Source organism: Anarhichas minor, unplaced genomic scaffold, assembly GCF_050575085.1.
Source record: "Anarhichas minor isolate MPS153535 unplaced genomic scaffold, ASM5057508v1 ptg000026l, whole genome shotgun sequence".
NCBI classification, from domain to species: Eukaryota; Metazoa; Chordata; class Actinopteri; order Perciformes; family Anarhichadidae; genus Anarhichas; species Anarhichas minor.
In genome coordinates, this window is record NW_027466472.1 from 14,832,333 (window position 1) to 14,973,987 (window position 141,655).

Genomic DNA, 141,655 nt, shown 5'->3' on the forward strand with positions numbered 1-141,655 from the left:
GAGTTAGTGAGCTGAGGAAGTGTTGACAGTTGTGAGATTTTGTTGATTTGAGTCATCTTAGCTATAATCATTGCAGCACTAGTTAGCTAACGTTAGCTAACTTAACGTTAGCTAGCCACCACACCATAGGATTGACAGGAGCCGCGAGAGCGCAGCATTAGTGTCAGCATTAGTGTTAGCATTAGGGTTAGCATTAAGGTTAGCATTAGTGTTAGCATTAGGGAAATCCTTCCCAGCTGTGCGCAAGCTGTCTGTGAAGCTGAACACACCTCTACCTGCCTCAGCGGCCTGTGAAAGGCTATTTAGCATCGCAGGACTAGTCTTCAGCCCAAGAAGAGCGAGACTGAATTCTCGCAATTTTGAAAACCAACTTCTTTTGAAGATGAACAGGAAATTTTTCAGTTTCAAGTAATGACTGGGTTGTTACTTTCGGTGCTGCTTTAGTATTGATCATGTTTTGATATTTGAGTCATTTAGTGGATGATCAGATGGAGTTATGATGGTAGCAGTCGCCCAATTGCAGATTCATCTTGAGCAAAACCTTTGCCCATTGTGTTCAAATCAGGCCCATAGGAGTTTACAAGGCAGGTGTCCTTTCTCAAAACACTGACCTGATGCATCAAGTGGATATTTTTTGCTGAACACAATATGATGCATTTGCCCTCTCCATCCTCTAGTCGGAATGAGCATACTTATAAACGCTCTGTTACAACTCCTTCATAGTGTCATATTGCTTTTCGGAGAATTATGATGATAAGTTCATAGTAGATGCAAAAGTATACTTATGTACAATATATTATGTTGAACATTGTTGCTCCTGGATGGATCACAGCCAACACAATTATTTCCAACAGCTCCTTGTCCTTGGTCATGGTGCCACAGCACTTAAAAGAATAAACTTCATAATTCTCAAAATTCTGACCCTTTGCTTTTTTATTAACAGCATTTACTTGTACTTTTACTTTCAATACTTAAGTACATTTAATATCAGAAAATTACTTTTGATACTTAAGTACAATAAATATCAGATACTTTAAGACTTTTACTCAAGTAGTATTCTAATAGGTGACTTTCACTTTTACTGGAGTCATTTTCCAGTAAGGTATCTTTACTTTTACTCAAGTATGGCTTTTGGGTACTTTATACACCACTGGTTATTTTCCAATGTCTCTGATGAGTGGTCAACTTCGGCAAAATGTGCATACAAGCATGTGCTGAGCAGCCAGCACCGGTGTTCACAGAGATCTTCTACTTCTCTCTCGGCCAGTCCGTCACTCCTTCATGCTTCACACTGTCGACAGTGGTCCCCGTCCTGAAGAAACCTCATCCCAGCTGCCTAAATTACTACCAGCCTGTAGCTCTGACCTCTGTGGTGATGAAGCGCTTTGAGAGGCTCTTCATTACCTCCAGATTATATTTTCTCATTGTTTCACCATTCATTTATATTTTATCTATTTCTTAGATTCATTTTTATTTGTATTCATCTATTTGTTAGACATCCTGGAGTCTCCACTGGGTGCTTGGCCAAGGGAACAAGTGTGTTATGGTCAAATTTCAGACAGCATGTGAAAAGAGGGAGCATTACTTTTTCAGAATGTCAAGTTCGAGCAAATACTTAACTTGTTGCAGGTCATTTAAAATGGGACAGCAGGTGTCATTCACTGTTGTCCATGTGTGCATTTTTCTGCATGTTTTGCAAATTGGTAAGAGGGGTGTGAGTGGATGAATGTTGGTGAAGGGCTTTTCTATAAACATGCATTCCAGTCATTGTTTGTGAGGGAACGAAACAAGCTCATAAATATTCACAACTATAATATTAACTGCATGAATAACAAATTTGCAGCAGAGCAGTTATTTATTGTTAATACAGTCCCTCTTTTAACAGGGATGTCCTATTTGTTGCTAGGTTTGAATGCTACAAGGGTCTCAAGCAATATCACATATAACTTAACATTGATGTAGTCACCTCAAATGATGCAAGAATACAATAACAGTGATGAGCTTAAATTGTTGCTCGAAAAGCAATGCAATCACAGTTAAGCTTATAACAAGAAACTAAAAATAAAACACGTAAAAGTGGATTCCGAACGTGCTCAGTAGAATTTATTTTCTTTTTTTAATTGATGCATTTTTTCTGAATCTACATTTGTCAAATATTTCTTTTAGTCAAGCCAAAGAAGTCATATATATAGCTTTTCAGTGCATGAACAAATGTTTCATCCCTGAGGCCATAAATGAGGGGACTCAGGCACCTTGGAGCAAGACTAAAAGTTAAGTAGTTAATGTACCTGACATCAATAAATAATTTAAAACTAATCTGAAGTACAGCAGTTTCTATGAATGGACACCACAGCTGGATGAGACAGAGCAGCAGCTGGAAAGCATGAAGAATTACCGTTCGGAGCCCTTTCCATGTTGACTTTCTTTGCTCTCCTGATGCAGCTTTGGCCACTTTCATTATTTTAGCATAGCAGAATACAATAGCAATGCACATGAGCATGAAGTAAAACTGATACACACCTGCCATAATATCATCCTGCCATCTGTACAAAATGAATATCTGGATAGTGCACACTCTGTATTGTGTGTAAAAGCTAAGTGAGGCTGATGCAAAGAAGATGGAGAAAACAATAATAAAAGGTACGGAGCTGAGAGCGTGAATGATGAGGATACAGTTCACAGTGCTGCTTTGGGAGCACAGCTCTCCATGGCGCAGGGGCATGCAAATGGCCACGTAGCGCTCCAGGGTCATTGCTGTCAAAGTAACTGGTGTGACCACAAAATACAGAATTACTACAACAGAGATAATGATACATAACCAGACTGGCATGGTAAATTCAAAATGGTTAAAGATGAGTATTATATTAGACATGAACAATAAGAAGCTATCAGACAGTAGTGTAACAGCAAATAAGATGTAGCGTGTAGTTTTGTAGAAGCACTCCTTTTTAAAAAACGTCATAATAAGCAACAAATTGATGCAAAGAAAAATCATCACCAGGATCTGCACAATAATGACGCGCTCATTGATCCGCCGTAAAGACTGACCACCAACCAGCGAGCTGTTATCTGCCATATACATATGTTTTTGAGGTACTGCCAAAAGTCAAATCAAGTGGATTTTTGCAATGCATCTGTCAACAGAAAAGTCGATTCCAAACTGATAAAAAGTTAAGTTCAAGTGTCAAGCTTCTCTGAAGTGCCAAGATGCTGATTTAAATACAGCAGTTTACCAAACCCAACACTGTCCAAAAGACAAATGTCTTCTGCTGAGCTCACTGCAGTCTTCTGAGAGAGGGCTGTGCATGATGACTTTAAAGACTAAAACATCCAAGAATAACACCAAATGAAACTTTGTTATCACAATGTCATCATCGTCACTCGCTGCTTGTTCCTCTCATTGGCTTACTGTTAGTACCGCAGAGACTGTGAAGATACCTCAGAGTTGGGCTTCTCTTAATGAGTTTTGAATATAGTTTTATTACTCAATAGCTACTTTTTATCTATAATGGTTTGGTTATGGTTTCAAGGCAATATTTTACATTGTGCTGTGTTAATGTAAAAAAGTGTACAAAAAAGAGACTGAAATATGCAAATGTTCTAAAAAATGACATAATTAGATCAAAATGTTGATGACCATTTTGCCATTTTAGTGACATTAATTCAGAAATAATCCATACATTTGCTGTTTGCAGCATCACACTTGCTTTATCATGCTTATCCCATTGAATATTTTACACTTAACATTAAAACAACAGCTAGGTGTTAAACCACAAAATGCAATAATATTGGAAGTGTGAAATCAGAAGGAACTAAAATCAAAGTAGATTGTGTATGGTTATTTTCAGTGGTGTATAGTAACAAAGTAGAAATACTTTGTTACTGTACTTAAGTCGTTTTTTTGGATATCTGTACTTTACTATTCATATTTCTGTTGACTTTCACTTTTACTTCACTACATTTTGCAACGAAAACTGATACTTTGACTCCGATACATTTCCCCTGAAACCTTCGTTACTCGCTACAAAATCAAATCTATCTTTACAAAAAAATGAATCATGAGACCAACGTCGGGGACTGTGGTGGAACACAGTCTGCAAGCAAGCAGGTTTGGCGAATCAGTGGTCCTAGCTTGCAAGTTAAATCATTGGTTAATCACGTTAATGCGCAATTGCAAACAAGTGCCCTCAAAGCCGCGGCGTTTAGATTCCCAGTGATGCCCAGGATGCTAGCTAGCTAACATGAGTAGAATTCCACTCTACGATGACTGATTTCATGATGGAAGCAGAAATGGAAGCACCTGCTACTCCCGCAACAAACTACGGTGGTGACGAAGACCAACACCCGTGGATCGCTAGCGAGTTAGTGAGCTGAGGAAGTGTTGACAGTTGTGAGATTTTGTTGATTTGAGTCATCTTAGCTATAATCATTGCAGCACTAGTTAGCTAACTTAACGTTAGCTAGCCACCACACCATAGGATTGACAGGAGCCGCGAGAGCGCAGCATTAGTGTCAGCATTAGTGTTAGCATTAGGGTTAGCATTAAGGTTAGCATTAGGGAAATCCTTCCCAGCTGTGCGCAAGCTGTCTGTGAAGCTGAACACACCTCTACCTGCCTCAGCGGCCTGTGAAAGGCTATTTAGCATCGCAGGACTAGTCTTCAGCCCAAGAAGAGCGAGACTGAATTCTCGCAATTTTGAAAACCAACTTCTTTTGAAGATGAACAGGACATTTTTCAGTTTCAAGTAATGACTGGGTTGTTACTTTCGGTGCTGCTTTAGTATTGATCATGTTTTGATATTTGAGTCATTTAGTGGATGATCAGATGGAGTTATGATGGTTGCAGTCGCCCAATTGCAGATTCAGCTTGAGCAAAATCTTTGCCTATTGTGTTCAAATCAGGCCCATAGGAGTTTACAAGGCAGGTGTCCTTTCTCAAAACACTGACCTGATGCATCAAGTGGATATTTTTTGCTGAACACAATATGATGCATTTGCCCTCTCCATCCTCTAGTCGGAATGAGTATACTTATAAACGCACTGTTACAACTCCTTCATAGTGTCATATTGCTTTTCGGAGAATTATGATGATAAGTTCATAGTAGATGCAAAAGTATACTTATGTACAATATATTATGATGAACATTGTTGCTCCTGGATGGATCACAGCCAACACAATTATTTCCAACAGCTCTTTTTCCTTGGTCATGGTGCCACAGCACTTAAAAGAATAAACTTCATAATTCTCAAAATTCTGAACCTTTGCTTTTTTATTAACAGCATTTACTTGTACTTTTACTTTCAATACTTAAGTACATTTAATATCAGAAAATTACTTTTGATACTTAAGTACAATAAATATCAGATACTTTAAGACTTTTACTCAAGTAGTATTCTAATAGGTGACTTTCACTTTTACTGGAGTCATTTTCCAGTAAGGTATCTTTACTTTTACTCAAGTATGGCTTTTGGGTACTTTATACACCACTGGTTATTTTCCAATGTCTCTGAATAGTGGTCAACTTCGGCAAAATGTGCATACAAGCATGTGCTGAGCAGCCGGCACCGGTGTTCACAGAGATCTTCTACTTCTCTCTCGGCCAGTCCGTCACTCCTTCATGCTTCACACTGTCGACAGTGGTCCCCGTCCTGAAGAAACCTCATCCCAGCTGCCTAAATTACTACCAGCCTGTAGCTCTGACCTCTGTGGTGATGAAGCGCTTTAAGAGGCTCTTCATTACCTCCAGATTATATTTTCTCATTGTTTCACCATTCATTTATATTTTATCCATTCTTTTATTTTATCTATTTCTTAGATTCATTTTTATTTGTATTCATCTATTTGTTAGACATCCTGGAGTCTCCACTGGGTGCTTGGCCAAGGGAACAAGTGTGTTCTGGTCAAATTTCAGACAACATGTGAAAAGAGGGAGCATTACTTTTTCAGAATGTCAAGTTCGAGCAAATACTTAACTTGTTGCAGGTCATTTAAAATGGGACAGCAGGTGTCATTCACTGTTGTCCATGTGTGCATTTTTCTGCATGTTTTGCAAATTGGTAAGAGGGGTGTGAGTGGATGAATGTTGGTGAAGGGCTTTTCTATAAACATGCATTCCAGTCATTGTTTGTCGAGGGAACGAAAAAAGCTATAATATTAACTGCATGAATAACAAATTTGCAGCAGAGCAGTTATTTATTTTTAATACAGTCCCTCTTTTAACAGGGATGTCCTATTTGTTGCTAGGTTTGAATGCTACAAGGGTCTCAAGCAATATCACATATAACTTAACATTGATGTAGTCACCTCAAATGATGCAAGAATACAATAACAGTGATGAGCTTAAATTGTTGCTCGAAAAGCAATGCAATCACAGTTAAGCTTATAATAAGAAACTAAAAATAAAACACGTAAAAGTGGATTCCGAACGTGCTCAGTAGAATAGTTTCTTTTTTTAATTGATGCATTTTTTCTGAATCTACATTTGTCAAATATTTCTTTTAGTCAAGCCAAAGAAGTCATAGCTTTTCAGTGCATGAACAAATGTTTCATCCCTTAGGCCATAAATGAGGGGACTCAGGCACCTTGGAGCGAGAATAAAAATGATGTAGTTAATGTACCTGACAAAAATAAATAATTTAAAACTAATCTGAAGTACAGCAGTTTCTATCAATGGAAGCCACAGCTGGATGAGACAGAGCAGCAGCTGGAAAGCATGAAGAATTACCGTTCGGAGCCCTTTCCATGTTGACTTTCTTTGCTCTCCTGATGCAGCTTTGGCCACTTTCATTATTTTAACATAGCAGAATACAATAGTAATACACATGAGCATGAAGTAAACCTGATACACACCTGCCCTAATATCATCCTGCCATCTGTACAAAATGAATATCTCTGCTACGCACACTCTGTATTGTGTGTAAAAGCTAAGTGAGGCTGATCCAAAGAAGATGGAGAAAACAATAATAAAAGGTATGGAGCTGAGAGCGTGAATGATGAGGATACAGTTCACAGTGCTGCTTTGGGAGCACAGCTCTCCATGGCGCAGGGGCATGCAAATGGCCACGTAGCGCTCCAGGGTCATTGCTGTCAAAGTAACTGGTGTGACTATAAAATAAAGAATTACTACAGCAGAGATAATGATACAAAACCAAACGGGCATGGTCAATTGAAAATAGTTAAAGATGAGCATTATATTAGTCATGAACAATAAGAAGCTATCAGACAGTAGTGTAACAGCAAATAAGATGTAGCGTGTAGTTTTGTAGAAGCACTCCTTTTTAAAAAACGTCATAATAAGCAACAAATTGATGCAAAGAAAAATCATCACCAGGATCTGCACAATAATGACCTGGTCGTTGATCCGCCGTAAAGACTGACCACCAACCAGCGAGCTGTTATCTGCCATATACATACGTTTTTGAGGTACTGCCAAAAGTCAAATCAAGTGGATTTTTGCAATGCATCTGTCAACAGAAAAGTCGATTCCAAACTGATAAAAAGTTAAGTTCAAGTGTCAAGCTTCTCTGAAGTGCCAAGATGCTGATTTAAATACAGCAGTTTACCAAACCCAACACTGTCCAAAAGACAAATGTCTTCTGCTGAGCTCACTGCAGTCTTCTGAGAGAGGGCTGTGCATGATGACTTTAAAGACGAAAACATCCAAGAATAACACAGAATGAAACTTTGTTATCACAATGTCATCATCGTCACTCGCTGCTTGTTCCTCTCATTGGCTTACTGTTAGTACCGCAGAGACTGTGAAGATACCTCAGCCGTTGGGCTTCTGATAATGAGTTTTGAATATAGTTTTATTACTCAATAGCTACTTTTTATCTATAATGGTTTGGTTATGGTTTCAAGGCAATATTTTACGTTGTGCTGTGTTAATGTAAAAAAGTGTATAAAAAAGAAACTGAAATATGCAAATGTTCTAAAAAATTAAATAATTTGATCAAAACGTTCATGACCATTTTGGTGCCATTAATTCAGAAATAATCCATACATTTGCTGTTTGCAGCATCACACTTGCTTTATCATGCTTATCCCATTGAATATTTTACACTTAACATTAAAAACAACAGCTAGGTGTTAAACCACAAAATGCAATAATATTGGAGTTATGAAATCAGAAGGAACTAAAATCAAAGTAGATTTTGTATGGTTATTTTCAGTGGTGTATAGTAACGAAGTAGAAATACTTTGTTCCTGTACTTAAGTCGTTTTTTTGGATATCTGTACTTTACTATTCATATTTCTGTTGACTTTCACTTTTACTTCACTAGATTTTGCAAAGAAAACTGATACTTTGACTCCGATACATTTCCCCTGAAACCTTCGTTACTCGCTACAAAATCAAATCTATCTTTAGAAAAAAATGAATCATGAGACCAACGTCGGGGACTGTGGTGGAACACAGACTGCAAGCAAGCAGGTTTGACGAATCAGTGGTCCTAGCTTGCAAGTTAAATCATTGGTTAATCACGTTAATGCGCAATTGCAAACAAGTGCCCTCAAAGCCGCGGCGTTTTGATTCCCAGTGATGCCCAGGATGCTAGCTAGCTAGCTAGCTAACATGAGTAGAATTCCACTCTACGATGACTGATTTCATGATGGAAGCAGAAATGGAAGCACCTGCTACTCCCGCAACAAACTACGGTGGTGACGAAGACCAACACCCGTGGATCGCTAGCGAGTTAGTGAGCTGAGGAAGTGTTGACAGTTGTGAGATTTTGTTGATTTGAGTCATCTTAGCTATAATCATTGCAGCACTAGTTGGCTAACGTTAGCTAACTTAATACAGTCCCTCTTTTAACAGGGATGTCCTATTTGTTGCTAGGTTTGAATGCTACAAGGGTCTCAAGCAATATCACATATAACTTAACATTGATGTAGTCACCTCAAATGATGCAAGAATACAACAACATTGATGAGCTTAAATTGTTGCTTGAAAAGCAATGCAATCACAGTTAAGCTTATAACAAGAAACTAAAAATAAAACACGTAAAAGTGGATTCCGAACGTGCTCAGTAGAATTTATTTTCTTTTTTTAATTGATGCATTTTTTCTGAATCTACATTTGTCAAATATTACTTTCAATCAAGCCAAAGAAGTCATATATATAGCTTTTCAGTGCATGAACAAATGTTTCATCTCTGAGGCCATAAATGAGGGGACTCAGGCATCTTGGAGCGAGAATAAAAATGATGTAGTTAATGTACCTGACAAAAATAAATAATTTAAAACTAATCTGAAGTACAGCAGTTTCTATGAATGGAAGCCACAGCTGGATGAGACAGAGCAGCAGCTGGAAAGCATGAAGAATTACCGTTCGGAGCCCTTTCCATGTTGACTTTCTTTGCTCTCCTGATGCGGCTTTGGCCACTTTCATTATTTTAACATAGCAGAATACAATAGTAATACACATGAGCATGAAGTAAAACTGATACACACCTGCCCTAATATCATCCTGCCATCTGTACAAAATGAATATCTGGATAGTGCACACTCTGTATTGTGTGTAAAAGCTAAGTGAGGCTGATGCAAAGAAGATGGAGAAAACTATAATAAAAGGTATGGAGCTGAGAGCATGAATGATGAGGATACAGTTGACAGTGCTGCTTTGGGAGCACAGCTCTCCATGCTGCAGGGGCATGCAAATGGCCACGTAGCGCTCAAGGGTCATTGCTGTCAAAGTAACTGGTGTGACCACAAAATACAGAATTGCTACAACAGAGATAATGATACATAACCAGACTGGCATGGTAAATTGAAAATAATTAAAGATGAGCATTATATTAGACATGAACAATAAGAAGCTATCAGACAGTAGTGTAACAGCAAATAAGATGTAGCGTGTAGTTTTGTAGAAGCACTCCTTTTTAAAAAACGTCATAATGAGCAACAAATTGATGCAAAGAAAAATCATCACCAGGATCTGCACAATAATGACGCGCTCATTGATCCGCCGTAAAGACTGACCACCAACCAGCGAGCTGTTATCTGCCATATACATACGTTTTTGAGGTACTGCCAAAAGTCAAATCAAGTGGATTTTTGCAATGCATCTGTCAACAGAAAAGTCGATTCCAAACTGATAAAAAGTTAAGTTCAAGTGTCAAGCTTCTCTGAAGTGCCAAGATGCTGATTTAAATACAGCAGTTTACCAAACCCAACACTGTCCAAAAGACAAATGTCTTCTGCTGAGCTCACTGCAGTCTTCTGAGAGAGGGCTGTGCATGATGACTTTAAAGACTAAAACATCCAAGAATAACACAGAATGAAACTTTGTTATCACAATGTCATCATCGTCACTCGCTGCTTGTTCCTCTCATTGGCTTACTGTTAGTACCGCAGAGACTGTGAAGATACCTCAGAGTTGGGCTTCTGATAATGAGTTTTGAATATAGTTTTATTACTCAATAGCTACTTTTTATCTATAATGGTTTGGTTATGGTTTCAAGGCAATATTTTACATTGTGCTGTGTTAATGTAAAAAAGTCTACAAAAAAGAGACTGAAAAATGCAAATGTTCTAAAAAATGACATAATTAGATCAAAATGTTGATGACCATTTTGCCATTTTAGTGACATTAATTCAGAAATAATCCATACATTTGCTGTTTGCAGCATCACACTTGCTTTATCATGCTTATCCCATTGAATATTTTACACTTAACATTAAAACAACAGCTAGGTGTTAAACCACAAAATGCAATAATATTGGAAGTGTGAAATCAGAAGGAACTAAAATCAAAGTAGATTTTGTATGGTTATTTTCAGTGGTGTATAGTAACGAAGTAGAAATACTTTGTTACTGTACTTAAGTCGTTTTTTTGGATATCTGTACTTTACTATTCATATTTCTGTTGACTTTCACTTTTACTTCACTACATTTTGCAACGAAAACTGATACTTTGACTCCGATACATTTCCCCTGAAACCTTCGTTACTCGCTACAAAATCAAATCTATCTTTAGAAAAAAATGAATCATGAGACCAACGTCGGGGACTGTGGTGGAACACAGACTGCAAGCAAGCACGTTTGGTGAATCAGTGGTCCTAGCTTGCAAGTTAAATCATTGGTTAATCACGTTAATGCGCAATTGCAAACAAGTGCCCTCAAAGCCGCGGCGTTTAGATTCCCAGTGATGCCCAGGATGCTAGCTAGCTAGCTAGCTAACATGAGTAGAATTCCACTCTACGATGACTGATTTCATGATGGAAGCACCTGCTACTCCCGCAACAAACTACGGTGGTGACGAAGACCAACACCCGTGGATCGCTAGCGAGTTAGTGAGCTGAGGAAGTGTTGACAGTTGTGAGATTTTGTTGATTTGAGTCATCTTAGCTATAATCATTGCAGCACTAGTTAGCTAACGTTAGCTAACTTAACGTTAGCTAGCCACCACACCATAGGATTGACAGGAGCCGCGAGAGCGCAGCATTAGTGTCAGCATTAGTGTTAGCATTAGGGTTAGCATTAAGGTTAGCATTAGTGTTAGCATTAGGGAAATCCTTCCCAGCTGTGCGCAAGCTGTCTGTGAAGCTGAACACACCTCTACCTGCCTCAGCGGCCTGTGAAAGGCTATTTAGCATCGCAGGACTAGTCTTCAGCCCAAGAAGAGCGAGACTGAATTCTCGCAATTTTGAAAACCAACTTCTTTTGAAGATGAACAGGAAATTTTTCAGTTTCAAGTAATGACTGGGTTGTTACTTTCGGTGCTGCTTTAGTATTGATCATGTTTTGATATTTGAGTCATTTAGTGGATGATCAGATGGAGTTATGATGGTAGCAGTCGCCCAATTGCAGATTCATCTTGAGCAAAACCTTTGCCCATTGTGTTCAAATCAGGCCCATAGGAGTTTACAAGGCAGGTGTCCTTTCTCAAAACACTGACCTGATGCATCAAGTGGATATTTTTTGCTGAACACAATATGATGCATTTGCCCTCTCCATCCTCTAGTCGGAATGAGCATACTTATAAACGCTCTGTTACAACTCCTTCATAGTGTCATATTGCTTTTCGGAGAATTATGATGATAAGTTCATAGTAGATGCAAAAGTATACTTATGTACAATATATTATGTTGAACATTGTTGCTCCTGGATGGATCACAGCCAACACAATTATTTCCAACAGCTCCTTGTCCTTGGTCATGGTGCCACAGCACTTAAAAGAATAAACTTCATAATTCTCAAAATTCTGACCCTTTGCTTTTTTATTAACAGCATTTACTTGTACTTTTACTTTCAATACTTAAGTACATTTAATATCAGAAAATTACTTTTGATACTTAAGTACAATAAATATCAGAAACTTTAAGACTTTTACTCAAGTAGTATTCTAATAGGTGACTTTCACTTTTACTGGAGTCATTTTCCAGTAAGGTATCTTTACTTTTACTCAAGTATGGCTTTTGGGTACTTTATACACCACTGGTTATTTTCCAATGTCTCTGATGAGTGGTCAACTTCGGCAAAATGTGCATACAAGCATGTGCTGAGCAGCCGGCACCGGTGTTCACAGAGATCTTCTACTTCTCTCTCGGCCAGTCCGTCACTCCTTCATGCTTCACACTGTCGACAGTGGTCCCCGTCCTGAAGAAACCTCATCCCAGCTGCCTAAATTACTACCAGCCTGTAGCTCTGACCTCTGTGGTGATGAAGCGCTTTGAGAGGCTCTTCATTACCTCCAGATTATATTTTCTCATTGTTTCACCATTCATTTATATTTTATCTATTTCTTAGATTCATTTTTATTTGTATTCATCTATTTGTTAGACATCCTGGAGTCTCCACTGGGTGCTTGGCCAAGGGAACAAGTGTGTTATGGTCAAATTTCAGACAGCATGTGAAAAGAGGGAGCATTACTTTTTCAGAATGTCAAGTTCGAGCAAATACTTAACTTGTTGCAGGTCATTTAAAATGGGACAGCAGGTGTCATTCACTGTTGTCCATGTGTGCATTTTTCTGCATGTTTTGCAAATTGGTAAGAGGGGTGTGAGTGGATGAATGTTGGTGAAGGGCTTTTCTATAAACATGCATTCCAGTCATTGTTTGTGAGGGAACGAAACAAGCTCATAAATATTCACAACTATAATATTAACTGCATGAATAACAAATTTGCAGCAGAGCAGTTATTTATTGTTAATACAGTCCCTCTTTTAACAGGGATGTCCTATTTGTTGCTAGGTTTGAATGCTACAAGGGTCTCAAGCAATATCACATATAACTTAACATTGATGTAGTCACCTCAAATGATGCAAGAATACAATAACAGTGATGAGCTTAAATTGTTGCTCGAAAAGCAATGCAATCACAGTTAAGCTTATAACAAGAAACTAAAAATAAAACACGTAAAAGTGGATTCCGAACGTGCTCAGTAGAATTTATTTTCTTTTTTTAATTGATGCATTTTTTCTGAATCTACATTTGTCAAATATTTCTTTTAGTCAAGCCAAAGAAGTCATATATATAGCTTTTCAGTGCATGAACAAATGTTTCATCCCTGAGGCCATAAATGAGGGGACTCAGGCACCTTGGAGCAAGACTAAAAGTTAAGTAGTTAATGTACCTGACATCAATAAATAATTTAAAACTAATCTGAAGTACAGCAGTTTCTATGAATGGACACCACAGCTGGATAAGACAGAGCAGCAGCTGGAAAGCATGAAGAATTACCGTTCGGAGCCCTTTCCATGTTGACTTTCTTTGCTCTCCTGATGCAGCTTTGGCCACTTTCATTATTTTAGCATAGCAGAATACAATAGCAATGCACATGAGCATGAAGTAAAACTGATACACACCTGCCATAATATCATCCTGCCATCTGTACAAAATGAATATCTGGATAGTGCACACTCTGTATTGTGTGTAAAAGCTAAGTGAGGCTGATGCAAAGAAGATGGAGAAAACAATAATAAAAGGTACGGAGCTGAGAGCGTGAATGATGAGGATACAGTTCACAGTGCTGCTTTGGGAGCACAGCTCTCCATGGCGCAGGGGCATACAAATGGCCACGTAGCGCTCCAGGGTCATTGCTGTCAAAGTAACTGGTGTGACCACAAAATACAGAATTACTACAACAGAGATAATGATACATAACCAGACTGGCATGGTAAATTCAAAATGGTTAAAGATGAGTATTATATTAGACATGAACAATAAGAAGCTATCAGACAGTAGTGTAACAGCAAATAAGATGTAGCGTGTAGTTTTGTAGAAGCACTCCTTTTTAAAAAACGTCATAATAAGCAACAAATTGATGCAAAGAAAAATCATCACCAGGATCTGCACAATAATGACGCGCTCATTGATCCGCCGTAAAGACTGACCACCAACCAGCGAGCTGTTATCTGCCATATACATATGTTTTTGAGGTACTGCCAAAAGTCAAATCAAGTGGATTTTTGCAATGCATCTGTCAACAGAAAAGTCGATTCCAAACTGATAAAAAGTTAAGTTCAAGTGTCAAGCTTCTCTGAAGTGCCAAGATGCTGATTTAAATACAGCAGTTTACCAAACCCAACACTGTCCAAAAGACAAATGTCTTCTGCTGAGCTCACTGCAGTCTTCTGAGAGAGGGCTGTGCATGATGACTTTAAAGACTAAAACATCCAAGAATAACACCAAATGAAACTTTGTTATCACAATGTCATCATCGTCACTCGCTGCTTGTTCCTCTCATTGGCTTACTGTTAGTACCGCAGAGACTGTGAAGATACCTCAGAGTTGGGCTTCTCTTAATGAGTTTTGAATATAGTTTTATTACTCAATAGCTACTTTTTATCTATAATGGTTTGGTTATGGTTTCAAGGCAATATTTTACATTGTGCTGTGTTAATGTAAAAAAGTGTACAAAAAAGAGACTGAAATATGCAAATGTTCTAAAAAATGACATAATTAGATCAAAATGTTGATGACCATTTTGCCATTTTAGTGACATTAATTCAGAAATAATCCATACATTTGCTGTTTGCAGCATCACACTTGCTTTATCATGCTTATCCCATTGAATATTTTACACTTAACATTAAAACAACAGCTAGGTGTTAAACCACAAAATGCAATAATATTGGAAGTGTGAAATCAGAAGGAACTAAAATCAAAGTAGATTGTGTATGGTTATTTTCAGTGGTGTATAGTAACGAAGTAGAAATACTTTGTTACTGTACTTAAGTCGTTTTTTTGGATATCTGTACTTTACTATTCATATTTCTGTTGACTTTCACTTTTACTTCACTACATTTTGCAACGAAAACTGATACTTTGACTCCGATACATTTCCCCTGAAACCTTCGTTACTCGCTACAAAATCAAATCTATCTTTACAAAAAAATGAATCATGAGACCAACGTCGGGGACTGTGGTGGAACACAGTCTGCAAGCAAGCAGGTTTGGCGAATCAGTGGTCCTAGCTTGCAAGTTAAATCATTGGTTAATCACGTTAATGCGCAATTGCAAACAAGTGCCCTCAAAGCCGCGGCGTTTAGATTCCCAGTGATGCCCAGGATGCTAGCTAGCTAACATGAGTAGAATTCCACTCTACGATGACTGATTTCATGATGGAAGCAGAAATGGAAGCACCTGCTACTCCCGCAACAAACTACGGTGGTGACGAAGACCAACACCCGTGGATCGCTAGCGAGTTAGTGAGCTGAGGAAGTGTTGACAGTTGTGAGATTTTGTTGATTTGAGTCATCTTAGCTATAATCATTGCAGCACTAGTTAGCTAACTTAACGTTAGCTAGCCACCACACCATAGGATTGACAGGAGCCGCGAGAGCGCAGCATTAGTGTCAGCATTAGTGTTAGCATTAGGGTTAGCATTAAGGTTAGCATTAGGGAAATCCTTCCCAGCTGTGCGCAAGCTGTCTGTGAAGCTGAACACACCTCTACCTGCCTCAGCGGCCTGTGAAAGGCTATTTAGCATCGCAGGACTAGTCTTCAGCCCAAGAAGAGCGAGACTGAATTCTCGCAATTTTGAAAACCAACTTCTTTTGAAGATGAACAGGACATTTTTCAGTTTCAAGTAATGACTGGGTTGTTACTTTCGGTGCTGCTTTAGTATTGATCATGTTTTGATATTTGAGTCATTTAGTGGATGATCAGATGGAGTTATGATGGTTGCAGTCGCCCAATTGCAGATTCAGCTTGAGCAAAATCTTTGCCTATTGTGTTCAAATCAGGCCCATAGGAGTTTACAAGGCAGGTGTCCTTTCTCAAAACACTGACCTGATGCATCAAGTGGATATTTTTTGCTGAACACAATATGATGCATTTGCCCTCTCCATCCTCTAGTCGGAATGAGTATACTTATAAACTCACTGTTACAACTCCTTCATAGTGTCATATTGCTTTTCGGAGAATTATGATGATAAGTTCATAGTAGATGCAAAAGTATACTTATGTACAATATATTATGATGAACATTGTTGCTCCTGGATGGATCACAGCCAACACAATTATTTCCAACAGCTCTTTTTCCTTGGTCATGGTGCCACAGCACTTAAAAGAATAAACTTCATAATTCTCAAAATTCTGAACCTTTGCTTTTTTATTAACAGCATTTACTTGTACTTTTACTTTCAATACTTAAGTACATTTAATATCAGAAAATTACTTTTGATACTTAAGTACAATAAATATCAGATACTTTAAGACTTTTACTCAAGTAGTATTCTAATAGGTGACTTTCACTTTTACTGGAGTCATTTTCCAGTAAGGTATCTTTACTTTTACTCAAGTATGGCTTTTGGGTACTTTATACACCACTGGTTATTTTCCAATGTCTCTGAATAGTGGTCAACTTCGGCAAAATGTGCATACAAGCATGTGCTGAGCAGCCGGCACCGGTGTTCACAGAGATCTTCTACTTCTCTCTCGGCCAGTCCGTCACTCCTTCATGCTTCACACTGTCGACAGTGGTCCCCGTCCTGAAGAAACCTCATCCCAGCTGCCTAAATTACTACCAGCCTGTAGCTCTGACCTCTGTGGTGATGAAGCGCTTTAAGAGGCTCTTCATTACCTCCAGATTATATTTTCTCATTGTTTCACCATTCATTTATATTTTATCCATTCTTTTATTTTATCTATTTCTTAGATTCATTTTTATTTGTATTCATCTATTTGTTAGACATCCTGGAGTCTCCACTGGGTGCTTGGCCAAGGGAACAAGTGTGTTCTGGTCAAATTTCAGACAACATGTGAAAAGAGGGAGCATTACTTTTTCAGAATGTCAAGTTCGAGCAAATACTTAACTTGTTGCAGGTCATTTAAAATGGGACAGCAGGTGTCATTCACTGTTGTCCATGTGTGCATTTTTCTGCATGTTTTGCAAATTGGTAAGAGGGGTGTGAGTGGATGAATGTTGGTGAAGGGCTTTTCTATAAACATGCATTCCAGTCATTGTTTGTCGAGGGAACGAAAAAAGCTATAATATTAACTGCATGAATAACAAATTTGCAGCAGAGCAGTTATTTATTTTTAATACAGTCCCTCTTTTAACAGGGATGTCCTATTTGTTGCTAGGTTTGAATGCTACAAGGGTCTCAAGCAATATCACATATAACTTAACATTGATGTAGTCACCTCAAATGATGCAAGAATACAATAACAGTGATGAGCTTAAATTGTTGCTCGAAAAGCAATGCAATCACAGTTAAGCTTATAATAAGAAACTAAAAATAAAACACGTAAAAGTGGATTCCGAACGTGCTCAGTAGAATAGTTTCTTTTTTTAATTGATGCATTTTTTCTGAATCTACATTTGTCAAATATTTCTTTTAGTCAAGCCAAAGAAGTCATAGCTTTTCAGTGCATGAACAAATGTTTCATCCCTTAGGCCATAAATGAGGGGACTCAGGCACCTTGGAGCGAGAATAAAAATGATGTAGTTAATGTACCTGACAAAAATAAATAATTTAAAACTAATCTGAAGTACAGCAGTTTCTATCAATGGAAGCCACAGCTGGATGAGACAGAGCAGCAGCTGGAAAGCATGAAGAATTACCGTTCGGAGCCCTTTCCATGTTGACTTTCTTTGCTCTCCTGATGCAGCTTTGGCCACTTTCATTATTTTAACATAGCAGAATACAATAGTAATACACATGAGCATGAAGTAAACCTGATACACACCTGCCCTAATATCATCCTGCCATCTGTACAAAATGAATATCTCTGCTACGCACACTCTGTATTGTGTGTAAAAGCTAAGTGAGGCTGATCCAAAGAAGATGGAGAAAACAATAATAAAAGGTATGGAGCTGAGAGCGTGAATGATGAGGATACAGTTCACAGTGCTGCTTTGGGAGCACAGCTCTCCATGGCGCAGGGGCATGCAAATGGCCACGTAGCGCTCCAGGGTCATTGCTGTCAAAGTAACTGGTGTGACTATAAAATAAAGAATTACTACAGCAGAGATAATGATACAAAACCAAACGGGCATGGTCAATTGAAAATAGTTAAAGATGAGCATTATATTAGTCATGAACAATAAGAAGCTATCAGACAGTAGTGTAACAGCAAATAAGATGTAGCGTGTAGTTTTGTAGAAGCACTCCTTTTTAAAAAACGTCATAATAAGCAACAAATTGATGCAAAGAAAAATCATCACCAGGATCTGCACAATAATGACGCGCTCATTGATCCGCCGTAAAGACTGACCACCAACCAGCGAGCTGTTATCTGCCATATACATACGTTTTTGAGGTACTGCCAAAAGTCAAATCAAGTGGATTTTTGCAATGCATCTGTCAACAGAAAAGTCGATTCCAAACTGATAAAAAGTTAAGTTCAAGTGTCAAGCTTCTCTGAAGTGCCAAGATGCTGATTTAAATACAGCAGTTTACCAAACCCAACACTGTCCAAAAGACAAATGTCTTCTGCTGAGCTCACTGCAGTCTTCTGAGAGAGGGCTGTGCATGATGACTTTAAAGACGAAAACATCCAAGAATAACACAGAATGAAACTTTGTTATCACAATGTCATCATCGTCACTCGCTGCTTGTTCCTCTCATTGGCTTACTGTTAGTACCGCAGAGACTGTGAAGATACCTCAGCCGTTGGGCTTCTGATAATGAGTTTTGAATATAGTTTTATTACTCAATAGCTACTTTTTATCTATAATGGTTTGGTTATGGTTTCAAGGCAATATTTTACGTTGTGCTGTGTTAATGTAAAAAAGTGTATAAAAAAGAAACTGAAATATGCAAATGTTCTAAAAAATTAAATAATTTGATCAAAACGTTCATGACCATTTTGGTGCCATTAATTCAGAAATAATCCATACATTTGCTGTTTGCAGCATCACACTTGCTTTATCATGCTTATCCCATTGAATATTTTACACTTAACATTAAAAACAACAGCTAGGTGTTAAACCACAAAATGCAATAATATTGGAGTTATGAAATCAGAAGGAACTAAAATCAAAGTAGATTTTGTATGGTTATTTTCAGTGGTGTATAGTAACGAAGTAGAAATACTTTGTTCCTGTACTTAAGTCGTTTTTTTGGATATCTGTACTTTACTATTCATATTTCTGTTGACTTTCACTTTTACTTCACTAGATTTTGCAAAGAAAACTGATACTTTGACTCCGATACATTTCCCCTGAAACCTTCGTTACTCGCTACAAAATCAAATCTATCTTTAGAAAAAAATGAATCATGAGACCAACGTCGGGGACTGTGGTGGAACACAGACTGCAAGCAATCAGGTTTGACGAATCAGTGGTCCTAGCTTGCAAGTTAAATCATTGGTTAATCACGTTAATGCGCAATTGCAAACAAGTGCCCTCAAAGCCGCGGCGTTTTGATTCCCAGTGATGCCCAGGATGCTAGCTAGCTAGCTAGCTAGCATGAGTAGAATTCCACTCTACGATGACTGATTTCATGATGGAAGCAGAAATGGAAGCACCTGCTACTCCCGCAACAAACTACGGTGGTGACGAAGACCAACACCCGTGGATCGCTAGCGAGTTAGTGAGCTGAGGAAGTGTTGACAGTTGTGAGATTTTGTTGATTTGAGTCATCTTAGCTATAATCATTGCAGCACTAGTTGGCTAACGTTAGCTAACTTAATACAGTCCCTCTTTTAACAGGGATGTCCTATTTGTTGCTAGGTTTGAATGCTACAAGGGTCTCAAGCAATATCACATATAACTTAACATTGATGTAGTCACCTCAAATGATGCAAGAATACAACAACATTGATGAGCTTAAATTGTTGCTTGAAAAGCAATGCAATCACAGTTAAGCTTATAACAAGAAACTAAAAATAAAACACGTAAAAGTGGATTCCGAACGTGCTCAGTAGAATTTATTTTCTTTTTTTAATTGATGCATTTTTTCTGAATCTACATTTGTCAAATATTACTTTCAATCAAGCCAAAGAAGTCATATATATAGCTTTTCAGTGCATGAACAAATGTTTCATCTCTGAGGCCATAAATGAGGGGACTCAGGCACCTTGGAGCGAGAATAAAAATTATGTAGTTAATGTACCTGACATCAATAAATAATTTAAAACTAATCTGAAGTACAGCAGTTTCTATGAATGGAAGCCACAGCTGGATGAGACAGAGCAGCAGCTGGAAAGCATGAAGAATTACCGTTCGGAGCCCTTTCCATGTTGACTTTCTTTGCTCTCCTGATGCAGCTTTGGCCACTTTCATTATTTTAACATAGCAGAATACAATAGCAATACACATGAGCACAAAGTAAAACTGATACACACCTGCCCTAATATCATCCTGCCATCTGTACAAAATGAATATCTCGATAGAGCACACTCTGTATTGTGTGTAAAAGCTAAGTGAGGCTGATACAAACAAGATGGAGAAAACAATAATAAAAGGTACGGAGCTGAGACCGTGAATGATGAGGATACAGTTCACAGTGCTGCTTTGTGAGCACAGCTCTCCATGGCGCAGGGGCATGCAAATGGCCACGTAGCGCTCAAGGGTCATTGCTGTCAAAGTAACTGGTGTGACCACAAAATACAGAATTACTACAACAGAGATAATGATACATAACCAGACTGGCATGGTAAATTCAAAATGGTTAAAGATGAGTATTATATTAGACATGAACAATAAGAAGCTATCAGACAGTAGTGTAACAGCAAATAAGATGTAGCGTGTAGTTTTGTAGAAGCACTCCTTTTTAAAAAACGTCATAATAAGCAACAAATTGATGCAAAGAAAAATCATCACCAGGATCTGCACAATAATGACCTGGTCGTTGATCCGCCGTAAAGACTGACCACCAACCAGCGAGCTGTTATCTGCCATATACATACGTTTTTGAGGTACTGCCAAAAGTCAAATCAAGTGGATTTTTGCAATGCATCTGTCAACAGAAAAGTCGATTCCAAACTGATAAAAAGTTAAGTTCAAGTGTCAAGCTTCTCTGAAGTTCCAAGATGCTGATTTAAATACAGCAGTTTACCAAACCCAACACTGTCCAAAAGACAAATGTCTTCTGCTGAGCTCACTGCAGTCTTCTGAGAGAGGGCTGTGCATGATGACTTTAAAGACGAAAACATCCAAGAATAACACAGAATGAAACTTTGTTATCGCAATGTCATCATCGTCACTCGCTGCTTGTTCCTCTCATTGGCTTACTGTTAGTACCGCAGAGACTGTGAAGATACCTCAGCCGTTGGGCTTCTCTTAATGAGTTTTGAATATAGTTTTATTACTCAATAGCTACTTTTTTATCTATAATGGTTTGGTTATGGTTTCAAGGCAATATTTTACGTTGTGCTGTGTTAATGTAAAAAAAGTGTACAAAAAAGAGACTGAAATATGCAAATGTTCTAAAAAATGAAATAATTAGATCAAAATGTTGATGACCATTTTGCCATTTTAGTGACATTAATTCAGAAATAATTCATACATTTGCTGTTTGCAGCATCACACTTGCTTTATCATGCTTATCCCATTGAATATTTTACACTTAACATTAAAACAACAGCTAGGTGTTAAACCACAAAATGCAATAATATTGGAAGTGTGAAATCAGAAGGAACTAAAATCAAAATAGATATTGTATGGTTATTTTCCAATGTCTCTGATGAGTGGTCAACTTCGGCAAAATGTGCATACAAGCATGTGCTGAGCAGCCAGCACCGGTGTTCACAGAGATCTTCTACTTCTCTCTCGGCCAGTCCGTCAGTCCTTCATGCTTCACACTGTCGACAGTGGTCCCCGTCCTGAAGAAACCTCATCCCAGCTGCCTAAATTACTACCAGCCTGTAGCTCTGACCTCTGTGGTGATGAAGCGCTTTGAGAGGCTCTTCATTACCTCCAGATTATATTTTCTCATTGTTTCACCATTCATTTATATTTTATCCATTCTTTTATTTTATCTATTTGTTAGATTCATTTTTATTTGTATTCATCTATTTGTTAGACTCGTTCTGGAGAACGGCAACTAAGACTTGCACTGCACGTTGTATTGTGTATGATTCTATATGTGAAAATAAACCTGATTTGATTTGGTTTTTTAAATGAGTGTAATTAAGCATTCTACAAGGGGTTATGTCCTGGACTATTTATTGGCCAGACACAGTGACATCCTGGAGTCTCCACTGGGTGCTTGGCCAAGGGAACAAGTGTGTTATGGTCAAATTTCAGACAGCATGTGAAAAGAGGGAGCATTACTTTTTCAGAATGTCAAGTTTGAACAAATACTTAACTTGTTGCAGGTCATTTAAAATGGGACAGCAGGTGTCATTCACTGTTGTCCATGTGTGCATTTTTCTGCATGTTTTGCAAATTGGTAAGAGGGGTGTGAGTGGATGAATGTTGGTGAAGGGCTTTTCTATAAACATGCATTCCAGTCATTGTTTGTGAGGGAACGAAACAAGCTCATAAATATTCACAACTATAATATTAACTGCATGAATAACAAATTTGCAGCAGAGCAGTTATTTATTGTTAATACAGTCCCTCTTTTAACAGGGATGTCCTATTTGTTGCTAGGTTTGAATGCTACAAGGGTCTCAAGCAATATCACATATAACTTAACATTGATGTAGTCACCTCAAATGATGCAAGAATACAACAACAGTGATGAGCTTAAATTGTTGCTCGAAAAGCAATGCAATCACAGTTAAGCTTATAACAAGAAACTAAAAATAAAACATGTAAAAGTGGATTCCGAACGTGCTCAGTAGAATTTATTTTCTTTTTTTAATTGATGCATTTTTTCTGAATCTACATTTGTCAAATATTTCTTTTAGTCAAGCCAAAGAAGTCATATATATAGCTTTTCAGTGCATGAACAAATGTTTCATCTCTGAGGCCATAAATGAGGGGACTCAGGCATCTTGGAGCGAGAATAAAAAAGATGTAGTTAATGTACTTGACAAAAATAAATAATTTAAAACTAATCTGAAGTACAGCAGTTTCTATGAATGGAAGCCACAGCTGGATGAGACAGAGCAGCAGCTGGAAAGCATGAAGAATTACCGTTCGGAGCCCTTTCCATGTTGACTTTCTTTGCTCTCCTGATGCAGCTTTGGCCACTTTCATTATTTTAACATAGCAGAATACAATAGTAATACACATGAGCATGAAGTAAAACTGATACACACCTGCCCTAATATCATCCTGCCATCTGTACAAAATGAATATCTCCGCTAAGCATACTCTGTATTGTGTGTACCAAACTGGCATGGTAAATTGAAAATAATTAAAGATGAGCATTATATTAGTCATGAACAATAAGAAGCTATCAGACAGTAGTGTAACAGCAAATAAGATGTAGCGTGTAGTTTTGTAGAAGCACTCCTTTTTAAAAAATGTCATAATGAGCAACAAATTGATGCAAAGAAAAATCATCACCAGGATCTGCACAATAATGACGCGCTCATTGATCCGCTGTAGTGAGACATCACCACAAACTAATGAGTTGTTAGCAGCCATCGCTTTCCCAAGCAAATAAAGTTGTTTAAGTAGTTCCAAAATGTAACTTAATTATTACATATGTTTGTCAAAAGGAAATCAAGTTGTTGACAATAGTTATCTGTGGTGCCAAGATGATGATTTATGTGGTGCAATTTACCAAATCCTCCATTCAGTGGCAGAGCATTGTGGGACAGATTTCAATTCCATTTCAATCAATGGTCAGGCCAATGTTCCAATTTAATTTCCAAAAGTCAAATGCTGTCTGTCGGGGTATTTGCAGTCTTGAGAAAGGGCTGTGCATGAAGACTTTATAGGAGTGAGTAGAAACCACAAATGAAACATTGCTCATCACTGTGTCGTCATTTCCACCTTCTGCTGATGTCCCTCGGTGACCCTCTGTAGACAAATCCAACTTGTAGCCGAATATACAAACCACCATTACTGCAGTTGCACATCACTTGTAAACGTCCATGTAAAACTACAATGTATGTAATGGTTTTCCCTTTTCAAGCTGTTGGGATCTGACTCTATGGCTTCAACATGTGCTGTGGAACAAAGAGAGTCAGGCCTTCCCTTTTGCAAGCAAAGGTTTCATCCTGATTGTAGTTTGATGAGCACCAAACCCCCCCCCAACTCTGAAGAAATTCACATTAGGGTGTGAGTTTCCTCCCCCCAAAAACTATGTGTTCCTGAAGTTACCTGAAAGCAGCGCTGCAATCTAATTTGCCGAGGGCCAAGACACCGCAGGACCCCTGTGGTTCGGCCATTACTTTGTGCATGAATTGTGATAATAGCTGTATATGTGGTCTGTGCTCGAACTTAAACCTTCACTTTCACTCTGAATGTGTCATAGTACTCAGACTATTGACATTGTGAGTGAACACTAATTATGAGACTTAGTTTATCGTTTGGTTATTGGTCCCTGTTCGCAGGGTGGTGCCCCGTTATTATTAATAATCATTAATAATTGTTACTGACATTAATAATTCTATTGATGTCAAGAATTTAGTTTCCTAGATGCTGATAACCCAAACACGCTCCTTTACGTTCCCAACAAAGCGCTTTTGCCCATACATTTGTCCTGTTATTTGATGAAAGTTGAATCATCGGACAACATTTAAAAAAAAGGTTACAATCTAAAATACTCAACTAAATGTATTCAATTTTTTAACAAAGGTGTTGTAAATTCCCTATTAGTTTCATAAATACTGGTTTTTATGTTGGTATTTTAGTCAGGCACCCCTTTGGCCGGCGCGAGGTCCTAGTGTTCTTCAGGTTAGAACAGGGGTTATATCCGTAACCATAAGTGCACTACAGAACCCTCCTCACTATACAGAGAATGCGTGCCTGAAGAAAGTAAGTCATCAATAGCCTGCAGGACTCATTCACTAATTGTCAATGTAAAGATGTTGCATACAGTGCACATATTTTCTGTTAAGTGGCAATAACTTATGTATATGTTTTTCTGACGTTGGTCTGCTACTGTGTTATTCTGACTTAATCACTAAATGAGCTAATGCAAGGCAGCTGGCTTTGTTTTATCACCCATGGTTACATGTGTGTATGTAAATAAAACTAGCCAAGCTAATTTATTTGCTATTTCTGTCCACATGACATTTATGTTATATTGCAAGAGTACGAAACCAAGATAAGAGATGTAGTCTCTGTGGCATTGTGTAGGTGTTTAGTATTTATGTAACGGGTATGGTAAGGATCCAGAAGCAGTACGATGGACACACAGAATAGTTGAAACGAAACATTATTCCAGGCAGAAGACACAACAGGCAAACAGTCTTGGATCTGAGAAATCCACTCAGTGGAACGCCAAGCCGTCTGGGGAGAAGGCAGACAGAAACCAGAGCAAGCAGAGGCTAGAATCTCATGGTCGGGGACAGAAGGCTGAGTCGATTACCGGGGCAGAGGCAAGGCGGAGAAGTCCAGACAGGCAGGGTCGGTAATGGGAGAACAGTCCGAGGGTAAACTCGGACCTCGGACTGGGAGTAAAGACCCTCACTGTCCAAACAGGGAGCCTGCTGGGTGTTCCCGGCAGGCGTCTTAGTCCTGGAAGGTTGGTCCGGGTGCTGTCGATGAAAAGCCGGAACCCATTGCCTCTCCTCCTCCTTGATGGCAGAGAGCTCTGCAATGCTGCAGAATTAATTGATTCAAGCAAATCTCCCAAGTGACAGGTTTCTCAAGTATAATGCTAACTTTAATGAGTTTATTGATTATTTTCAATCTATTGATGAAATTAAGATAAGTTCATGGTCATGATTGTTAGAATAGATTGTACAATACAGCTTCACGTCTTTTTTTTCTACAGTTGGGTGTCTACTTTTTCAAATCCAAATCTGTAGGAATAGAATTAACACATTTTTAACCGTATAGCGACCACATGTTATATTCTACACAATGAGTGTGTTGGAAATGGACACACCTTCTGTTCTGAAAAAGAAGAATGTCTGGGGCACTTTAATGTATTGTAAGAAATAGGGATCATCAGTGTAATATAATCACATATATGCCATTCAATTGAATCATTTTCTTTGAAATAACAATATAACGAAGCAAGAGACACTTATTAAACATGTTAATTTAGTAGGGTAACATGAATTTAATTTATCAATCAAGATACATTTGATGACTGTTGCTTATACAAGCCACAGAGAGCATAGTATTTTAGTGCATGAAAAAATATTTCATCCCTGAGGCCATAAACAAGAGGACTCAGACATCTTGGAGCGAGAATAAAAGTAACGTAATTAATATACCTGACATTAATGAATAACAGTAAATTAATCTGAAGTACGGCAGCCTCTATTAATGGACACCACAGCTGCATGAGACAGAGCAGCAGCTGGAAAGCATGAAGAATTACCGTTCTGAGCCCTTTCCATGTTGACTTTCTTTGCTCTCCTGATGCAGCTTTGGCCACTTTCATTATTTTAACATAGCAGAATACAATAGCAATGCACATTATGAAGAAGTACAACTGTTGTATAGCTGACCGAAGATGACCCTGCCATTTGTAAAAGATGAACATTTCCACAGAACATATTCTGCCTTGGGTATAGAAGCTGAAGGGCGCAGATGCAAAGAAGATGGATAGAATAACAATACAAGGTATAGAGCTGAGGCTGTGAATGATGAGGATGCAGTGCAGAGCTCTGCGTGTGGAGCACAGCTCTCCATGGCGCAGGGGCATGCAAATGGCCACAAAGCGCTCCAGGGTCATTGCTGTCAAAGTAACTGGTGTGACAAAAGTGTACATAGACAAAACAATATACATAATAACACACAACCACATTTGCATGCTAAACTTAATATAACTCAAAATTAGCAGGAAGTCAGTCATAATTAAAAACAGAGAGTCAGACAGTAGTGTTATAGCAAATAAGATGTACCGCATGGCTGTGTAGAAGTCTTTCATAAACAAAGTTGTGATTAGCAAAAAGTTGATGCAAAGGAAAACTGACACCAAAACCTGAACTACAATGACCCGATGATCGATCTTGTACGTTGACGATTCACCACCAACCACCGAGTTATTGGCCGCCATATCTTTCTCAGTTATAGTCAGCCGTACAAAGGGTTTTAAACACTGTCAATCAACTTACTGTAGCTCTAAAGACAGATAAATTCTGTCAATGTAATCTAAAATATTTTGTATAAGCTAGATGCACAGGTTACCTCTGGCACAAAGCCCAAATAACAACCTCACAACTGCAAATTTTAGTTGATTACACACACCAGTATAATATCACATGAACCAACAATACATATGACATTTATAACAGCCTCAGATTACCAAACCATCTCTGCAGAAATGGGACATGGTGGTGCACAGCTCTTTTGCTGGGCTTGGTCCTGCTGTCTGGGAGAGGACTGTGTATGAAGACGTTATAGGGGCAACTATAACACAAGGGGGACACCCAATCAGACTTTTTCCAACACAATGTCATCATCACTATTGCTAACAACACACCTCACTGGCCATTGTTAATAGTTACTTACCTTGTGTGTTGGATACATCAACTTTGCAGGTGTAAGTATGAGTGCATATTTTAGACCTAGATCATGCTAGATGTGCTCTCCAACAGAAATGTAAATAGATATTCCAAACTTCGACACACAAAAGTGGGGTGAAAACATGGCCATAGAGAGGTATTAGATATGGGGATAGCCCTATCCCTATTACCATTTTATTCTCTCATGATCATTATTTTTTTAAATCATCCTCAACTCAGTATTGTTCTGACTGAACACTGATAAAATAACTTAGTTAAATTGTTTTAATAGTCGTAAACTTGCCAGCAATCCAAAGGCTTTGTCCTGTATAACTGATTGCCATAATGTCTTTTTTATTCTACCACAGGGAATCACCACAGTCATTCACATGACAACTTTAAGTATTATTGTATTGTTGTTTTTCAGTGTCAGAAAGGATACATAGATTCAAGGCCCAGCAATATATTTCCTGTGTCCAACAGGAAAGCACTGAAGCTAGATAATGGTTGTCTGTCATTCCCTTTATTTGGTAATGCAAAGCAGTCACAAATAGGGTACAGTATCTGCTGTCCGGTGCTGCAGAATTTGATAGCGTCAGCTATGAGAAAGGGATTTTTCATCCAGTGCTGTAAGCTTTTGGCCAGACACAGCTAGGTCTTGATGGTAGCTCGCAGAGATGGACTTGGGGGACATGCCCATATTAGAACATGATAACCACTTGGTCTTTACAGGGGCTCGCGTTGAGTATTAGTAACCCATGCTGTGATAGTAGAGAATGCTATTGTACGATTAACCACCTGCATGGGTAATACCTAGAGGGCTTTGTTGCAGTTTTGCACCAAGATTTAAGTTCAGAGGTACAGGGAGCATCTTATTGATGATTGGCCCACAGACCCACAGGCAAATCATCAACAAGAAGCCTTGTCCTGGCATAGACAATCACTTCCACGGACGAGTGTGCGACACACTTCAGTCCGTACACATTGATTGTTGCGGACGGTGTGCAGGGAAGATGCTGACCCCTGAAGATACCTCCTCAGTAGTATTTATCAGCTTTAGCATGAACGCTCACTAGAATAGTATACAAGGACTGAGCCATTATTATGACAAAGTGCACCATGATGGCAGGTAACACCTAGTGGTCATGCATACATAGAAATAAACTAATTTACAAGTTAGACTACATGTCCTTCCTACATAGTGCAACCTGAAACTGAATGTTTACCTATGTTTTACAATATGTAGGCCACTTGTCTTAATCTGGCAAATGTTCATCCATCTATTTATCCATCCACCCTTTTCCACTAGTTCTTCAGGTGCAGGTTGCAGTAGCAGCCCTAATATCTTAATATTTTACAATATATGTCTATCAGCTCCTCGTGGAGGATTCCAAGGTATTCTAAGGCCAGATGGGATATGAAAGCATGAGTCTGCCCCAAGGTTTTCCTCTCAGTTGGTCTTACCCAGAAAACCTGAGACATTCAGGAGGCATCCCGATCAGATGCCTGGACCATCTCAAGTGGCTCCTGACAATGCAAAGCATCTGAGCTCCTATCGGAAGTGCTCAGCCTGTCCTCGAGGGTGAGCCTAGACATCCTGTGAGGGAATTTATTTGTTATGCTTGCGTAAGAGTACGGATAGTTCAGGTAAAGGTGAGTCCTGGCTTCCTTGTCTCATTTGTGACAGGTGTTGCACCCTATCAGATTTTAAGATTTAAGATCTGCGTAGCTAATCTGAGGCAAGGGAAGACGAACAAGGGAAAGGAGATGGCTAGTAAGCGGATAGCGAGGAACTCTGCCCTCGCTTGTGAGAAAAGATAAAAAGAAACCGAACTGCTGTGTGTGCGACGGGCAACAAGTCAGTGCTTTGAGTTTAAGTGAGGGCCGAATCTGACCGTGTGGGCTGGGGGACAGGGAAGTGAAGTCCTTAGCTACACAAAAGTATGTGTAACAATAATCTTCAGCTTGGTAGTCACTATGTGCAGAGAGCACGGTTGTGTTGTAGATCAAAAGTCGGGAAGTTAAGAGTGTTGCGAGCGTCGCCCTAACTCTACAGGTGAGTGCGAGGGCACACTTTGGCTGATTGAGTAAGGCCTAATACCTTGTAACATATGGTCTCAAAATGTCTACCTTTGCTCGTAAATATTACCTATACTGAGTGCCAGCCCAAGTTCTTTTCTAGCATTACCTGACCCTTACGCAAATAACTTAATTTGGCTATGTATTGTATGTTTTACTAAGGAGGTGCTGTGCATACTCTTTCGCATATAGTTTTGATGATGCATTGGATGCTTTCATTATACGTGGGCAATGTAAATGAGCCACTTGGAAATGATACTGATTTGGATCTGGGGAGAGACGTGTATATTCTAATATATTATCTTTGACATCCTTTATTCGTGTTTTATAGATTGTTCCTAAATTTGTGCTCATGAATCATTGAGTAAAGGAATCAAATTGAGTTCAAACTGTGTTTAACAGGACATTAAACTCAAGCAGTTGTATAAACCTCCCACTTTGGCCATATTATCTAAAACATCCATCTAGACATGAAAGTAAAAGTCAGTGCACCTGAAGTGCTGGTTTGATGAAACTTGATGAAACAAAAGTTTGTTTTGCAATCATCCTTTTGGATTGTTGTCATGTCTGTGCACTAACTAGCAGTAGCTAACACAGAGATGTCCCTGCAGACATGGTTTGTTTTTCTCCGAGGGGATTTCGACTCCAAAGCAGTGATGCTAATGAGCCCATCATCACTATTCTCTTATGGCAAATAAAGTCCTGTGAAACTCATTAAAGGTGACGTTTAATTAGGTCATCAATTATTCAAACTATCCTCTGTTGGCTCTCAGTGAAGATGGAGGAAACAGCAAAAAGTTTTGAAATGGTTGGAAAGCTATTGATTTGTAAATAAATAATACATTCACAAGACTAAAACACCCTTTACACCTTATTATTAATAACTTACTCAGAAAATTGCTTTGTCACTTTTTTAACCGCCCACCCGAACTGGTGATATTTTTTACTAACCTTACCCGAATGTTGTGGGTCTACCCCCCCCCCATAAGGAAAATGTTTAACTTAAATTGTCGCATAAATTGATTACTATCATCAGACTGTGTTTGAAATTTACTATTTTGTTCATGAATTTTGAGAAGACTTGACAGCCGTAAATCAGGAGTTGGCAACAATGAGAGAGTAAAGTAGAGTTATCACTGTCTCAGCTGCTGTTAATCCAACTAGCAAAGTACACTTATGGTGTACTTAGGGATGCATGGGGCACAAACTGCCTGATGGATTAACCAGCTTATTCATCAGATATGGTGTCAATATGATACAGAGACGGTAAAATGTGCGGTTTGACGTTAATGCTGGAACAGTTTATTCATCAGAGCACTGTAATCACAGTCATGCTTAGAACAATAAAAGGCCAATGTGTGAACACGTACTGAGAGATGGGATTGGGGACATACATACTGATTACTTATCAGTTTATTAAACAAAATATTTTTCAATAAATAAGGTAGATTAATTTCAGTGGCAGAATCATAGTTTTAAGTTGTCAATTTCTGAGACCAACACTGATAGTCTTGGCTTGTTTTCATCATCTGAAAAATGTTTTTTCAACATAATGATGATAATGATTGGCCAGTTATCTGTATTCCCGTGTGTCACAATAAACTCCAATGCAACTCCCGTGAAGCATATTAAAAGTGATGATTAATGGCATCATTAATTATTCAAAGACTGCTCTGTTCATGTTGACTTGGCTAATTAACACACCTGCAATCGCTTGTTTGTTAACAGTTTGTGAACAAAACTTTAAACGAAATGTTTGAATTTAATGTTGTCGGAACAATAAAACATGTTGCTTTTATCTTTATTTTCTTTTAATATGGTAACCGCAGGTATTGGAAAACGTATAGGGATGTAAAGTCAGTTTACACACACATTAACAACTGCACTGTGAGCAAGTATAACCCCATTTCTAATAATCATTAATACATCACCCATATCTTTATTTGACACGTCACTGCTTTAATGAAATACTGTAAATGGATGACATATTAACCCTTTGACTTGACCAAACATATAGTTAAACCCTACATACTGCGCAAACTTAACATGACAATGAATATTTTCTCGAGTAAAATCATTAAGCTGTTGATGCTGTAGATAGATAGATAGATAGATAGATAGATAGACTTTATTTCAGACTCAGGGTCCATAGAGACAAATACATAAAAAGACAGACAAACAATAAAAGTACATAGGCCTAGCAATGCCCTACAAAGAGACAGCTGTACCAATGTCGCCACAGCTGGGACTGGTAGCGTGTGGTGCTAAACCTTATATTGGTTAAAACAACTATGATCTCATTTTCAGAGTCATTCAGTCGACAGATGAATTTATACATGAGATTTCTTAACACAGTTTGGAAAGTATTGACTCGTGCAGCCACAAACATTTCACTAGCACTACTCCATCTCGGTCTCTTTAAAAGTATTCTCATGGCGTCATTGTAAGCTACTTGAAGTCTCTGTAAGCTCTTTTTTTTGTAGTTTGACCACAAATGTGCAGTGTAGAGTGGTGAACAATATGCTCTGAACAGAGACATCTTCACTCCATCTGTACACATACCAAACTTGCGACTGTTTGCTTGTGCATACATCATACGACAGATCATCAATATACAGATTAAACAGAATTGGGGACAAAATTCCCCCTTGCCGGACACCATTGCTAACCCCAAATAGGGCTGAGACACTTCTACCCCATTTTACTTGCATAGTCTGGTGAGCATACCAGTAAGCCAGAATTCTCACAATGTATGTGGGGACACCTCTTTGGCTCAGTTTGAAAAACAACTTACTATGATTAACACGATCAAAAGCTTTGGAGGCATCAATAAAACACATAAGAAGTGATAAGTTTTGACCTCTGTATTTGTTGACAATTTCCTTTAAGGTATATATATACACAAGTCAGTGCCATGTTTGGCTTTAAAGCCGAACTGGTTATCTGTGGAGGTGATAAAGTCATGTATTCTGTCCAGCAGGATTCTTTCTAGGACTTTTGACAGTACGCTGGCCAAAGCAATGGGCCTGTAATTCTCTAGGCTACATACTTTACCAGCTTTGTTTTTAATGACTGGCACTAAGAGAACAGACAGCATTGAGTCTGGTAACAAGCCGTGAATCATGAAGCCAGTAAAACAGAGAAGTAGGCTAGTAATAATTAAAGGCCAGATTACGAACTTAGCTGTTTCTCACACAGTGCAACCAGAGATTTTGAATGCAGTGTTGTTGTATGGTAATGCATATCTGCATTAGGTATGAGAGACCACACTGAATAATATTAAGTATCACAAATAATCAATGAGGGTGAATTCATCTTGACTCGTGATTTTGTCGCATCTCACCTTACTTGAAACTAGAATTCCACGTGTGATGTAACTCTGTGATGTAAAATATCAGGTTGGACAGAATATTCCTTCATCGGCACTCACTGTAAATCCTCCATCATTATTTTAGTGACTTTTTTCAATCAGATTTTCTTCTTCAATTTGCTCTTCTGTTTTAATTATTTTGCTCATTTTCCACACTTATTCCTGGCACTCCACTCTGTGGTCACAGGGAGACTGTAAAGGTCATAAGGGCCTGCATATTTGCAGAGTGCTGTTTCATCATTACAAGCCTGGAATGTAAAATGCTTGTGAGGAATTTCAGCTGACTACACACCAAACATCCAAACCTTTCCCCTAGTATTATTCTTTGAATCTAGCCTCATTTCTCTTTGGTTTGGTTTCATTTCATTTGGTTGTATTTGTCATGGATAGGTTTGATCAACACAACTACCAGTAGTGGAATGTAATTAAGTAAATTCACTTAATTACTGTACTTAGTACAATTTTGAGGTACTTGTACTTTACTTGAATATTTCCGTTTTCTTCTACTTTATACTTCTCCACTGCAATTCAGAGGTAAATATTGTGGGACTAGTAACTTCTCTACATTTATTCGATAGCTAAGTTTTTATAAGTTTAGTTACTTCACAGGTTCTGATTAATATATAGAATATCACCACAAATACCTTATAATGTATTATTATTGGTTAAGATAATATTAAATTAATGCATCAATGAAAATATTTTATACTTTTACTTTTGGTACTTTAATTATATTTTGATGCAAATACTTTTGTACTTTTACATAAGTAAGATTTTGAATGCAGGACGTTAACTTGTGCATTTCTACACCGTGTCATTGCTTCTTTCACCGCTGTGTAGCACAGTAAAGTTTGAGGCCTGCATTGAAAATAATAATTAAGAATAGTCTGTATTATATAAATGTACCTAATCAAAATGCAATGAGATTTCACATTATAGTAGGCCGAGAAGAATATTAATGATAGTGCATTCATGTGTTGGTATGTAACATTTTACTCTGGAGCTGGTCCTGGTGAGGCTGATCTTAACTACTTACGCTTAACTGCACCATGTAATGATTACCAGGACTTAATAAACCCCTCTTTTCATGGCAGGTTGTTGTTGAGCAGTAAAACATGTCGGAGCACAAGATAGCGATGCTTTTCTTTCACCACGGGAGGGCGCTAGTGTTCAGTCTGTGACGGCTTCACAGTGGGGGGAACCTTTGCTCGGTGACGACGAACATTTTTATTGTTGCGGACCAACATGGCCGCGCTGAGGAGCCTAACGACCTGCTTCCGTCTCCTCAGGTAGGCTGTGGTGAGATACCGCTTTACAGGCAACGTTTGTCATTTATACACGCTATACTAAATTAACCAGACCTCAAAATGTAATGTTTCCGGTTCTAAAGTGAGGAAATTAGAATGGTTCTCTTCAGAACGGTGCTAGCAACAACAACAACAACAACCGGAAGTTGCCACAAACACGTTAAACTTGTTTTTAATTGCCGAAAAGTAGCATTTGTGTGTCTTCTTGTACATTTGTGAGTCAATGTAAAAGGTTAAATGTTGGACTAGCTTCAGTTGATTCCTCAATCCTAACGCGTTGGTAGCGAGCCTTCGTTTAGACGGACCAGTAAATACGTGACAGCGCGTCAGAACTTGGATGTAAACTCGTGTATTCGTGTAACGGTGCGTGGCTGGTTTTAAACGGAAACTGTTTATTTTCTTCAGGAGATCAGCTCCTGTCCTGTTCAGCAGCAGAAAACCTGCAGTCCATAAAGCGGTCAAATGGACAAATGTCCTGTACACGGGTATAGCGTCTCTAACTGTGGGCGGAGGGCTGTGTGCTATACCTTTCAAACAGGTGAGTGTGTCACCTCACCAGATAGACGCATACATAAAATACAGATACCATTACAAAGTATATAACGTTAACTAAAAGTATACACGTGTCTTTTCTCTCTCTCTCTCTCTGTGTGTCTCTATTGCAGGTTGAAAACCTCTCTCGTGACTCTCTGATCAGACGAGCAGCCTCTCTTGTTACAGACAGTTCAAGCACTTTTCTCTCTCAGACCACTTTGTCTCTCATAGATGCCATTACAGACTACTCAAAAGTAAGTTTTGATCGCGTGGTAAATGTATTTCCGATATCCTGAATTGCAGAAGGATTATTTGCAAGTATAGTATGTATACAAGTCATGCAAATTGTATTTATATAACCCAATATCACACATTTGCCTTTGCTTTACAATCTGTACAGCATACTACACCCTCTGCCCTTAGATCTACCCCCCCCCCCTCCTCCAACTACCCTTGTACTATAGTATACTTGCATAGATGCAAGAAATCAATAAAAATACACAATTTCTTTATTTACAGCCAATGAATCTGTCAGTAACATTACTCCACACAATTTGCTGAAGCGTGCAGAGTGTGATGCAATGTGGTGACACTGAGCTGCACCAGAAAAAAAAATAAAAATGTTTTGTTATATTTATATATTATGTATCGAAGTACGTCGTCTATCTTTAAATAGACCAGGGATAAAAGCAGAGCATAGAGCATGTAAAGTTGTCCATGTCCAGATTCAGCATGATGTAGTGTGAAGGGACTATAATAGCTTGAACAGTGTCCATATCACACACAATCCTCCTCTGTGCTACTCTGCCTCCGCAGTTTTATTTTAAATATAAAATGTCGATGTCCTCGCTCTGTTTGCCAACAGGCTGTGCACACACTCATTGCCCTTCAAAGACAATATTTGCAATCACTGGGAAAACTGACTCCTGCAGAAGAGGATACAATCTGGCAGGTGATCATTGGCCAGCGTTCAGAGGTTAGTTTGTGTTGTCGTCTTCGGTGAAAAGTACTTCAAAATAAACCCGAGCGTAGCGTGACGTTGCCGTCTTTTCATTTATTGATTGCCGCGGCACGAATATGACAGCAGACTCGCAATCCCTGATAAACAAACAGTTGTGGATCTGTTTGAGTCTGACTTAATAATTCTTCTTCTCCCGACAGGTTAGTGACCGACAAGATGAATGCAAGCGTTTCGAGTCAACCTGGGTCACTGCCGTCAAGCTGTGTGAAGCGGCAGCTGAGGCAGCATACACCTCAGGTGTGTAGAAGACAAATGTCTGAGTGTGGTTCTCTGGCCGTGTGAGCGAACGGGTTGGGACGTGGTGGTTGAAGTGTTCAGGCAGGTTCTCTCAGGGTTCTTGTAATGATGAATAAAAGTGTACGGCTGTGAATCATCTTCTCAAAGCTTTGCACGTCGCCGCCTGTGCCCGTTCCCATTCAGCCGCTGTCAGTGTTACACTTTGGACGGTGCACGGATCATTTGCTGTCACTCAGTGGGGCTTTGTGTTTAACAAAATGGAGATGATGGACAGGAGTGCCTCATTGAGGACCACACCTAATGTCTGAACTTAAGCTGGTGTTATGTCAACCTTTTGAACTTTTTTTCTTTACAACAATTGAACGGAGTGCGTGTCTTGCATCTGTGTGTTTCCAGGAGCTGAACATGCGTCGATCACAGTGAGGACAAACCTTCAGGTGGCCCAGACGCAGGTGGAGGAAGCACTGAAACTGTCGGTGGATACGGATAAGAAGCTGTCCGTGACTAAAGTAATGGAGGTTGAAAGGGTGACGCAACATGTTGCCTCCTTACACAATAGTGGTGATGAGGAAGAGGTGCCTGAGGCTTACCTAAGAGAAGACTGAAACAAATGCACAGTTATCAGGAAAACCTCTTCATCATTTAACAATGTCTTCTCACTTTTTGAGTCTTCAGCGTGTGTGGCTGTGACTTGTCGTGTAGATTGTGCTCCAATGAATGTGCTTACATCGGCACAAAAGCTGTATTGCGGAAAAAGTGAATCGCACCAAAAGGACGTCTCCACAGTTCAGCACATTCTGTTAAGTGTTTGGTCATTTAAGACTTTGAAAAATGATTATCAACTGCTCCTGAAGCATAGAGGATTATGTTTTTCACCCATTGTATTGTGACTTGACCAGCTGATTTTTGTGTTGTTCCAAAATTCATTGTACGTAATAAAGACAAGACGCAGTTTAAAAACTATTTATTTTTGGTGTTTACTTGTCGCAACAGCATCAGAAAATGAAACTTTTTAATTCATGTTTACTAGATGGATATTGTGTTTACTGAAGTGACTTGTGGCCAACATTTCGTATTGTGTTACAAGGGCTTTTTTTTTAACCAGTGCTGAAAATAGAGAAAACAATGTGTCACTTCATATGGTTGTCGAAAAATGAGTTGTTTTGAAAGCGGCATTTGCCAGATTTGTTCTGACAACTGTTTGTGTGATAAGGATGCGAGACGAGAAACATTTGTTATGTGCTAGAGCGACTAAGAGCCACTTCGTAAACACCGTAACACCCAGAGATGCTGTCTTTGTGGACTTCAACCAGCTGCTGGTACCACTTTGGTATTTTTTTCCATTACATGTTACTCTAAAGTCATTTATAACCATTCCATCCACACAAATTTGAATTTGTAAATGTCCCACTGATTCCCACCCATGTGCTTCTGAGAACATCTTCAAGGTGTAGTGTTGCTTGTTATTTGTATCTCTTTCTTTCACTCAACAACTCTTCAGTCTTTGCAAATTACCCGTGTCCTGACACCCCTGTGGAGCTTTTAGGCCGTTTCTCAACTGCCTCCCCTGTCATCACTTCATCTCCAGCATCACCTCTTTCCACACTGTCGCAGAGCACAAAACAAACTACTCTAGCTCTGTTTTTTTTTTGTTTTTTTTATGAAAAACAGAATATTTTCAGCAAAGTTACACTGATACAGATTTGTGGGCAGGTGTTCAAACTTGTGAAGGAGATGAGTGCTGACTCATTTGCATGTATATAGGACTCTACAGTCTTCAAAAGGATCAGCTGCCTATATGTACACTCAAACATGATGGACTTGAAACATTGTGAACCCGTCCTTTAACTTCCAGCAGATGGCGATCTAAACCCATTGCAACACTTTTTTTTAAAAAATTTCTACAGTTGGATGCACTACATCAGCATTTTCATCCCCAGTCAGCTCAAATGTATCTATTGGAGTCACTATTTCACATTGTATTTACTTTTTTATCACAATAAATATGACCTATTTTATTTGGTGTTTATGAATGTGATTAAAACCCAGATTGTTAGAGAACCCTTCATGTGAATCTACTGCGGACCCTGGTGCGGGTACCTACATTTAGTCTTAAGAGTACAGAATAATAATGTGCATGAATTTTAACCAGTTATAACCCTAAACACTCATTTCTGTCGCCTCCTACTGTTCCCACTTATGTGCATGCCTTCACAGTATATTAAATAGTGGGAGAGTTCAAACTGCTCTTTAAGAATATACACCTAACCTGCAAGTTTATTACCAAATCTACTCATTAGTAGAAGCCGTATCCTTCAGTAATGTGACCATGCTCTGTAACAGGTACGCTGTCTTCATGTTTGCCTTCCAAAAGGTCAGTGTCTACTGCAGAGGGAGCTCATTATGGGGGAGACCTGCAAACACAAGTGTGACCTCTCCCTGCTCTACATGGTCAAGCCTTGGCAGGGGATGGGACCATGAGAGTGGCTGCAGAAAAAAGGGGGGGGGGAGGTTTTGAGGTGTGCAAGGACTGGCTCACCAATGTGACTAGTGAGGAATGTTGTGTTTAACAAAGGCTGTTTTCACAGACTGTAAAACCAAATGTCCCAGACAGTCTGTGTGGATGTGCACCCACTGGTCACAATGGGAAGGTGGTGCCAATGCAGCCTTGCTTGCCTGGAAGAAAATGTAATAGAGCGTACTGGGATGTATTTTTATTTTTTTGCAGCATGAAACCTCAATGAGGTAACTACAATTACTAAGGTCGTGGGCCATACATGCTCATAAACTATTTAGTGCTACTGAGGGGGGTGTTGAGCATTTCTTGCAGCACAACTTCTGCTAGTGGTGTGAAATAACCCTGACTGAAACTATTCCACTGGAATTGGTGAAATCATTAACACATTCAATGTTTTGTGGAAGGAAATAAGCTGTGATTTATCATCGCATGAATACACGAGCCTCCTCACTGCACTGACTTTACCGTTCCAATGCAAAGTGGCCCAGGAGGGGAGATTGATTGGTGAAAAGGGCAGCGCTTTCACCTGGGGGATTTATAGCTCTTTGAGGATATAAATAAACCGCCGCAGGGTATAAAGGCAGGGGGTATGGTGTGGTGACATATCATGGGTCATGCTTTAATCACAGTGATGCTGAGTTGTAGCGCTGGGAGAGGCAGCGGGTTACATTTTGCAGGAGATTGGAGGCTCCCCGGAGAGTTCACGTCCCCTGATGAGGTAATACAGGCTATGAAGACGTCACAGCAGAGTGAAGTTGGGAAAGCTCAACGTGAGGGAATCACATTGAGACCAGCATTTTTGCTTATCTTCAGAGAATAAATATGATGTCCGCCTGAAACTGCTGAGGAAGCGTGTTTATCAGTTCAAGCTGCAGTGCATGATAATAACACAGTGCGGCACACAACGCCAGATTCCTGAATGTGTAAAAAGCTGTAATTATCTCAAAGAAAAGAACAATGCAAGAGAGTGCTTCATCACCACTCTGTTTTAGGACAGAGTGGTTGCAATGTGCACACTCTCAGAAACAGGAAGCAGTGAAGCGCTCTTGTTGCATGCGACTGATTTGTCCTTCAATAGCTTTACATTAACTTTCACTTCCTGGTTTTTCCTGCAGTGCTTGAATATGTTCATAACATTGGTTAAACATTATTTACCTCAACAATCACTGAACCTCTTGCACACGACGCCCCCAAATTTGGGGGCTCTCGGGCTCAGAACCCCTGAAAATCATGTATGGAAAATAGCCTTATTCTTCGGTAATATTGTGGATTGGTCCAGTTTCTTTTCCGGATTAAACAGCAACGTATGGGCAACACCATCATATAAGTCACTTCTTACACACTCCAAACACAACTATAGGCTACTAATATAAGCATCTAGAAAACGTGGCATAAAAGCATGAAATCCTGGCCAGAAATCGCCGTTATGAGTACCGCAAATCAATGTTTGCACCCTGATGCTAGCGGCTACCAAGCCATGCAATGCATTTAATAGCATTAGCACACGTGGCCAAACGCGTAAATAACTTCGGTTTTCCGCTCCGTGGGAGCACTGGACAGCTGTGAGTGGTCAAACATACCTTCGTACTGCCCTCCGCCGAAAAAAATCGTAGGTATGTGGCCAAGTTTTATGAAAAATGAGGACAATAACGTCGCAGATTATCCGTTTCAAAACTGGGGTCATTGTTGCCAACTGCATCCTGTTTACTTCCGAGCTGTTTCCAGAATAAGAGCGGTCAATCCAGCATGGGCGAGCAGTCAGACTTCCTGTGAGAGGAAATTTACGCCCGGGGACACGCGGCACATCTTGCAACTTTATTGGTTGAAACTTCTGTCAATCAACACCAAATTCGACAGAGGCCTTCCTGAGACGCTGACGCGTCGAAGGAGGGCTTATTTACTGAAATCGACCGATGATAGGCTGAGATACAGACCCATACACACACATGAACTGAGAAAATCCTATAGATGACAGCCAGAAACAGGCTCTGATGATGTTAGGAATCTCAAAATGATTCCTAACATCTGTATTTGGATGTATTGAATAATATGAGTGATAAAAAAAGTGAAATATATAGTTATATAGTATATAAAAGTACAATGTAAGAGCTGCAACAGCTGGTTCGAAAATGATGACCTCGCTTGACCGCTCTCTACTAAAGCCTCTTATTCTTCACTTTATCCCACTTTAACCTTTATTCAGCAACTACTGATCGGTTGTGCTATGATTTGGGAGAGTTTTTAGGGAGATATCTGCATTATTTCAACAACCTTATATCAATAAAAGTGCTTTTTTTTCAGGCGAACCTGATTATTTTCAATTTGAGCTGTGTAATGTCTTCATTACTATATTAACCAGCAACATATACACAATATTACCCATCTGAACAATCTCACAAGTGTTGTGATCTGATTATATCAACAAAAAATATTAAAATAGACCTTGTAGTTACAGAACTATGGTCACTTTAGTGTGGGTATGCTATTTTCGAGCAGAGGCCTACAAATAGGGCCCGAGCTTAAGAGGTGAATTATTTTTAAGAGAGCGAAAACACATGAAGATCACTATTTTATAATGCCCATGTAAATATTAAGCAGTTATCCACTTGTGTTCTATTCAGGGTCATATAAACCCTCTAGGGCCCCCTCCTGCCTCCACTAACCCTGTTTCTATAATTTCCTATCTTTTGGCCCTCATCGTGGCAGTTTATGTTGTGCTTTTGTATTGCAAACCATATTACTAAACAAATGTTAAATCAATCAAATTACCTTAAACTAAATGCCATGTGGAGAACCTGGAGCCCTCGGGCCCCCTGAGGTTTTGGGGCCTCAGGACAGCTGCTCTCTTTGCCCAGCTGGTAATCCAGCCTGGCTCCTATTCGACAACTTAAGTCCTCTTAATGTTTTTAAGAGGTGAATGATGGTCTAGTTGCCAATGGTAATCAACCTCTGATATGAGAATATTTGTGCATCGCCCTGCTACTGACCTACTGTCGCTAAGTACATTCATGTGTACTTTACTTGAAAATGTCCATGTCATGCAACTTTATACTTGTATTCCACTATAATTTTTAATGATTCTCAATTGTTAAGATCGACCTCACCTGGACAAGCTACACAGTAAAATGATACACATGAAGGCATCAACATTAATATTATAACACTATGATATGAAATTGTTACGCAGTTTTTGTGCATTGGGTATTTTGATATATTTTACTAATATTACAATATTTAACTAAGTACTATTTTCAATGCCAGACTTTTACTTTACTTATACACAGTGGTGGAAGAAGTAGCCTACTAAGATCTTTAAAAAGCAGCAATACCACAGTGTAGAAATACTCTGTTACAAGTAAAAGTCCTGCATTCAAATGTTTACTGAAGTAGAAAAGTGTTAGAATCTAAATATAGACCTTCTTAAAGTACTACAAGTAAAAGTACTCATTGTAGAATGGCTCATTTCAGAATCTCATATATTATACTGGATTCATATTTGGATGCCTTAATACCTCTTTAATGGTAAATGTGGAGCTAATTTGAACTACTTTATATAGGTGGATTATTTGAGTAAAATTAACTATATTTTCCCCTGAAATGGAGTGTAGAAGTAAAGATAGATAGAGAGATAGATAAGATATAGCGATACATAGATAGATAACATAGATAGAGAGATAAGATAGATTGAAAAAACAAACAACGAAGTTAACACAACAACTTCTATCACCATTGTCATTACATCCCAGAGGTGTCCAGTGGCTGTTTATGTGTGCGCGCACACAGACAGTGTGCGTTTTGTTTGTTGTCCAGCAGAAGTGGTACAACCCACGCGGATCGGTCGCTATGGAGAGCAGCTCCTCAAGAGCGCGAGCCAGTAGCCACAGAGAGCGCGGACGAGCGAGGAGGAGGACCAGAACGTGCCAAAGCGCACAGACAGACAGGAACCATGGAGAAAAGATCACCGATCAGGAGGACTTGGCCATCTAACGGACTGCGACTTTTAACGTCACTGCTCACCTTTTACGGACTCACCTGTAAGTGAACAGTTTCTTTGACGTTTTTGCCCACGCTACTTTTGAGGCCATTGAAAGAAGTTGCACCCCGGGAGCTGCTACCGTTAGTCACCCGATTCAAAACGACGAGCCCGGGCTCACGCTCGTCCTCGTCGTGTTGAAACCGGGCTGTGTTCCGTTCAAAGCGTGCTAGCTTTATTTATTAAGCTAACGACTCCTGTCTGTGAACAGTTCACATCACGTCGGTAGGAAAGTACGTGAGCTAGCTGCTGTGGTCAGCTCACCGCGTTAGCTAAACCTCGTCTTTCACGTTTCAATACAACTCCGTTAGCGTGACACTATCGCTCACGTTTAACTTGCACCCGACGAAAAGCAACAGCTAATCACACACACAGGCAAACTCAATTAAAGTTAGATGTTCACGCACAATCACTCCACTCGGGACGGGAGACAACTTTAAGCGCAGCACTGATTTTGTGGTAATCATATACGCACATTCTCGAGCCCAACGTGTACGTTATTTCTAATGTGTGTCCCATCATTTCTTCGCTGACATTACTCAGGGAGTTTTGGGGGAAATGCCCACTCAGATAGAAAGTCATTGAGGAGCAGCATTGATTCGCGGTGTACTAAAACAGAAGCGGAATCGAGCATTGCTTGCGGTGACCCACGGTGAGCAAAGAGGAGCTCCTTTGTGAAAAGTTTGCCCGGCGGTTGTTGGATACAACGTTGCGTGAGAGGAGACCTCTCCGCTTTAGGCGTGAGGGGTGGAGGGGAAATGAAGACACATTTTTAAGGGAGGCACTGCAGTCGTAGAGTCTCTGGAAGTATCGACCTGCAGGTTGGGCTGCATGCCAGACAAGAGTACACAGAGCACCTTCAAGTCTCCGTGCTGTCCCGAGTGGTGCAGCTGGATCCCACTCTCCTGGGCTGGCATGTGACAGGCCTGCTAAAACAAAAGAAGAAGAAGAGACAAACATTGATGGATACCAAAGTAAATACAGCCCAGGAATGCACCGTTGCACCATGCAATCAATCCAAATCAGATATGCAATGACATCAAACCATTTCTGCATCGCTAACACGGTAATGAGTGCCATACTAGTATGACAGCCAATTGGCATCCGCTACTGATGGGGCTGTAGCTGTTGTGTACTGATCATCTTCAGATTCTTTTCTCAATCAATGATCATCTCTTGGAGAATAAAACATGAGAATTATTTTAAAAATCAGACTCAAATCTTTCAAGATTAAGGAAACCATATATATGGAAAATATTTGTTTTTACAGAAACAAGCAATAACCAAATTAGTTTTTTTTTTCATGAGCGTCACTATAAATAGTTTAATGAATTGTGACCAATACATGTACTCAGTGGTATATGTTCTAGTTGAAAATAAACATCTATTCATTAGTCGACAAACTGTGTAAAAGAGACACTTTCTGAATTACTTCATATCTTTGGGCTTTCTGTTAAAACTAAAACATCAATACGATAATACAGGCTGATATTAACTGATGGTAGAGTCATTGGTCAAGCTCCTGTTATGTGTTTCAGCTGCCACCAGTGTCCCATCTGTCATGTGCACACTCACACTTGCAACACATACTTTTACAAAGACCTCTTCATACCATACTTTTTCTGTCTGTACCCACAAAACGCTGGTTCATAAATCAACACAGGGAACCGATAAACAACGCATTGTTGCAAACTAAATTGATGAGCCAAATGTGCTGTTTGGTGTGTGTGTGTGTGTGTGTGTGTGTGTGTGTGTGTGTGCAGGTTTTCACTTCAACTAGTCACCTCGACAGCCAAACGAGCTGGTCATTAACACCGAGGACAAACTAGCCAACGCAGGTTGGTGTCGTGTTTGGAAGAGAAACGGCTGCAGGTTTTTTGACTGTCAATAACATATGGTGGAGCCCATGTGGCCCAGGCCTACTGTGTTGTGTTTACCAGAGCACAAGTGTGCAGAGGGAACTCGTGTCAAAAATTGTTGTCATTTTCAGATTCCCTGTAGTGTAGACGGGGCTGTGAGGAGGGGATCCATTCAAGGCGTGGCTACAGGCGCTGAGCTCTGTAATTGAAGACCAAAGTTTTGTGGTTTCTTCTCTCTGCGCTGCATGATTCATAATCTAAATAAATAATGTTGTAATGGAGCCACCTAAATTACAGACTCAAAACAGAAATAGATTTGAAAAAGCAGTGCACTCACTGAGCAGATTTGTTCCTCATTGAAGTTAATGTGGTTATTAATTGACAGTAAAATATAGCCAGAGACAATATTTTTATCATTGTAAATATGAATCAAGTAGCTACGTCTTTGTCACCACAGGGCACATCGGGTCAAGACATGTTTTTGGGGCATTTTGTCTGGCGCAGGTGGTTGGATAACTTAGTGTCGTTGTCAGTCTGAACACTACAAAGTAGACCAACTTGTGCTCCGCTGACTAAATATGCCTGCAGATGCAAACATTTCACTAATGTCTGGTGTTAATTATCCACACTAGTTATTTTCTATCAGAATTATACACAAGAAAGGGCGTTAAAGTACGTTTTAGCATCGGATTGACATCTATGGATCGCAGCTGTGCCATTCATCTGATCCTCTCATTTCATCCTAAAACTCAGCTGTGGAGCAGCAGACTGAGAACTCCTAATCACATTAAATGCACGCAGTGTGTTTCTTTTTGAAGGAAGGCCATCAGCAGATGAGTGTGCCGCTTTATTGTGGGGCACGGAGGCAGTGTGTCTGTGTGTGTGTGTGGGGTGGGGGGGGTTCAGGGAGCAGGCTGTGGTCACCAGCTTATGTTGACTCCACCCTTCGCTTCCTCTTCCCCCGACAGATGTGACTGACTGTCGGCGGCTTTGTGTGGCAAGCTGCTCCCTGGTGGTCCCTCCCATCAGTAAATTCAGAGCTGTAACCCCCAGTTTTAGCTGATCCCCGGGCTCGTCTGTAGCCAGGATGAATAAAGAGACATCGCCGAGACACAGTAGTCCATCGCTGATTACTTTCAGCACACTGGTTTCACAAGTCCATTGAGGACTGCCTGCACCAACCTGTTAGACCTGAATTACCCGAACCACAGATACTGTGTATTATACTTTATAATAGGGGGTCTGAAGACAGCACTAATTTCCATTCATTTCAATGAAAGTTACTCGCTCAACGAATTACAAAAAAAACTATTTATTCCTTATTTGCATATATGCATTAGTGAAGTGAAGGTTTTAAAGAAATTAAGAATAAAACATCTCAATACAAATACTTCGTCTTGGGGTAAGGATTTTAAATCTTTTGCCTAGCGGGATAAGGCTGGTGATATTTACTTTTCTTATCATCAAACAAATCTAAAGACTTCTACAATGAATTGAAGGCCAAGTCATGATTTTGTTTATTCTTCCATTGTTGTCCGGAAACTAAAAACACATAATTGAGCCCCACCACTGCACTGGGTGACATGACCCTACAGCACCACGATCATCACGGCCTCCAGGTTATTTTGAGTCAATCCCACATACACAATGCTGCATAAATACTAGCTAGCTCACCAAATAGGAGGTTATAGTCCCCAACAAATGCACTGCACATGTAGTCCTGTTTGAGTTTGCTCAAAAGTACAGCTGTTTTGGGGAAGTGCCTTTTTTTTTCATTATTATGTCAACTTTCTTCCCAGGCCAATTGTTACCAGTCATTAAGACCAAAGTGCGTTGGTAATTAGCCATTCAAAATTGGGAGGAAAAGGGGGAACATGCAAAAAAAATACATAGAAAATGCTATTATTAGGGATGCTATTTTGTTAGCTAGTATGTGTTGTCTACTGCATAAATCTTGGATAGACAGGAATTGACTGTTTCAATCACTGAGTCATAGGAAACTACACAGGAAAATGGCTTCCAGATATTTCCACGGTTAATTACCTACTGTGAATGAACACAGGGAAACCTTTTTCAAACCGCTTTTTTTGCCTGCTGTTTTCCAGGAGTCAGTATTTTCCCCTGAAGTTGGGGTCACTCGGATACACTGTGGCTTCACAGTCCATATTAAAGAAGTATACAGGCAGGGTGTGCACAGTCAGCAGTTTGATCCCCCCAGGAGGGGAGCACCGGGGTTATGGGAAACAGGTGTGGCTGCTTCTCACCACTCACTCCTATTTGTTTCACTCATTCAGCTGTCAGGTGGTTATGATGTTTGGGATGCGCACACAGTCGGTTGTATACACTGACACGCCCCCCTACCACCCAAGTGGGAGATTATTAACACCCACCAGTCAAACACTGGGAGGTGCTGACTGGAGCAAGTACGCTTTCAGTAGTGTTGTCCTATTTGCTTGTACACAAGGATTGGTAACATATGTGGTACTGTGGCTAATGGAAAGAATCTCTTGGAGGCTTAGGCTGTAAAGTATAGTACTGTGTTGTTTTTTTATACCGTGGTACATTCCTGACGTTTCACCGGGGTATACGGTACATGACAAGTCTAGGCTGAGGCCACACCAGCAGATTGTAAGATAGCTGCGTTATTTTTGTTTCAGAAGTTTGGCAAAATGTTCTGTGTTCTTGCCTCGCTGTTGATGACTGTAAAATGAGGTTATATGGAACCAGTAGTAGAGGTGAAATGCTGCCCCCTATTTCTTTGGAGCACGTAGTCAGATCTTACCCATTAAACCTTTAAGAAGCAGAGGAGCGTCTATGTTTATGAGGGTATTGAAAATCACACCTTCGTAGTTTCTAAATACCCTGGTATACCGTAATACCCTGATACTGCCCAAGCCTAATCTCTTGTTTTCAGGACTGCTGCAGCTTGGGTCCCTCAGTACACTCACCTACACCCTAGTTCTTAGGTCTCTAGCACCTTGTTTATTCAGTGTCCAACCCTCTGTCTTGTGTTAACAATGGAGAAAAAAAAGCATTTTGCTCAAGATATCTGGACAATTTCCGCAAAGCCAATCAACCAACAAAGTGAATCTAGTCTTTACCATCTGTGTGTCCGTCATATTTTACACATACAAGATGTTTAATCTATAACATACAACTGCATTGAGCAGTGGAAACACAGACAGTATTGGACTTGCTATCCCAGCATCATCATTTGACATCATTACCATGTTGTCAGCACTTAAGTCCAAGGTTTCCAGGTTTCAGCACCCTCTGCTCTCAGTGTGTGTGAGATAACGTCAGACACTGAAACCAAGGGAAGGAAAGACTTGTCCCCTGTTCCAGAGTTCCCTGGTTTGGCTTGCTGAGCAGCCCTGGTCCTTGATGCAGATATATTGCGGTAATGGAACAGGATTTTGCACAACTGTGTGTCTGCTGGTATTCAGCCAAATGATTCTGTATTCCCCTGTCATCCCCCTGTAGTTTGCATTCTTCTGCTTTAGTTGCTGATGGCCTCTTCATTTTCAAATAGACTGTAAAGCTTAGTCATAGATTACTGCTCACTGCCGACAGACATGATATTTCAATGTGGTTGGTGTTTTTGGCCTCTACTTGAGTTGTAAAAATGATCGTAACAAAGTGGCAAGGTCTATTTATGGCTTAAACATGTTAGAATATCATATTGCATGAATTTAATTACATTTAAAGAGGAGAGCATCAGTTTAAAGGTTTCTTCACTCTACAACCCAGAGCTGTTAGACCAATATAAATGGGAGTACTACGGCCTTTATGTACTCAAAATATTTGTCTTTTACATCCAAGTGAGCTTCATATTATGGGAGCACTATGTCAAACCAGACGTGTAACCTGAGTCCCAGAAGAAATACACTTGGATGTTGTCTTACTGACTTTTTCCTGATTCTCTGTGGACTTAACAGTGTGGGAGGGAGGCGTGTAGTACATTGCAAAGAGGGGTGTTGACAATATTCCCCTTCGATTGAAGTCTAGACGAAGTTGTACAGGATGTAGGGGAATAAAATGGCATCACGGACCGAGCGGTTTGGCTAAATGATTTGCATTGGCATGTTGTCAAGTACATGTTTTTCTGTGAGGTCACTATAGATGCGCCGTAGTCAGCTGGGATTTTGTTTTTATCCAAAGCGACCCCGGCACCTACATCTCCGAGTTCTCACCGGTCAAAGTGGGTGGTAAGTACGAGTCAAGAGTAACATTTTAATCTGTTGCAGAAACGGGGTGAGAGTTGCCGGGAAAAGTGGGTGTGCCGGGAAAATTAACCAGGATAATGCTGCTGAAATGCCACACTGACCAAAGTACTTACTGTCTTTATTGACCATCGGGTGCACGGAGTACAGAGGCAGACTTTCTTTGGACTGCTTTACTTCCTCTCTTGTTGTGGAGTGGGGTTTGCTGGTATGCAGTGATGCTGAGTGCTCAAGAAAGTTTAAAACACCTTCCTCTGTCGATGCATTTCTACAGGCTGTACGGCGGGAGCTGCATCGCCACCAAAATATATGTTTAAAAAAAGAAATGCTCTAATGAGTTAAACAGCTCACTGAACACAGACTAGTTTTAAAAAATACCTTCATAACAAAACATAAGTTGTTTGCTTTTAGTCTGTCATGCATCTCACTGGATAAAGGTGTATTGTTCACCAGCTTCCAGTATTCCTCTTAACACCAATACATACAAATCTCCTAACATTCCGTGTTAACACTACCTCAGTGTTTGCAGCCTTCACGTGACGATCACTGACATCATAGATCACTCAACAAAAAGGTTGTTGACAGAAACGGGGGTCCTGCAAGAAATCTAAAATTGGACACTGATGGGAATGATTTTAAAGGAAAACAGTGTAATTCCCTCTGGGCTCTCTGTGGCATATGGGAAACTATGTTTCCATTATGTTAGGTCAGCCTAATGAAAGTACAGTAGCCCATTTAGAGCCAGTGAAGGGCAGTGGAGTCTGTGATTAGTGCAGAACCCGTTCCCTATTCTCAGCAAAGCTCCACCCAACAAGGGCATGATCTATTTCTGTCTTAATGAATGGAAATTGAGCTTGCTTTTATTATTTATTTATTTTTTATTTTTTAATGGACAGTGATTTGTAAATTTGCAGAGTGTCTAAAAACAATGCATGATTCTTAAATTATAATTGTTTTAGGTTAAACTGGCCCATATGTGTGAATGGTTCATTGCTGGTTTTACACTTGAACATTGTTAAGAAGACTTCCATGAGGAAAATGACATTTGCTTTTCTTTTCACCTGATTGTTTGGGAGCACAGTTGAGTGGGACACGTTGGTGGTATCTTTGCTGTGGGAATGTTGCCCACAGATGTAACTGCGGTGAGTCCAAAGTTGAGCAAATGCCAGTTTTGATTACATGACGCCAACATACAATTAATCTTTTATTATCGCACAGGCTAATGTGGAGAGTTGGACCTTGACGTATCATTGGTGGCCTGTCTGTGCTGTCTTTTGTTTGGCTTAATGGTGGATTTTAGCAGATGCTGTGAATAATTTACTAAAATCAATTAAACAGATACTAGGCCAACCGTAAAACAGCACTCTACCGTAGAACAGCACTTGTTCTGAATGTATAAAGGCTTCCGTTGTCAAAGCGTGATGTCTGTCTAATGTAGTAAATGTCTTAAACATTCATTCCCGTCTGTCAGCGTCTGAGACGAGATCAAGTTATTTTTTGAGAACACTCAGCTATCTAAAAGAGGACCGGAGCAGTAAAGGATGTACTTGATGAGCAAGCACACCCTGAGACAAACATTTCTACCCTAGTGCAATTTTCCACACTACTGTGGTGGGCTGGTGAGTGCAGTGCAGTCTCTATTAGCATTAACGTGCCAGGGATGTCATGCACTTAAGCTCTAATTGAGAAAGACTCATCGTAGCTTCTCCCCTGAAAATAAAAACACAGACATTTAAGTCACTTATTCACACAGCAGCTTAAAAAAAATGAATTGACTATCTGTGACTTTTTCAATTGTTCCAAAATTGTACATTTTGTCAAACCTGCCCATCTCTGGGTCCATAGTACCGTGTTCACATTCTGAAATAGCCTCCATCAAACCCCCCACAACAAACAATAACAGATCCCACACAATACGGCCGGACGCTGTAGTGTAGGAGTGTTTGTGTTTCCTCGATACACAGAGGCAGACATTGTCCTTCACAAGTTCTGCAGCACAGCTGTAGTTAACTCCGATGAGAGGTGGTAACCTATCCTGACACTCTGTATGTCAACACTATTGATCTAATTCTTTTAAGCATGGATCTTTAATCAAATGTGACCTGGATGAGACGGGTACAGAAGTCTACTTTGCTATGGGGGACTAATGAGAAAAAGGGCTGTGAAGAACACAGTGACATGTGAAAGAGGCCCGCACGCCCCCTTTTTTTTAAAGGCCTGTCAGCCTGCGTTTGTCTCCACCATGATTTAGCCCACTGAAAAAGCCTCACACCCTCTCAGGATACAATGCTAGGAAGGAAGGGGGTAGATTAGAGCTGGTGTAGGGACTAATGGTTTCTTCGCGCTGCACAAATATTTCTTGCAATAAAGGCGTGCTATAAAACAAGCAATACACCACTTGGCCTATCCTGTCTCTGACTGATTGAGTTATAGGTCTCACCAAAGTAAAGCATTGGTCTGGGGGGGGGGGGGGGGCTGTGTTCGGCATATAGGCATTGTCTGCTTGTCCCTGGTCGCCTCTTTAGAGAGTAACAATAGCAAACAAATGGCTCCACACTGCCTATTGACTTCTTTGAGTTTCAGTGTTTGAAGGCAGAGAGACGGCTCTCAGAGAACGCAGGCTCTAGTAGAAGATTTATTGATGAAATTGGGAAAGCAAAGTCCCAACTGTTACCATTTGTGTTATTTTCCACGTATGGCTGCTGAACACAAGGAATGGTTCAATTGTTTTTCACTTGTTTTGGGTTGGAAATGGTGTTGAATCTAGTTTGCCAATGCAGTTTTCAAATGCATGTCAATGAACATTGTTCTTTACCTTAAGAATAAGATAGACGCTTAATAGTAAGCTAATGTTGCCATTGGCCTATTCTAGACGAAAGGCCTTTAGTGCTTGCAGTGAGCATGAATTACTGCACTCATTAAACAGTAATGAAACACTGCCCTTCAGCCTGTGTTCACCTCCTACTCACAAATTACCGAAGCAGGAAAGGAGTTGAGGACTAGCCCTGGTCTGGTGCATCTTGGGTTGCTCGCTAACCTCTTGAAGCGGAGAATGACAGGAAACAGCCAAACCCACCTTCCACCAGTTCAGGAGTTTTTTTTTTAAGCTATAAACTAAATGATATAACTGCACTATGATGAAAGACATTAATGTTGGTGTTAGTATTGACATTTCTTTGCAAATCTATAAGAATCTGCATTTCGTGGTTGAAAATGGCCGCAAACAGCATCTACTGTTTTAAATCAGCCCTAATCTCACAAAGACACTTCTTAGATGGAGTCGATCATCTGCGACATGAAATAAAATAATGTTCCGCCCTCTATTCAGACCCCCCTCCTCGCCTCTCCCCACACTGTCTATCGTTTTACGCCTTGCCCACTTTTGTTTTAGCATTTTTCTAAATAATGCAGTTGGTGGATTTAGCCTCAGACCTGGGGGTGAAGTTAAACTTTAATGCCATTTTACATGAATATATTTACATTTATACATCAAAATGAACAGTTAAAATGTTTGAATTGCTCTTCACAGGGTCATTATGGTTCATTGCTACTTGGATCTTATTTTCATAGGTTGTGCCATTGCTTCCATAGATTATGACAACATAGATTCTCCAAGTAACTGCTGAGATCTGAGAAATCAGGAACGTCACTAAAAAAGTAGTTCGACAGGGAGGTTCAACAAACCTTGTTCTCTGTTTAGAAATGACAAATGTCAGAAGTCAGCAAGTACAAGTCGCCCATATTTGAAGTGGTCATGTCTCCAGTCTGATCTTGAGTGCACACCTGATAGTTATGTGGTTTGTTTAATCACAATTATGGCTTTCCATAATTAAATGAACACGATAGACTGCCGTTTAAAGTCTGTGCCACGTAGAAAACTGCATATTTAAATAACGCGCTTTCTAAACTAGCAGCCAACCACCAGGGGGCCATCGAGATGTTTTGTCCGCACTTTAGTGTAGCTGTCATGCCGCTGGCTGCGCGTACACCCTAATGCAGCAGCCTGTGAAAATGTTGCAGACGCAGTCCAGAACAAAAGAGAAATATAGTATAAAGCAGACGGGCAAAACGAAAAAACACTGAATTCAGGGGGAGAAACTTTTGTCTTATTTTCATGCGAAGATTTGTTAAGTAGCAGGAATGTAGCACAACGAAGAAGTGAAAGCAGTGCTGTTTATTTGAATGTCAAAGTGCATACAAATATATTATAAAAATATTATAAAATACCCCCGGCATAGTACACAAAACATTAATGTCAGCTAGCCAACGTTGGCTGCAACATTATTTCAAGATATATTAAAAATAATAATCAGTTGGCCATGAACATCAAAGGAGCATACATTGTGTATGTTTATTCAAACTGTAAAATGTATCTAGCTCAACGTTACCTCGTTAAATCTGCCTTTTCTTTCTTGATATCTGGTGAGGTCATCTCATCCTCTCCCCTGGTTGGGCCTCTGGCTGAGGAGGAACTGCTGTACTCGCACTGTTTATTCGGTGATGACTTCGCAAGTCATCCTCAAAGTTGAGAGCGAGCTGACGATCGTTGATTTAAATTCGGTGGAATGGACAGCACTGAGCAGTCCTGCAATTGCAAAAAAAAAATTTGTGAAGTAGCGGGGCAGCAAAGTGTCGAACAGAAACACCGAGACTTGAGTGAGAACTAAACAATGTGTTTATCATAAACCATAAATATGGTGACCAAAGATTTAGAAGAAAAAAGTTTTTAAATCGGCAACCAATGCTGAAGTCGGGGATCTCATCATTCTAAATTATATTGTCGGCACAAATCAACCACCCTGGCTTTGTAGTGCTCCCTATGCGTGTGTTTTTATCAGTAGTTTTGACTCGGTGGTCTGAACCACTCTGTCAAACTGTCATGTAATATCAGCTTGTGGAACTGATTGACATAGCAGAGCAACATTTGTATGTCCGAACACAGTTCACGCTCTTCACTTCTTTACTGCTGTCCATCTCACTCCTGTACTTCCTCCCAATAACTGCCCTATTTCTTGCTTTGTGTCCTTATCCCTTCTTGCCTCACTGTATTCATTTCTGAATGCTGAGCACTCAGAGTTTCCTCTTGCTTCGGTCCTAAACCACACTCCCTACTGCATAGATTTCATGTCTGCATTCTTCTCATGTGAGGTCTTCAGATCAGTCCCTCATGAGTGCTGTTTGACATGATAATCTCTGCACAGAGTTTGTCTACATGGACATGACACATTGCTGCATTGTGAATGTTTCTGGCCTCGGATCTCTCCCGTCTCGCACGGTTCTGACATGCAGTTCATCGTTCATTGCGACAAGCTCAAGCCAGGAGACGGCCTCCTCCTTTTGGGGAGGTCGGGGCCGGAGCGGGGTCAGGTCCGGGTAGGTGGAGATCTTGGCCGACGTGGAGTGTTTGAGCCGGTTGCCAGGCAAAGAGGAAGGTTTTGATTTACCATTGCGTCTTTCGAGCAGCTTGTCGCAATTAGTGATGTCAGGAGGGAAAGAAACAAATATGAAGCATTTCTTCAAAGGGAAGGAATAGCCTTCCCATGAGTTCATTCTTTCCTCGGGTTTGTCGAGTGAAAGAGGGGGCAAAAGTGCAGCTTGTTCCTCCTCGGGACAAAGTAGGTTTTGCAGGCCAGGGTTCTTCCTGTTTGAGTAAATAGGTTGCAAATGATCAAAACAGTGACACAGCCACCAAAATATAGTTTGTGTCCCGTTAAAATGTGGAACCTTATTTGTTTACTGGATAATCTGGATAACCAGTAATGAAACCAGTGACCGTCCTGACCCGTGCCTCTGCTCTGCAGCAGCCTGTTTCCTCAAAGAAACCACATGACAGCTCTGTTTAACGCACTGCCTCCATTACATTTGCCTGCAGTATTTTAGATAATATTTCAAGGAGCTCTAGTTTGCGAGCTCTGGCAGTGTTCTTCACTGCCTCAGACTAGCAGTGCCAAGTTTCCCCACTCTCCTCATGGCTGTAGGTGTCCCATGCAGAGGCCATCTGTCTCTCCTCCCATAATGGTAAGGGTGGAGTCCTCTTTAAGCACCCCCCTCCCTCCCTTCTCCCCCCTACTTGCAGCAAAACAAACAGAACATAGCATAGATGGAGTCCTGTTTCTTTGAATGCTTTGCGAGCCCTGAAAGGTGACACACACGGAGATAGACCAACTATGTACGGTAGCAGTTGGGAGTGTAGTGTCAGGTAGCTGCAATATGTGGAGCATGTCACGGAGAAGCCGGGTCCGAGACACGCGTCTGCATGGCATGTTAGTTTACCACTCAGACAACCGGTGCTGCAGGAGGATAACATTTATAGTCTTGTAACAGTTAACATATGTATTGACAAATATTTATTTCACTGACAGGCTTTTTTTCATGGTACAAGTTTATTATATTTTGTTCAAGAAAAACGAATACGTTGCTCTAAGGTGACAACAAGCAGCTGTTGTGTCAGCTCAGATGGCTCTGACCCTGATTCTCCCCCACACCACCAGTGCACCCAGAGGAGTCCGGCAGACGCAATGCAAACACAGGGCAACACATGCACTGCTAAGCACATTACAGCAGTGTGGGTCTCTTTCTTTTTTTAGACCAGGCCATGAATCATAGCTGGGTGAAAGATGTAAATGCATCCCGGAATTATCTTGAAGAAATAAGCCAAAGTGACTTTCCCAAGTGAATGACCAAAGAAAAGGCATGTTTGGTTAAATGCTTTAGTTTAAAAGGTTAAGAGCCTAAATACAGTGCTGATAAGATTAGTTTACACAGTGAGGAAAGGAAACCAAGCTAAAATATTTTGAAAATGTGGGTCAGCAGAGAAAGAAAACAAACAGGAAAAGCAAAGTATTATAGCACAGCATGACCCTGCACAACACAATGCAACATACATTTAGGACTCAGCAGCCATTCAAACAAAATGCCAGACTCTTACACACATGGGAAGAGAGAAACTGTGTGTGTGTGTGTGTGTAATCACTGAAATTACAGGGGAGGTAATGGGCCAGCCTCCTTTGGCTATATTCCTCACAAACCAAGATAGCATTGCTGTGGCTTACCGCTCAGATTCATGCCAAAGACTCAAAATACCAGCCAGTGGAGCACTTTTATAAGCTCTACTCCATACACATCCGAGACTACGTACGAAGTGGAAATTTATGGCTCCCAAATATAGCTTACTCGGCGCAACTGTGTCAATACTACTGAGGCGTAGCGTTTGAATATTTTGAATGAAATCTACTTTTTACATTTTATCTCTAAAACTAATATTTTCACCGTGTCTATTGTACTATTTACTCTACAATTAACTGTTGAATTGGTAGAGCCTCTTAAAAATGTCAAAGCGTCCATAATTCTATGAATGAAACATTTGTTGAATTATGCTCACAAAAAACACTAAGCCTTGGGTGGATTTTTTTCCCCATTCGGGGCTGTAGACATAACCTGTAATTTAGGATTTATTTCAGGTTAGGTTTGCAAAGATTCTGCATTCATTCCCATTGAGTTGTTTTTTTAGTTTTTTTGCTACAACCCGTCAGCTGTGATTCAGTACAGTACAGCTTGCACGCCTGGAACACAGAAACGCTTCAGTGTTACAATTGTGATTTATTTTGCTGCGACCTGAACTCCGGCATTTGTTGTCACACGGTCATCTAGTCTTGACTTGCGTTTAGTAATTACAGCATTCAAATATCCATTAATACTCAAAACCAAGTTTACAGGTTGCATTGCTTTACTTTAAAATAACTCTAATTAACAGAAGAGAAACCTGCGGTGGGCTTGAAGTCAAATTAAGGGCCGTATTAAAAAGAGGGCATACAACCATAAAATTGCTTGTTTTGTTTCATCTCCTTCCAGTGATGTTTTTTTTTTCCTATCCGGCTTAAAAGGTGCTCTGATGATTAGCGAGAGGGACAGTCTGAGTGTCCCGCGGTGAAAGTGTGTTGCTTATTAAGAGGGAAAGCCGAGCACTCCGAGTAACCCAGATGAATTCTGGTCCCTTTTTCTTACCCCATGAAAAACATATTAGCTGTTAATGGACTATGGGAAGACTCTGATACACTGTACTGCGACTTGTTGAAGGCCAAGCAAGAATGCCATTTTAATCTGAGACTCCCCGATGACACATCCCAGCTACTTCAAATTTTAATCTTTCCTATAGCCGTCACAATGACACACTGTTCGACAAATAGATTTGGATTCACAGACAATCTTTCTTCCACCGCGACACGACCCCCCCCCCCCCCCCCCCCTGAGAACAAAAACTGTAATCTCTGAATCCAAAGAGGTGTCGTGAGGAAAGCATTTTTTTTTTTTTTTCAATTTAATTAAAGCTTTGACAGTGGCGTGTTGCTGTGGCTTATCTGAATCTCATCTCCATCCTGTCCTCTCTCTCTCAGCAGGCGTGAGCAGCAACCAGGTGCTCGTTCCTGAGAAAGTGAATGCCGTGCTGGGGAAGAACATCACGCTGGGCTGCAGAATAGAGGTGGGCTCCAACCTCACACAGAGCTCCTGGGAGCGGCGTCTACCTTCAGGCACCATTACCTTGGCGGTGTTCAACCCCGAGTTGGGAACCTACATCCCCCCGGACTTCACCAAGCGCATCTCGTTTGTCTCCCCCTCCGTACGGGACGCGACCATCACCATCGAAGGGGCCGGCTTTGCAGATGTCGGGTCCTACACCTGCAAAGTGGTAACATTTCCTCTGGGCAACACACAAGCATCAACCTATGTTAATGTATTAGGTAAAGTATAGCTCTGTCACCTCTTTTCATTGTATCGAGTGCTTCTTAATGCTGGTCTTTAATCTCACTTTTCCTACTAGGACACTGTTGGTTGTGATTAAGCAAAGCTTAGGTGACTACTAAGTGTTTGCCCCGAGGGAACAAACTGCTCCCTGAAGCTACCTAGCTTTGTAATTTACTACCAGCACACAGGCCACGTACATTTAAATCCCCATAGGAATGCTCTGTATAGAAGCTGCTGTGGTGTGGTCCCTTTCATTTCACTCAGTGTCACTTACTGTGAAAAACTGCTGAGTCAGGGTTTAAATGAATTCCTCCTTTAGGTCCTCCACGAGCCCACTTTGCATACAAATCAAAAAGTGCAGATATTAATACTTGAATGGAATATAAAGACTCTCCTCCTGTAGCCACCGTGTAAACAACGTGCAGGGAGTTCAAACAGTCTGCTTGGTGCAACTAGTTGCATGCAACAGCAAGTTAATTGTAGGGTGTGCTCTCATGACATCCACTCTCATCTAACAAAGCTGCATTAAATACAGTTGAATGTGTCGCAATGCTCTTAACTCTACAATGTGCAGCTACTTGCCTGGAGCCAGTGAGGATTGTCGTCTTTACTCTTTGTCACGAATTATGAAATCATACCTCAGGCTGAGTAGTTGGCATCTGTGAAGCTCCCACAGGCGCCGAAGAAGCAGAATACAAACTTGGCAATCCACGGTTTAGAAAATGTGTAATAAAAAATACAATACTTTTGGGTATCTGCACATTTAGTGTCCCCATAAATTTTCTTTTTTTTTAACGATTTCATCTGTAGTTGCCCAATCAAAAACAAAAAAAAAAAAAAAAAAGGTCACTGTATCGTAATAGGAAATGTACAAAACCGCATCAAACACACGCTGTGTGACTGTAATACATTTTTAATGGAGATTGTCACTCTCAAAGTACTGCATACATACACTATACTGTCTCTGCACTGGTGTCAAGGGCTCCTCTCTGAGGAGCGTGGACGTTGAACTTTCTCTGCGGTCAGCATATGTTTCAAGCCCTAAATTGGCGGCTGGATTGCACTCCGGCAGCGCTGAGAGAAGCGGATTGCACTGTAGGCAGTAGTTTCCCGTCTCCCTCCAGAGACCGGAGGAGACTCTGATGACTAATGAATGGTACATTAAGTGCTGCTGTGACAGCCACAGTGTCTGGGACCTCACAGAGTTCAGCTTCACCTAGCAGCTCCTCTCTTAGCAGCTTCTCAGGCATGTTGTATATTTTTGGATCACACGAACATGCTTAGGCCTACTTTACAATTCATGTGTAATTAGGTTGTGATTATGGTGTTATATGTTCTTGGCAATTAGATACATGACATGTGGGCATAGATTGTTTTTCTTAAGGAGAACACGCATCACAATTACAAGACCTAAACTCAGCGGATTGACGTTCCCAAGGCTTCTTCATCTCTGCCTCGTTTTGGGTTAACTGGTGCATTTTTCACAAGAGTGTTTTGAGGTTGCTGCATCCCGAAAAAAACAAATTCTGGATAACGCGTCAACGTGTGGACAATATACTGTTGAACCGGAGTTTATCAACATATTGTTCTAATATACAGAACACTAGTTGTATGGTGTGTATTGTATTTCCTTCAGTTTAAACAACTCAACTCAAAATTTTGATACATTTTGATACTTTGTGTTTTAGGAGAGAGAGCACTTGATTTCACTTGCATTCCTTTTAAATGAACTAAAGCAATTAAAAGATTATTCGATTAAAAGGCTCAAATGCATGAATAATAGACCGAAGTCACGACACACATTATAATGATTAACAAGTGCGGTGGACATTGACTTATTTTTAAAAGTTACACTCTATACAAACCTTTTCTTCATTCATGAGACACTCGACACACGAAAGCATCTCGTAGAAAAGTCCCACGCTTTTAAGGAACAGCTCAGCAGGAAGTGTGCGACAGCACGCGAGCCAAAAGTCCCCACCAGTAAGCAATAGGAAAGGAGCCGAGGAGGACATTATGACACATGAATGAGTTAGAATGACCCTTTGTTTCAAAGTGCTGACGGGTGAATAGGAAATCGAATAAACTGACTTTCTTAAAATCCAAACATGTATGCGACACACATAAAGCATTTGAGCTTTATCCTCCGACCGTGAGTTGCATTCTTTTTGTCTGAACTTGTCAACAATGCACCTTCCCCTTTTTTGCTGAGTCATAAAATTGAAAAATCTGCCCCACAGAGAGATGAGTAAAGTTTCTGACTCACCAAAGCAAAAATCTGAAGAGGGTGATTTTTTTGTGTGGTGAGAAATGTTTCATTTCTCCTTTTCAGTTTATTTATAAGACGTCCCGTCCTCCAGTTTCTTGGAAGTGTGTGTCATAAAGCTAGTATACAGCTTATATATTCCTGTTCTGTTACCTATTAGCTAGATTGATCTTACCTGCTTGCCGCGTGCGGCTTCATTTGCACAGTTAATTATGGTTGTTGTAGTTCACTGGCTTTTCTTTCTTACAGCGTCAACTTTTTGCATCACAGCATCCAAAATCTAAAAAGAAAAATGGTGCCTGTTTATCTCAGAAACGCCACACATCACTATACCAAAGTGACCGCTTTAAATTGTACAAATACTGTAAAAAATGTCCAGACGTGATGCATGGCCATTGAGCATCTAGTTAACTTCTTCCACGGGGTTCCCACTCTGACATCAGTGTTTGTACGCATATGTGGATCTGTGCGTGCGTAGGCGGGAAAGGGCCAATGCAGCCGGTTTGCTGAAGGGAAATCGTTACCCTTTCCCCCTAAAGCATTTCCACTCATCCCAAGCGGTCCCCTCCCTTTCCTGACAGCAACTCCAAATTAACACGTCTCTCTGATTTAGTTATTCTGAAGCTTCGGCCAGCTCGCCTCTTTAACATAAAGCGGCTACTGTTTATAGACGGAGGCCTGCAAGGAGGGGCACGGAGAAGAGATTGAAGAATGCGAGGTGGATGACGCCCCTGCAGTGGGTACGGGAGATGCCAGGTTTATTTTTAGAAAAAAAGGGGTGCCGGGAGTTATTTGAAATTGTTGTTGGACCTCCTGCCTCGACGGGGAAGAAGTGGGGCGACAGATGTCTTGAAGGCGATGGCCTTGTCTTGTGGATTAGGCCGGCGTGTGCCCCCACGTGTCTCTTAAAACTGTCACTATTGCAGTAAGTGGAACAGCTGTTCTTTTAAGAGGGACAGAGATGGAGGAGGCGGTGCACTGGGAGACAAAGAAGAAAAAAAACACAAGTGGGAAATTGTAGTGGTGGTACATGGAAGTGTGATCTTGTGTAACCTCTGTAGCCAGTTGACTTCACTGCCTCTCCCTCAGCAGAACACCTTTTGTCCTTTTTTTCTCTTTTGTGTTGCTGAACTTTCTCAAGTGTCGGTCAGTTTGTGATTGTTAAAGCTGGGGTAGGCCGTGTATTTTTGGCGTCATTGGGGGAAAAAATTCAAGAGCTCTGAGGGAAAACCGGACTTCTTTCCTGTGACAAGAGAGCGAGAGTGCATTCCTATTGGCTGTTGTACAAATTGAGATGTGCACGCACGTCCCTTCAGACGGCAAAAGCCTGATTCAATGGCAGAATATCCTGTCGCAAAGGTTAACATTCAAGCATTGGCAACAACTGCCTGCACTGCAAATAAACCCAAAGAGGGAAGACTGACTTGACAATCTACAATATAGGCGAAGCGTTTCAGAGAGAAAATGTTGTTGATACCTTCTGCTAACTGTCGTCATGAGACAGCCACATCCGTGAGCTAGGCAAAGTGGCTAAGCAGTGGACTAAACTATTAACGTTTTCTTTCCATCTCTGAAGCGTTCGTTAATAATGTAGCTTACCAGAGCCTCAAATCACAGCATGGTGTCTCAGAGGGCTTTACAGGCCCACAAGTTGTCAAAGAAAGCAGGACGGTGCTTCTTATAGAAATGGCATCAGGGTCACAATCACGACCGGGATGAGGTACAGGTTACTGTATGAAGCGTGCGCATATGCCTGTGCTCGTCTGGTGGGAGGGGCTTAAGAGCTGCATTGTCAAAAAACAAACGTCTACCCCAGAGCGCCACTTGAATTACAATATCATGAAAGTTTATTGTTGAATTTTTGCTCAATGACGCCAAATACATCCACTTTAACCCGGCTTTAAACAGTGCTCCACGTGTTCTTTAGGCCAGTGCAGCATAATAAACTGTTTAACTGCTTTACGCAGCAGGTGGAGGGTTGCGTTACTCTGGTCACGTCCCTCTTGCATGGATCTGTTTTTCCTCTGTTGAAAAATAAAAATCCTTGTTCGGTCTGAACCTGCAGTTATTCTCAGAAAGCCAGTATAACATTACCCCAGCTCTAAAGCGCTGACAAGTGTACAGTAACCTTCTGTACAACATAGCCAAATACAAACGCATCAGTGTTGGCTGTCAGTAGCCTCTGATTTTGGAATATTACGGTTTTTCCCCCAGAAATCATAGCTCCGCTAGAGCCTTAGAGTCGGACCAATAGACGACCCGTCCTGTAACACACCATATGTTTGGAACACAACAATAAAGACGGCTCAGTCTCCACTGAAATGCCTTCATAAAGATTGAGTAGCATGGTTCATTAATTTTTAATGCATATATGTGAAATGGAAGAAGTCAATCTGCTCTCTCTGGCAGTTAAGTATACTAAGGCCACTTCCCTCTGTCCATATACCATATGTTGGACATTATTTATTCATATACATACTAAAACAGATCAATATTCATTATGTAATCTTTCCTCCATTCTGTCATTTCCTCTCCCCCCCCCCCCCCCCCCACTTTCCTCCTCCTCCTCCTCGCTCTCTTGAACACAGTGGAGCCAAAGGTCTATGTGTCCGCCGGCCCCACGGCTCTGCTGGATGGTGGCAACGAGTCGCTGGTGGCTACCTGCATAGCGGAGCGGGGCCGTCCCACTGCTGAGGTCTTCTGGGAGACGGAGCTGTACGGACGGAGTGAGAAGCAAAGTCGGGACGAGCCCAACGGCACCACCACTGTACAAGTGCACTACATGTGGCAACCGCAGAGCTACGCCCAGGGGAAGGTGCTCACCTGTGTGGTGCGCCACCCGGCCCTGCAAACAGAGTTCCGCATACCATACATACTAAATGTTCAGTGTAAGTGCGCTAATATAACTACGCCTCCTTGATTCCTGCTTTGTCTTTTCTATATTTTTTCTTATTTTCAACAAGTAAATTGATCCAAATGCTTCTTAGTCTCTGTGCCATAGACCTCCATTGTTCAGAAACTATTGACTCACAACACTGTTAACTCCCCGTTTAAAGTTTCTACTGTAATACATTTGGTAAAGTGCAACATTCCCAAATTAGTTGTCCATCATTGTCCTGGAATTTGGACAGGAAAGATTTGCATGTTTGTCCAAAAACACATCAGCACTATGTCCTCCTGTTTCAGTAAAGCTTGCTCAACATAATGCAATAACAAAAATCAATCCTATCAGCAGCCTCAACTTCCACCGCAACATGTTCAGAGACACAAATTAATCCGAATTCCATCTGAATGGTTTTGCGTCTTCCTCCCGTCACCAGCTGCACCACATTGCTTCTGATCATCTTGCTCGCCACCTTGCATTGGTTATAATACTAACGCTGCTCAATAATTGTGTAAGATTGTGCCGTTTATTGACATTTTTGCTGTTATCATCAATGATATACATTTTTCCTGAAATCACCGAGATGGATAATCCTAATCAATACAGCCAGCAAAGTAATGATTGTTATAGTTCTAATTGTGCAGCCCTAACGGGCACAGCACATCTTATGGATATTAACCCGTGATAATAGCTTGATTTATGAATGGCCCGATCACTACCTTTCCCTCTTTTACCATAAAGGGGCCGTTTAAGAGTCGCTTTAATGTTGTAATCATTGATGCATACTTCCTTAGCGAGCGCTACTAAGGGTTTGTCTGAGCTTGGACCGTGTGAGTGCCGGCTAATGAAGGTATTTTATGAAATATTGATCAGGCCTCAGCAGCAACACAAGTAGCAGGGGGCAGCGGATGGAGACGCAGGAAAACAAAGGTTAATACGCGGAGAAAGAGGCTTTCCAGCTCAATAAATCATGTCAAATGCAGAGGCAAGGGATTTTAAGTGCAAAAGAAGCACAATTTTAACGTTGAGTTGCGTGAAAAGGGTCAGTGGACACGATGAGACGAGGTCCTCTTCCTGCACGCTGTAATGAGTTCCTCATTCGTCCTCCAGAGAAATCAAAATGAAATATTGGATGCCTAAGTCAGTGTTTGCCATGTGTTATTACAGTGGCATGTGCTGGGCTTCATTTAGGCATCCTCCTGCTTTCCTTTGTTTTATTTCTTTGTCACGGTGAGGCAGTAGAGTTTATTATTAGCTGCAGTACAGCTACTGTCTGAGTGAGTCTGTCATTTTCTAACTTTCCACCGACCCCGGAGTCATTTGTTTGTTCTCTTGGCTCTCGTTCACCAGCAGGTCCCGTACCCTGCTCCAGTCCTGCACAGCCTTTGTTTTTGTCGTTGCTCACTACTGTGCTTATAATGCACGCTTTGTTCCTTCTGGAAAAGCTCATCTGTCGCCAGGCTGCTGGGATCCCAATGACTGATTATTGAGTCCTAGTCTTACATCCTTTGAATGAACAATTAAGCCCAAATAAATACGTTTTCGTCTGCACGAACAAACTTACTGTTGCACGAGGTGTAAGAATAACAAAAACGATTCTATGTATTAGTAAATAATGCAAATGCTTTACATCGTAACCTTTTTGTTTTATTTTGTTTTACAGTTGAACCAGTGGTATCGATTGTAGGAATTGACAAAAATTGGTATGTGGGTCAAGAGAATGTAAAGTTCATCTGTGGAGCCAAAGCCAACCCACCTGCCCATCACTTCACATGGACCAGGTCAGTATCCCCCCCCACCCCCCCCCCCCCAAAAAAATGCTTCCGGTGTGAAAACTTTGTGTGGATTTTAACTTCTCGTCAGAAATACATGGCATACATACCCTGAAGGTCCACCTTTCAAGACAGAATAAGTAAAAACAGGCTGACATACATTCTTGCAAATGTGGCAGCCGTCTCCGTCCCAAATTCAGGGGACACAGCTGTTCACACGACGATATCTTTTGCAGCCCTCAGTACGTCAGTTGTTTAAATGTTCGGTTCACTCATAAACTTTGGAAAAAGTTCAGGTTATCAGCAGCTAAAGTTGAATTACATGACATGATGTGAACCATTGAATAAAAGTCATTGTAGAATGTAAATAACGGACGCCATTTTTGTAGTTTGTTGATGGTTCATATAAAATCTCACTCGCACAGTTAACTGTGGTGTAGTGAAACTTGGCTGAGTTTAACACTGGTATTGAGTGACGACGAGTTTTTACATGAATGATCAGCTGCTGATTGGTCCAGTTGGGTAAAACTAAACTCGGTTTAAACAAACTTAAATTAAGCAGCGAAGCAAAGAAAGATTCTGTCTATAAATTACCTCCAGCATGACTTTTGGAGCCCGGGCACTGGAACTGTCAAATGCGCTGCTGCACCGATCGGGAAGACTCCCTGCTATAAATAAAAGATTCCAAATGGTTCATGCATCAGAGCAGCACTCGCCTATTGGCAGCTCTTTGTCATCATCTTGCTTTAAAAAACAAGAAACATGACCTCGTTTGAACCGACCGTACCAGTAAAAGTCTACACAGCCAAACTCTTTCTTTTCTTTTTCCTGCCCTGACGTTGAAACCCCCTCGACTGATGGAAGTGCAGTCAGCTCCAATTATCCCGGTCATGTGATCATAAGATAGTTGCAACAGGCCTTTGAATGCTAGAGTCAACACAACCAGCAGAGCAGTGACATCTCTGCGAGTCATGGATGGGTTTTTCAGTTATTCTTTAAAACATGCAGCAATAACAACGTATCTCCCTTTGAGTCTCTGTGTACGATGTACCGCACGCTCTGAGATTTTATTTAATGTTTCATTCCTGCTCAGGTTGGATGGATTGATGCCCGAGGGTGTTGAGAAATCAAACAATAGCTTTGCTTTCACTCGCCCGTTGGAGCGCAACGACTCTGGAGTGTACCGCTGTGAAGTGATGAACGACATTGGTCTCCGCAGCCAAGACGTGAACCTCTGGGTACAAGGTGCGTTTAGACTTTTTCCCCCCCTCAGTTTCTTAAAGGGCTCTTGAATGTCTTATTTTTAACCGTCTCCTCACTTAAATAAACCACCTTTAACCCACCGAGGTTAAAATAGCAAACGGTGCCTTTTGACATTCGGCGTGCCTCTCTGATGTAAGATTAGCCTCTCGGTACGATCAGCCTTCAGTTCAACACTTCTCGCAGAGCTAAGCCTCCGTATAAATGTCCCTGCCCAGATCCACTTTCACACATTCCTGGCAACTGAGGCGCACGGAGTGCAGATAAAGAGTATCGGTCCCAAACATTTCCAGTGTTGTGGTTTTGGCAACATTCGATTTCTCAGATAAGAGAGAGGGTGTTTACTCCTGCTGGTTCAGCAAACTATGCACCCATGTAGCCTTTGTTTAAGGTCAGGTTTCACAGTGGGACATAACGAAATGTGTTCACAGATCTGCAGTACACAAAAGTGTGTGTCTGTACTCCATATCATTTGTTTTTTTTAAACAGTATTTTGTACTCTTATAGCTGTTCTCTATGAAATCTTTCATTCATAGATTAAAACTACAGACGAGGGAACTTCCTCCTTCCTACTTCATCAAAAGGGGTTTCCCTGCATTTGGATTAATTCAAATTTTGTAGATTTATTGACATAAATCCTCACAGGATAATAAAGTACTCCTGTCTGCTTCCTCTGTCTGTCCATGGTTTTCTACTTGAGTTCATGATTGTAAAGTCAGGGCGTGAATCCTGAGAACTCTGCATCTCTTTTTGTTTCCATTTCTCCTCTGCTTCTTTTTAATCCTTTTCCAAACACAACAATCCTTTTCATTTCTCACTGTCGGAAAGGAAAGAGCTGGAGAAGTCCCAAAAAAAAAAAAAAAAAAAGGCTGTCAGGCTCCATCTGTGTACGGGCCGGGTTTGGAGTCTTGCTCCAAACGAAAGCACAGCTGACATCCTGTCTAGGACGGACTTGCACCGAGCAATTATCTTGCTCCTCTTGTCAAATATTAAGACTCAGGCATGCGGCCTCTCACTTCCATCCCCTGTGGAGATAGCCAGGTTGAGCTCGGCTAGATTCGCCCCTCCCCCCCCTCCGTGGCTGCTCGGTGTAGCTGTTTCACGTTTCCAGTTGTCTGTGCAGCCTTGTGGTTTCTGGCTGCTTGTCTCTCAGATGACCGGCTACATGGTTACAGATGCTCATAACCCCACATGAGTTTAAAATGTCGCGCTGCAGGGCGGGATTGATATTGACTGACGAAGGAGTACGCTCGCCAGTGTATCAGTTCACTGACCTTCATCCGTCTCCATTATCCTCTGTCATGCTTTTACTTTCGCCGTGATCCTTCAGGCTCACGCTGTATAATTGCAGGTGATTAGACTCTTTCTCAGTTACACAAATTGTGGACATCATTACAGCTCCACAGGGAATCCGGTTTTGATAACTAGTACCCCAAAAAAAAACCTCCTGGAGATGCAGACCTCCATATTAGTGCGAGTCCTATTGCTCTGTAGTCCAGCCTTTGATGAGCCTGTGCAGAGATGGGCGAGTGGTATCAGGCTGCTCTGAGCCCCAGAGGCTGGAGGTCAAACTGGAGACCGTTATCCAGACCTTGAGCTCCACAAAGACTCTGGTTGCTATCACAAACGCCAGGCCACCGGAGGACAAATCAGATGCAGGAACCTCACATCGATCACACAGCGTTTCATCTTCTCACATGACTTCTCAAGAGGGGGGTTTAGAAAAGAAAGGAGGGGGGGGGGGGGGGGGGAGAGGGGGGGGCAATCACGCTCACTCAGATGCTCACGGGTGCACGTCCGCTGTCCTCCAATCCATCTGCGTCTTTTTTTTTTCTTCCCATGCACACACAAAGACATTTAGCACATAACCTCTTTCTGCCCCTCTCGTTTCCTCCTTTTTGCTCCGCGGCGCAGCTTTCAACAGATTCTTCAGTCTCAGGGGAGGCATGTCTCTGCTCCAGCACTGCACCGTGTTGATAGAAATGAATCCTAAAAACCGTTCAAGTATGCTCGGCCAGTCTTTACAGAACATAAAGTGAGGTCTTTTTCCTCACTCCATCTGCTGTCCTTCCTCTCTGTTTTGAACCTTTTCATCGCGTGTTCACTCTGCAGATCCTCCCCCCACCTCGGCCGCCCCCAGCACCACTGTGGCCCTCCTCCTCCACGACACCGCTGGAACGGGCACCGCCGTGGACGAGCGGAGAGCCCTGTTCACCTCCCCAACCCTGGCCTCCTTGCACGACAGCAGCCTGGGCACCATAGTCGGCGGCGTTGTCGGCGGAGTTTTATTCCTGATTCTCTTGCTGATCCTCGGCGGGGTCTGCTTCATGCGACAGCGCAGGACCTTCAGGGGGGACTACTACACCAAACAGTACCTGGGACCCTCTGACATGCAGAAGGAGTCCCAGCTGGACGTGCTGCAGCCGCATGAGCTGCAGGAGGTCTACGGGGACAAGACGAGCAAAGGCAGCCAGGAGCTGAAACCCAAACTGGGCGGAGACATCATTTACCCCGACTACACCCCCGACCACAAGGATAGGGATGACTGGGCCAACAAGGGGGATGCCCACAGGGGCCTCAAGGAGGGAAACTACTACCCAGATCACTACAACACCCAAAACATGCACCCCTGCGGGCCTCCCGTGCACAGCCCCACGGTGAACAACGGCTCCCCCTACCTCCCGGAGGACTGCTATGACAATGGTACAGACGGCGACTATGTGTCCCACGTGGACGGATCTGTGATCTCACGCAGGGAGTGGTATGTTTGAGGAGCCGAGGGGGAAAAAAACAGACGAGACAAACCGACTGACTGAGAATGATTTAAAAAGTGACAGATATAAATATCATTAAAGGCGTCATTTCAGTTAAACTCAGTTTCACAATGAGCTCTTTGAACAATACGGCTCTGCCTTGATTGTAACCACTTAACCTTAAGGACATGTTTGTGGATTGTATTACACTTTTGTAGCATTTCAAGGAGCTACAAGTGATCTGCCACACCCCGGTGATGTTATCTGCGTAGGCTTAAGAGGCTTTGGCATACAGTGAAGTTTTCACTGATGTGAATGAGGTTTTGTATTCTGCTTTGTTTGTGTTTGCACCTGTCTTTAACACAGGTCAAAGGTCAGGTGTTCAGCTTCTTGTCGGTGAAGTATTTATATCCCTGAGGTCTACTCCCATAAAACCTCACGACTCCTGTGGCATTTTCATAATGGTCTTTTGAGCACTTCCAGCGTTTTTCATACTGTTGAAATGTTTATCATGGCTGCAACCGGTATTTAAAGCAAATTATATTGCATGAGTTTTCTAAAAGCAAAATGTATCTTCTAGTTAAAGGGAAGGTTTGTCATTCACATGATTTAAAAAAGGGAGAATCACACAGGCATTGTTCTGAGGGGAAAGCAAACTGACTGACGCGAGTACATTACCAAGAGAAATCCCTGTGAACCTTTGGTGAAGTTCTTCTGTGGCTTCTTCAATCTCACAGTATTTTCTGTAAAGTATTCATGTTACCTGACAGAGAGAGAGAGAGAGAGAGAGAGAGGCCACTCCCTGTGGAAGTACTTTTACTTTCAGCTTCATTTCAACTGATCTGCTTCACTGATATCTCTGTTCTGGAAGTTGTAATCCTTAAGATTTCAGTCCTGCAGCAAACCGTCTTTGAGCAGCTACTTTACAAGAGGAGCAACTAGTGAATCTTGTAAAAAAAAAAAAAGTCCGCTGACAACAAAACAACAACAACGGAGAATTACTGTTATCTTCTTCCACAATAAGAGCCTCCCCGTGCTGGATTACGTGCATGCATTGCTTCCTCTGAATGCCTCTTGTTTACTGTGGGAATGGCGGACCCTGCCACTACTAATAAAAACTATAGCGAGATAATTACTGCAGAAAAAATGCTGATCATGAATGGTATTAAAAAAGGGATTGGATGTCATGAAAGTCTGAAGGATTATAACTTTAACCAACTACGCTATTATCATTAGCCTATTGAAATGTGTTAACTCTGTCACTTTCTTGCAGCAAAAAAGCACAACTCCATTATTACAGTTGAAGTGAACATCAAAGGAAGCCAACCAGGCTTTAGCCCGCTCCACTTAGCCTTGATAACAGGCTGCATCGCTGTCGTTCCCCTTTTCCCTCCTCTGCATCGTCTGATTTCTGTCTGCACACAAACACCAATTGGTCATTATAGTTTTTATTTTAAACGTGGGATCAAAGCTGTGAGTTATAAATACCAGATGTGACCATCACAGCTGTCATCATCTGACGTTATGTGGCTCCATGAACCACCAACAGTTTCACTGCTCCCGCTCGACACTCCAGGGCCGTGATTCATGATGGTAAATAAGCAAAATACTTGTTGGGGGGGGGGAGAAAGTCAGAAAGCGCAGGGGGGAAAAAAGAGCACTAATAAACTGATCTTTCGGCTTTATTAAGTACGTGTTTGAAGTATGATTGCGCAAATACCTCACAGCACAGTTGGAAACGTGCGCGGCTGACATCACTGCTGATCACAGAGCAGGCTGTAATGTTGGGGGTTTGGCTCCTCTGAGGATCTACAGCGATCATGGAAACTAGAAACTTAATCCAGCAGTGAAAAAAACTGCTTTAAGAAGCGTCTAGGTTAGAGCTGTCTGTGTGATGCCTCCCAAAGGGATGTTTCTTTTTTTTTCCGTTTCCTACAATCAACAAACCCGGTGACGTTCCGTTGAAACAAAAGAGTTGACCTCATGAATGAGCTCATCTCTCACTGCTTCATTTCACCTTCCACTTTCCCACTTCTTTTTGCTTCTTCTTTCGCTGTTTGCTCAGCAGCGAAGCATTGATCAAAGGAAAACGTGACCAGTTTTTGGAAAGATCCCTGTTTGGTCAATTTTGTTGCTAGATGACAGAACCATATACTTGTGTTACAATCAGGACGGGGGTGGAGTGTGTGTGTGTGTGTGTGTGTGTGTGGGGGGGGGGGCATATTTTGAGGTCCCCTTTCTTATTGGGGGTTTTATAGATTGTGGGTGCATTTTACTTTTTTTTTTTTTTTTTAACCCTTCTCTGTCCTCGTGTTGCCATGCCAGGGCTTTGGTCAAAAGGTTTAGATGTCTGAGAATAAACTACTTTAATCTCGCTCTCACTCTCATCGTCACACACACACACACACACGCTCCCATCCACCACACATCTGCCACTGCAGCCCACATTCGAAAAGCAGTCGTCGTCTCAAACCCTTCAGCTTTTTAATTAACTTTTCTTTTTTTTTTCTCTCTCATCGCATTTGGCAACTAAAGTGCTCAAACTCTGATATATAGCACATCCGTGTCTGCATGCACACATTTTTTTTATTTTTTTCTAATGTATGGCAGATTCATAGCTGTCAACTTGTTTGTTATTGTGGTAATGCAAACTGCTGTCTCTGTTCTAAAAGTGATCTTTTTCCTTCAGCATCTGTTCATCTCTAAAGACAGTTTGACAAAAGCAAAGTGAGCTGAAGTCATGAATGTTTTTAAGTTTTTTTTTTTTTTTTTATTCTTTTGGATCACTCACCAACTGGTTGCATGTAAATTAAGTTATTCACTACCTTCTACGTTCATTATTTCTCATCGGTAATGTTTATACACATGTACATAATGCTAATCGGTTAGCGTAGGATTAGCGGTTTGATTTATATGCTCATGTACAGGTTGTTCTGGACTCCCCTACTGAATAGTTGGTGCCTTAGACGGGCTGAGCAATGCACAGAAACTTTGAAAAACAACAAGCGTTAATATAAAGGATATTAATATCGTCAAAGAGGAGGACCGACTGGTCTGTTACTATGTCTTCCATCTTGATATTTAAGATTTTCTGTTATCAGAATAGACAAAAGGTTGATTATGTCATGCCTTATATGCTTTAAAAGGACACATGTAACAATTTAGTTACTGAGTAATAAGTAAAGTTTCACTGGGAATGTAGACGAGCCAGACTCAAAGAAAATATTATTGTCCTGTAAATATGCTGGCTATTTTCTTTTTTTATTGTTTTTTTTGTAAGAAGTCTGTAATTTTCACAGAGCGTTAGTTTATCTTATGTGCGTTCGAGAAGTGCCGCTCTCACGATACCGTAGTGGGTGAGCCTGTTTTCACTGCATTTTATATTTGTTCTGGAGAGTTTCTGACCAATTATTTTGTATGTTGTTTGAATGATTGATGGAATCAGAGATGGAAGTGCGGTAGATTGTATTTTGTTTTTTTGTTTGCAATAAAAGACCATTATTATTGCACTCAAATGTGTCCTGGGATTCTGCTTACAGAGAGGATATTTATATTTTCCTTTATTAAGTTATTTAATTTGAATCAGGGTTTTTTTAGCCCATATCCATTGAGAGCTTTACAGATCGATACAAGGGACTGTATCTAAAGTAATTTACAAACGAGTACAGGACCTCTGCAGGAGGAACCTTTGTTAAGAATGTCTCGACTTTTTCTTTCTATCTTTCTTTTTTAGGCAGTTTGTAGTGATAAGAAAATGTGTTCCTCTTTTTCAACTTTTCCCTTTACTGCATTACATACTTTTGCAATAATTGCAAAATACTTTGTTACAATTGAGATTGAAAGAAGGAACTTTCAGTCACCACTTTTAAGCAACAAGAACGAGAAGTTCTCAAAAAGGGCAAAAAAGAAAAAAAGAATATCAACAATCCCCATGAAAACTGATGAAGCTCGTGGGATACAATCAAAAGGTCCAAAATGGACCTTGTGGTGAGTTTATGTCAAAAAATGATTCTTAAATCAGGATAACAATGATAGCTACACAAGGGATTAACCATTTGTCTAATAATCATAATAATAATCCATAAATCGTTTGACAAAAACATCTTATCTCAAGTTCCGGTTGCTGGATTTCTTTCAGAGCTTTCAGCCGAAGCTCAAGTATCGCATTTTGACATTGACCTTTATCGGATATAGCAACAGTTGAAACTAAGGATGCAACGACCGACTTTCTCAGTCCCGATACCAATATTGATACCTGGACTTTAGGTGTGGGTGGAAACCTAGAACCGGTCTGATACGAGTGTTCAATCAATAAGCTGTAACCTCACAATAACCTCCCACTGAGTGGAAGGACCTGGGATCTTTCTTTTTTGTGTAAGGCAACGCCAAGCTTGACTTAAACATTGCTTTCCTAACTTTTTAAAGTACAATGAAACAAATAGATACGTAGATATAAATGTGCTGAATTGTTAATTATTAAAATAATGGTATCTAACACAAGATCGACCCATTGATACCCGATCCACTTTTTTGAATTGGCCCGATATCCGATAGCCGATGTTAGTCTCAGTATTGATGCGTCTCTAATTGAAATACAAACAAGAAACTGGGAGCGAGAGGGATTTCACGTAGCAAAGGTCTCTGCGACCAACTGATATTGATCAATGTTTCTTCGTTGAATTTGTATTGCGCATTCTTATTTTTTTGGTATGTAAGTGTATTCTATTTTGACGTTTGTGCTGGTTGATTTCCTGATTGTGTGGACTTGTGTTTGGTCTCCGGCCTCCCTTAGATCGGCCTCTGACGTTGCCCTGATTTGTAGCACCTGTGCTAGATTGTATAAATGCCAGTGACTTCTGAGTTGTCTCCTGAAGAAAGCAGATATCAGATACATTGAAATCTGTTAGTTTAAATAATTCATAGTTTTTAGTGTGAGGCTTTCCCAGGTTTTCCTTGAGTTCTTTATTTAACAAGCCACCCTTGAATAATAAGTTTTATTCCAAATACTATCTCCAAGGCCAAGAAGGAACCTTCAAGCTCATATCCAACAACTATTTTGATAAATAATAAATCGAATAGTTTGTCAGTTATCATGGGCATGCTTTTGACATTTAAAGACTAAATGATTAATCGGTTAACCGGGAAACAAAACTGACAGATTGAAGATGAAAATAATAGTGAGTTGCATCTATGGATGGATAGATGGATTGCTTTTTTTCCTCCCAAACACAAAGTAAAGGTGTTTCGGTCTTTCAAGCCGGTGGCCATCAGTCTCTGTCACCTTCTGCCTCTTCCACTGTCCACACCTGTGATGGTAACTAACTGACCCATTTAACACAGCTCTCCATCCCGTCTAACTCAGCACCCTCTTCATCACCGGTTCACAGAATAAAACAAGTGAAGCTGCCGGGTTGTTGTTTTTTTTCATCACACCTGCATCGACCAGGCGGCTACTGACCACCCACAACTCCCTCCTGTCACCCATCAGTCCTCAAAGAGTATAAGACGTGTCTCCTTGAATATTGTGAACTTATCACACTGAAATTATGCCCACAGAACATTTACAAAGGAATTTACAATGGCATCCCTAATCCAAGTCCTCCCACTCTAAGTGCCTGTGTTTAATCTCCAGTGTTAACCTGGCTTTGGAGGTGACACAAACACTATCAATATGTGTTGTTTAGCAAAGTGACAGTGGCCCCCTCTGGTCCAGATTAAGAGCAGGAGGAGAAACCAGATACTTAATCCTCTGTGGCATGTTGGACAGAAATCTCCCTTCTTGGACTTCACTTTCATCACTTCAGCGTCCATGTCGCTCCGGCCCAAAAGCACTCACTCTATTATCACGGTGTTGCCTGACCGGGATAACCTCGGCCTAATCCATCACTGCTAACATCTGCATGTTTGTGCAGGCAGTGTGGGTAAATAACGCTGTGTTGGTGGGCTTGGGTTACCGCTCCTTTTTCCTTTCTTCGGTGTTTGGCAGATAGCTGCGAGGGGCATTTTTTCACACTTAATGAATCCGTCAGCAAATGTGTTTAGTTTTGCTACCTCGTAAAACAGCACCGAGTCCTTTCAACATTCTTCAAGACCCCACCCAAAGATGTTAAAGTCAAGACGGGTTTCTACGTCAAACTTTAACCTTTAGAAACTATTCCTGTAAAAATGCCTCTTTTTTTCTTTTTCACTGCCTGTGTACCGCCACTGTTGTTTTCTTTTGTTACCTCTCGTGATTTATTAATTCACACAGAAGGAAAGAGAGGTAGTCACTTCTAGTTTGTGCTACCTTCCTCTTCCTCCTCCAAAAAACGCTGATTGTCAGCTCATGAACACGAACGCAGCACCGGGGAGCTTCACTTCAAAGGCCACAGCTGACTGAGCTGAACAGACAAATTGTTTGAGCTCATGGGTTTGGAAATAATGAAATGCTGCACAGGGTGGGAGAGTGCGGAGCAGTTACAACAAAAATGTTGTCACATGGCCTGCGGTCTCGCCGGCCCTCTTCTCGGTGTGAAGTGTGTGAGGCTCCAGGACAGCAGACACCTGTGGCTGAGACAGTGGCGACGAGCACCAAGAAAAAAACATCAAAAATCTCTTCAGTCTTCAGTCACAAGCAGTTGGTGTTGTCCACTTGTCATAGGAATGGTTGGTAACTTTTTTAGTTATATTTGATCAAATTCTCATGACATCCCGACAGCAATCAATTAATCAAACGCTCTGACAAAATAAGAAGAGTTGGGAAGAGTTGGCAACACAAGACCGCGTTTTTTGGTTGGATACTTTTTTAAATAGCATATTCTATCTAGTTCTCAAGATGACCAACCTTATGTCTATAATTGATCAAATCACCACCTATAATGTGAAAAGAGTCGCGCGTAGTGACAAACCCACAGAGAATTATCACCTGACTCTCTCGTCCCCCTCAGCTTTACGTTACCTTTATAGTATCTGTCAGCTCATTGTCTTGTTTTGACCTTCTGGTTAACTCCTCATTAGCATTGTTTTACAGTGAAAACCCAGCCCAGCACCACACAGCAGACAAAGTTAGCGATCAGCTGGTGAACATAGTGGAGCATTTAGCGGCCGAAGAGCCGGATATTTCCCTCTGGAGTTGGTTTAACAATTTCATAATGACAACTGCCCAAACTCTTTCTGCCGAGGGACCTGTGGCCTCTGCTCTGTTTGCAGACAGCTACTGTCTCATGTTGCCTTTTGTGTCGTACAAGCTACAAGTGTAAGTTTTTTTTATTGTGATGTTCAATGGGAGCATTTGAGTGATGCAGGGAAGCCGTCTTGATTATCTGCTTTAAGCTGCAGTATTGAAAACACTTACTTTCTATTACAGGCAGAAAGAATTATCAAATGTTTCTCATTAAAAAAAAAACTCACAACAGCAAAAGAGAGATCTGAATCATGGCATGTTCCAAAATCCTCCCACATCCATCACCTTTCAGGAGTAAAATTGACTTGTTTGCAGAATGAACAACGAGAGGTCGGGCACCGTGACAAAACACTCTTTGTGCAGCGACTACTCTGAGACCGAGAGCGAAGACAATGAAGGTTTTCATAGACGAGCCACATTGTTGCTCTAGTTTGCACCGAGGCCATTCACAGATCAGTTTCTGTGTTCCCAGCTCACTCTGCCGCCGTGGAAAAGCTCGCTGCTCGCTGCTCGCTGCCTGCGTTTCTCTCTGCTGACTCAGACGGTTTTCCAGAGACAGTTTAAAGAAAAGTACTGAGAGCAGCATTATTGCACAATATGAAATTAAACTGGCATGATGGAGTGGTTTTCTCTGGGGCCTAATAAATAAGGTATAAACACACAGATAGGGTAGTGGGAACGGTAAGAAAATATCCATAGGCTCATTCTTCCTTTTGGCAGACTGACCATCTCTGCCGCCCACTGCTGTAACGGGCACCTTTAAAGACAAAACCATGCACGTGTTGGAGTGCAAGGGGCAGACAGTTACATGGTACACGGCTCTGAGTTTTTCTTATGGATCAGCTTCTAATTGGGCTCATGGCATGTGCACAGGCTCTGATCAGAATGGGTGGGCAGCAATCTTACTGGGCCGTGACACGTAGACCCCGACACCCTCCAGCATTGTTCAGCAGTGCTGGAGCAGATATAATCTTCAGTGAATTTTAATCCCTGCAAAACAATGCAATGTTCCCTGGGAAATGTCCGTAGGGTATAGTAAAAGGAAACAACAACACACAATTGAATGGAGCAGGCTATACAGCTGGACTGGACCTGCAACTATATGCTGGAAAAATATGTGCGGGGCATGAAGGAACTTTACATTTTGCAATTAACAAGAGTCTGCAGTCATGCCAGCAGCTCTGAGAGGAAGTGCTTAGCTGCAGCAGTGGTTTAATTTGATTGACAATGTGAGCTCACATTAAGAATGTGAAAAAGCTGGTGCTAAGCTAGTGTAATGTTTACCATGTTCACCATCTTATTTTAGCAAGTAAGCCTGCTAACTTATGCTAATTAGCACTGAACACAAAGTACAGCTGATGGGAATGTCATTCGTTTTGCAGATATTTAGTCATAATTGGACACATAATATTGATTATATTATTGAACTGATGGCGCTAGAGAAAATTATTACAATTCATCCTCTGGGAACCATGAACGCCCGTACCAAATTGAATGACAATCCATCCGATAGTTTGACATTTAGACATTTTACTCTGAACCAAACTTGTCAACCTGCAGGTGGCGCTGGAGAAAAAGTCAGGACATAACAAAAGGCATCCGAATCCACCGTCTGGTATCTTCTGTGCAAGATCTTGTGCCAATCTGTTCAGTAAATATTGAGATATTTCATTGTATAAATTTGGACCTGCTGGTGGTGCTAAAGTATCAGGGAAGTCAGGGAATTACCAAAATTGTTGGTAAGTAGCAAATTTCCTTGCAACCCATTTAATTGTTGTCAAGATATTTTTCTCAGAACCACAGTCATTAGTTTTAGATATTTCAGTCTGAGCCAAAGTTGTGGACCAACCGACTGACTGACGACCAGCATTGCCATCCCTGGAGCCGCGCTGCAAAAAAAGACTTCATATTGACATAAGAATTGAACCATCAATCACTTTCAGGGACTTCTGTCTGTCTGTCTGCATGTCTGCTGTTATTTTTAGTGTTAAAGCTGTTTTCCTTCACCTGCTTGTGTCTGTCAGTCTGCGACTACTGCAAGGCCCAAGAAGCGGCATCTAATCCGGCTGACCAGACACCCACCACTCCCCTCTGCATGCTTCCTGCCAACAGTTGGACAGCGGGGTCGTGTAGATGCTGTCTGACAGCTGGACCAGCCGTCCACTCGGCTACCACCAACTGTGTGCGTTTGTGGACGTGACGGCGCTCGTCATGTGACTGCTGTCTGCCTCTGTGTCAGAGCTCAGCAGCCAGCAGACCACCACCGGAGGCTGTTGTTGTTAGTTCCAAGTCCTTGGAGCATTAAGAGTGGCCATAAAACCCCTCACCTCACATTAAGCCTCCGCAAACTCAGCTTATTATCAATCAGTCAGATTGGATTTTTATAATGTTTCATACAGCTGTTTAGCTCTGATTTGTGTGTGCTACCTTTTGTTTTGCAGCCCTTCTCCTCAGTCTTTTATCTAACAGGGAGACCTCTCCTGACCGGGACAGATGAGCCTGTCACACTCAGCTGTTCTGCTGGATGATGTATCACCAGGGATCGGGCTTTCAGTCAGGACATGTGCTTTTTTGTTACAACAACATCAGCGCGGCCTTAACATATCTGATTTATGGCTCTGATTTACTGCAGGGGCCGGCAGAGCATTCACAGATAGAGGCCGACATCATTATGTGAACAACCTTGTTAATTTCATGACTTATATTGTCATATCCTTTCATGACGCTCACAATTGTATTTCATATTGTTTTATTTAATTTCATATTGTTCATATATTTGAAGTATTTGAAGTATTATTGCCTTTGCCCTCCCTCTCTTTGATTCTTTGTCCCATACCCATCTTATGTTAATTGTAATGTGCATAATGACAGTACTGTTTATTAACATGCACTTTCCCTGAGAAATAAAGTCTATAAATAAAACATATAAGGACCCTGATGAATGCATTAGTCTCTCAATAAAGTAAAGTACTGGGTAAGTGACCTCTGTTAGGCATATTCCTAACTAATTCTGTGCTTCATAAAGTTACCTCAAAGCACTAACTAATTCAGGCACAGAGAGTGGGAGAAACGATGGGTTTATATGAACCCAGGGCTTATTTTTTCCACTGGGGACCCACGGGGGCTTAATCCGGCCCAAAGCCTATTGATACATTACAGGCTTAGGCATTTTAAACATGACAATAAATTTGTCATTTGGGTCAGTGTAATTAAGCAGTCACTTAACCAAACAAACTAAATCATTAAATGTATAATGGACTGAAAAACATTCTCAAAGAAGTATAAAAAGTACAGTATTTATCTGCTGTTTCCTGCATTTGTCTTAGACTTGTTTTCCTTTCTCACTATAGTTTCCTGATTGACCACTTGACTTCCTAATTGTCTACGACCTCGTCTAAAACAGAGGCACTTTTGGCTTCATTAAACGCAGCGACGATCATATACAGAAGCAGGGATGACAAAGGCAAATACAGACAAAAGGAGGAGAGGAACTCCATTGTTCCACCACAACACAGGCGTGTGTTGCGGTAGAGGCGAGGATGAGGTGAAGCACAACTCATGTCAAATCGAATAAATTACTTTCAACAACGAGGGGCGGGAGGCAGCGGGAGGCCCATTTAGGAGCTTTTAAAGTCGAACAGCGTGAAGTCTTAATTACTGAGACTTAACGCTGGCCAGTGCAGCGCTCACGCAGCGATGGTCAGGAGTTGGAGGCTACTGCCCCCGCGGCTTCAGAGGAAGGGGAGAAGACCGAAAACTGAAGACAAAACAGGACATTTCCACTGTCTCTGCCAGCACGAGGGAAAATAAAGGTTGATTGAATTTCGTTTCATTTCTGAATTGTTAGATAAAAGCAGCTAAGGCCTCATGCTGTTGTCCACATGGTGTCGAGATGAGATGGATTTCCAACGAATTACACTTTTTTTTCTCCACCTTTTATCCTTCCTGTCAGATTCATGCACGCTCAGGTTTATTGGCAGTAATGATCCCAGGTTACTCCCCGCTGACCAATCACATGTTAAAGCGGCTCAGATGAAGGAGGGAGGGGTCGGTTACTTGGAAAATGGCCAGAGGTGGAGAGCCTCTCTGGTTTCATTCGTTAGCTAGTGTGATGAATGATAATAGGTGTATACATGTTGACCTTTGACCTTTACGTCCTCCTGAGATGTCAGGCTTCCGATGTGTCTTCACTGTTTCCGCTTCACTTGTTCACAGTTTGGTGGAAAGGATGGGCAGAATCACATTGAATTATATGTGTCAATGCACAAAAACAAGGTCGATAACCTATTCTCTAGGAATGACAAAAGGTAGATATATAATTATAACTTTATATATACATCAGCAGAGAGCAAGCTGTGAATGCCGTTCGGCGGTGTAACAGTTAATAAGGGTCCCCTCTCATTACAGTACACAACAGTATACTGAGTAATTCCTTCACTGCTGCATAATAGGCATTTAAACATTAACAAAATGTTTCACTGGTAATGATACTGTTTTTAATGCCTCTCTGGTCCTATTTATTTTATTTTATGTCAACGTTGTTAATCAATTGTGTGTGACTGTGCGTTAACTTCTCTATGCTGCCGTATTAACCACGTCTCTCTTGTAAAATGTAAAGTGTCTCAAGAGGTGTTCTGGGTAAATAAAGGTTAATAAATTACACCTAAAAGCTCAAGTGTTATTATTTTGGCAATTTGTGTATTTGTTACTTTTATTTATTGTTATAACTATTTTATAAGAAAATCTGTAAATGAAAGAAATCTCACCTGATATTAACTTCACATCATTCTGCACTGTCAGGTTTCTTTTTTTTTCTAATTGGCTGAATGTCTGAGTGTCTCCTGTGGTGATATCAGAGCAAATGTCAAAGCGCATTTCTTATTTTGGCTGAGGTACGTGTTTGTTCTTTAAAAATCACCCCGGGCTGTGTTACCTTTCGAGGTCATGTGTTGGGTCTTCAGCAACCTTGAGGATCGGGGGTCTGCTAGCCGTGACAATTCACTTTCATTTTAGCCAGCTAGTAATCCCACAATGCAATAAAACTGTCTGGGCCCTGCGTCTGGCTCCAGTCAGACCAACTTTACTCACAAAAACGTCTAACCCCCCTTCAATATTATTAACTGGAATGTAAATCTCAGAATAGAAGTTTAGAGCTCTTTTCTCCTTTTACTTCCAAGATTCGAGGCGTCATTAATAAGCAGCTATTGGCCAGGAGAGAGTCAGTAATTATATAGGGGTAAAGAGTCTGTGTTGTAATGAAGGAGTGCATCTCAACCAAACCAAGACACCAGCGAGGCCAACAGGGGTCACTGCGTCTGGTCAGGATGTGTTTACCTTGGCGAGAGAGTTGCAGCTGTGTGCAGAAAGCGTGTTCTGGGTTTAGAAATTATCTCACAGTTGGTTTTGGTCAACTTTTCAAAACAAACAAGTGTCTTCTGCACTTTCCTCTACTGTCTTGTACTCTGTTTTGTAAAGTTGAATACCGGCCTGAATGGAGAAGGGGATGAATTTGAGGGGAGAAAAAACAAATCTTGTTTGCCTTATTTTGGAGAAGCCGTTGTGTACGTGAAGGCAAATTGTGATCTTTTTACCTGCAAAAACAGATTTTTTTTAGCCACATGGGGGCAGCAAAAACGAGTTGTAAAAACGACATTGACATATCATCCCAATTTATGTTGATATAGCATTGAAGTCGGCAAAGAGTTGCTTATTTGTGCTCACACCAATGCCTCAAATTTAGTTCGTCGGAGGGTTACTGCAAACGGCGCTATAAATAAAGGGACTCACATGACTACCGAGTGACAAATGAGTCACATGACTATAGCGACTTATGTGAGTCACGTGAATAAACGACACTAACAACTCCCGTGACTAATGACTGACGTGACACAATGCCAATGTTTACTTTTACTTTCCAATGTGACATTGACATGCAGTCTCACAAGATGATAGTCTTGTGTTTGTTTGACCCTTCCACCTCTACCCACCCTGCATGGACTATCTCTCACTTCTGTCCGTAATGCCTCGGATGGGTGCGTTGCATACACATGCTAAACATGCGTCGGTGTCAGACGCCAAGGAACATCGACAAAGCCGCGTTATTTCAAGCTTTGGAAGTGAGAACGGGCAAAATAAATCCTTGTTATCCTTAATTTTTCTAGAGGCTGTACATGAATAATATAACATTTCAGCCCTAAAAATGAAAATCAATCTTGCATTCATGTTTGAATTTGTGCATCAGTGACAGACTGTCTCAATGCTGCCACATAGAACAGAAAATGTGAAACCTATTGATGGGTTCAGTTTCATTAATACCGATCCATTTCATACGTTGCGGCCTGAATCACTGAAACCGGACCCTCGTATATTAATCTTACCTCCTGTATCACATATTCATGTGAGTTTTTGAGCTCAAAATAACCCTCTCATCCCGACATGAACCAAATCTAATTATAAGCAAGAACAGTGGGTCTTGTAAGGTAAACTGAAGGTGTAATAATCAGACTTTGACAAATACTAAAGTTTTAGTGGCTGTCATCATACTGCTAGTTATTTCTGATGGGATTCCAAAACTTGGTTTTGGAGACATTTCAATCAGTTATTTAACTCTTCAATTCAAGGCAGAATTCAGTTGAGTCCATCTCATGTTTCTGGACATCTTTTCAGTCTATTTGATTGTTAACTTCACCTCTTGTTTGATGAAACTGAGTTTAAATTGCAAAATCAGCTACATTTTTTTAATTAAAATTCTCTGCATTTCAGTTTTGAAAGCAAAAACTACCAAAATTGCAAAAAATAAATTAAAGTGTGTTCCTTACAACATGAAAACCATGTATTGATGTCAGGATACGCTATTAAAAGGGACTTAATGCTCCACAATAACGACGTAGTGCAAAACGTATTGTTCATCGTTAACTTTTTTCCCATTAAATGAATCAATTAGCCTCACATCAGCGAGTCCAGATAGCTGGGATTTATGGCTTCACGCTTTTAAAATGTGGTTAAGAGGATGTTGGACGGATTCTTGACAAAGGCCTCTCCCACCCACTGAGCGTCACCGGCAGCATACTGTAATCACTTAACATTAAGCAGCAAATGCTGAGTCAGTGTAGGTAAAAGGAAGGTCAGGCTGTGTGTTACTGGCAGAGGCAGAGAGAGCGGTCACTCAGGGACACTCCAGATTTGAAATAGTGTCTATAGAAAACACCTGGAAGATATGGATTCTCCAGTTAGAGGCTGAAAGTGTGGGAATGCCGCTTTAGACTCTATTGTCATTGTGTTGAAACTTGTGTTAACATGGGCAGACCTACAGTACAATGTGCTGCAGGAATGCACTGGTTGAGCGCTCATTGCGTACATAAGAGGCGCCACAGGGATTTCTGAGGGCCCCCGTCCTCTGTGTGTGTGTGTGTGTATGTGTGTGTGTGTGGTGCATGACTGCTCACACTGGTTAATAGGATGCAGCTCATCTCAGAATCCGATTGTATCATTATAAACAAGTGTACATACTGCATGCTTGGTTGATTTGACTTTGTTTTGATGTGTGATTAGTGTAAAAACACTCTGTTACAAGTAAAAGTCCTGCATGCAGAATTTTACGTCATCCAATAAAAGTACAAAGGTATAAGCAAGCAAAATGTACCTAAAGTACTAAAAGTTAAAGCACTCATTATGCAGAATGATCCATTTCAGAATAATGTGTTTTATATTACTGCATGTATTCACAGTATACTGTGTAAGCGTCACTTTAATACACAGCTGTTAAAGGTGGGGTTCATTTTGACCACTTGATATACTGCTGGGTAGCTTGATCTATAATAATACATTATGATTTATTTGTTGATTACATTTTGGATCAATAAAGATGTCAAATAAATGTAGTGGAGGAAAAGAACAATATTTCCCTCTGGAATGCAGTAGAGCTGAAGTATAGCAGCACAAAATTTAAATAGACAAACAAGATCCCCAAATTACTTTAAATTTAAAACGACACAACTTCTTTATTCATGTTTTGCATCTTTTACTTAAATTAAAATGCGTTTCTATTTCTCTGGTATTATTATTCTTTTAAAGCTCACTTTAGTGTTTTTGGCTTCAAATCTGTATCAGTTGTGCCCATAGATGGCAGCCATGAGTTTTGTTTATCTGGAACCCAAAACACAGTCCTGTTGCACAAACTTCAAACACTTTTTGCTTTTGTACATTTGTAACCTGAACCTGCAGAGAGCGATGTGAAATGCACTGGAACCGACTGTAAAACCAGACGGCAGAACAGAGACCTTCACATCAACTAATAGAAGCATAATCATCTCCATCACAGCAGTCAGGATGTGTGTGAGTGTCGCCTGCCTCCTCCACTGAACAGCAATAAGGCCGAGAGATGAAAGTAGCAGAGCTAAGAAGGAACATTTAGGCACGATTCAGGTCTATAAAACTGTATTGATTTGCTGCCCGCCTTTCCTGCACAGTCCCTGCCTGGCCGGTGCCAGGGTAATTTGTCCCCCTAGGTCTAAGGTTGCATGTGAATTTTCTGTTGTGTCAGCTGAGTTTAATGCAGTGCATGCTTGAGAGGAGGTGAACTCTCATTATCGCACACTGCTTTAATTAAGAGCTCGCTGTCAACGAAAGCAACATCTTTAACTCATTTATTACCTCCTGCAGTAGGCATCTCAAAAACAACAATATTTCATCTTACACATTAGAGTGTGTGTAGCTTTGTCACGCACACAGCTGCAGCAGAAATCGGAACAGAAAGTGAAGGTTTTATTTACGAGACTGTCAGATGCATGTGTGTGTGTATCCTTGAATCCTATAAGTCCATATTGGATGGTTCCACACCTCATGATTAAAGTCCAGTGCCAAAGTTCAGTGCCAGCGCAGGAAGTAGTGTGTCCTTTATTTAGCCAGGCAGAAAGCATAAGGATGTGCATGGGTCGTGGGGCACAACTGACTTTCATGCAGGAGGGTCAGAGATTGTGTCCCACCACAGACCTGCAATCAACATGTGTCTTTTATTAAACCATGAACACAAACTTGTGTTTTTGTTGCCAAACACACTGACCATATCTTAATAACTGTTTGTTTTTCGTCACCACGATCTTTGCCCAAACTTACCCATATCATAATGTGCCAATCAACAGAAACATTCTTATTCTTAATAGCAGCCAATGGGCCTGGAGGATCATTCAGGATGTGCAGAACTTCTATGGTTGAATGTATCATATGGAGATGGTGGTATTTTTATGTGTATTATAGTGCTGGGCAAGTTAACGCGTTAATTTCGCGTTAACGCATTCATTAATTAACGCCGACAATTATTTTATCGCGAGTTAACGCATTTTCTAAATTTATTATAATTCTTTTTTTCTTTTTTTAATTGAAAGACAAGAGACAATACATATACATAACAACAAGAGGATGACAAGAACAGTGGGATAAAAGCCAGCAAACATCCTATCGTCAGTCATGTTAGTGCACCTATATACTGAAATTCACCGTAAACGCATTTAAACGGCACAGATCGGGAGCAAGCAAAGGACTTTGAAAGTTAAACGTGAGACAACATCCGGTTTTCAGAATAAGATGCCAACAAAGTATGAATTATATTCACATTAAGTATAAAACATGCTACCTGCATCTCGTGAACCAAATGTTATTGCCCTTTTGTTCGTATAGCAATACTTTTAAAATAAAAGTGCACAATACACTACTTTTGAATTCATTATTGAACTTTGCCATAATGTAACAGAGTTAAAAATGTACTTTATTATTCTGTTGAGTATGTGTGAATTCTATCTTTATGAGCTATTTTTATTTAGCATTTTATTTTGTTAATGCTTCCTGCAGAAGCGGCGTCTCGCCTCTTTTGTACCTCCAAAGCCCCCGTAGTCCCGACTTCCCCTCACAGTGGTGTTTCCTACTGTTGAGGGTAAATTGTGTGGAATAATGTTGTTGCACTGTTTTGTTGTTTTCTTCGGGAATGTAACTGTTTACGCTACGTACTTTAGTAACTGCTAAGGCGATGACCTTATCAAGCTGTTACGTGCCGTTTTGACTGTGGAAAATATAAGTTTAGTGGCTGTTTCAGTTAGCCTTTTTGGCGCCATTTACTTTTACGTCAGGCTGCCCTGTCATATAACGTAACGACGCAGATACTTTGGCATTCCTTTGTGTGAATTCTGTTGTCTTGCATGTTTAGGAGCGGATGTATAAAGAGAGTGAGACCAGGAAGAAACTAATGTGGTTTATGTTGTCTTCTGCAGCGAATAAATGCTGGAAAGCTACCCTCTGAGTTGTCTCCTTCAATGCCATTCCAAGTCTGTTACACTGGTGCCGTGACCTTCGGATCTTCAGATCAGCTTGATGCTCGTCGCCGTGGATGCTGTGCTGCCGTCCTGATCTGCCTTTTCAAGACTACTGTGGTCATATAAGGTTTATAAAAGACTGTGGAATAGGGCATAGTGCTTTGAATTGTCTATCCTTATTGTGTTAGTTATTTTTTATTTATTTTTTTACATTAACTTGCATTTCTACTACATTTTGGTTCTAAGTACACACAACGCAAGTACATTTAATGGTTATAAACGGCTGGTAAAATAACAATGGATGAGTTTGCTAGTCCTCGTCTGCCAAAAGGTAGGGGTGTTTGGCTCAGTCATATAGCGGGCAGTAGGGATGTGGGACATTCTAAGCTAACACGTGATAGTTGTGAGGATACAGGGCTAGGTCAGAGCCCAGGTAGTACTCCTGTTAGTGGGCTTATGAGAGACGGTCCCCTCACGTCCACTCCTGGCAGTGATATGGATGCTATTCATCATCTTACAGACATGGTAGGGCAGTTAGGTGCTCAAATTGGGGAATCCATTGTAGCAAAGTTGATGTCAGCTGGTGTAGTAAACATGAACAGTGACCACCAGACTACTACCACCCAGAACACACACTGTGATGTTGACCAACATGACCGTTCTCCACATGTGACAGTACATGTAAACTCTGATAAAGGACTCCAGACATTCAGAGGGGATAACACCGACAAATACCCAGCCCAGGACTGGATTGACATGACTAAAACACATCTCAGAAAACGAGAGATTCCTGTGTGCGACCAAGCCGAGGAAGTTATGAGCCATTTAATGGGCAAGGCCAGGGATGTTGTGAAGATTGCCTTGCGTAATGATCCTACACTTGACGTTAAACAGAGACCTGAACTGATGTACAATGTTCTTCTCCACTACTTCAGTGTTGCTCCCTCATGTCTCCCTCTAGCAGACTTCTATGCCACTCTGCCTAAGCACAGAGAAAATCCAGTCGACTACTGGATAAGACTCAACAAAGCTGCCGACCTAGCACTTGAGGGCCTAAGCAGACAAGGGAAGCGGACGGAGAACATGAATGATGAAGTGGCTCTCATGTTCGTCAAACACTGCCCAGACCCAGAGTTGTCTTGCACCTTAAAGTGTAAGCCACTTCATGAATGGACCTCACGTGATGTTCAGCTGAGGATTGATGACTATCAAAGGGAGTTGAGGGCCAGTGGTGGAGCCGCTGGTACTGCAGAACTGAAAAACTACGTCACTGCAGCCGCCTCTGAGCAGCCTAGTCAGCCATCAACAAGTCAGACGGTGTCTGTGCAGTGTCTTACTCCGAGTCCTTCACCTTTCTCTCTCCAAGGCCAGCATCATGTGCGTCATCCTCCTTGCCCCTCTCCTGCATCTACCCCAGGTCAAGGCGAACCTCATGCTACGAGTCATCCCTCTGTACCAGCTGTGGCACAGAATCTCCAACAGTCAGAGGAGAGACTTCTCACTCGTGTGGTCGACATGTTTCAGGAGATGATGGAGAAAATGCAACTGCGCGATGCTGCACGTCCAATGCAAGGTGGGAGATTCCAGCGTGCCTATCGTGAGAAACGCGTCAGAGAGGCAGTTTGTAAGGTCTGTAATGACTCAGACCACAGCACCATTACACATTGTATGTCCGAGAGACTGTGTTTTGCCTGCCATGCCCCTGGCCACACCAAACTGAACTGCCCTGCCAAGAACTCCCCCATTCCCAAACTGAGGGAAACTAGCTGACCTGTATTCCGAGGGAGGCAGTACAGGTCGCACAACAAACTCCCAAATAGACGACATGTCTGATGCTGAGACTGTTTACACATCTGTGAGAGACTCGTGATGAATCTGAAGTTGTCGTTTATCAGAATATTCACCGAGTTGGCAGTAGTGACAGTCTTTTCTACACACCTGTGGTGATGGGTGCGACAGTGACAATAGGAGGCATGTTGGACAGTGGTTCCATGGCATGTAGCATTAATGAAACAGCTGAGATGAAACTGAGAGATGCTGGAGTGATAACCGACCAAAAACGGATTGATGTGAATGTAGTCCTTGTTGGATGTGGCGGACTTCGTGTTAGGCCTACGTGTGCTTTTGATGTGGAAATGGAAGTGTATGGCTGTAAGATGTTTGTTCCCACACTTGTTGTCCCAGGACAGCACGATGAGTTGATACTCGGGACAAATGTTATAAAACACATCCTGCATCAGTCTAAGCTATGTGAGTCCTACTGGAAAACAGTCTCTGGACCTTGCCCAGACAAAGACCCAGAAACAGAACGTTTCCTGTCTATGCTCTCAGGTGTGAACCCCTGGAAAGGAGGAGAGGTTCCTGACAAGGTCGGTTTTGTCAGATGTAACTCAGCCACTTACCTTGAGCCTGGCCGTGAATATCTTATCTGGGGAAAACTGCCAAAGAACACTGCTATTTCCCCAGGTAGCACCGTCATAACAGAGCCCACGTCGTCCCGTTCGGCTCCCAGAGGTGTTCTGGTCGCAAAGATTGTAACTACACTGTGGGGAGACAGGCGGGTCCCGCTAAAGCTCATCAATACATCTGACAGACCTGTGCTGTTGAGGCGCAATGCAAAGCTGGCTGATGTATACACATGTGTAGCGCTTGAGGACATGGATGTTGCTGAACAGACAGAGGTTCCCCTGGCCGGTTGCACCCAATCAACCGTGCCTCCTACTGTTGATGCAGATTCTGCCAAAGACAAGCTCGATTCAGTTGGGCTCAGTACTGTTGACATTGAGTCATGTGAAGTGTCAGTGGACTGTAAGAGGAGGATGGCTGATCTTGTTTTGCAGTATGAGGATGTCTTTTCACGCCACCATCTTGATTGTGGGGAGGCAAAGGACTTTGTACATCGCATACACCTGTCTGACAACAGACCATTCAGACTCCCATACAGGAGAGTACCCCCTGGCCAGTATCAAAAGTTGTGCCAGGTGCTGAGCGAGATGGATCAAAAAGAGATCATCAGAAAATCAACCAGTGAATACGCTTCACCATTGGTGCTTGTGTGGAAGAAGAACGGTGATATCCGCATTTGTACAGACTTTCGCTGGTTAAATAAAAGGACCCTGAAGGACGCTCACCCCCTTCCTCACCAGGCAGATTGTTTGGCAGCACTAGGAGGCAACTGCCTTTTCAGCACGATGGATTTGACCTCCGGGTTTTACAACATGCCACTCCATGAGGACGATAGGAAGTACTCCGCCTTCACCACTCCCATGGGTCTGTATGAGTACAACCGTCTGCCGCAGGGCCTTTGCAACAGTCCTGGGAGCTTCATGCGTATGATGACCAGCATTTTCGGAGACCAAAACTATTTGAGTCTGCTATGCTATTTGGATGACTTGTTGGTGTTTGCGCCTGATGAGGAGATTGCCTTGCTGCGCCTGGAGATGGTGTTTGAGAGGCTGCGTGGCCATAACTTGAAGCTAGCCCCCAAAAAGTGCTTCTTCCTCAGGAGGTCTGTAAAGTTTCTTGGCCACATTATTGATGAGAATGGTGTTTCAACCGACCCCAGTAAGGTTGAGAACATCACCAACATGACAGACACTGATCTCATGGAGACTGATGGCGTGACCCCGTCCCAGAAGCGGATAAGATCCTTTTTGGGGATGGTAAATTACTATCAACACTTCGTGCCCAGATACTCTGCCACTGCCAAGCCACTGTTTGACCTGTTGAAAGGTGGGAAAAGAAAAGGTAAACATAAAAACAAACTGTCAAGCAGGAAGTTGTGTGCGGCTGACTGGACCCCGGAACAGGGACAGGCTTTTGAGAGTCTGAAAACTTTGCTGGTTCACAGTGTTGTCTTGGCTCATCCCGATTTCAACCGTCCATTCATGCTGTCAACTGATGCCTCCTTGGATGGCATAGGCGCGGTTCTGTCTCAAATTCAAGAGGGGGAAGCACGAGCCAGGCCCATTGCTTTCGCTAGCAAGTCATTGTCTCAGTCCCAAAAGAACTATCCAGACATAATCTTCTGACATAAGTGTTGCTTCTGATCCCCAGGATGCTTCTGTTTCACTTGAAGACCACATGGAAGATCAGTCTGTGACTTATGATTCTTGCTCTGTGACTGTTGGAGGTGTCTCAACACATGTGAGACAGCCAGACTCTGCTTTTGACACCATGACACAGACAGATAACACATCTGACATTTTGCACACTGATGTTCAGACCTCACCCACAATCTGTGGTCGTTCTAATGCACAGGTCAGGTCAAGATTTGGTCGCTTAGTCAAGCCTGTGAACAGGCTCATTCAGACCATGTTCAGGCAGGATGTTGTTCAGGAGAAGTTCAATGTTAAAGTTGTTTGACAATCTCTGTTCCTGGTGTTTCCTGATTGAAACCGTAGGCATGTAGCTCATGCCAATGATGGGTTTGGAAGTTGTTTTTTTTTGGTATAATGTTCCACTGTTTTAATTTTCTTATCTGACATGAGCCTGTACTACACTGCACTTTGTGTTTGGGTCTTGTGGGGTGTACAAGGCACCCTGTTGCCAGTTGCTGGATTGAGGGATAAGCGCTGCTCTCATACCACTTCATCCCTATGGGATACATTAGATGTTGGTTTTCTTGATGATGACCCTTTTGTAATTTGTAGTGTTTTCTTTAGTGCATACTGTGTAGTCGGTGCTCATATTCGCTAAAATTCAGTGGGGGTGGATGTAACAGAGTTAAAAATGTACTTTATTATTCTGTTGAGTATGTGTGAATTCTATCTTTATGAGCTATTTTTATTTAGCATTTTATTTTGTTAATGCTTCCTGCGGAAGCGGCGTCTCGCCTCTTTTGTACCTCCAAAGCCCCCGTAGTCCCGACTTCCCCTCACAGTGGTGTTTCGTACTGTTGAGGGTAAGTTGTGTGGAATAATGTTGTTGCACTGTTTTGTTGTTTTCTTCGGGAATGTAACTGTTTACGCTACGTACTTTAGTAACTGCTAAGGCGATGACCTTATCAAGCTGTTACGTGCCGTTTTGACTGTGGAAAATATAAGTTTAGTGGCTGTTTCAGTTAGCCTTTTTGGCGCCATTTACTTTTACGTCAGGCTGCCCTGTCATAACGTAACGACGCAGATACTTTGGCATTCCTTTGTGTGAATTCTGTTGTCTTGCATGTTTAGGAGCGGATGTATAAAGAGAGTGAGACCAGGAAGAAACTAATGTGGTTTATGTTGTCTTCTGCAGCGAATAAATGCTGGAAAGCTACCCTCTGAGTTGTCTCCTTCAATGCCATTCCAAGTCTGTTATAATAACAATGCGATTAATCGCGATTAAATATTTTAATCCTTGCCCAGCACTAACTGATGTGGTGTGTTTTGTGAATTGAAGGCCTGCCCTGTGGAGGAAAACACACAGCTAGTTCCAATTCAGTTTTTGTTGTGGTTTAACCTCAAATGATTTAATTGAACAGCAAAAGCAAAGTCGTTGTTCAACTCTTTTAACTCTGCTGTAATTCCTCCTCTCCAGGGTGTTTGGCCTCAAAGAGTCCCCCATGATGTCCACACACCGATTCAGAGGTTCCAGGAGGTACCAAGTGGTAATGAGTGGAGGGGTGTACTTTAATCATAATTAAGCATAATCTGAAATTCAGATTTTGTCTTTTACCATATTATGTGTAAAGTAATTCAAGATAGTGCAAGTAGTTGACATTTTAATATAAATGTAGATTTTTGTGGTTTTTGATGTAAGGTTCAGGGTCACACTTCCCTTTAGCGTGGTAGAGGATCAGGTCCATGCCAGGTGCAGGCTATTTAACGCTGCCTATAAACACCTGGTTGGTCTACTACTCACTTTTGACTCAAACCTCCTGCAGCAAAAGCTGCCAATCGATCATCTTAACAAACTGTAAGTACCTCATTTTTGTAATATGCCTACTGGGGCGCCCTTAGAGCCTCATAGCCTCTCTCTCCTCTCTCTCTCTCCTCTCTTCTCTCTTCTCTCTCTCCCCCCCCCCTCATTTCCTGTCATCTCAAACGCTTCACCTCTTAAAACTTGCATCCACCCAACACTTCATGACCAGAGGAAGATGATGTCACGGAAAGTTGTGCTGATCTGGCTGCTGTGTTGCATCATTATTTCTTGACTTGCTGTCTGTGTAAAACAAAGAGGCCTCTTTAAGGTGAATACGTTTGCAGACTAATATAGTATTTTAACTCAAAACTATAATTCTGAGCTGTTGAATTTCACCAAACAAACCTTTGAAAGTCAAAGTCGTTGTCAAAACCCGGCAAAGCAACTGCTGATTGACCTTTTTTACACAGCCACTACTGGAAGTGGTTACTTAGGTGTGGCCTTTTGGTTCTACAACAACGAAACAGCTTTGTGGTTTGTGCTTAAAACAAGATAAGTAGTACACAAGAATTAAAATATTTACTCCCTTAATGCGTTGTGTATGGTGACAGAAAAATGGCCACAATCTTCAGGTACAATAGCTCTTGATGTTGGGCCTTCTGAAGACTTTCTCTCAGTATAAATGGCTCCGTTTTCTTGGATGGGCTTCAGTTGCTCACCCCCTCCCCCGATGGGCGTAGTACAGGTTGCATCAGCACAGACTCACAGCCTGCTGGTTGCGGGGGAAGCCAGGACGGGTGCCAGGTCTGGAGGGTTGCACAGGCCCTGCCATGCTCAGCACGTCCCAAACAACCGGTGCACGAACCAGAGCCATCTGCTGTCCATTTCACTTACATTCTCACTTGATGCTCTGCCAGCGGCTCGCTCTTTCACCTCTGAAACGAGTCTAATTCACCCGTTCTCACGAGCCACCAAAGCGTCGGGTTCAGCTGGCAGGACACGCTTCGGATTTTTGCCTGAGAAAACAAAGAGCTCCACTTCCCTGAAACGTATTTCAAAAGCGGTATCATTTATCACAAACCCTCTCTCCAGCTCCATCCTCTACTTACTGTAATGACCAGATTTGCCTCTCCACTCTTCATGAGTGTCTTTGAATCATTTGCATCAACTAAATAACCATTAAGCACTCAGCAGTCCGACCTCAACTGTTAGAGTACATAAATGGCTCATGACCTGAACATCAGACACATCATCATCAAGACTGCACATCACTGTTTGAGTGATTTCCATGAACTAAACAACCATTAAGCACTCAGTGTCCCAGCATCCTCGACCATTAACTCACACTGGAGCATCTAAGAAGAAGAAGAGGAAGACATTGATCAGAGAAGTTATGTCTCATAGAGACAAAAGTAGAATGGAGATTTTTACTCACTCAATATGCTCGCAGTTGCATCCTACTGCATCGCAAGAAGTGCAAGCGTGAATGTGTTTAATGACCTTTCAGGCAGTTTCCAGACAGTTGTAAGAAACAAGAATCAGTATTTCAGTATGAGTCACCGTGCGCTATCGAAGCACAACGGAGTGCTCACAGTAAATTGCGATTCTTGATGAATCGCAATTTCTCACCGTGAGAAGTTGCGATTCATCAAGAATCGCAACTTCTCACCGTGAGAAATTTCAAGGTTTTTCTCTTTGTCAAGCGATGCATTTGGAAAGCTTTAAAAGTAATGTGACTTTTAGGAGGTTGTCAGACAACAGGACATAACCATTCATGAGATGATTATGATTCATTATGGATGCATAATGTTTTATAGGCACTGATAAAACGCATCAGTTACCATTATGTGCTCTTCAAAACAAGGTCAGGATGTTTTGTGAATGGATTTAAGTTGTGAGTGTCCTGATATGAATTATCAATGGATCAAACTTTTGTAAACCTTTTTATATGACAGGTTACTGCCAAACTATTACAACTAGAGTAGATAAGAGAAAGAAACATTCACCCATACACTCATCCGTAAAAGAGAATTTAAAAGAGACAAAAATAATGACAGCCAAGCTGTTTTTATAAAACCAGCGGTGGAAAGTAACTTTTCTCAAGTACAGTACTGAATACACTTTTTTACTTTTTACTCCAATACATTTTTGACTAGGGGTTGCTTTTGACACTTTATACTATTAGCTGATAATGTTTCTGTGCATGTACCGGCGTGTTTTTTTGCATTGATCCAAAATTATTTCAAGTTAAATCCCTTGTTTTACTTCATTCCTACTTGTTTTCCAAACCAGGAGAGTGTACATGTGCTCTGAAATAAAAGACCTCTCCAACCAGACCGTCTGTCTTCTCTCTGTGCTGCAGACCACACACGTCTCTTTCAAACGTGAGTGGTATTAAATTGTGCTATGAGATTAAGCCCAGAGAGAGGTGCATGCTGATGGTAGTGATATAGGCCTATCTACTATTATATTTATTTATTTCACTTTGTACATGAATGCCAGCTGTGTCACACGCCAAAACTGTGATGTGATTTTTTTGTGTGTGCGTGTGTGTGTGTGTGTGAGTGTGTGTGAACTCGGTTTTGAATGAATAACAGCAGGAAGAGATGGTGCAGATGATCAGTGAGTTTCCTCCTCCTCAGAAAGTGATGATGCGGTTGCACAGAGTTAAGTAGGTTACCACGCAGCCCTTCACAGGCAGGCTCGCCTGTGCTTTACTGCGCACACAATATTACTGGCTGATCACCAACTACCTTTTTCCAGCAGGATGTCCACATGTGTGTCCAAAGAGAAAGCCAGCAAGGTGAAAAGGATGCCAGTTGTACATCTGTGAAATCTATAAGTACCTTGTCTATGAAATGTTAACAAGTCATTGTCAGTAAAACGCATTAGCTCGCAGACAGTAAAAGACTGAAGGTTTCCAGACTCCTTGTCCAAACTCCACTCCACTTCCACCTTCAGGGAATAACTACTTCAAGTGATTTGATTAGCTGGAAAAATGACCACCAGCTCCGTGTTCGTGTGACTACACACGGTTTTTGGAGACAAATTCGACTCTGTGTCAAGTGTTTGCCCCCGAGGCAGATGTTGCTTGTAACTTCGGTAATAGACTGGACTGTGTTTTACCTTCCGGAGATACGATCATCCGCACTCAGAGTCAAGTCAGGGAGCAAGGCTGAAAGTAATAAGAGCTTTAATCTTGCTTATCATGCTGACAAAACCTCATCTATCTGTGCGGTTCAAGCGCTGATTTCTATGTTTTGTAAATATAGATTAAAAAAAAATGTGCTTCCCATCTTGTTTTCAGTTTTATAATACAAAATAACTCAAGAAAAACTTAACAAATAAGCAAGATATGATTAACTCTTGTATACAAATGTCTTAAAACCCTTTGAAGGACTTTCAAATTGAGGTTAGAGTCAAATGTGCATGAAATAGGTAACTTTAAGGAATCTTAAGAGAGGTGTGTGGATGATAAAGCATTTTAGGCTTTTTTTAAGGGGTGTTTGTTGTGTAGTGAGGGCCTTACTGCAGATTCACTTCGCTATAGTGTGTGTGCGTGTGTGTGTGTGTGAACTAGAGGGAGAATAAGAGGATGCGACAACTGTCTTCTTTGTTGTAAAACACACTTTCACACGCTACACAATGTCACTACGGCTGCAGTTTCAAAACAGGTGATTCAAAAAGCCGTTACAAACCACAAAAAAATCAAATGATGTGTTTTTGTCAGGTCATTCCATTCACCGTCATCCTCCTGTGGTCTCGATGACTAAACACTAAAGTTGCCCCCCCCCCCCCCCCCTGAAATGCTGTGCAATGCTGAGCCCCGTGCAAAACATCTTTATCTTTCTCACCCACATTTGTTCCTGGTTGCAGAGGGGTGACAAATTTCACTCTGCAAATAAGTCTTGACTGAAGAAGTAAAAAACAGAAACCGCACCGCCTCAGAGTGAATTAGAGTAGCATTATGCCATAAAACAATACCGAGAAGTGAGTGATTTCCCAAACTGCAGGGTATGAGCAGCCGTAGCGAGCCGTCTCGTAGACGGGCAGTCTCCGAGTGCCCCAGCAGGGACGGGACGGTATGAATGATGTATGGCTTTACCACTTCCCAAGGCGCCCTGCTATATGAGGTGGCTGAGTAACTGAACAGACATAGTGCATGGCAACTTGGAGAAAAACAGACTGTGAAGAGAACAACTGTGAGAGACATGCAAAGCTGCAGCAACTCTGATACAGAAACCCATTTATTGTTTCAGAAAGCAAAAAGGGAGAAGCGGTTTTACAAACAGCTATCATACTGTGTGTGTGCGTGCGTGCGTGCGTGCGTGCGTGCGTGTGTGTGATCCTGTGCACATATGGGTGAGTGGCAACAAACATCAGTCTCAGCTGAAGAGGGTGTGTACATCTAACCATAAACCACAGAACTCACACACTTTAAATACCCTTATGCTGTACATACTGTCAGATGATCCAACTCTGTTTCACTCAATGACACCATCATGGGATGCTCAGGGCTGTTTATTTTGTGTTTTGCCCTAAAAGTTGCTCACTGCTTGGAAGGTAAGTCTGCAGGGTTACAATCCGTGTGTGACTGTCAGCTGTTTATGGGCTTATTTGTACTGGCCCTCAGGGTCTTGTTTAACCTGTGGCATTTACACTGAACAGTGCTGCTATGGTTTTCCTTAAGTGATTACTCCAATTATAAATGCACACAGGCAATAAAGCCACATGCTGGATGCATCTTGAACACACTAAATAATAACTATTTATGCAGTGTATTGCTGATGGCATGTTGTGTATTGTCACTCCAGCAGCCAGTTCATTATCATTGACCAGTAGTGTCACCTAAAACCACATTAGCTTCCTTTACAGCCTTTAAAAGTTAATATATGAGGGCTGTTAAGGTTTTCCTTTGTGTGAGGGAGAAACCCTCTGCAGCCTACAGTTCAGATTTGCTACTGTATGTTTTTTTTCTAAGGTTCAGTCTGAAGTCTTTGTTTCTGCTGTCACTGGGACTTCCAGCTGGAGATGAAAGTTTAAGTTTGAACATGCGAAAAAGCTCTGCTTCTCAAAGTCGAAAGTCTTATTTGTTTACCACATCCCCAGTCTGTGAAGGAAGAGTTGCTGTGCGCCACTGGTGAATGGTTGCTGTTTGGTGAGAAAAAGAAGCCTCGGGCTCAGGAAATATGGTGCAGACAGTGCATAAATAACTGATTTGATTTTTCTCTCAGTTATTACTTAGTTTGTATCCTTAAGGTGTGCCTTTTCCATGCTTGGCTGACATTTAGTTTGGCAATAACCTGCAAGGACAAATGAATTATAAACCCACAAGGCATAATTGAACTGATGCAGCATATTTATTTCTCTCCCTCTGTGTCCTTTCCTCTTAAAAGGCTTCGGAGGCTCTCCACATTGTTTCCGTTTGCTGTGATGTATAGTAAGACCAACAGCGTTTCAGCTTTCACAGTGTTTGATGCAAACAGTTCAGTTTAGACTGCAGCAGCTGGCTGTAAGTTCTGGGGTTTCCCATGAAGCAGTGCAGCAGCATTATTTTACTCATCGTGTATCTAAAGCTGAATACAGCTTCTTGGCTTCAGCTGGCTGATGGGCCAAACTATGTCCTCAAGTGCACTTTAATAAAGTCGTCGGAGGAAGCAGGATTATTGGAACTTTGTATGCATTGGAGTCTGCACACTGTCCTGTCTGCAAGTGTTATAACCTGTCATCCTCTAATAAATGTCCTTTCCTCTGAAACCTCCCCTAACCGCGGCTGATTTCTGAGCACTGCGGAGGGACGCGGTCGTCGGTGTTGGTGGATGGATCAGGGCGTAACCTTTGGACTGTTTTCATCTCATTAGCATAATGGAGTCCTCTAAATATACACTGTGGGGACAAGGTTGCATTTGTCAAGTGTCATTGTGTGCACAGAGTCCAATTCCTGTCCCTTTGATGTTTAGAGGGCTACTTTATCTTTAACCTATACTTTCATATCAGTTTTTGGGTTGAAGCTCTATGTTTGTATGCCACGCTAGCGGCACAGAGGGTCGTTCGGTCAGCATGTGTCAGTGTGAGCGTGTTAGCATTGGCTGTAGACTCTTACTCTTGTTTTTATTGATTAGTCATTGACACATTCTAATAATGATAAAACGACTGAGAACCACATCACCACTGAGCCGGTTAGTCATTCTCATCCATCACAGTTTCACTCAACTAGTGAAAGACAATAAGGGTGTGCAGAAAGAGCTTCCACAGGCACAACAATGGACATCTATCAACCTGCTGTCGGTCAGGAACAATCACATTTTGCCCCTCAAACATTTCTGCTTTGCTGGTGTTTGAGGGCTGTTCAGGTGAATTCATGACGGCTCATTGTTACTGAACATTATACTGTTTTGTGTCACAGGTCTGGGTGGAGAGAGCAGCGTTGCGATCACTCACATCACAGCCGTCCTGGGAGAGGACGTCTACCTGAGCTGTAGATATCAGGGCGAGAGTGAGATCCAGAGCGCCGAGTGGAAACGCCGGATGAACTCAGAAAATAAATTCCAGCGACTGGCCGGAATTGTTCATGGCAAACCGTTTAGCCGCAGTTACATCTCAGAGCCAGACTCTGTCACCAACCTCACTGTTAAGATGAAGGTGACCAGTGTGGAAGATGAGGGAGAATACATCTGTGAGTTTGAATCACAGGAAGAGCAGTATTCTCGCAGTGTATATCTCACTGTAGTAGGTAAGCCAAGCCAATAATGTGTGATTTTCTTTCATTCACCACCTGCCTAATGGCGTTGCCATAATTTGAAATACATCTAAAAGATCATAACTGCTGCACCACCAATCTTATTTGAATTTAACCTGGAGATAATGCATCTTTGACCCAAGACATGCCGATGTCTTGTCGAAGAAGATTGACATGTTTACTACATTCATTCACAGCTCGGCCTGATGTACAGATGCTGGTGAATGCAGAGACCATAAACGGCTCTCACTACCAGTCGGTGTCATGCTCTGCGGTCGGTGGCAGGCCCGTGCCTCAGATCAGCTGGTTGGTCGCCGGCCGTCCTCCTTCAAATGACACTTTTGCTGTGGGCGTGAGTGAAACCGTCCACTCAAACGGCACCTCCACCCTGAGCAGCATCCTCCGCTTCCCCACCCACCTGCAGGACGAGGACAGCGTGGCTTGTGTGGTCCAACACCCGACCCTCCCAGTCCCCAAACTCACCACGGTCGGGGTGGAGACCTACAGTAAGCTCACACTCACCACTGAGCATGTCGGTGTTGTTGTGTTTGTCCGGGAGGGGACATATTGTGCTGCATTCACCAGTCTGAGTTTTGTAATTGTGAATCATGACTCAGCATCTCACAACACAATAACGTTCTCCTGCTGATTTTTTTTTTCACGCTGGCCGTTTCTTCCCACTCTGCTCCACATACACAGTGACAGACCATAAATCACATTGCACAATGCAATGCATTCATGTGGGAATGCACTCTTTTCACTGACGTCGAGCATATGGAACACCACAATGCAGCAATAAGCCAGTAAATAATTAATAACAGCAGCGTGCAATTTGATGACTACATTTCTCCTGTTCAATTTGTTTGTAATCAAAAACTTTTTACCCACAAATTGCCTATACGTACGTGGTGAAAGCAATTTTTCTGATTTTGCAACTTTCAACTTCAACTAAGTTCATATACACTATCAAGTCTTAATGAGGTATGCAAAGAAGCTTGAGTGACAAGGAACTAGAAATCCAGGATGCTCATTTTATTTAGTCAATGTTTTGACCAAAGTTTAGACTTTTATTAGGTAAAAAGTTGCTTCGATCTATATTCTCAGACACAGTTAGCGACCTGCCAGATATTTTCCCTATGGAGTTGGTGGGACCAAAAACAGAAGTAAAAGGGATATTGGACCAGGAACATGACTGAATGCTAATGTTGCTCCGTATATGCTGAATACTTAAAAGTTACATCAATGTTGCATTGACGACGTGTTTCTGTTGCCCCCAGGTGGCCAGAAAATCAGATAATATTTACATAAATTTACATGTATATATATTAGTGCTGGGCAAGTTATTATCGCGTTAACACACTCATTAATTAACACCGACAATTATTTTATCGCGCGTTAACGCATTTTTTAAAATTTATTATAATTTTTTTTTTTTGTTGTTTTTTAATTGAAAGACAAGAGACAATACATATACATAACAACAAGAGGATGACAAGAACAGTGGGATAAAAGCCAGCAAACATCCTAGTCAGGTGTGTGTGTGTGTGTGTGTGTGTGTGTGTGTGTGTGTGTGTGTGTGTGTGTGTGTGTGTGTGTGTGTGTGTGTGTGTGTGTGTGTGTGTGTGTGTGTGTGTGTGAACGTGTGTGTGTATGTCCTTGAGCCTTTTGAGATGGGAAAAAAATAATAATAATAATTAAAAAACAACAACAAAAAAACAGGTAAGTATTTTTAATTTATTATTATTGAAACAGACTGTCTCATGTTTATCGTTTCATATTGGAGATATGATGTCCCTTCAGGGTTGCCGTAGAGAAAAGGCGACTTCCGCTTCTGGTCGAGGGGGGGTGGGGGCAGAAATAAAGAGAGAAGCTGCACCAGCTGTTGCTCTCCCTGGAGACTACTGGACATCGCTGCGGTAAAGTCAGCAGACACTCAGATCTCTGTGGTCAACTCAGCAGACACTTACATGTTAGTGCACCTATATGCTGAAATTCACGGTAAACGCATTCAAACGGCACAGATCGGGAGCAAGCGTAGGACTTTGAAAGTTAGCGGAAAGATTAACGTGAGACAACATCCGGTTTCTTCAGACGAACATCCGGTTTTCAGAATAAGATGCCAACAAAGTATGAATTATATTCACATTAAGTATAAAACATGCTACCTGCATCTCGTGAACCAAATGTTATTGCACTTTTGTTCATATAGCAGTACTTTTAAAATAAAAGTGCGCAATACACTACTTTTGATTATTATTATTATTATTATTATTATTTTTTTTTTATTTTTTATTTTTTTAATGTAACATGATTCATCCTCTAATGGAACTTAGAATCTAGAAGTCAAACATGAGTCGTGCAAAAGTTAAGTACATGCTACCCAAGCTGCCAAGAAAGAGCTGGCACAAAACCCCTGAGAAGTTTTGTTTTGTTTGTAGGCTCTGGTTCACATGTTACTCTGGCACAGAACAGACAAAATAGGTCACTCATAACAAACCAAGTAAATGCTCTTATGTGGTGCAGCATCAGGCCGCTCGTTGGGACCGTCGCTATGTGGTCATCAACATTTAAATGCTCTCATTTTTCAAGGGAGCTCATTTGTCTGATACATTCAGACCCCATTGACGCACTGCAGCTTAGGTAATTTTCCAGCTGCAGTGGTTAAATTCACACTGAACTGTAGGTGTCAACAGATGAAGTTTTTAAAGCCAAAGTGCTTTAACTCACTTTAATCGCACATACCCTTCGCCAACACCCGAGCTCACTTCTCTTACTCGTTGGGGATGGCTGGATATTGTATGACACCACAACTTTTATGTATTTGATAATAGTCTGTGATCTCTGCTGATTCCCTGCATTAAAGCCCGTGGTTCTCTCAGCTTCGGTTGGACAGCAGCTGGGCCAGACATCTGCTCTCAGCTGCAGCCCGGCCAACAGATGGGACAGGTGATAAGCCTAAGTCAGCACTCTCCAAAAAACCTGAGCAGAAGCCCCTTACGGCTTGTGTTTAGCTCATCCGGCCCCGGTTTCCTATTCAACAAAAACACCCTGAGCCTCAACTCGATATCTGACTTTTAGATTTGCTGGAAAAAACATCAGACCTCGAGAAAGAATAACTCTTCTCGCCTTTCTTCCTGCTCTTTTAGCGAGGCCAAATGTAAGCATTAAAGCAGAGATGGTACAACAAGGAGGAAGTGAGTTCTGGGTGGTCTCGTGCATTTCATCTGGCGGGAGACCTGACGCTGACATCGCCTTGGCTTTGAACGGCGACGAAGAGCTCCAGAGAGAGGACAAGACTGACTCAGACGTGCAGACAAGCTCAGTCGTCCTCCCTGCAACAGTGTACGAGGGCCGTAATGTCACTTGTGTGTTCGACCACCCCAAATTTACACACCAAGTGTCACGTGTCATAACACTGCCGTCTTTTTGTGAGTATGAGCAATGTTTCACCTTCAAAATGACTCTGCTGATGCTCATGAGGTCGAAGTTACAGGAAAACAGAGATGTGCTTTATTATTCTGCAGATTTGTCACTTCAGTTGTTGAACTCGGAGCTGGGAAGCAACAGTGATGACTTCCAAGGCACTGAACCTTTAGAGGTGCAGGAAGGACAGAGAGACACTGTCATCAGCCTGCAGGTCACGGGGAATGTGCCACATTACAACCTTACCTGCAAAAAGTAAGAAAAATGTGGTAATGCAAAAAAATCAGGCAACTTATGGCCTGTGATTGTTTTTACTCTTTTTGTTTTCTTTGCTTTTGTCATGAGTGTCTTGTTTTATTTTTCTCTGGAAAAAAAAAGATGAATATTATGTGGAAACACATTGACAGAAACAGATAACATCAATACTACTGACTGAAACAACACGTACCCTGTGGAGGATGTGGTAACACATTCGATGGCACCAAACCACAAGTGATAGACGGCAGGAACCAGATTTAGACACGTTTCCTGATTGAAATAACCGTCTTATTTTAATCTTGGTAAAAAACATCCAAACTGAAACATGGATTCCTCTTTGTATTCTCGCTTGTGTTTCCCTCTAGAGATGACGGGCCTTTGCCTGACGGTGTGGAGCTGGTTGGCAGCAGCCTCACAGTTCAGGGTCCCGTGGAGCATCGGCATGCCGGCCTGTATGAATGCTTCTTCTCCTATCACCATGTGAAAGCAACGCTGAGGTTTAATGTCACCATTAAACCTCAAGTTATGCAGCCTGGTAGGTGAAACTCTTTGCATATACACTTCCTGAAAAGACGGCTACATTTTGCATTTTCTGCAATGTGTGAAATATTGCCATGGAACCTTCTCTCCTCTCAGTTCCTCCAACGATTCGAGTCGATTTGCAGACTGAAGGTGGACACAGTGTGATTGAGTGCTCGGCAGCTGATGCTGTTCCTGCAGCCGACATGTCCTGGCTTCTACCAGAGGGTGTGTCTGGAGTCTCTTGGTTCAATTTCACTTCTCATGATGGAAGCCACTCTGTCAGGGGAGTTTTACTCCTCCCTGCCTGCTCCCCTTGGGAGCTCACTGCAGAGTGTGTGATAAATCACCCTGCGTTTGAGGAGCCGGAGAACAGAAGCATTGCCCTCCCTCTTTGCGGTATGTTCGACAAATCAAGCGGTGGATAATTTTGTCTGAGTAGTGGGCCGTACAAGAGCCATAGATTTGTATCTTTCTCTCAAAAGTAGTGTTTTCAACTTCTCTTTCCCACGCAGCTCGCCCTAAAATCGCCATCAACTCCAGCACTGAGTGGAAAGACGGTGACGAGTTCACAAAGGTGGACTGCTCTGTGGACAGCGTTGCCCCTGCAGCAACCATAAGCTGGCATGTTGGAAACGTTGACAACAGCACCAGTTATCTGTTCCAGACTGAAGTCCGGGCTGATGGTTCGGTATCGGCCCGGAGCTCTGCGCATGTCTTGTCATCTTTGTATTCTGGTCAGAATTTGACCTGCACAGTGGAGCATCCAAGCCTGGAGGCACCAGAAGAAAGAACAATACACATTCTTGTGCACAGTACGTTATTTCTTTCTTTGTGATATTTCTCTCTGTGACTCACACAAACTCACGCAGCTGCTCATTCCCTTCCTGTCACCCCTTGTTGTCTTTTTCAGAAGCCCCTCTGCTGAGTGTGTCTCTGGTGAGACAGCAGGACTCTCCTCTCTGGCTGGCAGTGTGTTACTGCAGAGGGGAGGGTGTTGGGGCTGACCTCGTCTGGGTCCTTCCCGAAAATGCCAAAGGCCAAACATCCCAGCACTCGGAGTACGAGGGCCGCGTCATTAAAGCCAGGCTGACTTATCAGTTTCCTCTGGCCCATCATGAGGGGCAGGAACTGACCTGTGCGTATCGTTTTGAACATGGAGCCACAGAGAAAAAGACCATTCACGTCCCCAGATTCCGTGAGTTTAACAGAAACAATACTGTTACGAGCACCTGCAAACTTCAGTTGCTCCGAAAGTAGTGATTCCCATAAATGCATTCAGCTGACTGCTAAACTGACTTTTCTGCAGATATTTCCTCTGTGAGAGTCTTAAACCACACGAGTCCTCTGCAAAGCCGCTACGGCGGTGAAACCATAACACACAGACTGGCTCTCCAGGAAAATCTTCGCAACCAGAGAGTGCTGCTCCGAGTCGAAGGCAACGTGCCAGAGTACAACCTTATCTGTAAAAGGTAATGTGTCCTCCTTTATCTACCAGCTAATGAGGATGCAGCTGTACGCACAGTGTGCGGCACTGAATTAAATGTTCGCCCAATTTAAAGGAGCTATTAGACCCAGAGTTAACAATTATCTGCCTGGAAATGTAAACTGGATTGTTTCCATGACATGGACATCACCCAGCATAACTTTGACATTAAAGTATGAGTTGAGAGAGATTCTATTATCCCATGAACTCATCGTGGGTACTGTAGTTTATTTTGGATCAACTCCACACACACATTCTGCTGTACATACTCACTAGAAGACCAAATGTGTATAAATCTGCAAACTAATGCGCATGTACTCCTGTTGTGTTCTTGAGTAACTTTTGCAAAAAACTACAGTGCGCAGCTGAGAGAGGAAATTACTGCGCCTTTGAGCAAACAAATTAAACTTCATATTTTGGTGCAATTTTGAACATTTATGTCTAAAGTGTAGGAACAGATGAGGTGTAAACAGAGTAGGAAGTCAGAAACATTTGAGAGATGGACGAACACATCGTTGGTTTCTGTCTTTCCGAGTGATTTGTTCCCAACAAGAAAAATATAAAACGCTCCTTGAAATACAAATTCAGCTCAAAGTCACTCGTGTTTCAGGAGTGATGGCTCGATTGTCCAAATGGACGGGGTTGCAATGGTCTTCCGGTCAGAGCTCACAGAGCAGGATGAAGGCCTGTACAGCTGCCGGGCGTCCTTCTATCACCACACGGCCACAGTCAACATTCAAGTGGAGGTCACCAGCGAGGACGAGCAGCTTGGTGAGTACGGACCGTGTTTTATTGTCCATCTACAATCAGAGTGACGTGTTTACTCAAGACATTCTGATCATATCAACATGCTGAGGTATGTTTTCAGTATAAAGTTTGCTTAGACAACTGTGTCCATGTTTGTGTTTCAGCACTTGCTGCCATTATCTGCATTTCTTCGGCCTTGGCCATCCTCCTCATCCTCGTCGTCACCCTCTGGGTGTGCTGGTGAGTTAAACGCCTGCACAGGTAACCGTGGCTGTAGCTCGGCAGGGGATGTGTTGACGGGCAAGTGAGGGCAACGCTGCAACTGTCATACTACACGAGACAAACAGGATGCGCGCATCGTTAACCCGACTAACCAAAAACCCCAGTATCATGCTGTTGCTCACAAACAGGAAGCAGTGTGGCAGTAGCAGACAGGTGCCTCTGCCACCGCAGCCCTGCGTGTAGACAGGTAGAACATTAGAGATAAACAGATGTATCTTCCAGTTTCCTGCTGCTGGCTGTTAGCAGCGTTACTTCTGGCACTTTCTGCAGTAGACTGTTTGTGTGTTGGCCCATTATCATCAATGCCACATCGCAAAAGTGAAGGTAAAAGGTTCAAAGTCCACGACTTCGGAAGTTATTAGAATAATGAAATTCAAGCTGCCAATCAACGTGAGGAAAAAATCCACAAATCCATCTCTTAATCTTACTGCAGTTGGAAGAAATCAGCGAGCCATCCGTCTTTTACGACTGATGTGGGCTATCTGTCACAATAGAACTGTTTAATGGCTTCTGAGTGCAGAACCTTCCACATTTTTCACATTCACTGCCAAATCTCACTTCTCTGAAGAATGTCTGTCTGGATCCGATCAGGCCTCGCTGTGAATAAAGATGCACTGTGCAGCACAACAGCGGTTCAGAAGCTGCTTCAATAGGCCCGGGCTCTGTGGTCAGAACATTTGGTCAAGGTGCCATTGGTTGACAGAGCCTCGGTCCCCTTATCCCTGGCTCCAGTGGGAGGGTTCTGTCAGGCTAATTTGGGAAGGTCAGTCACACAGCGTGTACAGCAAGCGTACACAAGAAAACATGACTCCCCGGGAGAGAAGCTATTTCGGAACCAGCGTCAACCCCCCCCCCCCTCGCACCCTCCCCTCCAGTACTGGGGAGACTTTTTGACGGCTGCAGGTCTTCACTGCGTTGAAGTGGCTGAGGTCATAATGTACAAAGTGAGCTGCTGCTTCTGACATGAGAGATCAATGAGGAGGACACCGGTCACCACTCACCGTCTCCGTTGATGCTCCTGTGGCATAATGCATTCACACCTGCAACATTTGAACACAACTCTGTGTCAGATTAAGTCACAGTGTCATCTAGTGGTGATGTTCAGCCCTACATGCTCCATGACAAAAAAAAAAATAATTCAAAACAGGATCATTCACATGATTCACACAATCGTTTTTGTTTTGTTTTACAGCAAAGGAAATAGCAGTTCACAATATAAGGTAAGAGTAAATTCAACATGCAAGTTTGTTTTCCTCTAGAAACATTTTCATAAATCCAGTAATTCATTGTAAATTAAGTATTTTACTCAGTCTCTCAACCCGTTTCCTTCTTTGCACTCTCTCTCTCTACATATACATTATATATATATACATATATATATATACATATATGTATATATATATATATATATATAATTCAGAAAAATGAGTCTCTCTCAGCCTTGACATCTCTGATGCAACAGCCCGGCTCTCCTGAGGTGAAGAAGCCAGCAGTGACGGATAATAACAGTAAGGAATACACTCAGCTGGTCACTTACTCCATAGTCCTGGACATCAAGAGTACAGTGTGAAGACAAAAAGACTTTGGAGTGACACATTCTGCTTTGCATTGTGCACAAACTGGATATGAAGGCTTACTGGAACTGCAGCATTTATTATTTCTGTGTATTTTCATAATTAGAAGTGAAATAATCCTTTTAATGAACTAAGATGTGAATTATTCTCATGTTTTTTTTAAATTTTGACTGATTGGCATTAATGTCTTTAAAGCATTACCTTTGCACTTCTTCATCTTACTTGAATTTTGTATGTTTTTTTATGTACATTGTTGTCAATAAAATCTTCAGAATATTATTTTTAAAATAATTTTCCGTTTTTATTAAGTTGTTACCACATGACTGAACTAAAACAAACATCTCCAGATATAGTAGAGATAACTGACTTCAGCCTCCCATCATCTGCTCTTGTGATATCTTTGGTGGACTAAATCAGTGAGGACCGTCTGGTTGCTGTGACAACTAGAGTTAACTCTATAAATTAATTCTGTTAGTTTGTGAACCAGATGCAGACCCACTCACCTCATCCGCCCACGTTGAGTGGCAGTGCTGTTACACCCTCTTGTGGCAAATGATCACACACACAACTGAGTGAATCAGGTTTTAGTCACGACCACTATGAAATCAAAAAAATGTTTCTTATTAAGTTTTCCCTCCGATTCTCTTAGATCTATTAAGTGTATGGAAGGTTTTGTGCCATAAAAACACGGCACTTTACTAAAAATAACTACAATCAGTGCTCCTGCCCTGTAAATCATACAGTCACAGATTCATTTTTATAAAATGTATATTTTATTTTTCACGTTTTTTAGAATTGTCAGTATTTTTCAACAGGACAAGCTTGACTTTAACGTGTTTTCGTGTAAGAATTAGTAAAATGGTGGCCTGTATATAATGTGGTGTATATATGTAGGTTTTCTTTCCAACAAAAGAACACTCAGGGTTATTTTTACTGATCAGCACATATCTATATTGATGTATTACATGAAAAACCATGTACAATTAATGCAGATAACTCGGCTCCCATCAAATCTGTGAACTACAGAGGCTTCAAAATGTAGCAATTAAAGAACGATACATTTAGATACAAATGTACAACTGCTGCTTTGGAAAACAGTAGATCCAAGCTGCACATTCACAAACATACTGCTTCAAAAGCAAAAGTATCACTGTATAACACATACATTGTTTGCATAAAGTCCTCGCATACATTCATCTTTTCTTGTAGAGACAGGGCCTCAACTGCAGCCCAAATTTCTTTATATTTTCTGGAGCCTCTGCCGTCTTCAATAATTCAAAGGAGTAGAAATGAGTGCTCTCTGTGTCCTATGGGAAGAAGAAAAGAATAATCAAAACACAAATCACTCTTCACATACAGCCAGGCACTAGATACTGTAGATGTATTATATACCGGCCATTGTGTGGTTAACATCTTCAGACTGAGCTGTTTAAATGATGTCCGTCTAAATTTAATACATTTTAAAAAGTCTGTTTGTTGCCAACAATAAAGCAGTTTACTGAATAGATTTTCTCTCTGAGGTTTGCTGCCCACAGCACCACCACCTCGAACTAAACATTGTGAAAGATGCAGCTTCCAGCTGCTTATTCCCTCTTTGAGAAAACTGCCTTTAAAAAGGAAAATGAATCCTGATTTCATGAGAATAAATAGTATTGCATATTTTTCTATGTTTAAGATTTTACAGCTGGAAACAAAAGTGTAAAATTAAGATGTTTACATGCGAGACTAAGTGTTCGCTTCATCGGGGTTCTCATAATTAGAGTATGAGCTTACCATTTCATTTTATCTACATGCATTAACTTTGTATATATTAAAAAAAAAACATGAGAAAGTAGACGAATAAGGAAGTGTTTCTCTGTCCCCGATGTCCCTCGTTTGTTGTCTCACCTTGGTCACCATCTTGAATCCCAGACTTGCCAGCGCAGCGACGAAGTTCCGCACGTTCTCGAACCTGCTCGCCACTTCTGCTATTTTCAGGACTCCCCTACAACAAATGTGCAAAATCAGTTATCCAGACATGTACTATACATACACCCAAAAACACTGCCGTGGCCTGTACTAAATCAGTGTGACATATTTTACCCCTTCTTTAACACACGGTTGGCCTCTGCTAGGAAATCTGCCAGGTTGGTTCCCATGAGAGAGAGGCAGAACACGGCGATGTCCACAGAGCCGTCACGAAGCGGGACCTGCACAGAGACAATGCGTTTTATATACAACCGCACAGACTGTAAGTGGATCGGCACGCAGAAAACACCGACACACACTCACATCGGCCATGTCACAGACTGTGACAAGATTGCAGGCGGCTGCCAAGTCGAAGCTGTGCACTTTGTTCTTCACGCTGCGCGCGATTTTACAGTCGCCACAACCGAAGTCTGCAACCACCAGAGAGGGAGGCCTGAAATAAAAAGGCACAATTGATGCGTTTACAACTACAGCACATTAAACTAAAAGTAGCGGCTCACCTTTATGTGAAATCAACACGGAGCCAATACACATCTTTAGGTAATAGGACCACAAGCAGGCAAAACTGTTGATCGTCTCCCAAACTGCCGACATTAAGGAAGCCGTCTCCTCACAGCAGCCAAATGAAGCATCAATTCAACACCCACAGCGCAGCAGCATCGCCTGCATTACTCTTCAGCAGAGTAATGGAAGGTATCTACTGTGTGCAGCAGATACATGATGTAGATAATTTGGACCCCCAACAAGAGATGTGAAGGATGTTAAATAATTTTTACTGTTTTGAGAAAAAGCTGAACTAAAGAAGTGTTTCTGTAACAATGCATTTTATGATACAGAATCTCCCGTCTTTGCTACTGTGATTTTTTTCAATTTATAATCCTGGTAATGTCGTTGTGTGTTTGGTTGTCCAACAAACTTCAATGGAGGTGAGCAACCCAAGTGATTTATTTTCAAAAAGGACTAAACTATGATGTAAAATCGCAATCAGAAATATGTGTCGAGTCTCTGCAAAGTGAGCAACTAAATAATCTCAGCTCAGAGGCCCACTTTCTATCTTTGTAGCTTCAAACCGCATCCTATGGTCGTCTTCAGCGAATGGAGCTGGCTCAAGAGTCCCCACGTCAGAGGTGTGAGACTTACATTTCCTTTTGTTGTGTAGGATTTGGGTCGTGCTTGTTATCCCGTGACCCAAATCCTACCTCTTAGATCACGTGAGGACACCTGAGCCAGCTCCAGTTGCTGAAGAAGACCTCGACATGCAGTTGAAAGCAACAAAAAGCTAATAAAAGCACTTTTGATCTTCGGTTATTTTACTATTCACACTGTTCTCAAAGGCCAAGAATGAATGTCCAAAATGTTGAATTAAAAGGCAAATGAATACATTGATTAGAACGTCTCACTTTTGTCGGATGTAAGAGATGATGGCGTCCAGTGGATTGGCGGGCCATCTCTGAACCTGCGCCGTGTATCCTCTGTGGTAGATGCCGAAGGCCTGTGGGTCCTGCTTGAACATGCGCTTCGCCTCGCCGCTGGACGTGCTGTACAAAACCTCATTAATGTATCGGAAACGGGCCGACTCCAGCCGCTGCTCCATGCGGGACCTCAGGGAGGCAGAGCGGTCCTCTTTCGCCTCTTCTTCTGGGGCCGCGGGCTCGTCTTTCGTCTCCGCGGGACTCTCCTGCTGGACCGGTTCCTGTCTGTGGAGCAACTTCCGGAGCTTCTCTCTTTTCAGAATCTGTTCTTTGCTGAGCTCAAGTTTCAGTCTTTTGATGGGCGGCTCACCTGCGATCTCCACTTCAGGTACATCTGCTTTCTGTTTCGATCCATCAGCAGAAGATTCAGTTGCGTCTTTTTCAACTTTGCCACCAACTCGCTGCTTTTCCTCTCTGAGCGTCTGTGTGTCTGTTGTAGCGGATACGTCTGTGTCCTCTTCTGGCCTTTTCATTTTCTGTGGTTTACTTTGCTTTTTCTTTTTCTTGGCTGGTGTCTGACCGTTCTTGTTTTTTCTGCTGCTATATGAATCTATTTTGACTTCTTCCATTGGCTTGTTCTGCTCTGCAGATTCTGCTTTATTGATTTCCTTCTCTGGCTTATTCTGATTGAATTTATTTTTACATTTCCTCTTGTTCTTCATTTTGGTTTTCCACTGTTGTCGGCTCACTCTCTCCGCGTCCTCTGCTTTGGATTTGATCATCTGTTCATCCGTTGTTCCGCCCATTGCTGTGATTTTTAACTTCAGGGCCTTAACTTACGGGAGAAAAAAAACCATTTGGATATTATCTGATATTCAAGTACTGTGAACATCAACATTGTTGTTTATCAATCCAATGAATACTTCTCCACACTCTAAAATGTTGATAAATTGATGAAACGTAAGCCTTTAACCAGTGAATTACTCACCAAATTTGTTGTCTTTCTTCCTCTTTTTTGTTGCAAGTGTCTCCTCATTAACCGTCTGATCCAAGTCTCCATTGCCTTGCTGCTCTCCTGTTGTCTCTGCTTGCTTTCGCTTCCTCCTCTTCTTCTTCCTCTTCTTCTTGCCAGGTGATGGGACCACGTCTGCCTCACTGTCGCTGTCCTGCCGATGGTCGTCGTTCTTCCACTCTGGTACTGACCCGAGTGTCTGCAGGGTCCGCAGCAGGCTCTTCTTTCCAACCAGCTTGGACTGATCCGGGGATAAATTCAGATAATGTAATAAGTCCTTTAACTGAAACATGCAGCCTAATGTTGAAGACTGTCCAATGTAGAAAGTCTCACTTTGTTTTTGTAAATGTGGGAAATCACATATTTAATGGCTTCTTGTGCTACAAATTACATTTCTGATTTGTGTGTGTGTGTCCACACTTGTAGGCTACAGTATCTTTGTTAGTTTTTTAAATTCAATTATCTATCTATTTCTTCATATCCAATTCAACATCAGCAAATGTTTCCCTGCTTGACTGTCTCCCAGAACAGGAAACAAAAACAAAACAATCTAAATATCCTAAATATCATCTGTCCTATTTAATGGTTTCACCATCTTCTGCTATGTTTGTTGGAGTTGCACAACTCAGGATACTTAATAAATACATAATACTGGTTTACCCCTTATTGTAATGCAGCTGGCACATTTACCTTGACATCCGTGCTGCTGCTCGCCTTCTGGGTGTTTCTGGGGACAGTTTTGCTCAGGACCTGAGCGTCTTGTTCGTCACTCCAGTCTTCATCCTCATTAAACATGTTTCCCGGAGGACTGTGAGAAACACAGAAACACACACACGAATGTAAAACACTGCTGGAGAGGAGAACACAACTGTGCTAATGTCACTTCTTCTCTATCAACGCGCTAACTCGGCTAATTCAAATAACTCACCAGCTAGTCTCGAGGCAGAAGCTACTTTATTTCAAACGGCTTGTTCCGTTGATGGCGGTGTTTGTATAAAAAGGTTTTCTGTAATAAACATGGAAATATATTCAATAGCTGTTTAAAAAATCTTGCCAAAAGCAAAAGCCACGTTGGTTTGTCTCATGTGCGTGAAGGAAGCAAAACACAACTACAGGCGCATGTGGATGACGCAGGCACACCAGAGACTTAGGGGACGTGTAGTTCTTAGATAGAGCCTACATTTTCTGCTCCTATTCAGGATTTGTAGAGTTCAAAATGTAACTAGGGTATTTGTATCACTAATAATAATTATTATTATTATAAAAATGATCATCATAAGCACTCTAAACTTGGATGAATGAATAAATATAAATATGTTTTAAAGTCTTGTTTGATATTTACACTCTTTACTGTACTAGATGCTTGGATCTGTTACTGACAGGTTTGTTGACATGTAGGTTTACACATACAAGGACTTTGTATTAGTAATTGAGTGCATAACGATCATAATAACTATAGTAAGAGAAAAGGAAGAAAAAAGTAGTGTAAATAGAAAAATATGAAATAGAAATGTACCGTAAGAATATGTAAAGTGTATGTTTTAAAGCAAAAAAGCTGTACAGTGTTAAAAAAGAGGGCAGACTGTGCAAAAATATTGACTGAAAGAGCAACTTCAAATGTGCAATAATTCACACTATGAAGAATATGCATAATGTTTTTGTATTTTATACAACAATTTGCCAGTTTTTAAACCTTGGTATTGAAGAAATAATATTTAATTTCAGCTGTGTTTGTTTTAATATAGTTTAAAGGACAAATAAACCTAAAAGTGAAACTACAAACTGATGTCCAATCTGTAGGCAGACAATTTTGTGTATAATAAGCATCATACCATTGGACATAATACCATCATTTAAATTACATTTTGTTTTTGGGGCCATTTTCTCTCTGAACATGCACATAACTGGTGCAAAGCAAACAAGTACATTTACACAAGTATTGAGTTACTTTACTGGACTTTACTTGAGTATTTCCATATTGTACTATACATACTTTAGTCCGCTACAACTCAGAGGGAAATACTCTTCATTTTACTCCCCTACATTACCTGATACCTGTCGTTACTCTGCAGATTCGTTTAAAATAACCATGACCTGAGGCTGTGGATATTTAGACGACGTGCAGTGCTCTCCGCCGCCTGTAGGGGGCGGAGCGCTGTCTTCCTCATGTGAACGTTACCACGTACGTCCGTACGGCGGTGAGGGTGTGGACGTCCCACCGCATTCACTCTGCTGGAGACAACATAACGTCGCTAATAACTTCTAACCGAATTACTTAGCAACAGGCGTGTGTATCCGGTAAGTTTATCGCCTTGGAGGCACGTTTAATATCGGGTTGGGCTGTTTGAACCACCAACGTTTACTGTTTATTGTGCCGCTCAGTGAAGCGTCAAACGAGAGAAAGGTACGCGGCGTTAGGCTTTAGGACAGTTAGCTTGTTAGCCAGGTCTCGTTTTAACAACCAGAGGATGCTAGCTAATGCGGGGAGCTAATGGTCTCACCTTTTAGTTAGATCAAGTGTAATGAAAGCACACGGTGGTGGAGCTGAAGGAAGAACCAGCTAACTTAAACGAGCTGCTCTTCTACGCTAACTAGGCTCAGCTAGTCGCACTGCTGTGAAGGCAGTGGGTTGTTCACGGTGAACTCACTACTGTGACACCAGAGTGTAGCTGTGTTTATGTTCACTAACTACATGAAGAAATCACACTGAGTCACAGAGTCAACCTCAGCGGATTAAAGGCATAAATTACCCTAAGATATAAAGTAAATAGTGTGGTCATCGACCATAGATGTTGTGTAACTTTGAGGGCTTGGCTTAATCTAACATCACGTTTGAAATGTGTTTCTTTATTCATAGTGATAGTGAATAAAAGTACAAACATTGAGATCTCAGTACTCTGTTATCTTCAGTGATGTCTTTCAATTGTAAACAAACTAACATGTAGACAAACAATTGCTTTCATCATAGTCCAGGCTGTGTGAAACGGACACTTTTGATTATTATTGTAATTTTTTGAATGATTTATTTCCTTTCAGAGTTTAAGACAGCGCTCGCTGACATCTTCAAAGTGCTTGTTTTTGTCTGAGCACTCCCAAACTCAAACTCCCCAAAAATAATTCAGCTAAGTTTGACACAAGAGAGAGAAAAGCAGTAAATCCTCAAAACTGAGAAACGAGAACCAGGTAATGTTTGACTTTTTTATTGTTATCAATGTTTTAAACAATCTATTTTCAAAACAGTTGCAGATTCACTTTGCTCTCAATGAATCAACTTGGCTAACTGATAAATCAAATATTAATGTACGCGCCAATTCAAATATTCATACAGTACATAACAGTACATCATTTAGCGTGACTCTGGACGGAGATACGTGTCTACGCTGGTGTTCAGGGTGCTAGTCACAACCAAGTGTCGTGAGTCACCCAGTATTATGGGCAGGAACGATTACTCAACACTGGGTCATAACAGAGAGGCTTTATCAGCTGAGATAGAGATCAAACAGATTGAATAATGCGTTAACGGAGCAGCTTCCCTTCTTGTGCCCCATTTTTTTTTTCAGAGGTGCTGCAGTACTGCTGAGCTAACTCTGAAGGCGTCACTCGTAATCCCAGATGAGGGACTGATGCTGAACCCCTCGGGTCGCCTCTCTCGTCTGTCCCACTTCAGTTCTGCCTCTACTCTGACGGGCGAAACCTTAAGAGAAGCAGAGTCCACCAGCCAACATGGACGATATCTTCACGCAGTGCCGCGAAGGCAATGCGGTGGCAGTTCGCTTATGGTTGGACAACACGGAGAATGACCTCAATCAAGGGTGAGCCAAAGCTTTCTTTTTGCTTTTACTTAAAAAAAGAAAAAATGTCACTTTGTGATGCCATTATTCAACAATGATGTCACAATAACCATGGCCAAACTTTTCTTTTCTTTTAAACAACTTATCTATACGATGACTTGTATGCATGAGAGTTGCTACAGTGTACATTTGTGATGCTAAATAAAGTAAATCAGAATCTCAGTTAATTAGGAGGTACACTGTAGTTTCATAATGTGTCTTTCTCAAACCCGATTGCCTGTGCAGGCGGAGAGCCCGCCTCTCCAGTCTCCAGAGATCGTGGCCTGTGATTGAACCCATTTCCTTGTGGGCACATGTTTATGTCCAGAATGCCAGCGGAGTAATTCAAAAGAGTAACGTTGGACAGGAAACCTGCTGCGATCGTACAGTTAGTCACGCTTTCAGTTGCTGCAATTGAATTTAGGCCTCGTGGAAAGTACGAGAAAGAATAGACTGAGAATAACTGCAAATAATACTGCAGGCTTCTGTAGGACTGGACATGTTTATTATACAAAATATCCGTTTGATAGTTACAGATCGGTCAGACCTGAGTGGCTTCTGTAGCCTTAGCTGACCTTAAAAAATACTTGGAGGAGCTCGCTTCCCTTTTTGACTCCTCTGTCCTAGATTTAGACGACCGGTATTTGTTTTTAGAGCAAACAAAGAGAGGCTGAGTCAATCCTCTATTATGGCTGTTTACCTTGGAGCTTCTCTCTTTTGGTCCTTTTTACTGTTTCATGGTATGACCGTTAAGCACATTAACGTGTTGAGCTGTTTTTATGCTGAGTTTCATATGAATGACTTTTTAAAGGACATGGTGTCAAGTACCCGAGGCTCCAAAGAAAGACGTTGTTTCATTTCTTTGATTATTGTTGCAAAGTTTAACAAAATAAATTTCTTAAAGAGATGTGACTGATAACACCCAGAAGATAAAACAGGGATTCATAGCTTTTATTTCAATATTTTAATATACAAGAATAGTTTTTAAAGTATAGAAGTTAATTCATTAAGAAAACAAGTAAGTCAGCACATGTAAGATGCCAAATAGTCTCTTTCTGTTGCAGCGTTGTGGCGTTTGTTTTCCCCTTTTTAAGCTTCACTGTTTGAGCAGAAATTCATTGAGATTTGTTCCGTGTCTATTTTTCACTTTACTCGGGTTTCCCCATTGTTGTAAGACCGTATGACTGCATCGAGCCCGTGTGGATACATGATGCATTCCCAACATGTGACTCGTCCATTAGCTGATTGCATGTCGAGTTCCCCTTTTCCGGTTGATATTTCTCTCCCAGCGGGAGAAAAACACTTCTTCTTCTCTTTTCGTTTCACTACAGAACTTGCAGTTCTTTCCCCTCCTTATGTTTCCGTTATCCCACTAAAGCTCAGCCCAACGGATCCTCACTGTAACGTTTGCCGTGTTCCTGGACGGTCGCGTGTTTACACTGACGTAACTCGCAGAGAGTCGTAGTGGAATGCTGAATCTCCTTACAAGGAATAACACCCAGGCCTCGAGGGAGCCGTCTACCACTTACCAACACCGAGAGAGAGGGGAGGAGAGGATTGTAGCGGGGCAGGACTGGAGGAGTTATGTGTGACGAGACAGAGGATCTTTGTGTGTGCATGTATTTGGGGGGCGGGGGGCGGGGGGTATATTGAATTTTTCAAAAGGGAAATGCACAGTAAGCCATAGCAGAGCCCATCACCATCTCCTCCTCCACTTCTGTTTCCTGTGTTGGTCTCCCAGTGGTATTAGATAGCTCTAATCATTTCCCTTCAACGTTTCCTCCAAGTTTACAAGAGTTAATTACAAAGTTTAAAGCAAATCCGCCTCCAGTTATTATCTCTGTTCTACACGGCTTCTCTAGTTGGTGCAGAATGTTCGTACAGGTCATAGTTCTGTGTTGAAGATCAGCATGTGGAGCGGAAGCAATTAGTCAGTTAATCGACGAGCCTGTAACTGTTATTGTTTACTTGAATAATCAGATGATAAAGTATCTTTGGGTTTTAGACTGTTAGTCCGACAATAGTGCAAATTCATCAAAACAAACATCATGTTGGCCTTTAGGAAATCATGACGCTATTCTTAACGTTTGATAGAACAAATGATTATTGAGAAAATAGTTGGCATGTCAATCGATTGTTTGCTGCAGCCCTAGTTGCATTAAAAACGGTGTCCATTACAAATGTAAGGCTTATGAGGCCCGTTTGTGACTGAGCTCAATGCTCTTGTGAGTTCTTTGGCCTTTGAGTGTGTAATCGTGGCTTTGATGGTTATCTGTATTTAGTCTCCCGTCTAAATGTGCATCCAAAAGAAGTCCTGTGCACGTGCAAAGAAGTCCTGTGCACGTGCAAAGAAGTCCTGTGCACGTGTGAATAACAGTTTTAGCAGAACATTTCCCTTTTCCCCTCACGACTGTCGTGAACAGTAGGACAGCACGTATTAAAGGCGCTGTTTACCGTGTTGTTAAGATTGAGGCTCCTTGTTTGGGAAGGAGCTAGATTTACTGTGAAAACTGATTTTATACATAAGCTCTTTGCTGTGAGCCTGTTGCAAGCAGACAGTGATCGAGAGGCTTGTAGAAGAATCAGCAGTAGCAGTTTATGTGAATCAGGCAGCACAGACTGTCAGGTATGCTTTCCCAATTTAATTTAACAATACTCATTAAACCAATTTAGGATCAGTGCCTATTCATCATGGGTTTTATGCGACAGCTCTATTCTGCAGCTATTGCAGAAAGAAAATCTGAGATGAATGTATTGACCCTGAATGCATTGTGTGGGGATGTCCTGATTAAGCTTTATTCTTTGGGCCCCGATCTGCCTTTTCATATCGGGTATCTGCCGATATTGACTGCTGAGCTCTCCAGCGATCTGCTACAGAGAAGACGTATCGCTCTGTTGGAGTAGTTGGACAACAGCCTACTCTAGGTTGTAATGCGGTTTTACAGAGCGGAGGGTTTTCCCTTACAAATGGTCTTCGGCTACGCTAAAGGAGAGCAGAGATGCAACACCAGCAGGCGGAGGTGGACAAAACACAGTCATCAAGTCTGCTGTTCTCATGCACTGTATGTTCAACAGTGTTTTATAGAGCAGAACATATTTCTTTGACTTTCCGCGAGACGACAGAATAAAGGATATAAATCCTACAGAAGTTGTTCTCTCTGTAGACACAATGTTGTTCTTTTCATTTGTTCGGTCCTGAGGCTTTTTAAAGGACCTGGTGGGGATGTCGGGTGCAGACAGGGGCTCTTCCTCTGGCTTATCCGTCTGCCAAACTGAGCACTGTTGGCAGGTGGAAGTGCCTGAAATAAATTACCGCAGCCAGTGTGGAGGGGGCAAGCCGGAGAAAACCCTGGCACTCAAGTGCCTTTGGGTTATGGGGATGAAGCTAGCTTAAGGGAGAAATCCATCCTATAAAAAGGGCCCCGAATAGAAACGCGCACACACAGAAAGCTGAGGCATGAGCCTCACTTGATGTGTAAGTACATTTTGAGCAGTTACATGTGGGTTGTTTATAATAAATGATCTTTAGTCTGTTACCAACGGGTGATGAATGATATGTGAAAAAAACGATTACACTAAAGGCTATTTTGGACATTTGCGACAAACATAAAATTAAAAAAAGGTTGCATCATTTCTCAAGATAGGAAAACAGAAACAATGAGAGAAGGAGAGTGGTGGTTCTTTTGGTCCATAGTTTCTAACTAAAATGTTATGTTGTCTGCCTCACCTTTTGACTTTCTCTTCAACCGTACATCCAAATGTCGGATTGTGAATGAATGAATTCCCCAAATTCCAAGATGACATCTTCAAATGTGTTTTTTTTTTTTTTTTTTTTCGTCCAACCAACAAGCCAAAACTAGTCACAGTATGTAAGATACTCAGTTAAAAATGATACAAAACAAAGAAAGACATCAAATCGTCACATTGTAACAGCGGAAACCAGAGAATTAGTTTTTGTTTGATAAGAGATTTAAACTTTCAAAATAGTAGCAGGTTGCTTTTCTGTAGATCGACTAATCGTTTCAGCTCTGGTTATTTGCAAATTGTGAATCTAGAATCTAACATCTAGATAAATAAGCAGGCTGGTTGCAGTCTTGCTTCTAAAGAACAGAGCCACACAACCGTACCTCGTCCCCTAAACAGACTCCAGCTTAACACAGAAAACTTATCAAATCAGTGAAGTGGGTCTGCGGGGGAGCTCTTCTCTCATAAACTTAAGTCTAATTAGTTTTTTAGGATTTGGCCTTTTAGTCTGAGAGGAAATTGCACGCAGAGCAGATCTGGTGCGACTGCGGCGGGTCACCCAGATGCACAGATAGATGTGTGTTTTGGGACTGAGGGTCTCTGTGGGGCTCTTGATGCTGTTTTGAACAGAGCTCTGCAGGATGTGTGAATACAAGCCAGTGAATTGATGGGGGGGGGGGGGGGGCAGAGAGTTCAGATTCCTGCAGATTCATAATACTCCCTCAGTTCTGGCCTCACATTATTCTGCTGTCTGCCTACTCATAATTTCTCGAGCAAGTGCATAACTTTATTATCTGGAGGACTGTGCTGTGTTCCTGGCACAAACAATAAAGCCCTGATGGAAAAAGGGAGAGTGTATGTGAAGTGGAATGTGTCATCAGTGCAGCTGTATCAGTGGGAGGGAGAGGACGAGAGGACGGGGGAGAGTCGTGAGACTCTGATGAGGGAGGAAAATGAGTTTGAGATGAAGAGGAGGAGGTGACCACAGCCAGGCGGAGAGGGGAGGGAAATGATGAATGACAGCTGAAGGAAGTCTCTCTGGGCCTTATAAGGACTGCAGCAAATGCTCGGCCTATTGTTGTTGTGTTTTTCTTTCCTGATTGACTCTCTGTCACTCGGCTCTTACTGTGTCTCAATCTCTCTGTCTTTATCTCGTTGTCTCCGAGGAGGTGCGCCATCAGTCACTCTGTCATGTCATCGAGGCCACTGTCCTAACATGCGTTAGTGTCACTGAGACGAAGAGGAATGATGAAACCAGAGGTCTAGAAGCTGTCGTCTGAGTCTTGATTTGCATCAACTTCCTTCTTCTGAGGAAGAGGACTAAAGTACAAATGAACAAACTCCTCATTATGTGCTCTCAAAGCTGAGCGTCACAATACTGAATAACCTAAAACAACATTATTTAGTCTTCCCATATGAGTCTAAATGGAGACTCAATGAAGGGAGGAGTTATTGCAGGACCGTTAGTTGCCAGTTTAATAGAAACAAATGATGTGTTTTTTAACTGAGTTATTCTTACAAGCACTCAGAGTCTGCATACAATGCAAAGCAGCTTATTAAATTGGTCATTTTCTTGTTGACCACCCAGTTTTCTCTCTGGAATGCAAACTTGTCCTTTTTTTTGAGAAGTGATATTTTTATTGTCAAAGCAAAACAAACTCCGCTCCTAAAATACAGTTCCAGTTTGTTACACTTGGCCATGTGCCAGTTATACCACAGAGTTGTTTGCAGCAGAAAACTTAATGTGGATAGCATTTTTTTCTCTCTCTCTCTCTCTCTCTCTCTCTCTCTCTCTCTCTCTCTCTCTCTCTCAAATGATACAAAGAATAACTGCAAGACAGACAGGAAACGTTGCCACATTCTCGCTTTGCTGAAGGTTTGGGCCAAAGCCTGTACTGAATATGAATTGTCCTCTCTCCCCGCAGAGATGACCACGGCTTCAGCCCTCTCCACTGGGCCTGCAGGGAGGGCCGCTCCAGCGTGGTGGACATGCTCATCATGAGAGGGGCTCGCATTAACGTCATGAACCGGGGGGACGACACGCCTCTGCACCTGGCCTCCAGCCACGGACACCGCGACATCGAGGGAAAGGTGGGGTTCATGTAAACACTGGGGCACTGTCACTTCCTGGTTCCTTTGGTCATCATCCACTGTAAAAAAACAGATGATGTATGTCTTCAAATTGGCTTCATAAACACAGGATATTATGAAATCTAAAATGTTGTCATCAGCAGTGATGGATACAAAGGTCTTGTCTGGTCTTGCAGTTCCATCATAAGCACTTTTTAACTGAAGGGGGGCTGAGCAATGTGTCAGTGTTGAGGGAAAGTTTCAATAGCTGCAAGTAGGAAGTAGAAAACCTGCTTACCACTATACTATACTATATATAACAAGCTATTTATGATGATGATGTTTATTAATCCTTTATTTATTCAGGGACAGTCAGTTTGCCCACTTGCTAATTGTTTTCAAATATATGTTAGGACATTTAGGACAAATACATCCGCTGCAGGTTGAATTTATGGCTGATGGACATTTTGTGGCTTACTTTTATTTGCCAAAATATTAATTGCAGCTGCAATTCAGCCAGCAATGCAGGGATCCATTCACAGGCCAGTCTGTGTCTGCTAAAGTGTCCTGTGCAGCATGAGAAGAATCACCTGCACGATTCCTTGTAAGATGCACCACATGAGTATTCTGTGTGTCCTGTTTAAAGGCTTTGTTATCCACTAGTGTGCTATTGGAGTTGCATCATGCACTGCGCTGTTTGGAGCTCCATGTGGCTGAGAAATTATTATCGCAGGGTTTGAAATACAGCAGATCTGGTTGGTTAAATAATACGCGCTGCCTGATTATTGTATTTGTTTAAAGACATGATAATGCCAAAATGTGAGGCCTCTGCTCCAGGGTGTCTGATTTAGAGTTGCTGCCATGCAGCTATTGAGTTTAATGTTAGGCATGTCTCAATACCTCTGGTATGTGTCCACGGGCAAGACAAACCTCCACGATGTTTGTTGGCAGCATTAACACTCATCCCTGTGTACAGCCCAAACAAGACCTCACCAGCCTGGTTTAACTTAATCCTTTTGTTTCTGCTTCTCTTTCAGCTGATCCAGTGCAAAGCAGACACTAATGCAGCTAATGAACACGGGAACACACCACTGCATTATGCCTGCTTCTGGGGCCAGGACCTCGTGGCCGAGGTTAGTGCTCCCCCTGGTGGTGCTGAGGCTGAGACTTATCTTTTTTTTTCTGTGTAAATCCCATCACAATGAACTATTAAAGTAGCGCTGACATCAATCTGTCCTTTTCACTCAGGACCTTGTGACTAATGGGGCTCAGGTGAGCATCTGTAACAAATATGGGGAAACCCCTCTGGACAAAGCCAAACCTCACCTGCGTGAACTCCTCAGAGGTACCCCGACTCCCCCGTTACCACTTGCCTCATTCCAACAGGTTCAAATGCTTTTTTGGGAGGTCTTTGTTTTCAATGTTCTCATTGCAAACTATCCCTCCACCACGCAGAAAAGGCTGAGAAAATGGGACAGAACTTGGCTAAAATTCCCTTCAAGGACACGTTCTGGAAAGGCACCACCAGAACTCGACCCCGTGAGTCTCTCACACACACACACACACACACACACACACACACACACACACACACACACACACACACACACACACACACCAGTTTATGAACAGTGTCCATCAGTTGATTCGCTCATCGTGCTGCAAGAAAAGAGCCGATGTTCCTCGCTGGCCGTGCAGCCAATTTGAATATTTGAAGTTTCACATGAATAACCGGGTTTTTGTCTGAACTCCATCTTGTGTTTTTAGGCAACGGCACTTTGAACAAACATGCCGGCGTTGACTACAAACAGCTCTCTCTCCTGGCTAAAATAAATGAGAACCAGTCCGGAGAGGTACTCATGCTCGTATTCCTTTCATCAGTTCCTTTTATTACTAACTGGTCATGCAGTTACATGTCGTTCATTTCACCCTTTTTCTATTTCTGGTTCTTGTCCGTAGCTGTGGCAAGGGCGCTGGCAAGGAAATGAGATTGTTGTTAAGGTGCTAAAAGTTCGTGACTGGACCACAAGGAAAAGCAGAGATTTCAATGAGGAATGTCCCAAACTCAGGTTATTATTTAATCCTGGCTGTTCTACAGTCTCTATGTGCTGTGGTCAGTCACTCATTTGTCTGTTTGCATTGTGTTGAACCAAACTTTTATTTATGATTTCTTTTTGGGGGTATTGCATCTCACACAAGCCGTCTGTTTCTGTCAAATCCTCTGTCTGTCTGTCTGTCTGTCTGTCTCCCCCCCCCTGTGCCTCCCTCTTGGGCTCTATCCCAGGATATTCTCCCACCCGAATGTCCTACCCATGTTGGGAGCATGTCAGTCTCCTCCCGCCCCTCACCCCATCATCATCACACACTGGATGCCTTATGGCTCCCTCTACAACGTGCTGCATGAAGGCACCAGTGAGTACTGCTGCTCCAGTCACAAAGTTTGTACCTGTCACCATTTTGAGTGTTTGGCAGGGATTTGTGATTTATTGCACTTTGTCATTATGTTGCCATCACTTTTTGTACAGCAGCAATTTCACTGTCGTCCTATTATGTGGTGAAAGTAAGTGTGGCTGAAACCTGTTCATGATTCGTCTCTCATCCTACTGTTAGACTTCGTGGTGGACCAGACACAGGCGGTGAAGTTTGCGCTGGACATTGCTTGTGGAATGGCCTTCTTACACACACTTGAACCCATGATCCCTCGCCACTATCTCAACAGCAAGAGTGTTATGGTAAGAAGAAGTTGAGGATTTAACAGAGCTTTCAGGATCGGGTCACAGAAAACTGCAGAAGAAGAAAGCGTTTTCTGTTTCATTTAAAAGTGACATCTCAGTCAGTGTTGCTTGTCTCCACAGATCGATGAAGACATGACAGCCAGGATCAGCATGGCAGATGTCAAGTTCTCCTTCCAGTGTCCTGGCAGGATGTACTCGCCTGCATGGGTAGCCCCCGAGGGTAAGCATCACTCATACAGCACAGATCCAGAGTGACACAAGCTCCAGTGTGAGTGATGGATGCAGGGAACTCCACTGTCTCAGAACTAAATGTGATCTACAGCTGATGTCCCCTTGAGATACGGTGAACATAAACTGATTAACAGAAATAACCAGGGAACATCTGCAGCAGTGATGCACGTGGTAATGGCAATCCACAGAACAAGGTTTTACGTTTACAGAGCAGCGGATGGGGCGTGATGGCAGTGACTGCAGGGGATACAGGAGGCTTGTTACCATAGAAGCAACCTCCACAGAGTCTACATATAGTGGGTTGTGAGCCATGAAATTGAGAGCACAGAGAGTGTTGCTATTGATAAGGCATAAATGTACACATTTGGCTAAGGTGAAGAATTCCCATAGGACTTATCTTCAGCTCGCATGTCTTCTTGTTACGTTTAAACCCTGTAACATAACCGATGGATCGAGCGATGAGTCTTTAATAGGTAAAGTAACACAGATAAACTCCAGCCTTTCACGTTTCAGTAATACATGTACCAACCGTTAATCCTGAATATATTATATATTCCAACGTAAGTAGGTGTCCATCATGATTTATGGAGAAAAATGGCTCTTTTTTTTTTATTGTATCACTGACTGGAACAGATGGATAGAAATTGCTTCAGGAAAAGGAGCTTGAGATTTAATTTGGATACAGAAGCACCGAGGTCTCCGAGTCACTGATACTGATGGGGCAATATAATGGTATTTATCTTTTATAGCCGATGGTTTTGGGTGTATTATGGGATTTAAAAAAAATAATTTTCATCATGGATTTAAAACATACTTGTGTATGCCAGCTAAAAATGTTTTAATACAAAACAGAATATTTTCACTTCATTGTGTTGATTTATTATTGTGAAAGAAAGTCCTAGTACATTTATTTATAAAAAACATTTCTCCTCTTTATCTGTGATTTGTGCTTTTTGATCAGAATTTTGAATTTCTCGTACCTGCCATCTGTAATTGTTAATCTCCGGGAGATAATGAGATTTGTGGTGTGAGTGCGTGTGCGTCTTTGTGTCAGTCCACGGCTAACCTCACATCCTGTTGCACCAATTGCATGATATTTTGGGTGCTCACTTACGGCTCAAGGGACCTCTCATGTTTACAATGACGCACACTTTCTCAAAACAGCTTTTGTTGCCCATTTAAAACTGAAATTATTGACTGCTTACTCCTCACTCACTACACCTAACCGGCCCCCAGCGGGTAGGGGCCTCAAGTGAGACACAGTGGGGGGGGGAAAACAGTTTGCTCACTTGTATTGTTTTGGATGGTGTGGAACTACCAGCACACACACAGTTAAGTGAATCATGGCCGCTAAGCCGCTGCTCTGTGGCTAGAGATGGTTATTCCGTGCCTTTTTTTGGGGGCATCAACCTCACATTTACACACATGCTTAACTAAATGTGGGCGATAAGGTTATCGAGCACTTCTTAGATCACCTCCTGACCAGCCATAGAGAATAGAAGATTACTTGTGCACAGTGTTAACAGTAGAGCACAAATGTGTGTGTGGCTTGTGGTCGTCAATAAATGGATGGATATTTGACCACTTGCAAAAATAACTGCATAATTGAATGCTTTCTATGTTCAGATAATGTTAGCATTAAAACACAAGTACAAAAACCTCAAGTTCCAGCTGTTCATCCAGTGGTGTTGCATGTATTTAAGTAATAAATCACATTCATGTAGAAATTCTGGGCCTTTCAACCCTAGTAGTCACAAACGTGTGCTCAGCTGTGCTTGAATGGAAGTGGGTTTTTTTTGTGGGAAGGAGGCATTTCCTGTGTTTGCGCTGCGTAACCTTCGCTCGTTGCTCTTTATGATTTCCAGCCCTGCAGAAGAAGCCAGAAGAGATCAACCGCCGGTCAGCAGACATGTGGAGCTTTGCTATCCTGCTGTGGGAGCTGGTGACCAGAGAAGTGCCGTACGCTGACCTCTCCAACATGGAAATAGGCATGAAGGTTAGCAGAGTTACCTTTCGTTCAGTAGATTTAGCAGCTGAGTTACAAATGCTTGCAGGCCAAATAAACTGCAACTCATAGCTGTATTGCATTCAAGATATATCTTTCCTACAGCACCAACCCTCTGTCTGTTTTGGCCCGCAGGTTTCCTTGGAGGGTCTCAGGCCCACCATCCCCCCCGGCATTTCGCCCCACATTTGCAAGCTCATGAAGATATGCATGAACGAGGACCCGGCAAAGAGGCCTAAATTTGACATGATTGTACCGATTCTGGAAAAAATGCAGGACAAGTGAAAGACCTCCTCCGCCCTCCTGTTCTGAAGCGTTGACTTCGGGGAACTCTTCCCCCAAAGTATCCCTTTGATGTGGTGGTGTGGTGCTTACCAGTATTGCCTTAAACTCTTACTCTACTGCTGCATTCAATGCCACTGTAGCTTCTGAGATGAATTCAGCAGCAGTCACGCCTTTTACCTTCTTTTATTTTAATTTTATTTTTTCCAAAGTGTTGCAAGTTTTTATTAGCGTCTTCATCTTTGTCACTGTCTGCCGATGCTGCTCTTCTTATAAACTGTAATCATGTGGACTGAGTACAATCATCTTCGATCTGCTAGACTGAACAACCTGTGAAGGTCAGCATGGCAGTGGATTTAAGGCCTTATATTTCTTAACTACAGTCGGCTGGCTATTGAAAACAAGTCACCCTGCAAGGAAACAGCTCCTCTATAATGTTGGCTCTCTATAAAACAAATAGCATATTAACTCAAAGCTTGTCTTGTGGGGGAAAGAACTGTGTGTAACTGGGCTAGCATGACAAATGTCTGAAACCAAGCATTTAAACACACTTTTTTCTTAATCTTAAATGTTATGTATGAGTGGTGCCTGTGGGAGCACTGAGCAGTGTTGTCCCTTACAGCTTGGCTGTGTAGTGATGTGCAGAGCTTCACCTGCTGAGAATGATGTAACACTGGCCATAGAAGCTTTATTCCCGGTGCAGCAAAAAAATGTCGGTGTTGATCTTTGCAATGTTGGGATTGTTTTTCTAAATTGCATTGCAAGATTGCGGATTTTCTCTTGTTTAAATTACTCAAATAAATGAATGTAATCTAGTTTATTTTCCCTTCAAAATCTCAATGTAACAGTTTTTTTTATGATGAAATTATGTACTTTCCTACAAAAGGAGTACGTATTCTCCTTTTCAAGACGTCTAAAGGCGTTAAAATCATGTGTTTTCATGTTGAATACTGGTAACATAATCCAACATTCAATACTTTGTTTTCCTTGTAACACTGCAACCCAGACTGTAATTTATTCATTGTTCCACAGGTACAGTTATTTGTTGTTTTGTTGTTGAGCATGCGGGCTGCCTTTCCTCCCACGTTCACGGCTACATCAGAAGGTGACTGAGACATTAAGGGCTGCTGTTCTGTTAACATCCTGCAAAATGTCGTAATGTTTTCTCACTTGCTCTGATTGTTTTGGTCCTCGAGTCTAGATTACTTCAGACTTTGTCTCAATCTCATGGGTTGTTTCTTCTACCTGCGTGTTGTCTCTGTGCCGCCGCCAGCTTGCTTGTTTGTGCTGAATCACCGGTTGAAGCCAAAATCAAGAATGACTTATACAAATGTATGTATTTATATATAAGTATATTAAAAAGGAATCATATTGGCAACTTGAATGTGGGAATTTATAGTGGGAATTGGATGCTTTTGGGTTATTTGGTAGAAAGAAAGAAAAAAAAAAAAAAAACTGTTCAAATGAATAATTCTTTGAGATGTGAAACATGAGCATTAAAAAGCAACGTCAATATCAGGCAAGTGTTATTTAACTGCTGACAGTTAATTCAATAGTGGTTTTGTGATCTTTTTGTAATGAGTTTCTTACGATAACGGCAACAGAAAAGTCATGTTTTAGGAAAACAAAAAGATAGCTGAAGTTGGTGGACCTTCAATCACGAATGACAATATGGAATAACAATAATAATGGAATAACTTTATTACTTATGGAGCTATATGTAGCCTTACTGTATGTCCTAAAGGGGAAAAGATTATAAAGTAATTTGATGAAACTATATTGAATATTTTCCAGCAGCATATAATCATATTAAAAAGTCAAGTTAAATGTTAATTGCAGTATTACATAACTTGTATTATGTTAAGTAAATATCAAAATACATTTACCTAATCAAAATACATTTTTTGAAAGGTATTAAAAGTTATCCCTGTTACCAATAAGCTTGAATGTGAAGCTACAATCAAGCAGTTCTGATATTGAAATAGAGCAAATTATTAGCCTCAAAATTGAAGTCAGGAAGTTTGTTTGGTTTTATTATCTTGGTTTAATATTTCAAACGTGTGTTTTCAATCTCTTATTTTCGATGCATTTATGTTACTGTTCAAAGTCGGTGTGAAACAAATATTTCCAGACAAACTTTTGGGCCTTTTAATATAATTTTCCTTTGATGAATGTCTCTAAAAATATATATTTTTGTTGAATATTTTGGTTCCGCTTACTGATAAGTCACCCTTTATCGATCATATATTTGTCATTATTAAGAAAACAGGTTATGAAAAATATCTTACTTTCCAATAAGATGCGTAATTCTTATTATACATTTTGATAACTAAAAATACGCATCAGATTTCTCACATTCTAATATGCCATCAGCTAAAGTTAGTAAGTTATTGATAAAGTGTATTAAACCTCAAGTAGGCAAATGTTTGTGTAAGTCATTCATAAAAAGGTCCTTTTATAAATTAATGAACTAATACATTTAAATTAATAGTTTAAAATGGTTCTGGTCAAGGTGCTGTTTTCCAGAGGGTCAGAGGTCAAATTATCCCCTTGAAAAAAGCATAAACACGAACTAAAGACATTTTTCCACAGCCTGTCAACAGTATTCTGTATTTTAGATATTGCTGTTGGAACGGAATATATGCATTATGCCTTACAGATGACGATGTGTGCAGCACCGGATCAATATGTCCAAAAACGGTCGGGAAAAGTCCACTTTAAATCATTAAGTTATCCTCGCGCTCTGTGCCTGCGAGGCAGCAGTGAGCTCGTGACGTGGGTCAGTGACGCAGGTTCGCCCTCCATCACCAGTCGAGCCCACTGACAGAAAAAACACCACCGACAAACCAAGTCAGTCCTCAGGATTTATGGAAATATGTAGCTAGCTCGCACAGTTCAGTACATTTCGACAACAGGAGATTCAGTGGAGCTGGTAAGTAGAGATTCTTAACATCCGCTCGATGATGCTCGTCGCTGTGATTGTCCTGTTTGTGAACGTGAGCTAGCTGAGGAGCTAACAGTAGCCTAGCCAAGATGACTACGGTGATGGTGGCGGGTGGCTCCCGTTATTTCCAGCTGCGGCCATGACTTCCTATTAATATTGGTGTGTTTCAGTACGCAGACTGCTTGTGGAACTGGATTTTAGTTAACATGCAGCAGACTAAATCTAAAGTGATGCTCTGAGCTCTTGACTGGCTTTATATCGAGCTCAATACAAAATAGAAAAAGGTCGTGTTGGCAAATGGAAGGTGAATCTGCTGAAGTACGTTTCATATTGTCCGGAACAACCCAACAGTGAAGTGAACACAGGGATGGCCAACCCGGATAGACGAACAAGAAATGTACTTCTGTCTCTCGATTGTAATGTGACTAGCTAGTTGCTTTAGCTAACAGCCAATGTAACTACTACTATATTTTAGCGACAGTGACATGGTTTACACTTCGGAATGTATCTGTAGCCAGCAGTCACTGTACATATATCTGAATATCTGTCTTAATCTCACCATTTTGTTTGTCGCTAGCCTGCTAGCCAGCATGCTAACGGTAATGCTAACACATCTCAACGTCTGTATCCATCAGCGCTGTTACATGGAAAGTTAACATGGGTGGCCTTGATGATGAAGATATGCAATACGTTGTGAACAAACAAAAACAAGACGAAGAGCTGAAGAACAAGCTGAACGACAGCAGTCTCTGGTGTGACCAGGAGTCCACTGGCAACAATGCCAAGTGGCTCAAAGAAGGCCAGAACCAGCTGCGGAAAGTAGCCGAGAACCACCAGGACCAGGACCACAACTGCAACATCAGTCAGAATGGGAACAAAGATGACTTCCCTCACCAGAACACCATTCAGGAAGAGCAACAGGGCAACGAGGAGCAGACCAAGTCTCCCAAGATAGCAATGACCCCTGGTCTCAGCCAGGAGGAGTCCAAGAACATCCTCAATCAGCCGCTACTCATCGATACTCTGGAGTCTACAGAAGAGAAGGAGAGAGAAGAAGATGTCAAAGAGAAGGACAAGGCATCAAAGGAAGACGAGGAGACCTCCGGTGATATCGGAGGAGAGATGGCGACAGAAGAACCGATTGATGTGGAGTCTGAGAGGGAGGGCGGTGTTGTTGGGAGAAATCCCTGCCTACTGTTCTCCAACATAAACGGGACACCAAGTGATGAGGAACCCAGCTGGCCTGCACTGTCTCAGGACAACCCAGCTGACTGCTCTCCAAATGGCAACAGAGGTAAATGGAAGTACATGGGAGGTGATGTTTGGGCCTCACATTCATGCTATAATACAACATTTGACATGCCGAAAAGAGCAGTTGGGTGTCACAGCCGGCACGAACGAGATGCACGAAAACAACAGACCATAACAGATGGAGGAGAAGTGGTGAAAGCTTTGGTAGATGGTGTCATTCAACATAATTATACACTGAGCGTCCAGAAGATGGATTTGCAGATTGGATAAAAGGGCAACACTTTGTTTTTGGTTACCCTTTTTAGTATTTACGAGCAGTATGTATGTATTTAAATGGTTTATAACAAACTATAATGTAGTTGTAACTTAGTGTTTATTATTAATATAACTTTTGTGGAGACCCAGGAGTGGAGGCTGGTGTATAAACAGACAACAGAAGTGAATGACAAGGCGGTATCTTAAAGTGAAGTGTTGCTGATAAAAGCAGACATTTTTTGTAACTTTATTGCTAACTACCTACCTTTTTTTTCTATATTTTGTGCTGCACTTCTTTCAGAGTCAATACTTTTAATTTGTTCTGGACTTCTTTTTTTCACAGAAAGAGCTAAATGTCCTCTCTTTCACTACAACAATCGTTAAACAAATTACAGATAAATCTGTAATTTCTTCTAACTAATTATCATAGTAATCTGTGGTGTAAAACACTAATCTATGCATTGGAGAATATTTTCATGCTCTTTTTTTTTTGTGCAATGTGGTCAAACATTTTGGTTTGTGATGCCCGTGCAGTCTCATTTTATCAGTCTAAGTATTCATTAGTGTTATAGTAGTTGAATATAGCAACGTATAGAAATAATCTAATCTCAGCAGATTTATATTTTAGTATTAAGTAATTCAGCAACAAAAGAGTGCCGTGGTTATTGGTTATTAAGTTTGTAAAGAAGATTACATTCCAGTTCATCCGATTATCAGACACCATACTTTACTGATTTTAAGAATCAACTATTGCGTTGTTGTCTGTATACATTTAACAGAACCTGTCCTTGTTATGTTTCTTGTTTTTCAACCAGACATTAAACTATGTCCGTTTCCTGTGTTTCTGCCCTTCAGAGTCCTTTTGGGATTCCAGTGCCTTTGAGACGGACACGGACCTGCCTTCAGGATGGATGAGGGTTCGCGATACATCCGGCACGTACTACTGGCACATCCCCACAGGCACCACCCAGTGGGAGCCTCCTTCACCCCAGGGGAAAGTGGGCGATTCCACGATGTCCTCGACCATGTCCCTGGAGACTACGCCCTGTGAGGAGACTGAGGTGAGGTCTAACGCACATTCGCTTGGATGGAGGCAAATATCTCGAGAGTCTGGAGACACTAATATTTCCTGTTACATTTTCCAGGAATCCTGGGCTCATCTCTCCAGCACAGATGAAGGAGTCGGTGAAGGGGAACTGTGGAATGTAAGTTGTGGCATAAATATAATTTAATGTACTCAAAATGCATAAAAGATGGGTTAGCATCTTTGAAAAAGTGAAGAGTTCCATTGTTTACTGTTTTTCTTCTCGTCCGTGTCTTCAGGAGGAGGCTGAGGTTGCATCTGATCAAAGTCTGAAGGAGTTTGAAGGAGCGACTCTACGCTATGCATCCATAAACCTGAAGTATGATGAGTTAATAGTTGGTGTATTATCACCTGTTCTTACTCTCTTTCTATTACTTATCCATATTGTTCTCTCTCTCTCTCTCTCTCTCTCATTGTAGTTACAATTGCTCCCAGTCTGAGGAAGAGGAGAAGCTCGCTCCACTCTGCACAGATTTAGAAACTAAGGTAGTTCAGTGTTGAAAGAGCATCAACTCATAGAGGTTCCAGCACACCGCCAACGTCCACCCTGTCCTACCTTTAATTGTTCTTCACCTCCCCTGTGCTGGCCTGTTTTGTGCTAATGTGCTGCATATTTGTGTCGTCAGTGTTTTGCGGTGCGTTCCCTGGGCTGGGTGGAGATGTCTGAGGAGGACATGGTACCCGGCAAGAGCAGCGTTGCTGTCAACAACTGCATCCGGCAGCTTTCTTACCACAAACACAACCTTCATGACACCGCCGGTATCTGGGGAGAGGTGAGGGGGGTTCCTGTAATGTCCACTCTGATGTAGATACATTTGACAAGATACAAGTTCACACACAGATTTTAATAATTGTACTTTGTCTAAACAAGAAAACCTTGTATTTGGTGGTTATTGTTAAACAAAGTGATTGATGACGTTACTTCATCCATTTGGAAAATGTGAATATAATTCAAGTTATTTTTAAGCTGTTAAGAGAAGTTTTCATTGATTGATATTTGAATTGAAGCAAAATACTTTGAGTTACAATGTATATGAATGCACGCGTAGATATCTTCACTTTATAGCAGCCCACATCACTGTGATAGTTGAAATGTTTTTAAGGCAGGCTGCTCATACTAAGTGTGTGTGTGTGTGTGTGTGTGTGTGTGCCTGACAGGGTAAGGACATGCTGATGGTTCTGGAGAATGACACCATGAACCTGATCGACCCGCTGGGTCAGACTCTGCTCCACGCTCAGCCCATCGGCAGCATCCGTGTTTGGGGCGTTGGCAGAGACAACGGCAGGTCAGTGTCCACAGAACACGGTCAAAATGAAGATGTCATTACACTACTACACTACATATGATTAGTTTGAATAATCGTATATTTTTCATTTGACATGGAGGAAAGATTAGGAGAGGAAAAAGCACATCTAGCTGTTTAATGTTCCCGTTTAAGATAACGTTCCTCCTCCTGTGCTCGTGATTCATCGTGGCTCAGAGGCTTCGGCATTTCTAAAGAAATCTGTCATGACAATCTCATTGTACTCTTTTATATAATCTTTTCTTAATGGCGCACTGCTGCCCTCTGCTGGATTGTTAAGAGCATTGCAAACAAAAGACAACCCCGACTATTTCTGCCTGCTTCTTGTCTCGCTGCACTCTAACGATGGTGTTTCTCTTTCATGCTGCATTTTCCATCATGAACAGGGAAAGGTACACATTAACGATTCCTATCTTTTTAAAGCTGTATAAAATATTAAGTCCAAACTGGCTCACACATAATGTTGTATTAATGATTCAATATGTAAATGTGACCTTTTTTCCATTTTTCATTTCACCTGCAGGGATTTTGCTTATGTGGCTCGAGACAACCTGACTCAAGTTCTGAAGTGTCATGTCTTCCGCTGTGACTCGCCTGCCAAGAACATAGCCACCAGCCTACACGAGATGTGCTCAAAGGTTCGTTTTATTATGAATTCAGTGCAACATCTTGCTCCCTAATGTGTTCCTTACTTGAGATTCACAATTCTGTACCTCCTTAATTTGACTTTAGATAATGACTGAGAGGAAGGCGACCAAGCCCGGGGTGAGCCGGCTCAGCTCTGACGTGGTCATCCCCATCGAAGGTAAAGCAAAGTACCTCTAGGGCCTGTGCTACTTTGAATACCCTTATAGTTCAAAGTGTGGATACAGATGACTTGATTCTTCCTCCTTCCTTAACAGAGTTTCCTGCTCCGAAAAATGAACTCTTCCACCGCTTCCATGTTTATTACCTTGGCTGTGAGGCTGTGGCCAAGCCAGTCGGTAAGAAATGTAATTATTTAAGCTGGCTGTGCCTTTAACTCCTTAAAAATACATTTTTACTTTTTGTGTCCTGATCACAACTATGATTTTGGTACGGTTAATGTATTGTGTGATGTGCTTTGTGTGTTTCTCAGGTATGGAAATAATCAACGACACGCTGGAGGCGGCAGTTAAAGGCAAAGATAAAAGCGAATGGACTCCCGTCTCAGTGAACATCGCACCGGCAACCCTCACGATACTTTCAAAACAGGTAACTACTGCTAACTGAACATGAACGACATGAAATAATATATAATTCTTTAAGGTGTCGGGATGACGTGGAACATATACCACCTTAAGTACTAACGGTAGACTTTGTGAGTTATTTCACCGTGGTGTCTCTTTCTTCCCGCAGAGTGAGGAGGTGCTGTCAGAGTGCAGGGTGCGCTTCCTGTCTTTCATGGGTGTGGGGAAGGACGTCCACTCGTTCGCTTTCATCATGGCCGAGGGTCCCCAGGATTACACCTGTCACATGTTTTGGTGTGAGCCCAACGCAGCGAGTCTGAGTGAGGCCGTGCAGGCTGCCTGCATGGTGAGTCATAGACAAATACATGCAAACTGTACAGGTGGAGAGACGAGATGTAAATGCAACCATTTACCCCGTTTGTGTTGTCTTTTTCACAGCTTCGTTACCAGAAATGTTTGGATGCGCGTCCGCCCAGCCTGGCCTCCTGCCTGCCCACTCCTCCTGCTGACTCGGTGGCTCGACGGGTCAAGAAGGGGGTGCAGAGTCTGCTGGGCAGCTTTAAGAGCTACAGGTCAGGCCCTCAGTCCCCTTGAGTCGGGAGTGAAGACGGTCCACAGTCCCTCAAACGCAAGGTCCATCACCACGGCCCCCTTTCTCAATGTCACTCCTCTCATTACTCCACCACAGTTTGGCCTTACGACCGTTTCACTCGTCTAGTCACTAGTCTGGTGTGTGGAATAGTTTGTGAGGAAAATGTGTGAAAACATTGCGTTTATTTCCCATTTTGGCTTTTACTTTATACACCGATTTTAAACCCCCATCTCCAAACAGATGAAACCCTGGCCTCTAATTTTCTTTTCTGTTTTCTTTGCTGGGATTCTTTCTGTGAGTCTTAACTATTTTTGTGTTTTAACAGAAACAATGCTATGAATGTTGGATATGGATGTAATATATATATTTACATGCAGACGCTATAATTTGCTTGAAACAGAGGTTGCTAGATTCTCTCACAGAAATGTTCCCCTTTTCCCTCCTCGGGTGCAATGATCATCTCTCGCGCTCCTCCTTTTCTACGTTTAAACAAAGTACTGCAGTCGGTGTCAAGTATCCTAATACTGATTTATCTAAAACGTCATTTCACCGCTCTCTCTCTCCGCCCCCCTTAGGTTGTAACAAGTTGTATGTCCCAGACCCCCCCCTCCCCAACGACGTATTTTAGTCTTCCAAAGAAGTGTATGGTCATCTGTCGCGTAGTGAGCAACCACTGATTTGAGTGTAGTGTGTTTCTCATACATTCTGCATGAACATTTGCAAGTTCAGTGCTAGTGTGCAATAATCAGATGTCCCTGTGTGGTGGTGATGCGATGGCTGCCTCGTGGTTTTATTTGTTCACTGTAATGCGAGAGAGAGAGAGTCTGGTTTTGGATATCAGATGCGAGGCCGACGGAACAACAGAGCCATGTTGAAAATCATGGAGATCTTGTGATAAGAAATAATTGTAACAAAAGAAACAAACTCTGGGTTTTCACACAGCCATTTGTCACCCAACAACTACTGAATAGTACTGTAGAAACTCACCACAAGCTGCATGTTTTTGAGAGCTTAGAGTTCTGGTGTAGTGCTTAAGACCCATCAGTGTATCCTGTAAATTCTTTCTCTGTGTTTCTGTGCAGTAAGAGGAGGCTGGAGTGTGTTGTTTCGTGTTTCATAGGCATGTCACTCTAGTTAGTGTCGGTGTGTATCATAAGCTAGCAGTAGAACGTTGGACTTCCTGTGAGTTCCTTCACACTGAAAAGATTGAGAGCAGGTTAATGTTTGTATTTACAGTTTGTGTATATGCGAAACCTAGAGGATTTCTCCACTGGTTTACATTTTTACTTTTTTCCCGGGCCACATTTTGACAAGTGTGGGCCCTGGCGAGTCTACAGTTAATGTATTTTTTTTATTGTTTCCGCACATTACAGCGTACACAATTAAGATGATATTCACGTTAGTTCGTTAGAGTTGCTTTTTTATAAAGAAAACACTAATTAGCCAAGTTGTGTTTTATCTTTGTGTGTCTGTCAGTGATGAATCCTGTGTGTAGCACAATAGTAATAGTCATCTCTAAGGGTAAAGATGCAGTTCGTAAGATGTTTTTGGTAATGTTGACCTCTGCAGGGCATTCGTTTGGCCACGTTGAGACATCGGTAGCTACTTGCTAGATGTCCTCAGGCTAAGATAAGAGATGAAAATAAGACAAACCCACGTCAGTCAATTAAATACCATAAAATATTGTGAAAATGAATGTATAGACATGCATAAAAAAAAATGCAACTTTGTGTTTAAAAGACAAAAATGAATGAAACAGTGGTTTCCTAAAGGATAACATTGTGTCTACGATATCACGCTGAGACTTCGTGTCAGTCTGGTGCGTAATGATGCAGCTATGGTCTAAATTAAAGCAATTTTTAGATCATTTTGATTAAGTCTCATTTACCTGCTGACAGCGGGGAACTGTTCACAACTTTGACATTTTCTAGATCTTTTTTTTCTTTAAAAAAACCACTCCTATTTGATATTATTTTTATATTTAAAAGAAGTTTAAATCAGAAGTTTCCTCAAAAGACTGTTGAAAGAATATCCATGACGGATTCCCAACATTACAGAAGTGTATTGTAATGCAGTCTGCACTGTGGACTGAACGTATTGTTGGAACTTGTCAACCAATTGAAATGAATGCAATGCTTTGTGATTAATGGCCTCGCTTTAAAAAAAAACAACCTTATACTCATAGATTCCTATAGATGTTTTTAACATTTTAGAAGTTATCACTAAAACTCTTACCAACTGCTTCTTTCTATGTGTAAGATATAACACTAATGAAAACTAGTCTACATTGACTCATATTACTGCCATGTCATGTGTCACTTTGAATTATTTTTGCTGTGTCCAGTCAGTGGCAACAGTAAAGCCGGATGAGTTAAAGAACATAAGCAGATTAATTTATTTCTGTTCATGTAAATTAGGTGTATAAAATGTATGTATATAAAAGTCACTGCACAATAAATGTGAACATATCATACCTGTTTAGCTTGTGGTCTTTTTTTGGGGGGGGGGTTGTGTGAAGCCAAGAGATGGGTTTCCATATGGCACGCCTGGACCCTAGAGCCTGAAGACGTCTCCTCTTGGTTTCTGGTTGTGGAATACGGTTTTCTTTCATTAATGGCTTTATCCGTCATTCCCAGCTTTTCCATTAAAATGTAAAAGAAGCCACACGCAACCTGTCTGGCTCTTCTGCATATGCATTAAACCTGCTGACACTGGTTCTACCACGTGTATTGACAGACCAGCCTTGCAGAGAATAACAAAAAAAGCAATGTTCAGTTCATATCAGCACTGCTTGCCCCCCCCCCCCCCCCCCCCCCCACCTGGTGAGTTGAAAAGGATGGGTGGGGCTGCTTATTGTTTCCCTAAGAGATGGCTTTTGGAGATGAAAGGTGCACATCAAGAGGAATTCACAGACTGGTTCTAATTTGCTCACAAATATCAGGACTGCCCAGCCAGCGGGACCCTGGAGCGGCGGGCCAGATCAAGGCTCGCGCTGTAATCGCTTCCTTTTGAAGAGAGACACCGGGACCTCTGTGCTATTTTACTCATTGGCTTTAGATGAAAGGTGTCGGAGTCCACTGCCACAGTCTGTCCTGTTGCATCATGTGTGTTAAAACATATCGGCGGTGCATTTTAAAACAAAAGCGACTGCTTCTTTAAGAAGCTTCACTGCAAATATTGCTCAGGTTTACGCCACAAGAGTCGACTTGTGAGTTTGTAGCACCTCATGACAGATTATAGCTCAGTGGTCAGTTTATTAGCTACATGTCACTCAAATCAATGCAGTCCGACAATAACCTTTTATGAATGTTGTGTTTTGGTTTTGTTGAAACTGATTTGTTACTTGTGACATTTCTATCGATTTTCCAGAATACACGTAGCCTATACCACCTGATGTGAAACATCTTTTACTACTCCTGTGTAATCGATACCATCACAATGCAACGTGATCTACATCTCGCAAGCCCTTTTGTGTTTTTAGACATGTTCGTGGCATAGCTCTAGGGAAGACGATGTTGGTCCACCACTTAGGTCCAGACTAAAATATCTTGACATTAACTGAATAGATTCTTTTCAGACGTTCATGGTCCCCAGAGGATAAAGCCCACAGATGCTGGTGATTCCCTCAATGTTCCTGTAGCTCCACGAGTACGTTAACATTTTATTTTTATCTTTTTGTGAAATGTCTCAACAACTATTGGATAGATTGGTGTGAAATTTGGTACGAAATCCATACTATTTACTAATTCTAAGCATGTTTTGAGCATGTAGTGTGTTTACACTGGAAACTACCTTAAAAAGTACACTCAAAACAGTATTTACACAAGAAAAAAAACATCCCTTTGTTCTTCTATCCTAGAAAAGAGTTTGTTTATTTCTTAAATCCTAACTGCAAGAACATTATACCATGAAGTGTACTATGTGCTGTTTATGTAGTATGGAATTGAGACACAGGTTGACCCTTGTTTGAATCCAATCATCCAATTTATGCATTTAGCTTTTGTGCTTTGTTACCTCTGTTTCAGACAGGTCTTTATATATTGTGTCCACAATCACATGAAAAGGACGAGACAAACGGCTTCAACGAAAGCTGAAGATCACAACCGTGATAGAAGGTATAGAACTTATTGCAGGACTGTTAAATTTGACTGTATTAGTAGGTGAACCTGCAACTGAGTGTACTTTATATTCCATATATTATATTGCAATGTAATGCATTTTTTCACTAATGATTTATTTCTTAGACGAAAAACATACAGTAGTTACAGTCTTGTATGCATTGATTGCGAATGTGCAGTGGTGGCATGTTTCCAGCCACCCAGGCCCTGAGTCCCTTTGTCTGCTCTGTATTCGGATGCTTGTTATTGTGCTGCAGTCTGCGTCTGTGTATCTCTGAAGCCTGATTTATGCACTCCGTTTTTGCCGGGTGTCAATCACGATTTACATAGGTCGGCCCATGGAGAAACTAATCACAATTATAATTATTCCTATAGCCTAATTATGCTTATGGCATTTGTTTAATGGAGATTTATTTTGAGTAATGAATGTGTAGTCTTGTGGAACATTGCTTTTCCTCTCGGTGTGGAGGAGAAGAGCCGCGTGCGTCTCCTCTGCTGGGCTCTTCAATCAAATCACCAATCTCAGGCTGGATAAAAGAGTGGGTGCACGCTCCGTCTTCAACCTGGCATCAAGGTCTGAGAGAGATGATGGGAATCCCCGTAGGGCACAGACCTTTCTGACTGATTCAGATTGCAAGAACACACCTCTTTGAACAAGGAAACTCATATCCTCTGCAGCCTCTATTTCAACACTGCTTACACACTACAATTTCTGCTGCTTTTTTTGTTTTTTGTTTTGTTGTTGTTTTGCCCACTTCTGGAGAGATCTGTGCTTCTTGGTAATTGGAGACGACATCACCGCGCGCTGAGCTGTGGCCAGGACCACAGCGAATCACACACAGCCCCAGGACATTGTGTGAAGGCACGGAGTTGGATCGGCTACAAAGAAAAACCAAAGGAGAGGATAACACTTTTTATACTTTCACTATAGGGAGTCTCATAAGAAAACAATTACTCCTTCCGCAGTCGTATAAAACCCAGAATAATATGAGATGCATTAAAAAACATGGAGTGACGTGAGCCGTTAGAGGATAAACGACAAGACACAAATGTTGGTACAATCTCTATCAACGCCCTGAGCCATTCATTTGGGGATTAAGTGGTCTAATCTTAAAATGTTCAGCAATTCATTCTCTCCAAAATAACACAGTGATTGCTTTGCCAGTGGGAGCAGCCAGCAGCCCACCGGTGTCCGGATAATCATTTCTCCAGTGGTCCTCCAGCGATTCCTGCAGCTCAGGGACAGTTAAGTAGCAGCTCCGTGCACACAGCAATATGAGAGGAAGCACTGTCTTTACTGACTCTGCTGTCCTGTAGCATGCAGCATGTGGTGATGCTCAGGCAATGTTCACCTACAAACACACACGGCCCCAAAACACATCGTGATCTTGTATTTTAAGAATTCACTCACAAAGCCGTGCACGGTGAGACCGCAATTACCAGAAGACAAAGAGGCATTTAGCTCTTGAGTGAGAGTACGAATGCCAGAGTGTAAAAATACTATATAGCAGGTAAAAGTCCTGGATTCAAAAACATACGTAAAAGTAGAGAACTGGGGTCTGCTGGAAGACAAAAGTTTTAGAAGGAGGTTATTAATATGATCTCAACAATCTAATTACAAATATTCCTTTCAGACGTTTTTTTCACTTTTCTCCCCACTGTATCTTACTTTTCAAGCAAAAGAGTATACATTTATATTATAGATAGTCTATATTGCTACTCACTGCTCTGAACTGGAAAAATGTGACTCGCCAAATATTGTATTGATGTCTGGGTTAATATATGGCACAGTTAAAGGGAAGTGTTTAAGAAATCTGGTCACTATTCAATCTTCATACACCATAAAAGACTTGGTGATCATGAATTAGTATTGAGTCATGTTTGAATGTAAATATTATGGTATATACGTATGTTATAATGTAAAACTTATAAGGGGCGAGTTGGCTGCTATTTATTCAGTTACATTAGTGAAATAGTTTGTTGTATTTTGAGTATAACAATGTTGTTGGCAGTGTGTTTTTTTATATGAATTATTTAGGTGCATGAATAAATGATGAAAAAAAGGCACACTCATTGGTAAGAAATGATAAAACAGTGCTTAAAAACTACAGAACGTTTATCAGCAGCATGTACATAAATTGTTAAAAGTAAAATGCTCGCTGTAATATATAAGAGATTATTGATACTGACACATTAATATGTAATGTAATGTTTAGCTTGTTGTATTTATCTGTAAAATGTAGCTCAGTTAAAGCATAAAGTATCACAGAATGGAGATATTTAAGTAGTTCAACACTGTACTTAAGTAAATGTTCCTCACATTGAACCACTATTTCCAGACTACCTTGTATCAGAGTCTACCTCCACCCCCTTATGCACACGGCACTTACACACAGGAGTTACGAAGTGCTGCACTGAAGGACAAAAAGAAAAATAAGAGACAGAAAAAACAATCTATAAAAACTAGAACGAAACGTGTAAAGACCACAAAACACGAT

General features: G+C 41.5%; 14 protein-coding genes and 1 long non-coding RNA gene across 21 annotated transcripts; 5 read left to right on the plus strand and 10 right to left on the minus strand.

Moving 5' to 3' along the window:
- Positions 1–2,149: 2,149 nt before the first annotated feature.
- On the minus strand, positions 2,150–3,076 carry LOC142959487 (odorant receptor 131-2-like). Its single transcript, XM_076100770.1, has one exon. The coding sequence runs from the start codon at positions 3,074–3,076 to the stop codon at positions 2,150–2,152; it is 927 nt and encodes a 308-aa protein (XP_075956885.1).
- A 3,409-nt stretch (positions 3,077–6,485) lies between these two features.
- On the minus strand, positions 6,486–7,406 carry LOC142959490 (odorant receptor 131-2-like). The gene has a single exon (XM_076100773.1). The coding sequence runs from the start codon at positions 7,404–7,406 to the stop codon at positions 6,486–6,488; it is 921 nt and encodes a 306-aa protein (XP_075956888.1).
- A 1,674-nt stretch (positions 7,407–9,080) lies between these two features.
- LOC142959512 (odorant receptor 131-2-like) lies at positions 9,081–10,007 on the minus strand. Its single transcript, XM_076100823.1, has one exon. It carries the CDS (start codon positions 10,005–10,007, stop codon positions 9,081–9,083), a length of 927 nt encoding a protein of 308 aa, XP_075956938.1.
- A 3,428-nt stretch (positions 10,008–13,435) lies between these two features.
- On the minus strand, positions 13,436–14,362 carry LOC142959510 (odorant receptor 131-2-like). Its single transcript, XM_076100820.1, has one exon. It carries the CDS (start codon positions 14,360–14,362, stop codon positions 13,436–13,438), a length of 927 nt encoding a protein of 308 aa, XP_075956935.1.
- A 3,409-nt stretch (positions 14,363–17,771) lies between these two features.
- Positions 17,772–18,692, minus strand: LOC142959513 (odorant receptor 131-2-like). Its single transcript, XM_076100824.1, has one exon. The coding sequence runs from the start codon at positions 18,690–18,692 to the stop codon at positions 17,772–17,774; it is 921 nt and encodes a 306-aa protein (XP_075956939.1).
- Positions 18,693–20,366: 1,674 nt separating this feature from the next.
- Positions 20,367–21,293, minus strand: LOC142959511 (odorant receptor 131-2-like). Its single transcript, XM_076100822.1, has one exon. It carries the CDS (start codon positions 21,291–21,293, stop codon positions 20,367–20,369), a length of 927 nt encoding a protein of 308 aa, XP_075956937.1.
- A 1,938-nt stretch (positions 21,294–23,231) lies between these two features.
- On the minus strand, positions 23,232–23,933 carry LOC142959500 (odorant receptor 131-2-like). The gene has a single exon (XM_076100805.1). The coding sequence runs from the start codon at positions 23,931–23,933 to the stop codon at positions 23,232–23,234; it is 702 nt and encodes a 233-aa protein (XP_075956920.1).
- Positions 23,934–26,538: 2,605 nt separating this feature from the next.
- LOC142959504 (odorant receptor 131-2-like) lies at positions 26,539–27,471 on the minus strand. The gene has a single exon (XM_076100815.1). The coding sequence runs from the start codon at positions 27,469–27,471 to the stop codon at positions 26,539–26,541; it is 933 nt and encodes a 310-aa protein (XP_075956930.1).
- A 7,077-nt stretch (positions 27,472–34,548) lies between these two features.
- LOC142959186 (diablo IAP-binding mitochondrial protein-like) lies at positions 34,549–37,430 on the plus strand. The gene is made up of 6 exons (XM_076100391.1): positions 34,549–34,657; positions 35,081–35,213; positions 35,341–35,463; positions 36,075–36,185; positions 36,371–36,467; positions 36,864–37,430. Exons 1-6 carry the CDS (start codon positions 34,614–34,616, stop codon positions 37,070–37,072), a joined length of 717 nt encoding a protein of 238 aa, XP_075956506.1. The 5' UTR covers positions 34,549–34,613; the 3' UTR covers positions 37,073–37,430.
- Positions 37,431–42,551: 5,121 nt separating this feature from the next.
- Positions 42,552–72,286, plus strand: nectin3a (nectin cell adhesion molecule 3a). 2 transcript variants are annotated; one of them, XM_076100152.1, is made up of 6 exons: positions 42,552–43,019; positions 57,494–57,838; positions 62,697–62,996; positions 64,656–64,773; positions 65,858–66,009; positions 68,137–72,286. In XM_076100152.1, the coding sequence occupies exons 1-6, from the start codon at positions 42,932–42,934 to the stop codon at positions 68,793–68,795; spliced, it is 1,662 nt and encodes a 553-aa protein (XP_075956267.1). In that variant the 5' UTR covers positions 42,552–42,931; the 3' UTR covers positions 68,796–72,286. The 2 variants fall into 2 exon arrangements, with proteins under 2 accessions (XP_075956267.1, XP_075956268.1); XM_076100153.1 differs by having other exon boundaries at positions 57,497–57,838.
- On the minus strand, positions 71,260–78,207 carry LOC142959026 (uncharacterized). Its single transcript, XR_012956185.1, has 2 exons — positions 77,947–78,207; positions 71,260–77,828 (listed from the first exon to the last, which is right to left on the minus strand). It is a non-coding gene; the product is annotated as an uncharacterized LOC142959026 (long non-coding RNA).
- A 16,169-nt stretch (positions 78,208–94,376) lies between these two features.
- LOC142959010 (uncharacterized) lies at positions 94,377–107,403 on the plus strand. 2 transcript variants are annotated; one of them, XM_076100114.1, is made up of 14 exons: positions 94,377–94,468; positions 98,491–98,817; positions 99,021–99,329; positions 101,970–102,251; positions 102,348–102,501; positions 102,870–103,039; positions 103,141–103,422; positions 103,539–103,838; positions 103,937–104,221; positions 104,333–104,495; positions 105,120–105,280; positions 105,421–105,496; positions 106,731–106,758; positions 106,959–107,403. In XM_076100114.1, exons 1-14 carry the CDS (start codon positions 94,387–94,389, stop codon positions 107,106–107,108), a joined length of 2,769 nt encoding a protein of 922 aa, XP_075956229.1. In that variant the 5' UTR covers positions 94,377–94,386; the 3' UTR covers positions 107,109–107,403. The 2 variants fall into 2 exon arrangements, with proteins under 2 accessions (XP_075956229.1, XP_075956230.1); XM_076100115.1 differs by lacking the exon at positions 94,377–94,468 and adding an exon at positions 96,503–96,647.
- A 463-nt stretch (positions 107,404–107,866) lies between these two features.
- Positions 107,867–112,608, minus strand: rrp8 (ribosomal RNA processing 8). 2 transcript variants are annotated; one of them, XM_076100737.1, is made up of 8 exons: positions 112,433–112,608; positions 112,195–112,312; positions 111,481–111,745; positions 110,481–111,322; positions 109,384–109,513; positions 109,195–109,301; positions 109,000–109,096; positions 107,867–108,419 (listed from the first exon to the last, which is right to left on the minus strand). In XM_076100737.1, exons 2-8 carry the CDS (start codon positions 112,200–112,202, stop codon positions 108,306–108,308), a joined length of 1,563 nt encoding a protein of 520 aa, XP_075956852.1. In that variant the 5' UTR covers positions 112,203–112,312; positions 112,433–112,608; the 3' UTR covers positions 107,867–108,305. The 2 variants fall into 2 exon arrangements, with proteins under 2 accessions (XP_075956852.1, XP_075956851.1); XM_076100736.1 differs by having other exon boundaries at positions 110,481–111,327; positions 112,433–112,607.
- Positions 112,609–113,684: 1,076 nt separating this feature from the next.
- LOC142959093 (scaffold protein ILK) lies at positions 113,685–127,954 on the plus strand. 2 transcript variants are annotated; one of them, XM_076100260.1, is made up of 14 exons: positions 113,686–113,802; positions 114,541–114,687; positions 115,065–115,316; positions 121,004–121,169; positions 122,186–122,281; positions 122,397–122,493; positions 122,604–122,687; positions 122,916–123,001; positions 123,108–123,217; positions 123,433–123,560; positions 123,759–123,880; positions 124,004–124,103; positions 125,980–126,110; positions 126,255–127,954. In XM_076100260.1, the coding sequence occupies exons 3-14, from the start codon at positions 115,228–115,230 to the stop codon at positions 126,402–126,404; spliced, it is 1,359 nt and encodes a 452-aa protein (XP_075956375.1). In that variant the 5' UTR covers positions 113,686–113,802; positions 114,541–114,687; positions 115,065–115,227; the 3' UTR covers positions 126,405–127,954. The 2 variants fall into 2 exon arrangements, with proteins under 2 accessions (XP_075956376.1, XP_075956375.1); XM_076100261.1 differs by lacking the exon at positions 114,541–114,687 and having other exon boundaries at positions 113,685–113,802.
- A 1,219-nt stretch (positions 127,955–129,173) lies between these two features.
- Positions 129,174–137,512, plus strand: apbb1 (amyloid beta (A4) precursor protein-binding, family B, member 1 (Fe65)). Of its 3 annotated transcripts, none has more exons than XM_076100158.1 (14): positions 129,174–129,333; positions 129,981–130,639; positions 131,707–131,912; positions 131,997–132,056; positions 132,175–132,254; positions 132,355–132,421; positions 132,562–132,708; positions 133,094–133,221; positions 133,763–133,877; positions 133,972–134,044; positions 134,142–134,231; positions 134,357–134,472; positions 134,617–134,793; positions 134,886–137,512. In XM_076100158.1, exons 2-14 carry the CDS (start codon positions 130,003–130,005, stop codon positions 135,039–135,041), a joined length of 2,052 nt encoding a protein of 683 aa, XP_075956273.1. In that variant the 5' UTR covers positions 129,174–129,333; positions 129,981–130,002; the 3' UTR covers positions 135,042–137,512. The 3 variants fall into 3 exon arrangements, with proteins under 3 accessions (XP_075956273.1, XP_075956275.1, XP_075956274.1); XM_076100160.1 differs by having other exon boundaries at positions 134,142–134,222; XM_076100159.1 differs by lacking the exon at positions 129,174–129,333 and adding an exon at positions 129,448–129,504.
- The last annotated feature ends 4,143 nt before the right edge of the window (positions 137,513–141,655 follow it).

Coding starts and splice junctions, on each gene's coding strand:
- LOC142959487 (XM_076100770.1), bottom strand. CDS start 3,076: ATGGCAGATAACAGCTCGCTGGTTGGTGGTCAGTCTTTACGGCGGATC.
- LOC142959490 (XM_076100773.1), bottom strand. CDS start 7,406: ATGGCAGATAACAGCTCGCTGGTTGGTGGTCAGTCTTTACGGCGGATC.
- LOC142959512 (XM_076100823.1), bottom strand. CDS start 10,007: ATGGCAGATAACAGCTCGCTGGTTGGTGGTCAGTCTTTACGGCGGATC.
- LOC142959510 (XM_076100820.1), bottom strand. CDS start 14,362: ATGGCAGATAACAGCTCGCTGGTTGGTGGTCAGTCTTTACGGCGGATC.
- LOC142959513 (XM_076100824.1), bottom strand. CDS start 18,692: ATGGCAGATAACAGCTCGCTGGTTGGTGGTCAGTCTTTACGGCGGATC.
- LOC142959511 (XM_076100822.1), bottom strand. CDS start 21,293: ATGGCAGATAACAGCTCGCTGGTTGGTGGTCAGTCTTTACGGCGGATC.
- LOC142959500 (XM_076100805.1), bottom strand. CDS start 23,933: ATGGCTGCTAACAACTCATTAGTTTGTGGTGATGTCTCACTACAGCGG.
- LOC142959504 (XM_076100815.1), bottom strand. CDS start 27,471: ATGGCGGCCAATAACTCGGTGGTTGGTGGTGAATCGTCAACGTACAAG.
- LOC142959186 (XM_076100391.1), top strand. CDS start 34,614: ATGGCCGCGCTGAGGAGCCTAACGACCTGCTTCCGTCTCCTCAG. Junction 35,464..36,074: donor CCATTACAGACTACTCAAAA/GTAAGTTTTGAT, acceptor GTTTGCCAACAG/GCTGTGCACACACTCATTGC. Junction 36,186..36,370: donor TCATTGGCCAGCGTTCAGAG/GTTAGTTTGTGT, acceptor TTCTCCCGACAG/GTTAGTGACCGACAAGATGA.
- nectin3a (XM_076100152.1), top strand. CDS start 42,932: ATGGAGAAAAGATCACCGATCAGGAGGACTTGGCCATCTAACGGACTG. Junction 64,774..65,857: donor CATCACTTCACATGGACCAG/GTCAGTATCCCC, acceptor ATTCCTGCTCAG/GTTGGATGGATTGATGCCCG. Junction 66,010..68,136: donor CGTGAACCTCTGGGTACAAG/GTGCGTTTAGAC, acceptor TTCACTCTGCAG/ATCCTCCCCCCACCTCGGCC.
- LOC142959010 (XM_076100114.1), top strand. CDS start 94,387: ATGTGCTCTGAAATAAAAGACCTCTCCAACCAGACCGTCTGTCTTCTC. Junction 102,252..102,347: donor CATAACACTGCCGTCTTTTT/GTGAGTATGAGC, acceptor ATTATTCTGCAG/ATTTGTCACTTCAGTTGTTG. Junction 103,040..103,140: donor ACCTCAAGTTATGCAGCCTG/GTAGGTGAAACT, acceptor CTCTCCTCTCAG/TTCCTCCAACGATTCGAGTC.
- rrp8 (XM_076100736.1), bottom strand. CDS start 112,299: ATGTTTAATGAGGATGAAGACTGGAGTGACGAACAAGACGCTCAGGTC. Junction 111,746..112,194: donor GCAGCAGCACGGATGTCAAG/GTAAATGTGCCA, acceptor TCCCCGGATCAG/TCCAAGCTGGTTGGAAAGAA. Junction 109,097..109,194: donor AACCGTGTGTTAAAGAAGGG/GTAAAATATGTC, acceptor CATTTGTTGTAG/GGGAGTCCTGAAAATAGCAG.
- LOC142959093 (XM_076100261.1), top strand. CDS start 115,228: ATGGACGATATCTTCACGCAGTGCCGCGAAGGCAATGCGGTGGCAGTT. Junction 122,494..122,603: donor CCTGCGTGAACTCCTCAGAG/GTACCCCGACTC, acceptor TCCACCACGCAG/AAAAGGCTGAGAAAATGGGA. Junction 123,002..123,107: donor ATGAGAACCAGTCCGGAGAG/GTACTCATGCTC, acceptor TCTTGTCCGTAG/CTGTGGCAAGGGCGCTGGCA.
- apbb1 (XM_076100158.1), top strand. CDS start 130,003: ATGGGTGGCCTTGATGATGAAGATATGCAATACGTTGTGAACAAACAA. Junction 132,255..132,354: donor TATGCATCCATAAACCTGAA/GTATGATGAGTT, acceptor CTCTCATTGTAG/TTACAATTGCTCCCAGTCTG. Junction 132,709..133,093: donor CCGCCGGTATCTGGGGAGAG/GTGAGGGGGGTT, acceptor TGTGCCTGACAG/GGTAAGGACATGCTGATGGT.